General features: G+C 40.9%; 1 protein-coding gene and 1 long non-coding RNA gene across 3 annotated transcripts; one reads left to right on the top strand and one right to left on the bottom strand.

Annotated features, from left to right (window-relative positions):
- Positions 1 to 40,547: 40,547 nt before the first annotated feature.
- Positions 40,548 to 44,152, bottom strand: LOC308628220. 2 transcript variants are annotated; one of them, XR_014017512.1, is made up of 4 exons: positions 43,938 to 44,152; positions 41,475 to 41,598; positions 41,015 to 41,084; positions 40,548 to 40,879 (listed from the first exon to the last, which is right to left on the bottom strand). It is a non-coding gene; the product is annotated as an uncharacterized lncRNA (long non-coding RNA). The 2 variants fall into 2 exon arrangements; XR_014017513.1 differs by lacking the exon at positions 41,475 to 41,598.
- Positions 44,153 to 44,312: 160 nt separating this feature from the next.
- On the top strand, positions 44,313 to 122,160 carry RAB10 (RAB10, member RAS oncogene family). The gene is made up of 6 exons (XM_081254993.1): positions 44,313 to 44,954; positions 97,135 to 97,195; positions 110,935 to 111,073; positions 115,096 to 115,185; positions 115,531 to 115,632; positions 120,379 to 122,160. The coding sequence occupies exons 1-6, from the start codon at positions 44,828 to 44,830 to the stop codon at positions 120,460 to 120,462; spliced, it is 603 nt and encodes a 200-aa protein (XP_081111119.1). The 5' UTR covers positions 44,313 to 44,827; the 3' UTR covers positions 120,463 to 122,160.
- The last annotated feature ends 401 nt before the right edge of the window (positions 122,161 to 122,561 follow it).

Below are 122,561 nucleotides of genomic sequence, written 5' to 3'. Positions count from 1 at the left end.
CTGCTGCGTGGGCAGTTCAAGCACCTCCTCCTCTGTGAAGCCTTCCCTGACCAATCTCTTTTCCTTAACAGAGAGAGAGACACAGAATTTGCATAAAACAAAACTTGGACTCAAGTTGCAGTTCTAATCTCCATCCAACTGTGTGACTTTGGGCAGTCACTTACCTTGCCCTAGCCTTAGTTTCCTCATCTATTTAAAACAATTAGTTTTAAAGTGGTTTTGAGGCTCAGATGAAACCATTGATCCTCCTGAAGTTCTGTACCAATGAGAAGACTCATTTATAAGCAAGCCCTTAATACATGCATGTGTCCTGGCTTGGCTTGCCTGACAGCTCCTGCTTCCTTGAGAATCCTGGACAGACCAGGCCTGTGTTTGGTATTCCACTTTGGGGTCTTCATATTTTTTCCTCTGGGATACAAATCAAGTATAATTCCTCAAGCCCAGGGACCAAGCCAGTGTCCTACCCATGTTCCACTCTGCAGAGGGGAGTTGAGTCTATGCATTGCATCCGAGTTGTCCATATTCTCCCACCTTGAGGCCCTTCTTCACAGAGGCACCAGAAGAATCTTTCCACAAAACATTTCCAGTCATGTTATTCTCTCGAGGGCCTATTTGTTTAGTTCTTCAACTCTACAAAATCTGTCTCCTCACCTCTTCCCCATCTTCGAATACCCAGGACCCAAATGCCAGCTCAACTGGAAGCTTGAGGCTTAGCTGATGGCTTCCCCAGTTCTGAAGTTTCCTGGTCTTCCTTAGCCTTCTCTTTGATCAAGTTCTACTGCTCGTGATTAACTTGATTTTTGGACCAATTACTGGGTGAGGTTTTGGCTCTGTAGACTAACCTTTCTTGGCTCTGGCAACCTGACTTCTGAATGGACCATTTGGCTCTTGAACTGTTTTCCTGTTGCACTTGGCTTTGCTTTTTGGACTACTCTTTCTCTGCTTTGGCTTACCTGCTTGGCACTATAGTGCTGGGTAAAAGCGATTCTGGCCCTGTTCTCCCCACCCAATGTCACTACCTGGCAAGGCACTTGCCCAGATCCTCCAGCTCGGGAGGGAATCCTATTGGAATCCCATTGCTTACAAGATGTGTGACAGTAAGTAAATTATTCAACTTCTCTGACCAGCTATTTCCTCAGTGGAAAAAGTGAGGATAGGAATGCTTACCTGGCTCACAGTGTTTACATGAGGATTAAGTAAGATAATGCATGTGAAAATTCCCAGAACATAAGACATTCAAGAAATAGTAGTTTTCCTTCCTTTTGTCCTTTGCATTTAAGGTTGTTCACATCCTGTGTCTCCCTTTTCAGCAATCCTTAACCAACTGACCTCTTTCAACTCTAACCATTGAATGGTCCTAAGTCTTCCTTTTCTTCCAGTGCCCCCCTCTAGTGATCCCTACAGCTTCTGGCTTCACTTAGTGTCTAAATGATTCCTAAATTTGTATTTCCAGTCCAGACTTCCCTGTGCTCCAGTTCTATATATTCAATTCTCTAATTGATATAGCCACTTGGATAGCTCCCAAGTACCTGAAATTCGACTTGTTAACACCAAACTCATCGGCCTCCCCTCCAAACTTGCTGCTCCAAGAATGGTCCCTAGCTCTGTAAACAGCTCTTCTCCCACCCTCAACATATCTATTCAAACGCCAAACCCTATCAATTCAACTTCATAAATATTTCTCAGATCTATCAACTTCTCCATTTCCACAGCCAATATCATAATCCAAGCCATCATCTTCTCTAGCCTGGCCTCCCACTATAGCCTCCAATCTGGTCTCCCTAGGTCTACTCTTACTTCCACCCATCCATTCTCTGCAACGTATTCTTTTAAAAACACGTCTGATCATGTCACCCTTTGCTTTAAAACTTTCAGTGTTTCTCGTTGTTCTTAAAGTCCAAACCATTAATGCAGCCCCCAAAGCCCTACATGACCTGGTACCTACCCAGTATCTCCTGTCTCATCTCAGGCCACTTTCCTCCTTGCTCCCTGTATTCTAGTTCCAATGGCCTTCTTCACCTCCTTTCCAACTCCTACCACGGGGCCTTTACACATTCTGTTTCTGCTGCATAGAACATTTACCCTCACCATCTTTGCCTAGATACCTGATCTTCATCCTTCAGCTCCCAGCTTGAATGTCACTTCCTTAGGGTAACTTTCTTGACTTCCCCACCTAGGTTATGTCCCTTTGTATTACATAACAGCTGTTTACAGAGCTGTTATGTCCCTTTGAGAACAATGTTCTCATTGTTCCCTGTATTTCTTTTATAGAACTCAGCATAATTGTAATTAAATAATTATTCATCTACCTCCTCTGTTGTTCTGTGAAGACAATACATATCTGTTTCATTCATTTTTGTATCCACAATGACTACAGATCTTCCTTGACTTAGGATGGGGTTACATCCCGATAAACCCACCGTAAATTGAAAATATCTTAAGTCAAAAATGCAGTTAATACACCTAACCTACCGGACACCATGGCTTAGCCTACCTTAAACATGCTTGGCACACTTACATTAGCCTACAGTTGGGCAAAATCATCTAACACAAAGCCTATTTTATAATAAGGTGTTGCATATCTCATGGAATTTATTGAATACTGTACTGAAAGTGCAAAACAGAAAGGTTGTGTGGGTACAGAATGGTCGTAAGTGTATCAGTTGTTTACCATCATGATTGCGTGGCTGACTGGCTCACTGCCACTGCCCAGCCAGGAGAGAATATCATACTGCATGTCACTAGCCCAGGAAAAGATCAAACTTCAAAAACTGAAGCATTGTTTCTATCGAATACATATCATTTTCTCACCATTGTAAAGTCAGAAAGTCATTATTTGAGCCATCATAAGTTGGGGACCATCTGTAGTCTAATTCCTGGCACATAGATATGCTCAATAAATATTTTTATAAATAAACAAAATAAATATGAATGAATGAATACGAATTCGTGCTTCATATGAATATCACCTCTTCTGGGAAACCTTCTTTGACTCCCCTGATTCTACTTTCTAATTAATCTTTCCTTTCCTCATGATTCTATAGCTCGTTGTTTAACTAGTCTTATAGTACTCATAGTCTGACTAGTAACATGGTTAACTGAATCTGTCTCCCTCACCGTATGTGTGCCCCCCTGAAGACAGAAGCTGTGATTTTTGTCTTTGTATCTCCTTTCCCCATATCTAGCACAGAACTCTGTATACTTTAGGTAATCAGTATCAGCTGCTAAGCACATGAACGAATGCTCCACGACCTTCACGGCAAGAGAAAGGAGAGACAAGACAAAGGAGTGACAGTAATAAACTCTTATATTTGTAGTGATTTACAGTTAATAGAGTATGATCATCTCTATTACTTTACCCTCACACCAACCCCAGAAAAGGGGAAAATATTAATATCCCCATATTGTGAGGACTCTAAGCGTTAGGCTAATTAAGTGACCAAGGAAGGAAACGCAGTCACCAAGTGGCGTACTCAGTCTTCAGACCCCAAAACTGAAACCCTGGCGGTCTTTCCCCTATGCCATGGGGACAGCTTACCGTGAAGATGGCAGAGCAGTTGCTTCTCAGTCCTGGTTTGAATGACAGTTTCCTAACAGTCCAGACCCATCGTTGGCTTGGTAGGAGGGAGAAGCTCCCTTTGCTTCATTTCCTTTGACAATGAAAGTTCTTTTTTCCAGGGGGATTCCCATACCAGCATCTTCTTCCAGTATGGTCGCAGTAACAGTCTGGGTGAGACCATACCAAGAACGCAGAGTTAGCACTTCAATATTCCCAGGGGCCTGCAAACTTCCAGATGCAAGTAATTCAAGATTTGGGTTTACCTTGCAACACCAAATTCTACCAGCAGAGGGAGACATGACTATGTGACACCATCCCTACATGAACAGGAAGTTTCTGGGCTCTCAATCAGTGTGAGATGATCTCACTCAAGGGTTCCCAGCTATTGTCCAAGTCTAGATTACTAATAGCTCCTCTTTTCCCAGTAGCTTACTTTCTCCTGTCTCTGCTGTAATTTCTGGTGAATGGGGAGTTAACTCCCCACTCCCAACCCCCAAAATAAAAAATAGAAAAATCTGAAAAATTTTAAAATCTAAATATTAAAAGAGAGCTTTCCTTAGAAGCTACCCTGTACTGAGCACCTAATAGGTGAGTTACAGTTGTTTTATCTAACCTTTACACTAACCCAAGTGGTAAGTGGCAATACTTGAACTTGAAACTCCAAAGCCCCTGCTCTTTCTACCACCCTGTACTGGGTCCCCAGGCGCAGCTCTCAATCTGCTTCTCACCTGGACTAGCTCCACCTTCTTCTTTCAACTCCAGCCTCCTCAGTAAAGACTTTCCTGCCTCCTCCAGGCCTCTGGGGTCTCTTCCTTTCCTTATCTCCTGTGGCAATTAGCTTCTGCTTTTTTTATGGTGTTATCCGTCCATCTATGAAAATATCCTGTCTCCCCAACTGCATTTCTTAGGCTCTGCTGTATTTAAGTTTCTCATCACAGAAGTAATTTAAGAACACGTTTTGAAGAGTTTTGATCAAATATAGAATTGCGCAACCTATTTTTAAGAAAAATATTATACTTATTATTGACTCCTTTTCCTCTTCCCCTCTATGCCATCCATCAGAAAAATCCTATCTGGGTTCTATCTGCAAAATCTATTGATTCTGTCTCCAAAATGGCCATTCTAGTCCATGCCACCTCACCTCTTGCCTGGACACTGTGGTAGCATTTTAACAGGAATCTGTAATTCCACCCCGCCTAGACTCCCTCCTCCACAGGACAGCCAGAGTCTTCCTTCTAAACTAGATACCAAATCCTACCACTTCTGGCTCTCAACCTTCCAATGGCCTCTCATTACTCTCAGAGTAAAATCTGAAGTCCCTTGCAAAGCTGCATTGGCCTTCTGTGATGGGTCCCTCGTTACTTCTCCCGTTTCGTGTCTTCATCTTCTCCCCCTCCCTCACTCTGAACTAGTAACACTGGTCTCCTTGTTCCTTAATCCTGCCGTGCTTTCCTCTGCCACAGGCTTTTTCTCCCATGGCTACACATGGTTTCTCTCTCTCACTTCATTCAGCTGCGTTTTCAAATGTCATCTCCTCAGAGAAGCCTTTTTTTTTTTGCAGCACGCAGGCCTCTCACTGCTGTGGCATCTCTCGCCGCGGAGCACAGGCTCCGGACGCGCAGGCTCAGCGGCCATGGCTCATGGGCCCAGCCGCTCCGCGGCATGTGGGATCTTCCCGGACCGGGGCACGAACCCGTGTCCCCTGCATCGGCAGGCGGACTCTCAACCACTGCGCCACCAGGGAAGCCCTCAACGTGGTTTTGATTTGGACTTCCCTGACAACAAATAAAGTTGAACACCTTTTCACATGCTTATGACATGGCACTTCTGTGTCTTATTTTGTGAATTGCCCCTTCAAGTCTCTTGGTCATTTCTCTACTGGGTCACTTTTTTCTTACTGCTTTATAAGAGTTCTTTTATATTTTGGCTTTGAGCCTTTTATTGCTTCCATGCATTGCAAGCATTTTCTCTGTGGCTTGCCATTTCATTCATTTTTTTAAAAAATTTATTTTTGGCTGTGTTGGGTCTTCATTGCTGCGAGCAGGGGGCTACTCTTCGTTGTGGCGCGTGGGTTTCTCATGTGGTGGCTTCTCTTGTTGCGGAGCACCGGCTCTAGGCTCGTGGGCTTCGGTAATTGCCGCACACGGGCTCAGTAGTCATGGCACGTGGGCTCTAGCGTGCACAGGCTTCAGTAGTTGTGACTCGCAAGCTTAGTTGTTCCGCGGCATGTGGGATCTTCCCAGACCAGGGATCAAACCCGTGTCCCCTTCACAGCAGGCGGATTCTTAACCACTGTGGCACGAGGGAAGTCCCCATTTCATTCTTTTTATTTTATTTAATTAATTTATTTATTTTTAAATTTTTAAAATTTTTTTGCAGTACGTGGGCCTGTCACTGCTGTGGCCTCTCCCGTTGCGGAGCACAGGCTCTGGAGGCGCAGGCTCAGCGACCATGGCTCACGGGCCCAGCCGCTCCGTGGCACGTGGGATCCTCCCGGACTGGGGCACGAACCTGTGTCCCCCGCATCGGCAGGTGGACTCCCAACCACTGCGCCACCAGGGAAGCCCATTTCATTCTTTTGGTGGTAACTTGTTATAACCAGGATTCCTTAATTTTCACATAGACACATTTATCAAATTTTTTCTTTGATTAGCACTTTTTGCATTTTACTTAAAAACTCTTCCTCTACCCCAAGATCACAAAGACATTCTATATTATTTTCTAAAAGCTTTATTGTTTTGAATGGCTACTTGAGTTTATGATTTATTTCAGGTCACTCTCTGTACTGAACAGTTAGGATGTCTCTGATTTTTTTTTTTTTTTAACTATTATAAATGTCGTGGGAACAACTCCCATCACTCTCCTCCGTCTCATTCAGCCCCTCGGGGACTCAGGGAAAGGAAGTGGAGGTTGTGGTGGGGTGGGAGGTATTGCCCACCTGGTGGGCTATCCTTCTAGCTTTGCTCTCCTTCTTAAATTTCAGATCGCATCTCCCACTGCCTGCCGCCTTCCCTCTGGAATGCTCGCCATCATCACCGACTTGAGGGGAGGCGCCTACAACAGAAGCTCGGGACACCTGAGTTGAGGCCAAACTGGGACCACCCGGGCATTTGACCTTGACAGGAAAAACAACCGAATCTCTTTGCCTCCTCGGGCTCTGGTGTAGATCAAGGCGCAGAGTCCCGCATCTCGAGACTGCCCGTCTGGTGCCCTTTCCCCTGACTCACACACCACCAATCAGCAGTCAGACCGAGGGCCTGGCTTTCACATCCTGGAATGCTGCAGAGGCGCTTTCCTGGTGTGATTCACGAACAGCAAGAATGCTTCAGTCTGACTGGAGACCGACTTAGGGGAGGGGGACCGGGTGTCCTCAGTCAGGAAGCTGCCTCGGAGCCTCCCAGTCCCCAGAGGTCTCTGTCTTTCTGTGCTCATACTGTCTTTTACCCAGGAGGGTCATCGTGTCGCCCCCTTGAGAGGGTATTCACGCCGTCCTCTTTGCTGTTATTTCCCGAGCGCTGCTGTTTCTCCAGCTGTGAGCAACTCCCGGTCAGGGAGCAGGCCTGTGTTTCTGTGCTCGCCCTACCCCAGAGGCTGGACGGGGCTGACACTCCCTGGCTGTGAGAATGAGCCATCAGATGATGTTTGTGTGGCACTAGGTCATCAGCACACTTTGTGGTTAGAATCACACCTGGAGGAAGGGTTCCAAAATGAGCCAAAAGACCCACCTCTGTCCTGGTGGTTGGCTGACCACTGACACAGAGGAGTGACAAAGGAGCCTGGGCAAACTCCCAAGGGCCCAGGGCGAGTAGATCTTCAAAGACCAAGCCTGTCTCACTGGCAAAAGCTCAAGTGTCCCCTGATATAGCCCCACCCAAAGGCCACGATGCCCGCCATGGGGAAGTTCATCCCCTAAGAAGACCCTGCCTGGACCCTCTGTAGGTTTAGAATCTAAAGGAACAACATCAGTATGTGCTGGAAGTGGAGCAGGCCCCACGCTGAGGTCAGGAAACCTGAGCTCAGGCCTGGCTCGGCCACATCATGCCTGCCTGGTGACACCGGACCTTCTGGTGACTTCACCCCTCTGAGCCTCTGCCCTTATATGCCCAGCGAGGGGCAGCCCTGCCCGGCCCCTGCACAGGGATGGTGTCAGAACAAATGACACAATATATATTAAAGTACTTTGAAAAGCGTAAGGTGTTATAATGACATAAAGGATTATTAGAAAGAAAAGCGCCGAGAGATGAAAGGAGGGGCCCTCTGACACTTCTCAAGGTAGTTTCCTCAATAGGAGGAACAATCCCTTATTTGTTCAGTGCTTGATCATTCACAAAGGTTTCTAGGCTCTTTATCTCACCTGAGCCTCCCAGGAACCCAGTGAGGCAGGGCAGGTTTTCTCCTCCCTGACCACTGAGCAGGTGAAGGAAAGGAGGCTTAGACCATGATTTTCCCATGGTCCTATAGTCACAGACCTAGGACTAAACCCCGCCCCCCCTTTTTAAAAATTAATTATTTATTTGGCCACTCAGTTTGGAGGATCTTAGCTCCCCGACCAGGGATTGAACCCATACCCTCGGCAGTGAAAGGGCAGAGTCCTAACCACTGGACAGCCAGGAATTCCCCTTAAACCCCCTCCTTGTAGCTCTCAGTGCTCCTTATGATGGGCCCGTTGTGGTGCTCCCTCTGTTTCGCTTGCTGCAACCCCATGGGGCAATTTCCCACAAGAGCTGTGTGAACACATCCTCTCAGGCCTCCTATGACTGGAAGGGGTGAGGAGGGAGGGGGAGAAGAGGGAGGGGGGATGTGGTTATCCAATGAGCAATGCGAAGTTATTAAAACGTTTTAAGCAGAGAAATACTATGATCAGGGCTGTGCTTTTTTTTTTTTTTTTTTGCTGTACACGGGCCTCTCACTGTTGTGGCCTCTCCCGTTGTGGAGCACAGGCTCTGGACGCGCAGGCCCAGCGGCCATGGCTCACGGGCCCAGCTGCTCCGCGGCACGTGGGATCCTCCCGGACCGGGGCACGAACCCGTGTCCCCTGCATCGGCAGGTGGGCTCTCAACCACTGCGCCACCAGGGAAGTCCAGAGCTGTGCTTTAAAAAAAAAATGCTTTCCTTCTCCACCTCCTCCTTCTTTTCCTACTCCTTTTCTCCCTCCCCCATCTTCTTTCTCCTTCTCCTCTTTATTCTTCATTTACTTTATATAATTCCCTAGGAAGAGAAAGAAAGGAACATTCTGAGACCTTCCATCACCAGAACCCTTGGGGTTCCCTGACGGGTTGGCTCTTCGACTTTATAGGGTGCCAGTGTTCAGCCCAGAACTCAGGGTCCCACCCAGAGACTCCCTTCCTCATGGGGACAGTTCTAGGAGTTTCATACTCCAGGAGCAAGGCCAGGATTCAGTGAAGGAGTATGATGTAGCGGGCACGTGCCCAGACTGCTTGTCTCCCCAAAGGCTGCAACCAGTCCCTTGGGTGCCTCCCTGGCCCTCTGGGAAGGGTCTTGCTTCGAGAACTGCCTGGCGTGGCCAGAACCTGAGATCCTGGCCATGTGCCCTTCTCTACTGGGTGCCTGCCATTCAGAGTTACACACTCCCCAGGCCACTAGCAAATGGCCAGGTGATGATGTGTACATCCTGGGGTGCCCCTCCAGGCCGTCTGGCCCCTCTTACTCCGCAGCTTCCTTAGGCTACTGGCCTAACTTCCTTCCCATTTGTCTGTGTCCCTCAAAGATCACATGCCTGGCAGCTGAGTCCCTAGTGGGAAGCTCTGGGGAGGATGTAAGCAGAAAAATCAAGTGCGTTTGCCTGCGTGCGTGTGCGTGTGCATGTGTGCATATATGAGCATGTGGCGTTTGGGAGGAAGAAGTGGACACTGTCTCTGTAGAGAACTTCTGCCTAATAGATCTTGCTCAGGATCGTACCTCCAGCACAGGTAAAGTAGTTGGCTCTTAACAAATATTCTTTGAATCAATGACTGAACAACAAATGAATGAAACAAGATTAGAGCTGGGGAGTATCTGCTGCCTGGATACGGCGACCAGAAAGTCCTTGGAGACCTTGCTAGCACACTTCTAAGGAGAGCCAACAGGGCAGGCATGGTGCTGAGGGTGGAGGAGTGTGGAGGAGGTGAGCCAGGAAGCATGGGCAGCTTTTAAGGAGTTTGAACGGAAGGAAGGGAGGTGGAGGGGAGCTGGAGGTGGGCTGGGGATGGGAGAGTCCGCTTGAGCTGAAAGGAAGAGTCCGGTAGAGAATGTTACTGGCCGCAAGGCCTTCTAGCACCCTTGGACACATCAGATCTTAACCTTGCTACTTCCCTTTCCCAGGCTAAAACCAAGCTCTCTTTTCTGTGGCTTTCCTTGAACACAGACCTTACACCTTGTCCACATCAGGAACTGTTCGTCACCCGGTTGGTCACTTCTAGACGTATTTGACAGAATTTCCATTGGTGCCTTTACTCAGCTTCTTTGACAGTGGCCTTGCCTCCCTGTGGGGTTCGCAGGGCACTCCAGCTTCTGCCAGGTGTGCCCTCCCTCCGAGGAAGCAGAAGGACCTTGTCGGCAGATGCAGAGAAGAGCAGAGGAAAGACCACATGTGCCCCAGAGGTACAGAGGGAGGAGCCTCCATTTTTGACTTCCCAGTTCCCCACTCGAGCTAACTCAACGAAGCTTCTGTTCCTTCCAACCAAATGATATTACCAACCCACAGTTTGTTTCCTTTTCTTTGGCCTCACCTCATGGCATGCTGGATCTTAGTTCCCCAACCAGGAATCGAACCCGTGCCCCCTGTAGTGGAAGTGCAGAGTCTTAACCACTGGACTGCCAGGGAAGTCCCCAGACCCACAGTTTGGATGTTCCCACCTGAACAAGTTCAAAATGTAACCACATACACGCCCCCTTAATATTCCCAACCAGGTCCTTCCCTCTCAACCACCCTGTCTCTGTCATCAGTACCAGTATTTGGAGCTATATTTTTCTCGTGCCCTCATTCACGCAGGAAGCATCTCTCACCTCTCCACCCGCCTCCATCCGTATCCCTACTGCTCTATGCCGTCCTTCCTTACCCTAAGCCTCCATCTCACTACCAGCTTCCTTCCTGCATCTCTGATGTCAAGGTCTCTCTTCTCCATTCCATTCTGTAATCATCACCTCCACATTATTTATTTTCTTTTTCATTTTTCAAAGGTACACATTATATCATGTTTTTATACAGAAGAGAGTAAAAAACATATATGCATAATTTAGAGTGAACGTATGTGGGCTATAACCATTTCCCATGTTAAGAAACAGAACATTGACTGTACCAGTATTTTCTGTAAATGTCTCTTTTCAATTGTTCAAGAATCTTTTTTTTTGTAGCATTAAAAAAATTTATTGGAGAAAGGTTGATTTACAACGTTGTGTTAGTTTCACAGCAAAGTGAATCACTTTGTATATATGTATACATATACATATATTCACTCTTTTTTAGATTCTTTTCCCATATAGGCCATCACAGAGTATTGAGTAGAGTTCCCCGCGCTACACAGTAGGTCTTTATTAGTTATCTATTTTATATATAGTAGTGTGTGTATGTCAATCCCAGTCTCCCAATTTATCCCTCCGCAACCCCTTTCCCTGCTGGTAACCATAAGTTTGTTTTCTACATCTGTGACTCTATTTCTGTTTCATAATTAAGTTCATTTGTTTCATTTTTTAAGATTCCACATATAAGCGATATCATATGATATTTCTCTCAAGAATCTTCTGAGGCTCCCTATTCCTTGTCTAACTTCCTAGCATGTCTTTCAGTCAGGCCCTACCAGGCTGACCACACCATGCGTAATAATCCTTTTCCACACTACCATCACTCCAGTTATTATACTTAGTTTAAGAGCACAGGATCAGAATTTAAATATATGGTCTAAGCTTTCTGAATCAGCCAGGACTCTGTTAGTAGCAAGTAACAGAAATCAGATTCAAACTGGCTTAGAACAAGAAGGGAATGTAATGGCTTACCTCTCAGAAAAATCCTAGGATAATGCTGGCTTCAGGCACAGCTGGATCTAAACACCCAAACACCCAAACAATGTCAACAGAAAATGGTCTCTTGGCTCTGCTTTCCTCTGCATTGGCTTTATTCTCTTCCCCAGTTTTCCAGCAAAGGTTCTCGATGTGAGTCTCATTGGCCTACTTGGGTCACATGCCCTGAACTACTGTGGTGGTAGTTCAGTAGTAGACCAGGTCTGGTTAGGTCCACCCCGGATTCAGGGGTGGAGTCAGAACACTGGTTGGTCTGAGTGGAGAGAGATGTTTTTCCGAGGAAAACCAGGATGCTAGATGCAGAAAATGGGAGAGAGGGAGGCTGAGCAAGCAAAATCAACAGACTCTCTCCAGTTTTCACTTTTTTGTGAGTGGGAATCTCTGTTCTGTCAAATGCTTGAGGCTGCTGAGAAGATCAAAAAAAGAGCAGGGCTATTAAGTTTCTTTGAAAACTTTAAAATTCAGTGGAAATGGGAGTGATTTTGAGGGTGAATATTTCTTTGCCTTTTCCTCACACTGTTCATCTGTCCGGAATGCCCTTTGTTTGTTTATCCCAAGCCTACCCTTCCTTCAGGCTCTGTCCAGCAAGAATTGTACATTTCCTAGCAGCTGGAGCCTCTTGGGTACATGTGGATCCCCTCAGCCCACATAGATTAGCATTTAATTAGATATGGTCTTTCATTATCTTGTTTATTCATTTTTTTAGGGATATTACAGTTTATTTGATAGTTCACACATGGATCATCAACACTTATGGATGAACTGGAAACAGTTCTGAGTCTCAGGATCAGGACAGCTCCTCCCTGCCTCCTGGGATGCTTCACACGCTCACTGTTGCCCAGCTGGTGTCTGCTCAGGGAGTTCATGCTAATTTTCATTTTGGCTTAAAATAGAAACACAAAATCATATCAGTTGTACTATTCCTTAGGCGTTTCACATGCCTTATTCTCCTCTCTCTGATTACTTAGTAGCCTCTTTGAGGGGAGACCCTGTGTCTCTTGTTCTCTGTTCCTCATAAGCCTCAAGACACAGGGAACACATTTTAAGTGTGTACCCCTGTTGAGTGATTTAAAAGTTGACCTTGGGCTTCCCTGGTGGCGCAGTGGTTGACAGTCCGCCTGCCGATGCAGGGGACATGGGTTCGTGCCCCGGTCCGGGAAGATCCCACATGCCGCGGAGCGGCTGGGCCCGTGAGCCATGGCCGCTGGGCCTGCGCGTCCGGAGCCTGTGCTCCGCAACGGGAGAGGCCACAACAGTGAGAGGCCCACGTACCGCAAAAAAAAAAAAAAAAAAAAAATTTCACCTTGTGGGAATTCCCTAGCTGTCCAGTGGTTAGGACTCCACGCTTCCACTGCAGGAGGCATGGGTTCAATCCCTGGTCGGGGAACTAAGATCCCGCATGCCACACAGTGTGGCCAAAAAAAAATAAGTTGACCTTGTGAAGAAGCAGAAAAATAAGCCAAAAAGCTAGGTTGGAAAGGTATCTATTCATATCATAGTTAACTTAGTCCCAGGGCCAAATCTCCAGTTGACGTCTGATCTCACCATGTACACTCTAGTCCCAGAGTTCTGGTGCAACCATGGAACCTTTCCCAGGTTCCTTGCTTTGGTTTTTGTCTCCTTCTGAGGAGGTGCCATCTTACCACATCTTTCTTTCTTTCTTTTTTTTTTTTTTTTTGTGGTACGCGGGCCTCTCACTGTTGTGGCCTCTCCCGTTGCGGAGCACAGGCTCCGGATGCGCAGGCTCCGGACGCGCAGGCTCAGCGGCCATGGCTCACGGGCCCAGCTGCTCCACGGCATGTGGGATCTTCCCGGACCGGGGCACGAACCCGTGTCCCCTAGCATCAGTGGGTGGACTCTCAACCACTGCGCCACCAGGGAAGGCCCTCTTCTTTTTTTTTTTTTTTTATACTGCTTTACTGGGGATGTTCCATCTTTTTTGCCTGATTAATTTCTAATAACATTATCATTAGTTTTTGCTATTCTTCTAATTCAATTTATTTTTATTTTATTTTTTAAACTTTTTATTTTATATTGGAGTAGAGTTGATTAACAATGTTGTGATAATTTCAGGTGTACAGTAAAGTGATTCAGTTATACATATAAATGTATCTATTCTTTTTCAAATTCTTTTCCCATTTAGGTTACTACATAATACTGAGCAGAGTTCCCTGTGCTATACAGTAGGTCCTTGTTGGTTATCCATTTTAAATATAGCAGTGTGTACATGTCAATCCCAAACTCCCTAACCTTACCACTTACTTCTCTAGAGCTACTCCCTTTTTTGCCGGAGCCAAGAGAGAGTCTCGCTCTGTCATTCCCTGGAACCCTTCCATCAGTCCCAGTTTCTACTTTAAGGGATATATTGTCCAAGTACTTTTTGTCCGAGTAACTGGAAGAAAGGCAGAGCTTGAACATGAACCTCTCCTTCCAGAAGAGACCCTGCCCTCTCTGACAGACGGTGGATAGTTCCTTCTAAACCAACAGGTAGCCCTACTTTAACCATTTAATGCCCTTAACAAGCATACCACACACACACACACACACACACACACACACACACACACACACAAAGTGTAATGAGGGCTTATAGACAGAGTGTCGACCCAGAAAGTATCATTCTTTCAGAGGGATACCCTTCACTCTGGCAGGTCATGGGGAGGTATGTGGGGGACCTGGGATGTTCCTTTCACTTTCTTGTGCCTTCAGAAACCACTTCCAGTGCCTCAATGACACAAACCAAGGTGTTAGGTAGGTGAGCACAGCGTCCCATCCAGAGTTACCAATTTTCCCAGGCACAGGAGTGTGCTGAGGCTGCAGGTGAGAGGAAGCCCAACATAGAGGAAGGACAGGGCGTTGGTTCCTCAACTTGCTGAGACCAGAGTCGTGTAGCAAGACAAGCTGGAGCACACTCAGCATTTCTCCTTCCTGGCTTGGGTTTCACCCCGGCCCCACTTCAGTGGGAGCCCTGTTGGCTCAGAGGCTGAGGGATCCAAGAGGAGGAAGCTTGTACAATCCCTCATCTAGTAGGGGTGGGGGCAGGGTGGAGTTTTAAAGTAAGCCTCTGTCAAAATCTGAGTCAGTTATATTGTCCCAGTTCTGGATCTGCTTCTCCTGATTCTCTACCCCACCCACCCTGCCCTCCAATCACAGCAAATTTTGTATCATCCCTGACCATTATAGGCATGGCTGCTGTGTACAGATTGATGAGTTGTGCACTGCATAATTCCTGGAGATGCCATTCCCACAGACAAAGAGTGAAAAGCAATTCTAAGAATCATGTACAATTGTACCAGGTAGCCCTGAGCCAGGTCCTTTCATGACTTCCTTTCCATGTATTGCTTTCTTTGCCAAGAATGCCCCTGTTTGCCTTCCCTCCCACCATATTTTCACCTGGTGAATCATCAAACACTTAGCTTTCAAATTCCACTCAAATAATGTTGATGAACACAAATGTAACAACCGAATGCTTTTAGGAATGCTCAAAGCCATTGAGAAGAAAACCTTATATACAGGAGTCTCAAACTGGTGCACTGTTAGCTCATTCCACCTGGTAGTTTTATTATGTCTGTAGCGTGTTCTGAAAGGCAGTGTAAGTAAAATCCATCAGAATGGCTAAAAAGAAAAAGACATAATAGCAAGTATTGGTGACGATATGGAGCAACTGGAATTCTCATATAAACCTAGAAGGAATGTAAATTGGGATAACTACTTTGGAAAATTATTTGGTGGTATCCACTAAAGTAGAAAAGATGCCTAGCTTATGACGCAGCAGTTCTACTCCTGAAAATACATACATATGTACACAAAAATATGTGCAAACATGATCATAGCAGCACTATTCATAATAGCCCCCAAACTCAAAATAACTCAAATGCCCATCAACAGTAGAATAAATAATGTGGTATATTCATAAAATGGAATGTTACACAGCAACGGAAATGAATTAATTATTGCTTCACATAACAACATGGATGAATCTGACAAACATGTTGAGTGAAAGAAGCCAGACATAAAGTACATACTACAGGATTCCGTTTATATAAAATTCAAAAACATGCACTGTGGTGCTACAAATTAGAACAGCGGTTATTCTGGGAAGAGAGGTAATGACTGGAAAGGAACATGAAGTTTCTGGGGTGCTAGTGATGTCCTATTTATTAATATGGGAGGTGGTTACACAGGTGTGTTTATTTTGTGGAAGTTTATGGAGCCACTCACTTAGGATTTGTACATTTTTATGTATGTTTGCTATGTTTCAATAAAAAGGATCACTTAAAAGAATAAAAGCAATGTCTACTTTTGGCTATGATGAAGTAGCAGGACCTAGATTTATCCTCTGCCTTAGTCAATTATAAAATTGAACAAAAGATATAAAACAATGGTTTTAAGACTTTGGATAACAGGCGGGACAGTGATCCCAGAGAGAATGAAAACAAATGAGGTGAGTCCTACCAATGTCCCCACTCACTGTCTGGAGAGAGCTTCCAGGCTACCACAGAGAGAGAGAGAACTCTTGAAGAGCTGGTGTTCCCACCAGCCGGAATAGAAAGACCTCCCAACACACTGGGCATAGATACCAAGCCAAATTAGCTCCCATCTAAGAGGTGTTTTGGACCCACCTAACAAAGCTTAAAAGTGCACAGTAAAAGGATTAAATTGTTTCCAAGTAACAACTGCATCCCATATTAACTACCCAAATATCTAAAAGAAAAAATCCTAAAACAAAAAAAATATACTAGTACCCAACAACATAAGATTCAAAATATCTGGCATCCAATTAAAAAATTACCTATCATTCAAACAAGCAGAAGAAAAATCAAGCAATAGAAACAGATCCAGAAATTATACTGCTAATTGTAGATAAGGACATTAAAACAGCTACTATTAATACATTTCAGATGTTCAAGAAGGTAGCGGAGAGCATGAGCATTATGAGAGTGAAGTAGAAGATATAAAAGAGGCCGAAATCAAAATTCTAGAGATGAAGAATACACCGAATGGGATTGATAGCAGATTAAACATTAAATAAGAAAAGATTATTGACTGTGAAAACATAGCAATAGAAACAATCCAAAATAAAACACAGATAGAAAAAAAAAAAAGACTGGTTAAAAAAATGAACAGAACATCAGTGAGCTGATATAGCTTTAAGCAGCCTTACATACATATAACTGGAGTCTCAGGAAGAGAGGGTGGGGTGGAGGAGAGGACAGAAAAGATATTTGAAGAAATAATGACTGAAAATTTTCCAAATTTGATGAAAACTAAAAACTCACAAATCAAAGAAGCTCAACAAACTCCAAGCAGAGAAAACATGAAGAAAACCACGTCAAGGCACATCATAATCAAATTGCTAAAAAACCAATGATAAAGACAAAAATGTTGAAAGCAACCAGAGGGGAAAAACAGATGATGTGCAGAGGAACAAAATAAGGATGGTAGCAGACATCTTGCTGGCCTTGATGCAGACCAGGAGGTAGTGGAGAGACATCTTTAAAGCACTGAGAGAGGACTTCCCTGGTGACTCAGTGGTTAAGAATCTGCCTGCCAATGCAGGGGACACGGGTTCGAGCCCTGGTCCGGGAAGATCCCACATGCCTCGGAGCAACTAAGCCCGTGTGCCACAACTACTGAGTCTGCGCTCTAGAGCCCGCGAGCCACAACTACTGAAGCCCACATGCCTAGAGCCTATGCTCTGCAACAAGAGAAGCTACTGCAATGAGAAGCCTGTGCACCACAATGAAGAGTAGCCCCCGCTCACCACAACTAGAGAAAGCCCACATGCAGCAACGCAGACCCAGTGCAGCCAAAATAAAATAAATAAATAAATAAATTTATTTTTTTTAAAAATGAAGCACTGAGAGAAAAACTGCCAACCAAGAACAAAAATATCTTCCAGAAATGAAGGTGAAATAGAAATACAAAAGCTGTGACTCTGCTTCCAGGTGTGACAGATTAAGATTCTACCACATGAATCTTCCCTACAGAAAACAGTGGTAAAATCTGGGCTCAATACCAAAAGGAACTACCTGAAGATACTGGAGACTCTCTACCTACCTCTCAGACCCACCTCGCTGACTCATGAATGGAGCACACAAAGTAGCCCAGCTAAAGGCAAACTGAACTGAGGCTGGAGCTGGTACTCTGCCGTTAGTGGAGAGTAAACAGAAGCAGATAGACTGAGCCCAAGGCCAAGTGTGTCCCAGGTTGCACACAAAGGGCAGATGGGTTCACAAGGAAAAACACACAGTCCTTATGGCCTGGGAAACCAGAAAAAAGAAGCCAGGAAAACAGTGAAGTTCTACTGAAGACAGTAGAACTTCAGAAAGAAGAAAGAGAACCAGAGAGGAGATCTCCAAACTCTCTCTACTCATATCTCTTACTGATTCTTGAACCACATATGCATGGAACAGACTCAAAGTAGCTCAGCTAAAGACAAATGACATGAACAAAGGATGAAGATGCTGCACAAGAAACAGGATTTGCCATTCCAGCCCAGTCAAGAAAATTCCCTGCTAAAACAAAGGAAATATACTCATTGGAGAAAAATAACTGTACCAGTCAGGGCTCTCCAGAGAAACAGAACCAACTGTGTGTGCGTGCATGTGTGTGCAGTATCTATTGAACAGACACTTCATAAAAGAAGATATGCAATGGCCAATAAGTACATGGAAAGATACTTAACCTCATTAGTCATTAGGGAAATGTAAGTTAAAACCATAAGGACATACTGCGTCATTATGACTCACTAGAAATGTTAAAAATAAAAAGGCTGACAATACCGAGTGTTGGCAGGACTGTGGAACAACTCTCAGTTTTTGCTGGTGGAAATGCAAAAATCATACAGCCACTTTGGAAAAGAGTTTTGCAGTTTCTTATAAAATTAAACACACATTTACCCTAGAGAAATGGAAAAGTGTGTCTTACAGAAACACGTACATGAAGGTTTGTAGAAACTTTAGTTAAAATAGCCAAAACCCAGAAACAACACAAAAAGTCCATTATTAATGGAGGGATAAGCAATTGGTGGTATGCCCATTCAATGGTATGCAATTCAAGAAATACAACTGATACATGCCCAATAGAATGAATCTTACAAGCATTATGCCAAGAGAAAGAAGCCAGACACAAAAGACTACAGAACGTATGGATCCATTTATATGAAATTCTGGAAAAGGCAAAACAACAGTGAGGGAAGTAGATAAGTAGTTGCCAGGGGCCAGAATTTAGGGGGAAAGGATTGACTGCTAAGGGCCACAAGGGAACTTTTGGTGTAATAGAGATATTCTATATCATGATTATGGTGGTGGTTACATATCTGTATGCACTTGTCAAAAGTCATTGAATTGGTAAATTTTATTGTATGTAAATTACACCTCCATGAAGCTTACCCCCCAGAATTAAATACATAAAGGCCCACGTTATACACGTAGATTAACTCCTTGCCTCCTGTCTCCAGCATGCATACGAGTTTGCAATCCCTGAATAGTACTTTATGTTTTCAAAGCTCTTTCACGTGCTTTAGAAACACCAGAATTTGCCTTTCAGAACTTGTCTCCTTGGAACCCAAGAGGAAGCAGAAGTTATACAACTTGTTAAGATGTAAAAAGAGGGGAGGAAATACATAGGGCAAGGCCAGGGCTGCCCCTAGGTTCTGCAAGTTAGGAAAAGTGTCCCCTTCCTCAAGTTAAAAACATTTTAAGCTAGCACATTGTTTGCACAAGCCATGCAGTAGCGTGTGCTGGCGCAAATCCTGGGCTTGGCCCAGGCAGCCGGTCAGGGTCCTAGCATGAAGCATCCGTGGCTGCATTCAGGCCTACTCACACCCTTGCTCTTTCACTCATAATCTAATGCTACTTCTTTCCCTTTGTCAACTTGTGAGCCCACCACAACTTCATCCTTCCCCCCTGCTTCCTAGGTGAACTATGTCAAGTTTAGAGTTGGGGGAGGAGTGAGTGTTAGAAGTTGGGCCTCTGAGAGCAGCGAGTGGTGAGAAAAGAGACCTCAGGTCCACCCACCATGCACTTGAGACAGACATGGCTGGGCACTGGCTGTATGTGCAAGCGTTTGCTGTCAAGTCTGTGCATGGCTGTGTATGCAAGTCGGGGTTTACACAGCAACCCTTCTGGGTTGCTCCAGCCAGGAGGCCTAGAATGTCTGCAACTGCTTGCCTATTCTCATTCAGGTTGGTATATGCCTGTCTGGCCATGAAAGTTGCCTCCTTCAATGCGGTGCCTTTGTGGAGTGCACTATCTGAACCACTGTACCTGGTGGCCCTGGGTAAAGATTCCTAAAACCTCTCCTTTGGGCTTCCCCGGTGGCGCAGTGGTTGAGAGTCCGCCTGCCGATGCAGGGGATGCGGGTTCGTGCCCCGGTCCGGGAAGATCCCACATGCCGCGGAGTGGCTGGGCCCGTGAGCCATGGCCGCTGGGCCTGCGCGTCCGGAGCCTGTGCTCCGCAACGGGAGAGGCCACAAGAGTGAGAGGCCTGCGTACCGCAAAAACAAACAAACAAAAAACCTCTCCTTCTTCCTGAGGAAAAACCCCTCCCAGTCACCTGAGAAACAATAGGTAGAGGTATCAAATCTATTTTCTTTCCACACCTTCCTGAATGCTAGTTATATGATACGTGTCTCAGAGTCTCCCTGCCAACTTTTCCACACAGCACCAGGAGGAGCTCTGTGGGCGCAGATGAGCAACCCCTACTGGCTGCCTACATCCCTGCGGCCAGGCCACCTCCTACAGCAGTTGGAGCCTCCTCCGTCCCTCATACCTGACCACCCAGAAGCCTCCTTCTTCCTTCTGACACCTTCTCTCCCAGGATAGCACAATCGTCAGTCTTTGTATAGTTCACACTGTTGCTAACAAGTGACAGGAGACCTCAGCCTAGCGCAGCCCCTGCCTAGGACCCTCTCTTTTCCATTGTGCAGATGTTGGGCCTCAAAGAAGGAACTGCCTTTTATGCTTTAATATTCAAAGGCTCATCTTTCCATTACATCTTGTTCCTTTATTTTTTTAACTAACAAATCTATGTTGAGCAACTACTGTCTGTCATGTGCTGGCTAGATGTCAGCAACATTTCAATGAACAAAAGACACATATAAATATATACTGGACTTCCCCGGTCGCACAGTGGTTAAGAATACGCCTACCAATGCAGGGGATACGGGCTTGAGCCCTGGTTCGGGAAGATCCCACATGCTGCAGAGCAACTAAACCTGTGCACCACAACTACTGAGCCTGCACTCTAGAGCCCGTAAGCCAAAACTACTGAGCCCACACACCACAACTACTGAAGCCCGCATGTTCTAGGGCCCACACGCCACAACTACGGAGCCTGTGAGCCACAATTACTGAGCCCACGTGCTGCAACTACTGAAGCCCGCGGGCCTACAGTCCCGTGCTCCGCAACAAGAGAAGCCACTGCGATGAGAAGCCTGCACACCACAATGAAGAGTAGCCCCCGCTCGCCGCAACTAGAGAAAGCCCGTGGGCAGCAACGAAGACCCAATGCAGAAAAAAAAAAAAATATATATATATATATATATTTTTTTTCATGTCTTTATCTATTACATCAGGTTTTTTCGTTTTTGTTTTTGTTTTTTGCGGTACGCGGGCCTCTCACTGTTGTGGCCTCTCCCGTTGCGGAGCACAGGCTCCGGACGCGCAGGCTCAGCGGCCATGGCTCACGGGCCCAGCCGCTCCGCGGCATGTGGGATCCTCCCGGACCGGGGCACGAACCTGTGTCCCCTGCATCGGCAGGCGGACTCGCAACCAATGCGCCACCAGGGAAGCCCTACATCAGGTTTTTAAAACAACCTAAGGACAATTGCCTTTACCAAATATTTTCTCCTCCCTGTGTTCACTGTCAAGGTAAATCTTTGCCCTCCAAAACTAAGTTCAAATAGCAAAGAGATTGGAAGGTACACACCAACAAATTGTTATCAATGGTGTCTTTATGGGTGGCTTTAAACGCCCTTTGTTTCTGTATTTTCTCAAATTTCAACAATTGTTATTTTTGTAAAGAAAAAAATAATAGAAGTTACTTTAAAACAAACAAAACCTCAGTTTAAATATCCCCTCCTCAGAGACACTTTCCTGATCACCCATCTCTCCACTATGACTTAGGAACCCTCTTCTGGACACACAGCACCCTGCTCTTCCCTCTCTCCTCACCCACAGGAGAAGCACAGGGATCATTAGTGTGTGCCTCCTCCCTTGGACTGTGAACTGAAGGGCAGGGACCACGTCTTATTCATTTCTGAGTCCCCAGCCCCAAATTATTGGTGCCCAGGAGGAGTGCAGAAAATATCTATTCAGTGAACAAATGGATGAGGTTATCAAGTCATGGCCTAGGAAACACCACTGAGGTCCAGGGGCTAGGCCTCCAGCAGTGAAGGAGGCAATGGATCTCACTGAAACACACCCTCTCAGGGTCCAGGTCAGACTAGAAAGGAAATTTGATGTTGAACCCTCTGAGATGGGGCTAAAGCCTCTTAAGTCTTCCAAGTGAGTATGGGAGGAGGAGGTTTATAGAACTTGAGGTATAGTTGAGCCTGTGGGAAGGAATTCAGTAATCCTAGGTGGGGAGTGTCACAGTTTGAAATGATCTATTGATTTGTTTGCTTTTCAGTTACATGGTAGCCCTCATTAGTGTGTGCACTCCATGAGGATAGGGATCTTATCCGACTTGTATCACAAGGGCTTGGACCAACGCCTGCTGCATGGATGGCACTCAATAAATATTTGTTGAATTAATATTGAATGAATAAACTCACTCTAAACCAGACTCATGAGGGAGAGACCAGATACAGCATTATTCATTCATCCTGTAAAATATAATTGACAATAGGCCTGAAGAAACCCCAGTCAGCACGTTCTTTACTCTGTGGGAAGGCGTAGTTTAGAAGCCAAAAGTAGATCTGAGAGTTGCTTGGTAAATACAGAGTCGGACAAAGTGACTTGGAAGATCTTAAGAGATTGTGTCACTGTGCTGTGGCACCCCGATGAGTCATGCTTTCCCACACGGGGACAGACCTCCCTTGCCAAACAGGATCCTGCCTTGCCCAATGCTGCCATCCCTTTCCTGTCACTGTAGGGGAAACACTGACAGTCTGTCCTCCCCCATTCTTCCTTCTCCGTGTTCCTTATCAGTAATAATGCCTCAGTCCTTTAGGCTTGACCTCATGTTACAGTGTTGAGGATTACACAGTGTCCCTTATTGGTTACATTTTCCATTGTGGCTTCCCAGGGAGATTTCAGCCACAATTTCACATATCCTGCTCAAGATAAACAATCCTAGACCCCAGATCAAAACTTTCCACTAACTGAGCTGCATAGTCACTGGACCTCAGTTTCCCTATCTTTAAAAGATGAAATAATAGAAATTTTTCATGTATCTCACAGAGCTGTGAAGCCAAAGAAATTGAAGACTATGAATATGAGACGCTTAGAAGTTGTGCTTTGACCCTTGCGATTAAAGTTCTATACCAGATTTGCCGTTAATGAGCTACATGACATTAAGTCACTTTTATGAGGTACTTAGCCCAGTGTCATGTTCTTAATAAGCCTTCATGAGATATGATATGATAAATCATATTACATGGCTCTATGACCATGGGATGAACTGAGACACCTCCCACTTTCCCAAGGAGAATGCTTGAGGAAAAGCAGTCGGTTGCTTTTCAGGTAGCTATTGTACTATTGCTTTGTTGAGTGTGTATAAACTTGAAACCAGGGACTTCCCTCGTGATCCGGTGGTTAAGACTCCTTGCTCCCAATGCAGGGGGCCCAGATTTGATCCCTGGTCAGGGAACTAGTTCCTGCATGCCACAACTAAGGATCCCACAGGCCGCAGCGAAGATCCCACACACGGCAACGAAGATCGCACCTGCGGCAACTAAGATCTGGCACAGCCAAATAAATAAATAAATAATTTAAAAACCAAAACCCAAAACAAAAAACCTTGAGACCATAGTTGAATGGTTTGGGAAAAAAGGAGGAATTTCAAATTAAGTTGTATAGTGGGAGAGATGCAGAGAAGAGACCTGACAATAGGGTAGCAAGGGAGGAAACTTTGGGCAGAAGAACAGGTCTAGTTAGTCAAATGGAGGGATATAATTAAGTTTTTCATTGTGGTGTGTGAAGTAATCCTCTTCTACATCTTCCCATGAAGCCTTCAGTAAAATCTTATTAATCATAAGTATTGTTGAATTTGAATGTATTGGGGAGGATACAAACAAAGTGCTCAGGCTGGCCTTGATGTTTAGAGGGAGTGAGAGCAAAGCCAGTCATCAATTTAAAAATGAGGAGGTGAATTTATGACCCTATGGGCTCTTCCATGTCTACTGTTCTATGATTCTATACGTGTAAGAGACAGAATGTTCCCAGGAAATTCTGATGCAGTAGGTTGGGGTGGGGCTTGGGCATTCCCATTAAAAAAAATTTCCTCAGGTGATTATGATGCACACCAGCATTGGGCATCATTGTACACATGCTCATCATCTTCTAGTCAAATGTTTAATCACCCACAGAAAAATCACCCTCATCCCCAATCTCCAGCATGTCACATTGCTGACAAAAGCAATTGGGGTATGATCAGAGAATATAAATTTACATTAATATTGCTCTAAGTAAAACATGTTTACAAAAACAATGTTGTATCCATGGAGGAAAGCATATAACAAATGGCGCTGGGACAATTGGATAGACACACACAAAAGAATGCTGTTGGACCCCCATCTCACACCATATTAAAAAATTAACTTAAAATGGATCATATAACAGACATTGTAAAGCAATTATACTCCAATAAAGATGTTAAAAAATAAATAAATAAAATGGACCATAGACTTAAATGCAGGAGCCAAAACTATAAAGCACTTCAAAGACAAAATAGGAGTAAATCTTCTTGACCTTGTATTAGGCAATCCTTTTTTTTTTTTTTTTTTTTGCGGTATGCGGGCCTCTCACTGTCGTGGCCTCTCCCATTGCGGAGCACAGGCTCCGGATGCGCAGGCTCAGCGGCCATGGCTCACGGACCCAGCCGCTCCGCGGCATATGGGATCCTCCCGGACCGGGGCACGAACCCGTATCCCCTGCATCGGCAGGCGGACTCTCAACCACTGCGCCACCAGGGAGGCCCTAGGCAATCCTTTTTTTAGACATGATACTAAAAGCATAAGTGAGAGGGGGGAAAAAAAGGTAAATTTGACTCTATCAAAATTTAAAATGTTTGTGCTTCAGTGGATACCATCAAGAAAGTGAAAAGAGTGCTTCCCTGGTGGCGCAGTGGTTGAGAGTCCGCCTGCTGATGCGGGGGACATGGGTTCATGCCCCGGTCCAGGAAGATCCCACATGGCGTGGACTGGCTGGGCCCGTGAGCCATGGCCGCTGAGCCTGCTCGTCTGGAGCCTGTGCTCCGCAATGGGAGAGGCCACAACAGTGAGAGGCCCGTGTACCGCAAAAAAAAAAAAAAAAAAAAAAAAAAAGCGAAAAGAAAACAGAAAATAGGAGAAAATATTTGCAAATCATATATCTGATAAGAGACTGCATAAATAACTCTTACAATTTAAAAGGACAACACAAGTCAAAACTAGGCAAAGGTTTTGAATATACATTTCTCCAAAGAAGATACATAAATGGCAATAAGTACATGAAAAGATGCTCAACATCATTAATAACTAGGGAAACACCAATGAAAACCACTGTAAGATATTACTTAACCCATTAGCATAGCTAAAATAAGAAAGACAAAATAACGTGTTGCTGAGGATGTGGAGAAACTAGAATGCTTATATGCTGCTAGTAGGAATTTAAATGGTGTGGCTACTTTGGAAAATAGTTTGGCAGTTCCTCAAAAAGTTAAACAGGAAGTTACCATATGGCTCAGCCGTTCCATTCCCAGGTATGTACCCAAGATAACTGAAACACATGTCCCACAAAAACTTGTACGTAAATGTTCACAGCAGCATAACTCATAATAACCAAAAGTAGAAACAACACAAAGGTACATCAATGATGAATATATAAATAAAATGTGGTTATTTCCATAGAATGAAATATTATTCATCTGCTACAACATGCAAAAACCTTAAAAATACTATGTTAAGTGAAAGAAGCCAGTCACAAAATTCCACATATTGTATGATTCTATTTATATGAAATGTCCAGAATAGGCAAATTCATAGAGACAGAAAGTAGATTAGTGGATGGTAGGGGTTAAGGGAAGGTTGTGGGGGGAATTGGGGCTGGGAAGTGATGCTTAATGGATACAGTTTCTTTGGGGGTGATGAAGATGGTTTAAAATAAGATGGTGGCAATAGTTGCACAACTCTGTGACTATACTAAAAACCACTGAATTGTATATGTTAATAGATGAATTTTGTGGTGTATGAATGATATCTCAATAAAGGTGTTTTTAAAAAATGTTGCCTATAACATATGACCATACAAAAAGTTCTTATACAAAATGGAACATTTTAGATTATGCATTCCATTGCTCAACCAACAACACACACTCTATTAGTCAGGACTTCTTTCGCAAGTGACAGAAATCCAGTTTAAACTGGTTTAAGAAAAGAATAGAATGTATTGGCTCATGTAGCTGAAAATTACAGGGGTTGCTGGCTTTAGGCATAGCCAAATCTAGAGACTCAAATGATATAATCCATCTTTCCATCCCTCAGCTCTGCTTTCCTCTGTGTTGGCTTCATTCTCAGGCAGACTCTCCCCAAGTGATGGCAGGATGGCCACCAGTGAATATGGGATTACAGCCTAACTTAGCAGGGAAAGAAAATGTGTTTCCCAACAAAAATCCAGAATTAGACTTTGACTGTTGTGGCCTGGGTCATGTGTGTGGAAAGGGGGACATATTGGCCCAGCGTTATGGTAGGGGACAAACTATAGTGAGTTACTGTTGATGCTTTCAATTTCAGAATTGGATTATTTAGAACAAGTCACCTTTGGGTGTTTTGGAAAAGAAAGATGGATACTTGGAACTAACATTAATTCACTTAAACAAATGGATCAAAACTCTTAATTTAAAAAAATAGATTGCTAAAGTGGCAGATAAGGGTAATGCTTGGCATTTTGCATTTTGATTATTGCAAGGCACTAGACAAGTTTTGTTTGTTTGTTTGTTTTGCGATACGCGGGCCTCTCACTGTTGTGGCCTCTCCCGTTGCAGAGCGCAGGCTCCGGATGCACAGGCTCAGCGGCCATGGCTCATGGGCCCAGCTGCTCCGCCGCATGCGGGATCTTCCCGAACCGGGGCATGAACCCGCGTCCCCTGCATCGGCAGGCGGACTCCCAACCACTGCGCCACCAGGGAAGTCCAAGACAAGTTTTTCATGATATCTTTGTAAACAAAGACTGGATAATTGAGTTAGTTGGAGTCATGTTTCATTGATCAGCCATTTCCAAAAAGGACTGACGAATGAGTCAACCTAGTAGATCTTGGTGGGTCACAGAGATCTGCCCTTAGTGCTGACCTGGTTGACCTGTTTATTAACTACTTAGATACAGATACAGAAATCATGCCTATTAGATGGAGAGAGGTTACAGGACTAAGAGCAGTTAATACGTTCGATGACAGAGGCAAGATTCTAAATAATTTTCTTTTAATTTTTCTTTAGGATAATTTCAAACCTTCACAGATTTAGACATTATAGTATAATAAACCCCATTTACCAATCATCCAGCTTCAACAATTTTCAACTCATGGTCCATCTTGTTTCTCCTATTCTCCCACTCCAACTTCTCTTCCCTCATTTTATTTTGAAGCAAATCCCAGACATCTTATTTGTTAAAAACAAAACTCTAACACTATTATGACACCTAAAAAGAAAACTCAATAATTCCTTAACATAATAAAATATCCATTTTTCAAATTTCCAATTGTCTCACAAATATTTAAAAAAAGTATTTTTTGCAGTTTATTTGTTCAAATCAGGATCTAAACAAAGTCTATACACTGTAATTGGTTGATATGTTAGGTCTCTTTTATTCTACCAGTTGCCCTCTCTACCACTTTTTACCTTGCAATTTATTTGTTAATGAACCAAGATAATCTTGATAACAAAATGACAGTTAGTAGAGATAAATAGATGTAATACTAAAATTAAATCTTATAAAGTCAGCTGTAACAGTACAAAATGCTGGAGACACCTGCAGTTCGTGAATAAAAGTCTAGGATTTTCAGTTGGCCACAAACCTAAAATAGTCAACACTATGATATAGTTGTCAAAGTCCCAATATATACTTAGGTTACATTAACCCCAATATATATGCACACCACAAGATGTGGTGGGTCTTTTCTACCATACCAGGTCAAATCCTGCCTGGAATATTGTCCTGATTGTTGCTCCCAACCCAGTTTTTCAGAGGGACTGAAAACTGGCGCACTTAGACAGAGCCCTGATCCTGGTGAGAGAGCTGAAACACACCTCCTTTGGCCAGAGAGCAGCAAGGGGAGAAGGGAGTGGGAGAGCTAGCTGTTTATTTGGGTGTGTGACTCAAGGAAGAGAGGGTCATTAGAAACTGGGTATCCACAAGGAGATGGTGCTGGGAGAAGGAACATTCTTCTGGAACATTCACATTCAGGAGTTTTGAAGCTAAAGAAAGGGAAGAAGAAGCTCATTAGTTAGTGGGCGACACAGAAATAATCAGGTGTGACTGCATGGTGGTAGCCAAGGGAACAAATTGAGTGTGTAGAATCATGGCGTCAGGACAGTGGTGTAGTGTGGTCTGGGCTGGCAGATGATCAGAAAACGACTGGCCCATGTGGGAATTATGGGAAAGTAGGTCTGAGTACCCAGAATTGAGACACAAGAGCTGGGGCAGCACTTGGTTTCAGGCCTGAAAACTTTGATGTCAGTCCAATTTGAGCAGAAGCCAATCCCCAGGCAGAGTGAAGGAAACTGATGGGTGTTGTGCACCTACTAAGTGCTATACATACAGAACATTGTCTGACCCTCACAATAAACCTGCAAGGTAGGAATTTATTCCTACTTTACAGACATAAAAACTGAGGCTTGGGACTTCCTTGGTGGTCCAGTGGTTAAGAATCCACCTTCCAGGATTTCCCTGGTGGCGCAGTGGTTCAGAATCTGCCTGCCAATGCAGGGGGACATGGGTTTGATCCCTGGTCTGGGAAGATCCACATGCCGTGGAGCAACTAAGCCAGTAAGCCACAACTACTGAAGCCCACGCACCTAGAGCCCGTGCTCTGCAACAAGAGAAACCACTACAGTGAGACGCCCGTGCACCGCAACGAAGAGTAGCCCCCGCTCATCGCAACTATTGAAAGCGCGCAGGCAGCAACGAAAACCCATCGCAGCCACAAGTAAACGAATAAAATAAATAAATTTAAAAAAGAATCCACCTTCCAATTCAGGGGACGCAGGTTCAATCCCTGGTCGGGGAACTAAGATCCCACATGCCGCGGGGCAACTAAGCCTGTGCCGTAACTACAGAGCCCATGCACCACAACTAGAGAGCCTGCATGTCGCAACTACTGAGCCCGTAGACCGTAACTACTGAGCCCACAGGCCCTGGAGCCTGGGTGTCACACCTAGAGAGAAGCCCACGCACAGCAACTAAGAGCCCATGAGCTGCAACTAAGACCCGACGCAGCCAAAAAGAAACAAATAAATAAATATTTTTAAAAAACAAAAAACTGAGGTTCATAGAGGTCAGTTACTAGCCCAAGGTCATGAATGACTAAGTGGCAGGGCCAGGATTCAGAACAGGTGGCCTGGAGGCCAGAAGGATAGAGCTGACATGGGGGAAAAGGTACCCTTAGTGACTTAGCCATGGGGTCAATGTCTGGATCCTCCAGTCGCGGTGCCAGGGCACCAACACCTGGGGAATGTATCGTGTCAGCACTTGCTGTAGCTTCACATCTAGACCAAGAAATGGGTATAGTAAGAGGACAATGGGGAGGGATGGGCTGGGATTTTGGGGTTAATAGATGCAAACTGCCATATATAGAATGGATAAACAACAAGGTCCTACTGTATAGCACAGGGAACTATATTCAATATCCTGGGACAAACCATAAGGGAAAAGAATATAAAAAAATGTATATATATGTATAATTGAGACACTTTACTGTACAGCAGAAATTAACACAACACTGTAAATCAAATATACATGAATTTAAAAAATTAATTAAAAAAAAAAAGAGGACAATGAGCATTCTCCACAAAAACACAGACCAAGAATTTGGTCTCCATATTGCCCCAGCCCTGGTCTCTTCTGGGTTTGAGCCTAGGCGTGGAATCCTCCTCTATAGGAGAGGGGAGGTGTCTTTGTATTTTCCTCCGCTTTCCTCCTAAAGCAAATCCCAGTCACCAAGCAAAGGAAGACTATCTTTGGTAGATGGTGGGAGATGCTGAGGCCCAGCTCATCCTTTCTACCCAGGCATAGATTCCTGAGCCCTGTCCGTATCTCCAACATCTCGGGGGGTGGTCTTCAGCTCCCTTCAGAGCTGACAGGGGCAGTGCAAGGGTGGGAACCCCAGATGAGAGTAAGGGAGCAAGAAGCCACCCACTGAAGAGGATGCTGGGACGGGGCAGGGCTGGGCTGGCCCAACCAGTTCAGCCCAGCCAGGAAAGGGCAAGTCAGATCTGGCTCAGCAAGGGGGACTGGGTGGGGGCGTGGTGCTGACTCAGGGCCTGGCAAGTCAGGTGACAGCCAAGGACAGCTGTTGCCTGGGTGTTTTTAGAAAACTGGCTGCCAAAGGCTCTCTCATGGGCTGCTTCTGCACCTACTCAGAAGCAGGCATAGAAAACGGGGGCATCTTCTTTATAATAAGCTGTAGGCATGGGGAATTAATAACCCGACCATACCCTGTTGATTCTTGCTTTAATGTACCTAGAGAACAGGAGCAGAAATTAGTCGAGTCTTCTGAATTCCCTCTGAATCCTTTGAAAATCACTAATCTGTTCCCCTTAGATCTTTTTAGGTACCTTACCAGGAATCCAGTGCAGAGGTTAAGAGAGCAGGTGCAGAAGTCAGAAGGGCCTGGGATCAAAATCCAACTTTATCACTTATTATTTGTATGACTTTGATCAAGTTTCTTAACTTAAAACAAAACATACTTTTAATTACAGAAAAATTCAAATATATACAAGTTAGACATAACAGTATGAATTTCCATATACCTGTTATCCAGCTTGAACAATTATCGACCCATGGGCAACTTGTCTCATCCACATCCTACTCATCTACCTCCCTCCAATTATTTTAAAGGAGATCCCAGGCATCATCTCATTCCATCCCTCTTTATTCCTTTAAACTCTTGTTTCCTCATTTGAAAATGGGAATTATAATAATCCCCACCTCAGAGTATTAATGTGAGTTTATGCATGTAAAGGGCCAGCACAATGTAGGAACTCAGTAAATGACAACTTATAGTATTCGATTAAAATATAAAAATAAGAAACGTCTCTGCTACCCTCTCATCTCTCTGCCTGTGCCCTTCTTCCCTCTTGGTGACCCTTCCTTCTATCTGAGGACTCTCTCCCCTGGTCAGTACTAGGTCCAGTGCTGACATCACAGAAGGGTTAGGATGACTGCCCAGCTGTCCAGGCCTCAGGATGGGCTGGGAGCACAGGGTGCTTGAGCCCTAGGGAGGGAGCTGGAGGAAGGTAGTGGAGACACAGGAAAGAGGGATCAAAAGTTCAGCAGGCTGGGAATTCTCTGGAGGCCCAGTGGTTAGGACTCTGTGCTCTCACTGCTGAGGGTCAGGGCTCAATCCCTGGTCGGGGAACTAAGATCCCACAAGCTGTGCTGTGCAGCCAGAAAAAAAAAAAAAAAAAAAAGTACAGCAGCCTTGGGAGAGAGACCGGCAGACAGGGGCAAAGTTTGAGCAGGTCCAAGTGGCAAGGGCAGCAGAAGATAGGAAAGAGAAAGTGGACATGGTGAGAATGTCAGGCAAAGTTGGAGTCACCCTAGGAGTTCTACCAGAAACAAGTGTGTCCGTCAGGAATCTTGGTTGCAGCACAGACTGACTTTGGCAAATAGAAGCAGAAAATAAATTTACTGAAGGGCTATTGGGAAGCTCTCAGAATTACTGGGGAGGCTGGAGAACCAGGCTAAGGAATTGGGGCGCAGAAACAGGCCACACATGCAGTCTGTTGAGGCCAGACAATGAGGTCATCACTGCCCTCTCTAGACACTAAAGAGATTCTGCAGCCGGCAGCAGGGCCAGCATTGGACGGAGGATACACCTAGCTCTGGGGCCCACAGGTGCTCTGGAAACCAGGTGCTCCTGCTGTACCCCACTGCCTTCTCAGTACACACCCCACTGTGCCTGCTTCTTTGTGTCCTAAGCCCCTGTGTCAAGGTTTTGGGCTGGCGCTTGAGACTGGTAGAGCCCCACTCATGTCCCCACAGCCTAGGTGTGTGTTTGGGGGTGCAGTGGGGGTGGGTGCTGGGGAGGAGAAGATAGCGGGAGGAGGGCTCTGCATACTGAACACTCACGTGGAGAGTTTCTTAGGCAAAGAAGGGGGTTCAACGCTGGGCAGCCAAAGACCTGTCCAATGTCCATTACACAAGGAAGGGAGTGTGAATATGGGTGAGGGGTGGCGGACTGGCACTGGTAAGAACAAGGCAAAGAAACAGGATCTCCATGTGGCTGTCAGGGACACCAGAGCCCTGAGGGAGGGCAAAGGGTAGCGGAATGCTGGATGCACAAGCTACATGGGAGAGAGCCTCGCTTTTCCTCCTGGGGGTATTTTGGACAAAAGAGATGGCTGAGCTCAGATATTATCTTGGCAGTGTCTAATTCAATTGGTATGTAGCATGAGGGCTTTTGATACCCTGCGCTTCTACCCTCTCTCTGGCTCTGGGAAAGAGGTGGGGCAGCCTGCAAATAACTGGGTGCTTAGTCTGAAAAGCTGGGACCAGACAGGGCTGGGCAAGGGCTGACAGGGACAGCTGAGAGCAGAGTACAAGCTTTGTGAACAGGCAATTCCATGAAGTCTGAGCTTCCGTGATCAAATCAATCTGCCACAAATTTTAAAATCTGCATGACTATTGTTATGCTATGTGTCAGGCATAAAAGCAAACAGCCAGAATCTGTGTTCTTTTTATCAAACCAAACCAAATATTTAGGGTTTTTTCCCCTCACTTTACTATTATTCTGATATCTATAAGGAGTATCAACATCAGTTTCCTCTATCTCCATGTACAATGTTAATCCCTTCCTCACTTTTTTTTAAAGTCCTTGTTTATTTAATATTAGTATTATTATTATTTTTGCCGTGCAAACATCACCACCATTTATTTCCAGAACATTTTTATCACCGCAAAAAGAAATCCATGCCCACTAATTAGCTGCTCCCATTTCCCCCAGCAATCATTAATCTGCTTTGTGTTTCTGTGAGATTGCATATTCTGGATATTTCATGTAAATGGAATCACACTTTATTCCTTTTCATACATGTGAAAATAAAATATCTTCATACTTATGAATCATATAATATGGCCTTTTGTGACTGGCTTCTTTCATGTAGTGTAATGTTACGGTTCATCTGTGTTGTAGCATGTATCAGTACTGTATTCAAATCATATTTTGTTTATCCATTTGTCAGTTAATGGACATCTGTGTTGTTTCCATCTTTTAGCTATTGTGAATAGTCCTGCTAAGAACATTTATGTACAAGTTTTTGTTGAACACCTGCTTTCACTTCTTTTGGATGTATACCCAGGAATGAAATTATGAGGTCATATGGTAATTTTATGTTAATTTACTAAGGAACTGTTAAACTGTTTTCCACAGTGTCTGTACTATTTAACATTTCCACCAGCAATGAATAAGAGTTCCGGTTTCTCCACATCCTTGTCAACACTTGTTGTTTTCCCTTTATTACTAGAGCTATCCAGGTGGATGTGAAGCAGTGTCTCACTGTGGTTTAAATTTTCATTTCTTAATGACTAATGATGTTGAGCATCTTTTCACATACTTGTTGGTCATTTGTACCTCTTCTTTGAAAAAATGTCTGAAAAGACATTTTCTGACATGAAATGATCTGAAGAGACATTTTTAATTTTTTAACTTAGATTTATTTTTTGGCCGTTCTGTGCGGCTTGTGGGCTCTTAGTTCCCCAACCAGGGATTGAACTTGGGCCATGGCAGTGAAAGCGCTAAATCCTAACCACTGGACCGCCAGGGAATTCCCCCTCTTGTTTTATCTCATTTTATATTTTTCCCTTCTTCCCTTCTCAATGTCCTCTCCCTCCACAGGCTCCCTCTCTAATGTTGGATGGGTGTTATTAAATACCTATGAAACTTCATAAAATATAGTTTTGCATGTTTTTAATTTACATGAATGGCATTGTACTATAAATCAGTTTGTTTCCTTTGTTTCACTTTTCTATGTTGCTGAATGTGTAGCTAGTTAGTAGTTTAATATTGCTATAAGGTATTCAATAGCATGTGGGGTAAGCCATGGGCAGGCCTGCTATAGGCCCAATAGTACGACAGGAATTTTCTTTTCCTTTAAAGTATTATTAAAAAAAATATTTGTGTATATATGTATTTATTTATTTGGCTGTGCCAGGTCTTAGTTGCGGCATGCGGGCTCTTAGTTGTGGCATGCAGGGCCTTAGTTGTGGCATGCGGGATCCAGCTCCCCGACCAGGGATCGAACCCAGGCCCCCTGCATTGGGAGCGCGGAGTCTTAACCACTGGACCACCCGGGAAGTCCCCAACAGGAGTGTTCTTACATGGTAGATGGTAGACCCTTGAATGCTGACCCAGCCCCGCCCCAAGCCTACTCTTACAAAAACTTAGTCCTGACTGAACTCATTAGACAAGTTTTTTCCCTCTGAAAAGCCTGCTCTGATCACCAGAATTGGGGCATGTTTCTGTGGGGAACTAGGAAGGCATTGTTCTTTGCAAGTTTGCTAATTGATTAGTAAACTGAAGTGATAACAAACTTGACTTGGGTCTGAGTTGTCATATTAGCCAATTTTCAAACCCAAGCCAACTCTTTATCATCTGGACTAACTCAATTTGCATCCACAATGTTTTATTTACTCATCCCCCTAGCAAAAGACACTTAGATTGATTCCAACATCTAGCTGCCACAGAGAAAGCCGGTGATGAATCTATGTGAGAATTTCTCTTGGACACACCCAAGAGTGGTAGTGTTGAATCACAGGCATATGTATCACTGAGTAAATATTGCTGATTGCTTTTTCCAGAGTGGCTGGACCAAGCTGCACGCACATCAGCTGTACGTGAGAGTTCTTGTCTCTCTACACCCTCACCAACACTTGGTATTATCCATCTTTCTAATTTTTGCCATGCTGATGGGCAGAAAATTTTACCTTATTGTTGTTTTAATTTGAATTTCTCTGATTACAAGCAAATTTGAACTTTTTAAAAAATATATTCTTTTCTTACATCTGTGAATTGCCTGTTCCTCTCCTTTGTCTATTTTAGATTTGTATATGTAAAATGTAATTTATATGATAATTTATTGAATGGCTTTAGTAACTTAATGGTCACAATGCAAGGTTGATCTGGAAGGCAGTTTCTCTTTTCTTTTTTTTTTTGGCCGCATCTTGCAGCTTGTGGGACCTTAGTTCCCCCACCAGAGATTGAACGCAGGCAGTGAAAGTGAGGAGTCCTAACCACTGGACCACCAGGGAATTCCCCGGGGAAGGCAGTTTCCTCTCAGTCAGGTACCAAACCACCTCAGCCTTACAGAGTATCCCAACTGGCCCTTACTACTATAATAAGGTAATAGCCTGATCTGGGCATTTTCACAGGGTTACATTATCAACTCAAGCACAGTGTTCAATTATGGATGCCACGTTCGAAAAGGGACATGTGCATATCAGAATGGTGGCACTAACAGTTATCTGAGGGTCATCTAATTTGAAGAGGGTTAGCTTGGAGCAGTTTAGAGGAAAATACCAATGCTATCTTTAAATAGTTGAAGAGTTGTCAAGTGAATATAGGGGAAGGTTTATTCTGTGTTGCTCCAGAGGACAGAATTAAAACAAACTGATGATATAACATGGAAACACACTTAGACTCAGTACACTCTTCTGTCAGAAATATCCAGCCCTGCAATCAGCAATCAGCCCTGCAATCAGCCTTCTTGGCATCAGCAAGCTCACTGGCAGTGTTCACACAGAGGCCGGACAGGCCATAGGTTGGTTTCGGCATTTCTTCACAGAGCAGAAATCAGTGTAGATGACTTCCAAGCTTTTTTCTAATGCAGACACAATTCAACCTAATTAATATTTATTGAGCCCCTATTACATGCAAGATACTGGGCTGGGTATTATAGGAGATACAACAGTGCTTCCTTAGATGGTTTACATCTTATGGGGGAAGAGAATCAGTATTTAATGAACCACTTGTTCTCCTGCCAGGTTCTTTGCATAGATTAGTTTAATCTTTACAATAGCTTGAATTTGGTAGCTCTGATAACCTCAGTTTCCAGATGAGGAAACTGATGTTTGGAATGCTAAGAAATGGTCTAAGATGACCCAGCTAAAATGAGACGGAACAACGATTCAAGATCAGATCACTGTGGGGACTTCCATGGTGGTGAAAGTGGTTAAGTGGTTAAGAGTCCACTTGCCAATGCAGGGGACATGGGTTCAAGCCCTGGTCCGGGAAGATCCCACATGCCGTGGAGCAACTAAGCCTGTGTGCCACGACTACTGAGCCTGCGTGCCACAACTACTGAGGCCCACGTGCCTAGAGCTCGTGCTCCACAACAAGAGAAGCCACCTCAATGAGAAGCCCGCGCACTGCAACGAAGAGTAGCCCCTGCTCGCCGTAACTAGAGAAAGCCCGTGTGCAGCAACGAAGACCCAACACAGCCAAAAAAAAAAAAAAAAAAATTAGATCATTGTGCCTCCATTATACCATGCCATGAATCTACGAATTTATGTTAAGTGTAGCTTCATACTTCTTGTCTTGGCAAAGGGTTAAAGCATTCCCCTCTTGTCATTGTCTTTTTAAGTCTGATGAATCCTCAAGGTCTTGATGCTTGAGATACAGTTTTCTGGAGAGATATCTAAGTTTCTGTTCCATTGGGGTTCCAAGTCTTTCCTTGAGCAGACCTCTTTCCTCACTTTGCCAATGCTCCCCTGGGTTCTGCCTTTAGGAAGTGCCTTTTTTCTCCAACTCTATTCTGTCCTAACTTTTAGTGGCTTCTAGGGTTTTTTCCAATCGTCTCATGCAGGTCAAGTTGCCATAACCTGTGCTCTCTGCCCTTTTCTCTCTCTCAGTTTACCTAAAGCCTTTTTTGCTCCTCAGAGCTCTGACCGCTGCTACAATAAATATCCCAGTTTGCCTTTGACAGTGGAAGTGTGCCTTATAGCCCTCTTTTGTATTGATCCATCTGGGGGTTTACTATGCACCTCTTCATGTTAAAAGAGAACCACTATGTTTGTTCATTTCTTGGTGCTCTCCATTTTCTAAGTAAAAAATGAATGTGCAGTTATTACTTTAATATATAGTTGAATAGCCAATTATTAGCAAATAATTATCCTTTGCCTTAGATGATTCTTTTGTTTTCCTTTAGACATTAAAAAAAGAGATTAACTTACATATTTATATTTTAATATGTAAATGTAAATATACAGTTCCTAGTGTGGTTAGGGTTCCTGCTTGACCTATAATCACTTTTAGAAGAGACATAGAGTTGCAAAGATGGATTTAGGGGAAGTTTTTCCCTTCTAGGAGATCCCTATAGATTAACAGAATGCATTACTTGTCTCAAAAATATGTGATTTTGGGCTTCCCTGGTGGCGCAGAGGTTGAGAGTCTGCCTGCCGATGCAGGGGACACGGGTTCATGCCCCAGTCCGGGAAGATCCCACATGCCGTGGAGCGGCTAGGCCCGTGAGCCATGGCTGCTGAGCCTGCGCGTCCGGAGCCTGTGCTCCACAACGGGAGAGGCCACAACAGTGAGAGGCCCGTGTACCGCAAAAAAAAAAAAAAAAAAAAAAAAATATGTGATTTTTTTTTAACTTATGTCCCTCTAGATTTGCTTTTTTCAACAAGCCAATGATCCCCAAATGGAAAAAGTTTTCTCAGTTCTTGTGGTGGTAATAACATTTCTGGACATTAACTAAAGGCCAAACATTATGTCTCATTTCATCCTCACTCAACCCTATAGTAGTTTTTATCTTGTTCCTACTTTACAGATGAGGAAACAGGTTTAGAGAGATTAAGTAACTTACCCAAGGTCTCTAAAAAAGTGACAGATAGAGAATCTTAGGTCCCGCCACCTCAAGGCCCATGTTTATAACCACTGTGCTGGACCAATTGCTCCAACAGAAGTGAGTAGAGATTCATCTGCTGGAATTGATGGTGGGAAGATTTTTTTTTATCGGGGGAAGGTGTCTGCTGCCTTCAGCCATTGTATTTCTTTCTTTTGGTCTCCTTTTGATGATTCCATTAAATCTTCACAGCTTGTCAGTTCCAATTCTTGTTTCTCCCTGTTTTAATCTTTCATTCTCCTTCTGACCTATTCCTGTTCTTAGTTCAACTTCCTTTGGCACCATTTTTTGTCCAGGATGGCTTGTTGCTTTGATCATTTATAAGTATTCTAAGTTTACTTGTAATTTTCTGCTTTCTTTTTCCTTATGGTGTAATTCATTGCTCTTATCTCTTAGTAATAATAGTAATCATTTATATTTGCATAGTGTTTTACACTATATAAAGTACATTTACTTGCATTATCTTATTTAATTTTTAAAACAGTTTCATGAGGTACTATATTCTTTTGATGTATAAGGCTTAGTGAGGTTAAATGATCACAGAGCTAGTCAGTAGCACAGTTGGGTTTTTAAAAAATTTTTTATTTATTTTTGGCTGTGTTGGGTCTTCCTTGTTGCGCTCTGGCTTTCTCTAGTTGCGGCGAGCGGGGGATACTCTTTGTTGTGGTGCACGGGCTTCCCATTGCAGTGGCTTCTCTTGCTGGGAGCATGGACTCTAGACACGTGGGCTTCAGTAGTTGTGGTTCACAGACTCAGTACTTGTGGCTTGCAGGCTCTAGAACGCAGGATCAGTATTTGTGGCGCACAGGCCCAGTTGCTCTGTGGCATGTGGGATCTCTGGCTTTCTCTAGTTGCGGCGAGCGGGGGCTACTCTTTGTTGTGGTGCGTGGGCTTCCCATTGCGGTGGCTTCTCTTGCTGGGAGCACGGACTCTAGACGTGTGGGCTTCAATAGGTGTGGTTTGCAGACTCAGTACTTGTGGCTTGCATGCTCTAGAGCGCAGGCTCAGTAATTGTGGCGCACAGGCCCAGTTGCTCTGCGGCATGTGGGATCCTCCTGGACCAGGGCTCGAACCCGTGTCCCCTGCATTGGCAGGTGGATTCTTAACCACTGTGCCACTAGGGGAGCCCACACAATTGGTTCTTGAGTCTACGTTATCTGATTCCAAGTTAAGCGTTCATTCCACTATATCACAGTTGCTCCATTAGTCCTTACAGTATTTCTTGTTCATAGAAATGAAACTCTGAAATGGAGTTAGGTGAGTTCTTCATGTATTTTCTAAAATTAATAAAATATTGCTCCAAAGGTATTATCTTCCCATTCACTTATTTTGAATTTTCAATTCCCCCCCCAACCCCCAGCATTTTGAAAGTTTCTCCAAATTAGTACTGTTTTCCAGGAAAAAAAAACAAAAAGTGAATCTATCTCTGAATTTCATTTGCTTTTTCCTTCACTAAACATGTTTTGATGTTCTGATATATTCAAGGCACTGTGCAAAGTGATGTATGCAATAGTCACAGCCCTCAAGGATATTCCAGTTTGAGAAAATAAGATATGTACATAAATGTCTTTCAGAAAATGTAGAAAATGGGTCATAAGAAATGTCTAAATAAAGAGTGTGGGGGGCTTCCCTGGTGGTGCAGTGGTTGAGAGTCCGCCTGCCGATGCAGGGAACACGGGTTCGTGCCCCGGTCCAGGAAGATCCCACATGCCGCGGAGCGGCTGGGCCCACGAGCCATGGCCGCTGAGCCTGCACATCTGGAACCTGTGCTCCGCAACGGGAGAGGCCACAACAGTGAGAGGCCCGCGTACCGCAAAAAAAAAAAAAAAAAAAAAAAGAGTGTGGGAAGAAGAATATCCACATAGCTATTCACCAAAATGTTAATAGTGGTTATCTCTGGGGTAGAATTTTTAAGAATTAAAATTTTTGTTTTGCTTATCTGCAGGTTTTAAGTTTCTAAAAGTAAATACGTATTATTTGTGGAAATAAAAAGGAGGAAACATACTTGATTTTTTAGTGCTAGGGAGTTCAAAGGAGGAACAAGTTCCTTCTTAGAAAGTGTGCTGGGGAAGACAGGCTATGGTGAGGACATTTAAGTTGAAGGGATGTGGGTGGGGTGGGGAGCAGCATGCATTTTGCATGGAGAGAACCACAGTAAACTAAGCATGAAATCAAGAAGATACAGAGTAACTGTGAGAAAGATGAGTAGTTCAGCCTGTCTAGAGACTAGTATGTGGAAGATAGATAGGGTAGGAAATAAAGTTCATTGGCTAGGGCCTGGAGCTCCTTAAGTGCCAGGTGAGGAGGCCAGCATTTCAGAACTGAGATATTCCTGGAGACTAGAACAAACACATCCAATGTGCTGGGGAAGGCTCATGGGGCAGTAGTTCTCTAACAGGAGGTAGGACTAAATCAAGATATGAAGGCAGAGCAGAATATTGGCAGGCTATGGTGATAAGAACACTGGTAGCCTCTGGGCAATCAGTACTTAGCATCAGGAAGGTCAAACAAAGACCTTCCTGTAAGAAGGCCCTGGGGAAGAATGAGAGTGTGAACACAGGAACTAGGCAGTAGTAAATAGGCAAAGTCCCAGGAACTGGAGGGGTAGGTTTTACAGCAAGGTGATGACTTAGCAGTGGGGCTGCCATTCAAGGGAAGACTTCATTCTTTATTTTTTTAAAATTAATTAATTAATTAATTTATTTTTGGTTACGTTGGGTCTTCATTGCTGCACGCAGGCTTTCTCTAGTTGCGGCGAGCAGGGGCTACTCTTCGTTGCGGTGCGCGGGCTTCTCATTGCAGTGGCTTCTCTTGTTGCGTAGCACAGGCTGTAGGTGCGCGGGCTTCAGTAGTCATGGCACGCGGGCTCAGTAGTTATGGCTCAGGGGCTCTAGAGCACAGACTCAGTAGTTGTGGCACACAGGCTTAGTTGTTCCACAGTATGTGGGATCTTCCCAGATCAGGGATCAAACCCGTGTCCCCTGCATTGGCAGGCAGATTCTTAACAACTGTGCCACCAGGGAAGTCCCTGGGAAGGCTTCATTCTTAACAAGAACAGAGAGAACAAGGGGCAGAGAGATTAAAGAGGAAGAAATCAGGGAGAGAGACTGGGAAATATATGTGGGAAGAATGATAAAGACAATCCTGAGTCAGTATCTTTTCATGCAGGGATTTCTTACATGTTGTAGAGGCGGGTCCTGAAAGTTGAAGCTGAAGACTGGAACCATGAACTGGCCAGCTGTGCACTGTCTAGAAAAATATAGAGACAATACCTTAATTACTGGTATGAACATATATATATACCTATTTTCTTTCTTGGCTTTGCAAATATTTGGACTAGATTCTGTACAGAGCAATTTTTAAAAACAGGTATAAGCTCCAAGCTACTACTACTAAATTGGCATTTTCTTTCACTGCTTCAATTATTATCAAATATTACTTCGCAACTCTAGGTATACCTTTAGGCTTACATAGACTCCCATTTTATTCTTATTTTCTAGAGTCAGAGATCATGCCTGATCACTCTAGTGGCCTTCAGTGGTAGACAGGGCTTGAGGTTTAGGCCTCACTGCAGCAAAACCTTTAATTAATTTTAGGGAATCCAAACATTAAGTACTGGCTGAGCCTTCCAATTCTCACCTTCTTGCAGTATGATGTCCTGTGGAGGTGTTCTTCCCTTTTCCCTTGCGCATATAGTGGCCGGCTCTGCCACTGCCAGTGTGACCTCTGGCAAGACCCTAACCTCCCTGAGCCTTAGACTCATCTGTAAATTACGTGCAGGAGTTGAATTATGACTTAAAAGATATTACAGCTCTAAACTTCTAGGATCCTGATCCAATACTAAATAAACTTCATTAATAGTATAATTAATTACTAAAGTTCCAGAATATATATATATATATATTTTTTTTTGCGGTACGCGGGCCTCTCACTGTTGTGGCCTCTCCCGTTGCGGAGCACAGGCTCCGGACACGCAGGCTCAGTGGCCATGGCTCACGGGCCCAGCCGCTCCGCGGCATGTGGGATCTTCCCGGACCGGGGCACAAACCCGTGTTCCCTGCACTGGCAGGCGGACTCTCAACCACTGCGCCACCAGGGAAGCCCCAGAATATTGAGTGCATGGAGAAAAGGCTCTAACTGATAAAACTGTTGGAAACAACTGGGATAAACAAAGAAGTTAAAAATAAATTATTTTTCATTTTTAGTTGCCCACTGTCCCCAACATTTATGTAGTAGAACTAATTAGGCTTTCTATGTTTAAAAATCATAACTTTCTAAAATGCTTCACAGCATTGGGGCTTGAGTTAATCATAGTTCTTCTGAAAGGAAGAATCACATTAATACTGATGATTTTCCTGAATGTTATGACTCTGAATTGATGACAAACCTGTGAAGCACTGATCATAGCTCATTTTGTGATTTGCATGGCTAGGCTATTTTAGAATTGTGGCATTATTCCTAATAAGGCATTCCCAATTGGAGAAAGAATGATTCTTAGAGGATAAGGTTTAAATGACGAGAGCAATCCCAGAAACAAACTGGAGAGTGAGATTAGAGAAGACAGGCATCTTCAGAAACGAAGCTTTAGGGGTAGTTGGAAAAGAAGAATGTAAGACAAGTCTCCAAAGAATGGGAGACTGAAATACGATTACCCTACTGCCTAAAGAGTAATTTTAATTACATATTAAATACACAAACATTTTGGTGGTGGTGGGGCGTAAAAATGTAGTTTTTACTTCTCTCGCAATCCCTGTTTCTTGGCCTCTCACTGTTGTGGCCTCTCCCGTTGCGGAGCACAGGCTCCAGACGCGCAGGCTCAGCGGCCATGGCTCACGGGCCCAGCCGCTCTGCGGTATGTGGGATCTTCCCAGACCGGGGCACAGGACCCGCGTCCCCTGCATCGGCAGGCGGACTCTCAACCACTGCGCCACCAGGGAAGCCCCGATCCCTGTTTCTTGCTTTCCAGATGTCTCAGGGTTTTCTCCTGTATCGGGTTGAACCAGCCCACCAGGTTCAACTACTCTGCCATCACACCGTAGGTGGGCTTCGGAGCCATGACGCACACTAAGAAAGGTAGGGCAGGAGTATGAACATTTAAACTACAAAAAGGAAGAAGAAAGGAAAGAGAGGGAAGGAAGAGTGCTAAGCATATGAAAAGAAAGTGCAAGGAAAAGGCAGCGGGGCTGGGGCTGGCTTCACTATCTCTCAATTTGGTACATTGGTGGTTCGATTCTGGCAGCAGGGAGGGGCCCCGCTTCCTCAGCATGGTGCTCTTGGGCTCTCCCTATTGCGAAAGGGCGGCCAAGGGCTTCTCCGGTGGCACAGTAGTTAAGACTCTGCCTGCCAATGCAGGGGACACGGGTTCGAGCCCTGGTCTGGGAAGATCCCACATGCCGCGGGGCAACTAAAGCCTGTGTGCCACAACGACAGAGCCTGCGCTCTAGAGCCCGCGAGCCACAACTACTGAGCCTGCGTGCTACAACAACTGAGCCCGAGTGCTACAACTACTGAAGCCCATGCGCCTAAAGCCTGTGCTCTGCAACAAGAGAAGCCACCGCAAAGAGCAGCCTGCGCACCGCAACGAAGAGTAGCCCCAGCTCGCCGCAACTAGAGAAAGCCCGCGTGCAGCAACGAAGACCCAACGCAGCCAAAAATAAAAAATTAATAATAAAAAAATTAATTAATTAAAAAAAAAGTGTTCAAGTTCTGGAGCCGGTTCTCCACGTAGAGCACAGCATCGGCGCTTCCACTTGGCGGGGAGGTTGGCCCTGCACCCAAGTGTTCCTCGGCCCTCTACTCCTCGCCCTGCAGGGCAGATTACATCATCCAACTTGAGCAGCGTGGCCAGTTTTTCCCATTTCAAACTCCTGCTCTCTTGAACGCCAACTCTGGTTCCTTAAGTAAACCGGGACGGAGCTTAATGTTTCCCCCGCCCCGACTAGCCACGAGAGAGGGCACTCAGGATGCGCCTCATTTTAGCAAAGAGGCTATTAAATGACCCAGGGCGCTACTTTTTCTCGCATTTACGAGCTACAGCTACACAGGAACACACGGCGACCCAAGCTCTTGGCTGCGCCAAGACTCTCAGCGAAACACACGCACCAAACGCGGCCCGAAGCATCCTCAGCTGAGCCCGGAGAGCAACCCGAGGAGGAAAACGGTGAGTGTCAAAGGGCTACTCCAGCATGCCGCGCCTGCGCAGTCACTAGGCAGCGCCCCCCCGCGGGGCGTGCTCGAAACTCCGCGCACCCTATCAGACGGCCGCAGGGAGCGCGCCCGCGGCCTCGCCCTCTCTCGCCCCTCCCCTCTCTAGTCTCCGTCGGGGCTTAGACTGAGGCTCGGAGACCTAGAGCTCCACTCTGCGCCCCCGCGGGCCCCCACGCCCTCTGGCGCGCGTGCGCAGAGGCGGCCCGCAGGGCGAGGGCGCGAGGGGAGGGCGGGCGTACGTCCTTGCGTGCGTCTCAGGCAGCGCGCACGCCGGCGTGAGAGGGCACGGGGAAAAGGTGGCTCTGGCCGGGGCGGCTCGGCTTCCTGTGGCTATGTAGCTGAGCTCGTCGGCTCCGAGTCCTCCTTCGCTGCCATCGCCGCGTCCTAGCTCGGAGCGGCTGCTCGCGAGGGATACTGTCTTCACGCCCGCCGCTCTCCCTCGACGGCCGAGCTTGCTTGCTCGCCCGTGGGAGCGTCCCGGCCGAGCAGCCCTGAGGGGGGAGGGGAGGCCATTTTGTCCCGACCGACTCCCCGGAACCGGGCGGAGCGGCTGGGAGAGGCTGCGGAGCCGCGGTCGCCGCCCTCGGAGGCACCGGACGCAGCCACCGTCGGGGCTTCCTCGACGAGGCCGTTCCTAGGTCGCCCGCGCCTTCTCGAGCCCTCCTTTTTCCCACGCTTTCCTGGTCCTCCGGCCTGAGAACGCCCGAGAGAGGAGGAGTTGGCCGTAGTGAGAGGGACCGATCCCTTGGGGCCGCCGGCGGCGAGAGCCTGTGCCGCTCCTCCCAATGGCGAAGAAGACGTACGACCTGCTTTTCAAGCTGCTCCTGATCGGGGACTCGGGAGTGGGGAAGACCTGCGTCCTTTTTCGTTTTTCGGATGATGCCTTCAATACCACCTTTATTTCCACCATAGGTAAGACCTGTGGGAGGGTGGTGTGCGGTCTCTGCATTTGCAAACCGTTTCTTTTATTCCAGACATCTTGCTTCCAGTAATATACGCCTTTGTTTCAGTGATTCTGATTCCAGGCGACAGACCCAAGTTACTGTTTGAATCGGCATCGAGCTTTCTGGGGCGGGGTCTTCCCAAGCTTTGCATCCGGTCTTTTGCTTTCAAGTCTCTCACTCTGCTCTGTGCCTGCTGTTACAAAATATGCAGCATTAACAGCGTTCCAGAATCCTATTTCTTTAAGCGTCTGGATTGGGTTTTTCCATGTTTGTGTGGCGTTACTAGCTGTACGATATTTGTAAGGGATTTATTTTGGTGGTTGGGACTGAAGCACTAGGAGTCATTTGGTAAAGGCCTGGATTCATACTTCAGGGCAAAGAGAAGATTCCATATGGTCTTAAAGTAAACTTGAGGATTTGTGTGAGGAATAATTAAGGCAAATTAGAAGGGAAAAATGAGTTGCTCGGCGTTGACTAATCCATTGATGTGTCAAACAATCGGAGGCTCTTCGTGCTTGGGGTGGGACTCTCTGGCATGTTTGCTCACAGAGCTGTTCGAGACATCAACAGAAGCAGTAATCTAATGGAGACGATCAGCTTCTGTCCTCGAACCCGAAAGAATGAAGTTCTCCCTTCTGTTTTATGCTAGAATTTACAGGGAAGTGTCTTGCCAGTCATAGCCTTGGGACTTCTAATGTACTTTTCACCTCATGTTTCAGAATTATTTAGTGTGAAAGTAAGAGCTAAAGATTGACCTTTTAAATCGGTTTCCCGTTTAGGAAAAGAAAAGGGAACGCTCTAGGAAAGTCCCATTTGACTCTGCTGAGACAATTTAGTGCATTAACACGAATTGTGTTAAATGGGTTGTATGCGAAATCCGTTTTTGCCCCCCCACACAATAAATATCTTAAAGGACACACAGTTGTCTCTGTCACTTGGGGCCCAGAACACAGCGTTGGGGCAGTGCAACGAAACCCATTTTTAAGTGTAACTAGTTTTATATTAAGATGATTTTTTAAAAAAGCAACTGTAGTCTTTGAACTCTGGCAATTGTCACAATTAAGCTGATTTCAAACAGTTTATAGCATTTGGAATCGTTGATTTGGATTTCTTGTGATAAATATTTGTCAGCTACTTAATTCATTCTCATAAAACAAATTTTACTGAATTTAAATTGGGCAAGTGATCATTTTAACTACGTTTTGATTTTACTCCCTTTTTTGGGGGGAGGGGGGCATTGTAATCATCATTTCCTGAGTGTCATACTGCTCTCTAGACCTGTCATAAATTTCACGAAACTTAGAACTTGTTCTCTGCCTGTGTGTTAGCACTTCCTACCACTATGTTTACTTTTAATATTCTACTTTTAGCTGTATCTGGGTGGGTCAGGTAGTTAAGTTAGATCAGTAAATATTTATTGAGCACCTAATGCTAGGCACTGTTTTAGGCACTGGGGATAGATAAGTGAACACAATAGACCTCTTAAGGAGCAGTCTAGTGAGGACAATCACAATAGAGTGTGGAAAGTGCTACAATGGGCGTAAGCATGGGAAGGAGGGGTGACTAGCCTAAATTAGGCGGTTGCATGGAGATGATGTCTAAAATGAAGTCTGAAGGACAAATAGGAATTGGACCACAGGGGTGGGGTAGGGCCTTTCTGGAAAAGGGAGCATAAAATAAACCTGTAGTAAGATCAGGGATTTAATTCACGTGGTCAACTTTAACCTGTCGTTGAGAAGGGTAGGGGGTGGAGGGTAGGAAGCAAAACATTAACTCCATCTACTCTTGTCTTTTTTAATGAGTGCATACCCTCAACTAAAGCCCAATCCTGTATGATAATGACATAATCTTCTTGTGTAGTCTTTCTTTTTTACTTTTTTTTTTTGGCTGCCCCACAAGACTTGCGGGGACCTTAGTTCCCTGACCAGGGATTGAACCTGTGCCCTCTGCAGTGAAAGCTGGGAGTCCTAACCACTGAACCGCCAGGGAATTCCCTTGCGTAGTCCTTTTACTAGGGAAAATATATAGTAATTTGGGATCAAACCTGCTGGGTTGGAATCCTAGTTCCACAGGTTACTAGTCATGGAACTTTGGCAAGTTAATTAATCTCTGTCTGTTTGTTTCTTCTTTAAATAGTGTTAATAACAGTACCTATCACATAAGGTAGTTGTGATGATTTTATGGGTCATTGAGAGCAAAGCACCTAGGATGGTGCCAGGCACACTGTAGGAGCACAGTGCATGCATATTAGCTGTATATGGAACTTGTGACCCTTCTGCTGCTGAAGTGAGGCAGAACAAGTTCCTTTATGGATTGAATGCCCTGCGTGCAGTGTTCACACAAATATTTGTTAGTGCTCTGCTAAACAATGTCACTTTGGATTCTGAAACTTTCATATTTTGATATAAAAGTGTTGGATATGTGTGATATTTTGATATATAAGATATATTGAACAGTGTAACCTGAGAAATGGATAAATACATGGGTGTAAAATTCTGAGTACAGCTCCAACACATTGCATGTATTAGCTCTGTGTGCAGGTTTAGAAGTCTGCTGGCATCCAAAAGAAATATAATGTGAGTCACATAGATAATATTTTTTCGTAGCCACATTTAAAAAGTAAAAGAAGTATTTAATACTATATTTTAACTCATGTTATCCAGTCTTATAATTTTATTATGTAATCAAGATTAAAATATAGTTGAGACATTTTACCTTCTTTTTCTCCAGAGTGTATGTTACATTTACAGCTCATCTCAATTTAGATTAGGCACATTTCAGGTGCTGAGTGTGGCTAGTGCTACCATATTGGACAATGCATGTTTAAACCGTATAAACTCGCCAGTTGGCTAATGTGCAGATGATTAGAGATACTTGGAATGTGTACTACTTCTAGGACATTTTAAATTTCATCAGTTGACTAGGATTTTTTTTGTTCTGCTTTGCTTTTTAAAAAGTCTACAGCACTCTCTAATTATGAATGAGACTGAAATTTGAGTTGTCACTTGATTGTTAAAACCTCTTGAGGTTTGGACAGAAGTAGTTACCTTGCAGGTGTTCAGGAGGGCCAAACTGCCAGTATAACGCTGGCCCTCATTATTTTAGGCACAGTCATTTCAGTTACTTACTGGTTCTTGATTCTTGGAAGAAATAATTTTTATAGGCTTATGGTGCTTACTTACAGTGCTTACACAGACTACCGTATTTAAATTTTTCTGTATATTTTCACTTCCCACACATCTGTGTCAGAAATTGTGTATGGTGTTTATGGTCAGATTTATTGCAGACAGAGTTGTAAAAACAAATGACTGGTATGTTCCACACTCACCAATCGCAAAGTGAATCCAAGGGCACTAGAATATAAGCTGCACAAGGGCAGAGGGCTTTGTCTTTTGTTTTTAGCTGATAGATGCTAAGCACCTAGAAGAGTGCCTGCATTTAATGGGTGCATGGTAAATAGTGAATGAAGGCAGGCAGACAGACAGGTAGTAAGTGTAATCAGCATCCTCTAGAATTGGCTAGTTTTATTTTAACATTTCTTGTCTACCTACTTTCTGAGCATTAAATATGTGAAGTAGATTGAGGTCAGATTTTACTTAAGAAAATCAGCTGTTTGGTTAATAGAGTAATTTTAGGGTAAAACTGGTCTTGGAAATTGAGATTGTTGAAGTATTTGCTAAAGAGAGTTACTGGTTTTGGATGAGCAGATTTCATTGGTTTATTTGGCTATAACCCTGTTGGCAGTATGAGCTCAGGAAAGCATTACCCTTTTCGTGATATGGTAGTTACTTGGACTCGTCCCAAAGCAGAAAGTTTTAGTGGGCTGTTTTACTGAAAGTGCTATCTTTTGGTGTTGTTAATCCTCCCTCCACCCCTCGACTTCATATTACTTTTTCTGTTAGGACTGTCTTTCACTGGGAAATGGAGTCTCTGGGTTCCATGTAAAAAATTAAATTGGTGGGCTTCCCTGGTGGCGCAGTGGTTGAGAGTCCGCCTGCCGATGCAGGAGACATGGGTTCGTGCCCCGGTCCGGGAGGATCCCACATGCCGCGGAGCGGCTGGGCCCATGAGCCATGCCCACTGAGCCTGCGCGTCTGGAGCCTGTGCTCCGCAACGAGAGAGGCCACAAGAGTGAGAGGCCTGCATACCACCAAAAAAAAAAAAAAAAAAAAATTAAATTGGTAAAGGCTCTTGCCTCTGGGAGAGGTATAATGAACACACCCTTTTTGTTGTCCTTCTGAGTGTTTTTACTAAGCGTTGGAAGAGTAAGATGGTTCCACTAACATGCAGTTAAGAATTGATTTATTTAATTGAAGTGAGCCCATTTTATATGGAGAGGCTGCTTTTTAGAGAATTGAGCAAAACCTTTTTCATATTAAATGTGACAGGACTTTGCTGTGACACCCAGGCAGTGGCTCATGCTGCAGGAATGCCAGCGTGCCTAAGGAATTTCTTTCTTTTTTTTAAAAAAAATTATTTATTTATTTATTTATTTTTGACTGTGTTGGGTCTTCGCTGCAGTGCGCGGGCTTCTCATTGAGGTGGCTTATCTTGTTGCAGAGCTCCGGCTCTAGGCGCGCGAGCTCAGTAGTTGTGGCTCACGGGCTCTAGAGCGCAGGCTCAGTAGTTGTGGCGTACGGGCTTACTTGCTCTGCGGCACGTGGGATCTTCCCGGACCGGGGCTCGAACCTGTGTCCCCCGCATTCCCAACTACTGCACCACCAGGGAAGCCCGCCTAAGCAATTTCTTTCATTTGAACCTGTATTTTTAGATTGATTAAGAACTATCCCGAGATTTTCCCAAAGAAGATACACAAAGGGCCAGTAAACACATGGAAAGATGTTCAACATCACTAATCATCAGGGAAATGCAAATCAAAACCACTGTGTGACGTTACTTCACATTCATTAGGATGACTGACATCAAAAATTAACTTTGGGGCTTCCCTGGTGGCGCAGTGGTTGAGAGTCCGCCTGCCGATGCAGGGGACACGGGTTCGTGCCCCGGTCTGGGAAGATCCCACATGCCGCGGAGCGGCTGGGCCCGTGAGCCATGGCCACTGAGCCTGCGTGTCCGGATCCTGTGCTCCGCAGCGGGAGAGGCCACAACAGTGAGAGGCCCGCGTACCGCAAAAAAAAAAAAATTAACTTTGGGGAAAAAAAAGAACTTTGTCATAGACTTATCTGTTCGAGTCCCTGCTTTCAGTTCTTTTGGGTATATACCTGGAAGTGGCATTGCTAGATCATACCATAGTCCTATTTTTAAGTTTTTGGGAAACCACCATATTGTTTTCCACAGTGGCTGCACAGTTTTATGTTCCCATAACACTGCACCAGGGTTTTATTTCTCCACATCCTCATCAGCACTTGTTATTGTCTGTTCAGCAGCATTATTCACAGTAGCCGAAAGGTGGAAACAACCCAAATGTCCATAGACCAATGAATGGATACACAAGATGTAGCATATACATACAATGGAATTTTATTCAACCTTAAAAAGGAGTGAAGTTCTGATAGATTTTACAACATGGATAAACACTGAAAACACTATGCTAAGTGAAACAAGCCAGACACAAATAGACAAATACTGCATAAAATCATTTATGTGAGGTACCTAGAATAGGTCAATTCACAGAGAAAGTAGAATAGTGGTTACCAGGGCCTGGGGACTGGGTAATGGGAAGTTATTGGCTAATGTGTACAGAATTTCAGTTAGTGGGGAACTATTGCTTAAAGGGTACTGAGTTTCAGTTTGGGAAGATGAAAAAGTTTTGGAGTTGGATAGTGGTCATGCTTGCACAGCAGTGTGAATATATTTAATAGCACTGAATTGTATACTTAGAAATGGTTAACATGCACAGAAGGACAAATACTGCATGATTCCATTTATATGAGGTATTTAAAGTTGTCAAATCCATAGAAACAGAAAGTAGAATGGTAGAAAGTAGAATGATAGTCTCCCAGGGACTGGGGGGAAGGGGAAATGGGGAGTTGTTTAATGGATATAGTATAGTTTTAGTTTTATGAGATGAAGAAGTTTTGGAGATCTGTTGTGTATCAATGCAAATACACTTAACACTACTGCACTATACACTTAAAACTGGTTAAGTTGGTATATTTTTATGTTATGTTTTTTTTTTACTGCAATTAAAAAAATGGTTTAAATGGTCAATTTTATGTTATGTGTATTTTACTACCAAAAAGCCCAAAAAAAACTCTGCCACTTGACACAGCTCTCTAAAAGAGCATTTAATCACAGACAGCCCCTCACTGTTTCATGTGATAGCTACTGTTAACCAGTGGTCATTGAGTCAAGAGGATCCTTTAAGGTACTTTCCCATGCTTTATTATTACCTGTCTGTACTTTCAGATACTGAAGGCAGGTTTTTCTTTTTGTTGTGTGTATCTGCATGGATCTCCTTGGAATATTAATACAGGAAAGTACCCTAATATGAATTTTTTTTCCTTTGTTTTTTTTAGTGCGTTGGGTCTTAGTTGCTGCGCACAGGCTTTCTCTAGTTGCAGTGAGCGGAGCGGGGGGCTTCTCTTCGTTGCGGTGCGCGGGCTTCTCATTGCAGTGGCTTCTCTTGTTGCAGAGCACAGGCTCTAGGCGGGCAGGCCTCAGTAGTTGTGGCACGTGGGCTCAGTAGTTGTGGCTCGTGGGCTGTAGAGCTCAGGCTCAGTAGTTGTGGTGCACGGGCTTTGTTGCTGCGCGGCATGTAGGATCTTCCTGGACCAAGGATCAAACCCGTGTCCCCTGCATTGGCAGGCGGATTCTTATCCACTGCACCACCAGGGAAACTGAGTCAGGAAACTGAGACTGATGAGGGGAAGTAATTTGCAGAAAATTATATGGCTAATTAGTGAAAGAGTTTTGACTAAAATCCACATCCAATCCTGTTCATGGCTGTGTTTCTCATCCTGAGAACTTCATTGTTTTGTTTGAAAAAATTAATGATAGGATCATTCTCCTACTCATCAATTTTAATTTGAAAAGTGGAGTTACAGTGGTTTATTGTTGTTTTGTCTTTGTTTTGACAGAAGTGGGAAAGTAACAAGTCTCAGCACCAAATATCAAGGGGTTTGTTCAGGTTACTTGTCTTGCAAACAGAGCGTAACACAGCAGAGCTGAGCTGATGATGTTAGAAATAATTATTTTATTTTCAAGAATTATGGTGTATAATGGTATACGAGATGTGGCAAAGGAAATACTGATATTCCTGTTTGGTTTGTAAAGGGAAAGAATGATAGGAGAAATACTGTCAATCTGTTTCAACTTTTAACAGTACAGAGTTGCCCAGCCAGTGCTGGGATAGCAATTGTGATTAACAGAGAAATAGGGGCTTGTTGAGTTGATTTACAAATAAGAGACCGTTGTTTAGCACAAAATATAAATCTGTGAATAGCTAAGAGATCTGCATGGGAAGACTGCTTATGGAGATGGTTCAGTCATAAAGGTAGAGTGTAAAAGAGCTACAGAGAGTGTTGAGACCATTGTCTGAACCCAAAGACTGATAAAAGTCTTGAAAAGGTCATGGATTTGCTTCCTTCAAAGAGGTGAATATTGGGGGTTAATGGATTAAGTCCTTTAAATTTGGGTTATAAGAAAAGGAATTTGAAAATATGACTAGAGTAAAATTTTGGTGAAGAAAACTCATCTGAAGGTAAATCTCAAATGAGAAAAAACATTATATTTGAAGATAGTAGTACCATATATTTTGAGTTACAAGCAAAAGTGATTGCTTGATGTTTATCCTTCTTTCCAGAGATGAAAAATCATATTTTTGGGGAAAGCAGCAACTGGTGATGGAACACTAAGTTTCCAGCATGACCCAGAAACAGAGCATCCAAGGTTGTAAAACATTAGAAAATGGAAAAAAACATTATTCTGGAGACCCAAAAAGTACAGTGTAGCAAAATCAGAACAGAGGACAGTATTGATTTGTTTCTTTCATACCAGTAGCAATGCTTATGCAGTGTTTTTTTAATTGACATTTTTATTAAGGCAGTTGTAGATTCACATGCAGTTGTAAAAAACAATACAGAAGGACCCCTTGTACACTTTGCCCAGTTTCTCCTAATGGTAACATTTTGTGAAACTGTAGTATAATATCACAACCAGGATATTGTCATCTGTTACAGCACACCAGTCTTACTCAAATTTCTCTAGTTTTACTTGTACTCATTTGTGTGTGTGTGTATGAAATTCACTACAGTTTTGTCATTTCTGTAGGTTCATGTAGCCACCACCACAGTCAAGATACTGAACAGTTCTAAGGGACAAGGATCCCTTGTGTTCTTTTTTAACTATACCCCTTTCCTCCCTCCACCCCGCCTTCTCTCCTCCAAAACTTTGTCCTCCATTTATAAAATTTTGTCGTTCACAAATGTAATATAAATGGAACCATATATGATGTAACCTTTTGGGATTTGCTTTTATTCAGTCGGTTTAATTCCCTGGAGATTCATCCAAGTTGTATGCATCAGTAGTTCCTTTTTTATTATTGACTAGTATTTCATGGTATGCATTCCTCACAGTTTGGTTAACGACTCACCCATTGGGGAACACCTGGGCTGATTCCAGTTTTTGGCTGTTATAAATAAAGCTGCTATGAATTTTTGTGTAGAAGGTTTTGTATGATCATAAATTTTTGTTTCTCTGGGATAAATGCCTAATAGTGCAATTACTGGGTCACATGGTAATTGCATGTTTAGTTTTATAAGAAACTACCGAACTGTTTCTCGAGTGGCTGTACTATTTTATATTCCTTCAATAGCGTGTGAGTGATCTTGTTTCTCTGCATCTTCACCAGCATTTGGTGGTTTTACTATTTTGTGTTTTAGCTGTTCTGATAAGTGTGTAGTAATAATCTCATTGTTGTTTTAAATCGCATTTCCTTGATAGCCAGAGGTGTTGAAAAATCTTTTTATGTTCTTATTTGCCATCTGCGTGTTCTCTGGTGAAATATCTGTTCACGTCAGTTGTCCATTTTCTAATTGCATTCTTTTTTCTTTTTTTTTTTTACTATTGAGTTTTATAAGCTCTTTATACATTTTATTTTATTTATTTGTCTGCGTTGGGTCTTCGTTGCTGCATGCGAGTTGCGGTGAGCGGAGGCTACTCTTCGTTGCAGTGCATGGGCTTCTCATTGCGGTGGCTTCTCTTCTTGCGGAGCATGGGCTCTAGGCACGTGGGCTTCAGTAGCTGGGCTTCAGTAGTTGTGGCGTGCAGGCTTAGTTGCTCTGCGGCATGTGGGATCTTCCCGGACCAGGGCTTGAACCTGTGTCCCCTGCACTGGCAGGCGAATTCTGAACCACTGCACCACCAGGGAAGTCCCTTGAAAGCTTTTTAAAGTTAATTTTTATCAGTGATATGTACACATATTTGAAGTTAACTAAACTGCTAAAAGATTTATAGTAACAAAAAAAGCAGTTTCCTGACTCATTTCCTCTCCATCTTCAGTCCTTTTTTTTAGAAGCATCTTCTACCTCTTCTGTTACATATTCCTATATTTTCAAAAGATAAGGTATACAGCCATCTCTTGAGTATTAATTCAATATTAGATGAAAATTTTAACCTGTTATAATCTCATCCCACTTTTATCCCAGGTTTTTTTGTTAAATTGATATCCAGTGGTTACATTAATATGCCCATGTGAATATTCCCTATCAAGCCAAATAGTCTGTTATGACTCTGTCTCCTATTCTCTGAAGTTGAAAGTTCTCTTTATTTGATTAATTTCCTTTACCCGTTATCAAGTCTTCCTACATCCTCCAATAACCTCTCAGAATGAATTTCTATGCAGTCAAGCCATTACAGATATATATATATATTTCTTCCTGGATACCTCTCTTCTAGGTCTTTCTCCTTCTTGCTTCCGTTCCATTAGCCTCTCTCATGTGAGATACTGTTGTTAATTTATTGCCTTGGATCATATCATTCTCTGGTAGCTTCTTGCAAAAAGGGTACATGGCAAAGGAAATTTTTTGAGACTTTCCATATTTGACAATGTCTAAATTCTTTCCTTTCACTCTATTGAAAGTTTGACTGGGCCTAGGGTTCTGTTTTGAAAATAATTTTCCCTTAGGATTTTGAAAGTATTACTTTTGTCTTTTAGCTTCTGATGTTGTTGGCAGGTACAATACCATTCTGATTCTTTTTTTTTTTTGCGCGGTACGCGGGCCTCTCACTGTTGTGGCCTCTCCCGTTGCAGAGCACAGGCTCCGGACGCGCAGGCTCAGCGGCCATGGCTCACGGGCCCAGCCGCTCCGCGGCATGTGGGATCTTCCTGGACCGGGGCACGAACCTGTGTCCCCTGCATCGGCAGGCGGACTCTCAACCACTGCGCCACCAGGGAAGCCCCCGTTCTGATTCTTTATCCATCGTTTATGACCTAGTTTGTCTCTGGAAGTTTTTAGATTTTTAATTTTTTTGAATTCCTGGTAACAGATCATGTACCTCAGTGGGTGGGTCTTTTTTAAAATAAATCCCATTCTCGATACTTGGTGGGCCTTTCCAGGTCCTTAACTTCTTCATGTTTTCTTACATTTTTCCCTCCTGTGATTTTCTTCCCTTTATTTTCTGTTTTTAGTTGGATGTTCGACTTCCTGGATTGATTGTATAATTTTCTATTTTCTAGCTTTGCTAATTCGTTCTTTCTGGGAGATTTCTTTGACTTTATCTTTTAACTTTTCTATTGAAGTTTTTATTTCAGCTGTAGTATGTTTAAATTTCTAGTGCTTTTTCTGGTTTATTCCTTAAAATTTGTTTTTTAAGCATTCTTTTCTTGTTTTTTAAATACAGTCTTTCTTGGAAGATAACTTTTTTGACATTTTCTTGATCTCTTTTTCCTTCAAGTTTTCCATACCCATGTTTGTTTTATTCTATATTTTATTTTAGAGGCCTTTCTCAAATGATTGGTGATTTCAGGACATACGTTCATAATTAAGAATGGGTCGTTGAATCAGCTGGACTTCAATAAGATTTTTTTAAAGTGCCAAAAAAAAAAAAAGAAAAGAAAAGAATGGGTCTTTGAAAAGATGTTCGTGAGCTTTGTAAACATGGGTGGGGCTTTTTAATCTCCCTGGTTTTAGTTTCATCTCCACACTCCACTGAACCTTTTGTTCCTAAATTCAGAGTGTGTCAGTTTTAGATTTTCTAGAGAATAAATCTTTAGACTCCTGCTAGGTCTTGAGGAGTGGTAATATCCGGGTATGTGAAATGGAGGCTAGGTCTTGGGGTGTCCTTATATAAACCTTCAATCAAGCCTTTACTTTCTGCCTGGTACCTAATACCTCCTGTTGCTAAACCTCCTATTTAGATGTGAATTGACTTGCTCCTCATTGGTATCTTCTTCAGTGGGTTCTGAGGTCATCAACTTCTTCACCTATTGTGGTTAGTTACAATGTCTATCCATTGCAATGAAGGTAAACTCTTTATATTTCTTGTTTTCCTTAAAGTTTTGGTGTGATTTTGGAGAGAAGGGATCAGAAAGATTTTTCTCTTCTAGTTTAACTGGAATTTGAAGTAATTTTTGACTCCAAATGATTTTTTTTAAATTAATTTATTTATTTATGGCTGTGTTGGGTCTTCATTTCTGTGCGAGGGCTTTCTCTAGTTGTGGCAAGTGGGGGCCACTCTTCATCGTGGTGCGCGGGCCTCTCACTGTCGTGGCCTCTTTCGTTGTGGAGCACAGGCTCCAGACGCGCAGGCTCAGTAGTTGTGGCTCACGGACCTAGTTGCTCCGTGGCATGTGGCATCTTCCCAGACCAGGGCTCGAACCCGTGTCCCCTGCATTAGCAGGCAGATTCTCAACCACTGCGCCACCAGGGAAGCCCCTCCAAATGATTTTTGACTCTACTTTTTATCTCATAAATAACATCCAGTAGGATTAGGGATGGATGATACTCTGCTACTGTTCTTGTAGATATCTAGTCCATCTTCAAAATACTGATACTTTTGTTATTTAGGATAGTCAAATGAATGTAGTAGGGAATCAGAGTATTCACAACAGCACCATTTAAAGGAAAGAGCTTTAATTTAGATGGATAATTCTTGGCTGATTTACTTGGGGGGAAGGGAGAGTATTTTTTGCTTTTTGAACAAAGTATGACTGTAGTCTTAAATTTCAGTCTTTTGCTCTCGATGTATACTATTTTATAGAATACTGACCACAAATGATTCAGCAAACTCATAATCTGTCAGAGGATTGCAGTGGGTCCTATATATTATAGCACTTGGCATTGAATGATAAGGTATCGCCTGCTTGATTTTTAGCTGGTTTGAAACCTACTAGTAAACATTTTTCCTTACAAAGTGTGAGTAGAGTTATTCTACCTCTTTGTATATTCTCAGTCTTACTAACTTTGCCTTCCTTAAATTAGACATTAATGGATACGTGTGAATTTTTAAAAATCCAGTAGTGTCTTTTTGCATATTTTTGTGTGTGGGAATATATACTCAGCATAATAAATGGACAAGAGTGCTGTGCAAGGTAAATATAATATCAAAATAACTGTTCAAGTGTTAGCTCTTTGCTTAAGTGAGTAAGAATTCTGAAAACTTTTTTCTTCTTTTGGAAAGTTTCAGACCTACAGAAAAGATACTTATTATAATGAATCCTCTTATATCCTTCCTCTAGATTCACCAATTGCCAATATTTTGCTACATTTGCTTTTATGTCTCTTTAGATAGTTAATTTTGTGTATGAAGTGGTGTCTGATTCAAAATAGATTAAAGATTTGTATGCCATAGTCATTTTTCAAAAATAAAGTAGGAAATTAAGCTATAAGACTTTGCACTTGCCGTTGAGGTTTTACAATGTGTCAGGCACTCTCTGTGAGCACCAGAGATGCAGTGGTGAGTAGTACAACTTGGTGCCTGTCCTTGTGGAGTTTAAGTTCTAGTGGAGAATTTTGAAAAGTGCACCAAAATACCACTACTTTCTTAGCACCTAAGTTAGAATCTGATTCTCAATATCTTTGCTGCTCTTCTAAGACATTTCATATTTGTGGGAAATACAAGCTTTTATGCCCTTTAAGACACCTTATTTTTCTGTTCTGTTTTCTTGTCCTACAAAATTATGTTTGCTATACCTCATGAAAGAAAGTTTTGTTTTGTTTTTTTAAAGATACAGAATTTTAGACAGTCAGGTGGTAACACTTACATGTATCTAGAGATTAGTCTTCCATTAACCTCTGAACATAATCCAGATGAAAACAAATAGTATATTCACAAATCACCTAAATTAAAGCCACACATAGTACTTAGTGTTTTCTTAGTGCCTTACTGACTTTGTTGTTTAATTCCATTTTATTAGACCCTGAAGAAGCAGCAGACTTTTGTTTTTATGCAGGTGACATGTCCAGCCAGCAGAAATGAGACGAGATAGACATTTAGGTAGGAGACCTGAAAACTAAGACAAAGATTAAAGATTGTATTACCATATGATACAGTTACAGGTTTGTGAATTGATGATTATGGCCAGTGAGAAGTTCCTTTTTTTTTTTTTGGCCGTGCCGCACGGCTTGCGAGGTCTTAGTTCCCTGACCAGGGGTTGAATCCCGGCTGTGGCAGTGAAAGCATTGAGTCCTAACCACTGGACCGCCAGGGAATTCCCTAGAAGAAGTTCTTTTATCTTCAGTAGTCTCTGTTGAGGTAGAAAGTTTGATATATTTTGGAGACATAATAAAAAATGAGTTTTGGTGCCTTATGTATGTATAATCAGTTTAACTTTTGTGGAATAATTTTTCCACAAGATGCTGGATAAATGCTTTATTATAATAAAATGAAATTATTTCTTGTATTCAGAAAGAATTTTAGAAATTGGGATGCATTGATGGAAAAGTGAAGCCTGAGGGTGAATATAATCCAAACAAAATTATGAGCTTGGATGAGGTAAATTTAAGATTTACTCACTAGTTCTCAAGTATTAGGATTGTTGGAGGATTATCCTTTAAAATGTGAGTGAACCAGTTTTGGGGGATAAACATAAGGATTTTTTTTTTCATATTGAATGAAACATTTACAGAAGTAATTTCTCTATTTTAAATGGATTCAAAAAGGGTCTGCACAGATTTGTGAATGTCAGGACCATAAATAGCATCTTAATGAGACTGGCTTAAACCTAAACTCTAAGATGGACTTCCAGGAAGTCAGCCATGCTCTTAACTTAATATGACTCCCTCAAGAATAGTGGGCTTTTTGGATAAGTCAGACAGGGTTTAGCAGTTTGTATTTCTCTGTACAATAAAATATTCTAATAAAAGTATTTAATAGTAATATCTTATATAACACAGGTAACTATAAATTAAACAACAGGTGGACAGTTTGCTTTGTGGGGTATTTGTGACTGATGATCAATGGGTACTTAAAGGAATAAAAATAATTTCATTGTTAACCTGATATACTCAAATGACTAATTTTTACACTACAGTATCACGACTTCCCCCATAACTTTTTTTTTTCTTTTTCTTTTTTTAAAAATACGCACACAGTCCTCTTGGGTGTGTATTTAGGGTTGGGATTGCTGGGTCATGGTGTACGCATATATTTTAGCTTTGGTAGGTACTAGCTTTCACAGATAGTACTGAACAATTTTACAAGGTGGTCCTATCAATTTTGGTTCATCTTTTTTTTTTTTTAATTTATTTTTATGTATTTATTTTTGGCTGCCTTGGGCCTGCATTGCTGCGCGTGGGCTTTCTCTAGTTGCAGTGAGGGGGCTACTCTTCATTGCAGTGCTTGGACATCTCATTGCGGTGGTTTCTCTTATTGTGGAGCACGGGCTCTAGGCACGCGGGCTTCAGTAGTTGCGGTGGGTGGGCTCAGTAGCTGTGGCTCACGGGCTCTAGAGCGCAGGCTCAGTAGTTGTGGCGCACAGGCTTTAGTTGCTCCGCGGCATGTGGGATCTTCCTGGACCAGGGCTTGAACGCCTGTCCCCTGCATTGGCAGGCGGATTCTTAACCACTGTGCCACCAGGGAAGCCCCTTCCCCCTCTAATTTTTCTTCCATTTCTCTTCTGAAAAACTTTCTTTAATAAGATGTCTACATGTGGGTGCCACAGATTACAGGACTTTTTTTAAACTTTCTTCTTTAGCCCCCAACACATTTTCTTGAGCTGATGTTTACTTTTTTTCTACGTTATGCTTTTTAGCAGGCACTGTTTAAGTCATTGGTGATGAAGATACATATATATATGAATGCTCTTACTCTTTGCCCTAGGTTGTGGTCTTTCTATTAAATGATGATTTCCAACTCCAGCAGTGATTTAGTTAAGCACAGTTTGCCTTTTAAAACTTGCCTCAGTCTCAGATAACATCCTTATCCTTGACATTCTGTCTCCCTTGGAATGCGTGAGCCCCCTGGAATACTTTAGCCCCTGCTGAATGGATTTGTTTCTTCAGACATTTGCCTTTTATCCTGATCGTCTATTGAATTTTAGCAAATCTACTGAGTTTAAAATTGCTTCAGTTTAGTGAGAGTTTTTTAGGGAACTGTATTTTCAAATACAGTTTGTTTTATCATCTGTTGTTAGGTGCATTTGTTGGTTGATGGAAATGAGTGGCTAGAAGGGAAGAAATGGAGGTCTTAAAACATTAATTTTAAGGAAAGCATTATAGGTAACTTAATTTCAAGAGTAAGTAATTAAAAATTTTTGTTAGTTTGTTCTTGACTCTTCTACTCTAAAAGACATCTTCCTGAAAGCTATGGTGTCAGTGTGCCTGCTTGGTATCGTATGATATATGCAATGCAATTGTGCATATGTTGTTCTGTAGATTTTGAAATGTGCCATGGAGTACTATTACAGCTTGGCTCATCCTCCTTGCTGTTTGTCAGTTAAATTTTCTCACATACCTGCCATGATCTGCTTCAGTGGATGATTTTCTTTTAAGACCACATTTCGCTTTCCTGAACCATTGAATTTGAACAATCTGTGGTGGGTTGATTTTCTTTAAAGATGATAAAGAATTATCCTTTTTAAAAAAATACCTTTATTGGAGTATAATTGCTTTACAATGTTGTGTTAGTTTCTGCTGTACAACAAAGTGAGTCAGCTATACATATACATATATCCCCATATCCCATCTCTCTTGAGCCTCCCTCCCACCCTCCCTATCCCACCCCTCTAGGTCATCAACAAAGCACCGAGCTGATCTCCCTGTGCTATGCAACAGCTTCCCACTAGCCATCCATTTTACATTTGGTAGTGTATATATGTCAGTGTTACTCTCTCACCTTGTCCCCTTCCCCACCATGTCCTCAAGTCCATTCACTATGTCTGCATCTTTATTCCTGTCCTGCCACTAGGTTCATCAGTACCGTTTTTTTTAGATTCCATATATGTGCGTTAGCATCTGGTATTTGTTTTTCTCTTTCTGACTTTCTTCACTCTGTATGACAGACTCTAGGTCCATCCACCTCATTACAAATAACTCAATTTCGTTCCTTTTTATGGCTGAGTAATATTCCATTGAATATATGTGCCACATCTTTATCCATTCATCTGTTAATGGACATTTAGGTTTCTTCCATGTCCTGGCTATTGTAAATAGTGCTGCAATGAACAAAGAGTGATCCATTTTTTGAAATACGCAGTGACTGTGAAGACACTGGTTCCAAAGTGTGGACCTCTTCACGGCAGCACCAGCATCACTGGGAAACTTGCTGGAAATGCAAACTCTCACGTTCTACCTGTCAGCTGTTGAATCAGAAATTCCTTGGATAGGACTCAGCCATGTGTGTTTTGACAGAGCCGTCCAGATGATTTGCCTACAAGCTGAAGTTTGAGAACCAAGGTTGTACTATTAAATACATCACAGAAATAGTTGTATTTTACTTTTTTTCCTCCCTCCACAGTGTATCTCGGAGATCATTCCTCATGATTAGTTTCTTCATCTTTTAAAGACTGCTGCATAGTGTTCCATTAGATGTATCACGATTTAGTTAACCAGTTCCCTGTTTATCGGCCTTTTGGGTCTGGAGCATAAAGTGTTTAGAAATTATGTGGGGCCGACTGTGAAGGGCCTTGTATGATCTGACAGTGAGCTTGTACTTCGTCCTGTAGAGGGGTAGAGGGGGGCAGGAGTAGATCCATGTCACGTAATCCTGATGCTACCACTGGCTGGGCGAATCGGTGCCACTAGCTTATGGAATATGCTAGTTAGGAGCATGTCTCACAGGCATGATGATAAGTTTTTTTAACCAAAATGCGAAATTTGAGAAGTACATGGTAAATATTCCAGAGGTTTATTGGGGCAAAAACCGTGAGTACTTTAGGATTACCATTATCATAACTAGTCAGATAATTTAAAAAATAGAACTACTGTATGGTTCAGCAGTCCCACCTTTGGATATAGATCCTGAGGAATAGAAAGCAGAGTCTTGAAGAGGTTTTGCACACCCGTCTTCATAGCAGCACTTGTTACGGTAGCCGTGAGGTGGAAGGAACCCAGAGTCCATCTGTGCTTATCAGGAGCTGGGGGAAAAGGGGCAAAGGAGCGTTGTTTAATGCACGTAGTTCTGCAAGATGAAAAAGTTCTGGAGATCTGTGGCACTACCGTGTGAATATACTTAACACTACTGAACAGTACACTTAAAAATGGTTAAGGTGGTGATTTTTTTTTTTTTTTTTTTTTTTGCTGTACGCGGGCCTCTCACTGTTGTGGCCTCTCCCGTTGCGGACAACGGGCTCTGGACGCGCAGGCTCAGCGGCCATGGCTCACGGGCCCAGCCGCTCCGCGGCATGTGGGATCTTCCCGGACCGGGGCACGAACCCGTGTCCCCTGCATTGGCAGGCGGACTCTCAACCACTGCGCCACCAGGGAAGCCCAAGATGGTAGATTTTATGGTACTTAAAAAAATGAATTAATTAATTAATTTTATTATTTATTTATTATTTATTTATTTATTTCGGCTTCGTTGGGTCTTTTGTTGCTGTGGCTTTCTCTAGTTGCGGTGCGCTGGGGGCTGCTCTTCGTTGCAGTGCGCTGGCTTCTCATTGTGATGGCTTCTCTTGTTGTGGAGCATGGGCTCTAGGCATGCGGGCTTCAGTAGTTGTGGCACACAGGCTCAGTAGTTGTGGCTCATGGGCTCTAGAGCACAGGCTCAGTAGTTGTGGTGTGTGGGCTTAGTTGATCCACGGATCCGCGGCATGTGGGACCTTCCCAGAGCAGGGCTCGAACCCCTGTCCCCTGCATTGGCAGGTGGATTCTTAACCACTGCACCACCAGGGAAGCCCTGGTACTTGTTTTTACCACAATAAAAAAAAAAAAACACATCACAGCTAGGTTGGGATTGTATAGCATACATAGTTCAGGCCATAACAGCATGGTCATGTCCAAAGTGCACTTAGTACAGGCGTACCTCATTTTACTGTGCTTTGCTTTATTGTCCTTCACAGATTCTTAACTTTTTACGAACTGAAGGTTTGTGGCAACCCTGCATTGAGCAAGTCTGCTTTTCCAACAGCATTTGCTCACTTCGTGTCTCTGTCATATTTTGGTAATTCTCATAATATTTCAAAACCTTTTTCATTATTACTGTGTTTGTTATAGTGATCTGTGATCAGCGATCTTTGATGTTACTATGACTTACTGAAGGCTCACATGATGGTTAGTATTTCTTAGCAATAAAATATCTTTAAGGTATGTACATTTTTTTAGACCGAATGCTATTACTGAATAGACTACAGCGTTGTATAAACATAACTTTTACATGCACTGGGAAACCAGAAGATTCATGTGACTTGCTTTATTGTGGCATTTGCCTTATTGTGGTGGTCTGGAACAAACCTCCAGTACTTTGAAATATTTCGAGAATTATCAAAATGTGACACAGAGACAGGAGGAAGTGAGCAGTGCTGTTGGAAAAATGATGCCAACAGACATCCTCGACACAGGGTTGCCACAAACCCTTCAATCTGTAAAAATGCACAACGTCTTTGAAGCACAGTGAAGTGAAATGCAATAAAATGAGGTATGCCTGTACATTATTTCAGTTCATTCTCACACTAATCCTCTGAGGAAATTTGTATTATCCCCATTTTGTTAATGAGAAAATTGAGGATTAGGAACATTAAGTAATTGAGCCACGAAGGTCACCCAGCTAGTAAGTGGTGAAACTAGAATTGTTAATCCTGGTCTCTCAGACTCTAAAGCCCATATTCTTTCCAGTACATTATACCAGAGAAGCTGGAAATACAGACTTTTACAAAAGTGAAATCATTTAAAAAAACCTAGAACGAAACAATACTGGCCAGACCTGAAATATTGGTACAAGGGCTACCATTTTGTGACTCATAAAAATTTACTGAAAAGTATCTTTTTGGACTTCCCTGGTGGCGCCGTGGTTAAGAATCCACCTACCAGTGCAGGGGACACAGGTTTGATCCCTGGTCTGGGAAGATCCCACATGCCACGGAGCAGCTAAGCCCACGTGCCACAACTGCTGAGCTTGTGCTCCAGAGCCTGCAAGCCAAAACTGCTGAGCCTGTGCACCACAACTACTGAAGCCCATGTGCCTAGAACCTGTGCTCTGCAACAAGAGAAGCCACTGCAATGAGAAACCCACGCACCGCAATGAAGAGTAGCCCCTGCTCGCCGCAACTAGAGAAAGCCCGCACGCAGCAACGAAGACCCAACGCGGGCAAAAAATAAATAAATAAAAAATAGAAGTAGTTATCAAAACACACACACAAATGAGAAGAAAAATATATTTTACAAGAGTAATTTCTTTGGGTACATAATTTTGGGGATGGTTATAAACAGATTAGATGTAGTTTCTTTATAGACAAAGAATTTGACTTGCTTTTCATATTTTTAGGTTGAAAGAGCTGATACGTAGTTGAGATTTGTTTTCCCATTTATCTCTGTTGATAATTTTAAGCAGCCATTGCTCTTCCCAGCATCAAACATCATACCCCTTAAATGGGACTCACTGGAATGTCAAAATCTAACTACCACCAGCCTAAGGTTCTAGGAGCTTTCAGAAAAGGGATGGAGTTGGTTTCTACATATGACATTTTCTTTGGTTTAGAATGTTTTTATCGTGTGGTAAATCACTGTAGTAAGTGTCTTTACTCCTGGGTCAGGAAAGTGATTTCCAATGACAGGTGCATCTGTTTTTATTTGAATAATATATATATTTTAATATTATATTTAAAGTAATGCCTATTAGCTTAAAAACATAGCATTAGAATGTGTAGCATAGAAAGGGTAAGTATTGTGATGTCCCTCTTTGCTGCTAATTCTTTGTCCCTCATCCTTAATGTAATACTGATGGCAGTACTTTTTTTCAGCACATGTGTGTGTATTAGGAGGTGACAGCTGGTTGCTTTTCCCTGCCCCCCCGCCCCCCAACCCAGCCGGCTTAAACAACAGCCAAATGTTTGAAGATGTGTCACTTTTAGGGTTAGTTTGTTAAATGCTCAGCATCCTCACCAAGAACCCAAGTTATCTTTACATCCTGCCACTCAGTCAGTTAGTTTGTCCTCAGGCTAGTTCTCTTCATTGGTATAGAGATACATGCAGCAATTTTAGGCTCCACACATACTGAGTCATAACATCATCCAGAGGAAAAGGGACAATTTCTTCCTCGTGTTTCTTTGTCTCCCTTCCAGCTTTTTATTTTAAAAACTTGCAAATGCACTGAAAATTTGAAATAGTGTAACTATTCACATATATGTCCTTCATGTAGATTTTCTATATTATTAACATTTTTTTTGCGGCGAGCGGGGGCCACTCTTCTTCATTCATTCATTCATTCATTCATTCATTTATTTATTTATTTATTTATGGCTGTGCTGGGTCTTCGTTTCTGTGCGAGGGCTTTATCTAGTTGCGGCGAGCGGGGGCCACTCTTCATCGCGGTGCGCGGGCCTCTCACTGTCGCGGCCTCTCTTGTTGCGGAGCACAGGCTCCAGACACGCAGGCTCAGTAGTTGTGGCTCACGGGCCTAGTTGCTCTGTGGCATGTGGGATCTTCCCAGACCAGGGCTCGAACCCGTGTCCCCTGCATTGGCAGGCAGACTGTCAACCACTGCGCCACCAGGGAAGCCTTATATTATTAACATTTTGCTGCATTTGTGCACTCATACCATTTGTATTTGTATTTCTTTTATTTGCTAAGCCATTTGAAAATTTGTAAGTAAGCTACAGATATCACGACACTTCATCCCCTAAATACTCTAGTACATATCTCCTCAGAACAAGAATGTTCTCTTATATAACTACAATGTCATAGTTACACCCAAGAAATTTAATATTAGTCAGTAATATATGCTTTATAGTTCTTACTCAAACTGCCTCAACATTTTTGCCTTTTTTGGGGAGTGGTTGGTGGTGTAGGTGTCCAGAGTCCAATTCAAGATTATGCATTGAATTTAGTTGTCTTGTCTCTTTACTTTTGTTAATCTAGAATAAATAAGATAGTGACATTGACTTTTTTTTTGACCTTGACTTTTTTGAATGACTCTAAATATTTTATTAAGAATGGCCCACATTTTGGATTTGTTTCCTCATGAATAGATTCAAATTAAACATTTTGGCAAAAATACTACCTAGGTGATGTGTCTTTCTCAGTGCATCACATCTCAGTGCATAATGTCATTTTTTCCTATTATTGGAGATACTAAGTTTGAGCCCTTGGGTAAGATAGAGCCTGCCGGATTTCTCCATTAAAGGTACTTTCCCCCTTTGTAATTAATAAATGATAGGTAGGGTGATGCTTTGAGATGGTGCAACTATCTTATTCTCTAGTAACATTTTACCTGTTGGTTTGATCTATGAATGAATCAGTTATTACATTTTTGGTTGCAGAAACTGTTTGTCTTTCTCTCATTTCTTTTTCTCTTTTTTTTTTGGGCGGGGGGCACACCTTGCAGCTTGTGGGATATACCTTGCAGCTTGCAGGAAATTAGTTCCCTGAGCAGGGATTGAACCTGGGTCCCCGGCAGTGAAATTGCCGAGTCCTAACCACTGGACCACCAGGGAATTCCCCCACTTTATCTTCTTTTAGGAGCATAAAATCTCTGACCAGAAGCCCTTTGGCCGGCTTACTTTCACATTTCATTAGTTAGAATTGTGTTAACATGGCCATGATTAAGCAAGCATTTTCCTGACTTTTTTTAAAAAAGTCATATTTCTAAATCATATGATTATACTTCTGTTTATTTATTAATTTTAGACATTATTTGTTGATTTCCTATTGTGGAATATGAGAGTTGGAGTCCAGACATTCTGGAGCCAGAATATATAGGAATATAGGAATGGAGGAGTCATTGGTACATGGTGTGTTTGGGGACTGCAGGTAGTACGTAGAGGCTAGAATTCGAGGCATGACAGAACATAAATTGGGGCTAGATTGTAGAAGACCTCAAAAGTCTTGTTAAGGAGTTTGGATTTTCTAAGATATCATCAAGTAGGGGAATGACTTCAGATTTAAAATATGACATTTTTCTCTCTTTAAAAAGTGTGCTGTAGTTGGCCCTCTGTATCCAAGTTACAGAGGGCCAGCCATAAGGGACTTGAGCGTCCACTGATACCGAGGGATGACTGTATATATACTTTGATGTGTGTGTTAAAAAGAACACAAAGAGGGGCTTCCCTGGTGGCGCAGTGGTTGAGAGTCCGCCTGCCGATGCAGGGGACACGGGTTCGTGCCCCAGTCTGGGAAGATCCCACATGCCGCAGAGCGGCTGGGCCTGTGAGCCATGGCCGCTGAGCCTGCGCGTCCGAGGAGCCTGTGCTCCACAACGGGAGAGGCCACAGCAGTGAGAGGCCTGCGTTGCGTACCACAAAAAAAAAAAAAAAAAAAGAATACAAAGAGATATATACCAAAATATTAACATGGGAATTAATGGAGGCAGAGAGACAGATTTGCAAAATGCTAGGTAGAATCCAAGAGAGAGAGATGATGAGAGTCCGAGCTGGGAAGGTGAGAATTAAGATATTAAAGATTTGGTGTGATTCGTGTTGGGGACAAGGTTGGTGAGATCAAGGGACCTAACTTAGGTAACTAGTAACTGATATCTTGAACTGAAGTAGTTAATGGTAGGGCGGGGATGGGGATTTCCTCCCCTTATTTGTGAATTCATTTATGTGAGGTCTCTACTAATCCATATAAACTCTATTGGAAAGATCAAAGGGATGAGCTCTTCAATAAGTTGGCAAACATGTATTTAGTACTCACTACGGGCACTGTGCTAGGTTGGTGGAGAGTGAACAAAATAGAGTATGCCTAGTGGCTGGAGTGACCATGTAATTTATCATCCAGACTGAAGTCTTGAGAGTAAAAGGGGTGCTGAAAATAGTTACATAATTTGTTGAAATATTTGACACTGTTTTTATTTATTCCAAAACGTATTTTTAAAAATAAGAATTTTTAATTCTTAAAAATGAATGTATTCATGAAAGTAAACTCTTTTTTTTAGTATCAAATATTTGATTGTTAAAAACATGATCAAGGCAGAATAGTCTTTGTGTCATAGTCATATACCTTTATTAACTATTAACTGTGTCTCTAATGCCATGTCCCTTGTATTTCTGTGAAGAATGTGTTTTTTCCAGCATGGTTGTGTTTTTAAATAGAGTTTTCTGCAGTTCTCTGAGTTGTATTTTAGGGTTTATATATTGCAAATACATAATTGGAAATTTCATTTGGCACTTCCCTGTTTGCAACCTCTTATTTTCAAGAACTGCAATTTGCCAAAGGCTTCAAAGCCTTAAGATGAGGCTTCCCTGGTGGCGCAGTGGTTGAGAGTCCGCCTGCTGATGCAGGGAACATGGGTTCGTGCCCCGGTCCGGGAGGATCCCACATGCCGCGGAGCGGCTGGGCCCATGGGCCATGGCCGCTGAGCCTGCGCGTCCGGAGCCTGTGCTCCGCGGCGGGAGAAGCCACGGCAGTGAGAGGCCCGCATACCGGAAAAAAAAAAAGCCTTAAGATGTTTTTGGCATTTCACTTCATTAAATACTTTGATTAAATACCTCCAGCTGATTTTTAAAAATGCAACCTAAATTTAGAAGACTCATTTATTTAAAAAAAGTTCAGTACCACTGTAGGATACTTAGATTCATGAAGTAGTTCTTTAAAGGCTCAGACACTTCTAAAATATGATTGAGGACATGTAACAAATCACATGCTGCCCGTTCATTCATATGTATTATTAACAGCTTGATCACAGGTTTTAGTCGAGTCACTGTGTGTATTTCTAAGGTTTAACATCTAAAGCTTGTCTTTCAGTTGGTAGAATATTGTAGCCTTTTTGTATGCAGTTATTTATTTATTTTATTTTTAAAAAAATTAATTTATTTTTGGCTGTGTTGGGTCTTTGTTGCTGCGCACAGGCTTTCTCTAGTTGCTTTGAGCAGGGGCTATTCGTTGTTGCGGTGCGCGTGCTTCTCATTGTGGTGGCTTCTGTTGTTGTGGAGCACAGGCTCTAGGCGCGAGGGCTTCAGTAGTTGTAGCACATGGGCTCAGTAGTTGTGGCTCGCCAGCTCTAGAGCGCAGGCTCAGTAGTTGTGGCGCACAGGCTTAGTTGCTCCGCGGCATGTAGGATCTTCCTGGAGCAGGGCTCAAACCCATGTCGCCTGCATTGGCAGGCGGATTCTTAACCACTGCGCCACCAGGGAAGTCCCTGCAGTTATGAATAATGTGTTCCACAATCATTCCAAGTATATTTTTTGTTGTATAGGTGTTTTAAGCTTAGTGGAAATACTGTCTTACTATGACATCTGTACTCCACTGGAATTTGTATCCTCATTATTACTAAGAGAAAAAAAATTGTCTTCAATGTTGCATATATATATATATATATATTTTTTTTTTTTGCACGGGCCTCTCACTGTTGTGGCCTCTCCCGTTGCGGAGCACAGGCTCTGGACGCGCAGGCTTGGCGGCCATGGCTCACGGGCCCAGCCACTCCGGAGCATGTGGGATCCTCCCGGACCGGGACACGAACCCGTGTCCCCTGCATCGGCAGGCGGACTCTCAACGACTGCGCCACCAGGGAAGCCCTAATGTTGCATATATTTTTAACTCAATTCACAGTAGCATTCACAGTAATATCAGATGTTTCACCTTCAACAGAACGAACCTACAGAAGCTTTACTCTTACTATTATTTATTTACCCACAACACTTTATAGGGGAGAGGTGTGCCTAGTAAATGGGAGTATGGCAAAACCAATAGTTGTTCAAGTTCTAATTCTCTAGTGTTTTCATGATGAGTCCACTTGTGAAACAAAACCTCTTTAGAATAAAGTCTCCAGTTTTTTACCATGTGCCTTAAAGTGATTTCTATTCTTGTTTGTTGCTCACGTAAAGGCTTATTTGGTGTTTTTAGAAAGCACTTGTAATGACCCTGGGACTGACTTTGAAAATACAGTATTTTCAAATTTTAAAAAAGTACAAATAACCATTTTGCCATAGTGTTTGTATATAACTAACTTCTTAACGTAGTTTTCAAATTGCATTATTTTGTTTTCAGTGCCAAAAGCTTAATTTTCATTCCATAAATTGGACGAAGTAAAACATGCCATTAATAGGATGATGGTTTTTCTATTTGAAACATGACTATCTCTTTGTCAAGTTATTCTGCTAATGAAGCCAACAGATTAATAATTATTGATTCATTAAAATTTTTTTTGAGTGACAAGAAACTTGGAATTGAAAAAATGAAAAATTAATTTAGAGGAACAGTCATTTGACCTAAATTAAGTCGTGCTTCACAGAATGTTTGTAATGGCATCTTTTGTAGCTGCATGTGTTATTGTCATCTTCAGACACAGTGTTACAGTAACTATTACCTTATGAATTAAATGCTGATGCTGCGTCAGATTTGTTTCTTCTTGTCAGTATTATCACTTTAAACATAAACTTTTTCTGAGTAAATTGCTGCCTAGAGGGCTTACTGCAAAATATATATATTGATTGTATATATACATTGTATAATATAAAATTATCGTAGCAAAAACATTTTTACTCTCTGTATACTTTATAAAAGAACATTTCACATATACATATAACTTTCCATGTTTCCTATTTATCCCACTGACTGGTGACCTGATGACTTCTTGCATCTTGTTGAGGCAGCAGCTTCAAACATTCTCTTCCCAGCATCTGTTAAAACCAGAGGGAATTGAGGACTTCCTAGGTGGTCCAGTGGTTAGGACTTGGCACTTTCACTTCCATGGCCCTGGGTTCAGCCCCTGATCTGGGAACTAAGATACTGCAAGCAGAGCGGTGTGCCACCCCCCCCCCAAAAAAAAAAAACCCAAAACAAAACAGGGAACTGGCTGCCTTTTATTACTTTTATTACTTTGTCAGCTTGCTATGCTGGAAAGGGAAATGTCAGTTATTTTGCATTTGTAAAGGGTTGGGAAAGAGCAACAGGTTATCACTGGTTATCTTTTTAGATGCAACCATGTGTTAAAAAGTGATAACTGGGGCTTCCCTGGTGGCGCAGTGGTTGAGAGTCTGCCTGCCGATGCAGGGGACAGGCGTTCGTGCCCCGGTCCGGGAAGATCCCACATGCTGCGGAGCGGCTGGGCCCGTGAGCCATGGCCGCTGAGACTGCGTGTCCGGAGGCTGTGCTCCGCAACGGGAGAGGCCACAACAGTGAGAGGCCCGTGTACCGCAAAAAAAAAAAAAAAAAGTGATAACTGGTTACACTGGACATTAGTCTCACATAACTACTTGGTAAGACCTTGGCAGAAGTTAGTACCAATTCAAGGTCTGCCAAACCCTCTCCACATACTTTAACGCAGTTTTGTTAAAAATATGAAATCTGAGACATAGTAAATTTGGACAGGACATTGGGAAACATGACAAATGAAGACTGTTTTGGTCAAACAGACTTAATGATCACCATACTTGCAGCAATTTGGTGGGGGTGATGTGATGCATATTCATCAAACATAAACACCAAACCAGAGTAATCTCTAATTAGATAATTACTATGAATACAAAATATATTGTGAAATCAGAATAAACAGGTTCTTAATCTGTTTCAGGGAATGGGGAGGCAGCTCATGGAATTCGGTCCTGAGGAATTGGAATTTATGCTGTTATCTGAGATATTATTAGAAGTTAGGTAGGAGAAAAGAGTGAGGAGAGAAGGAAGAACATTCCAGACAGAGGAAATAGGAAAAGGTCCTTGGTGAGTAAAGAAGCTTATCTAGTTCAAAGAACGAAAAGGTCTGTGTTGCAGGTATGAGTCAGGTAAGGTGAGCAGAGCAGTAGATGTTGAAGAGGTAGGCATTGGCCAGATCATCCGGAGCCTGGTAGTCCATGCTAACGATTTGAATTCCAGTGAAGGTCTAAGCAGGTATGTGATGTGGTCAGATTGAGCCTTAAAAGGATGATTGGCCCAAACAATGTGCAAAATGTATTGGAGTTGGAATTTTCTAGTGAAAGACTTAACATAGGTGTGTTTAAACTCGTTTGTATATTAAGTGATTTAATCTTTAAGGATCATGAGAGAGTATATGTGAACGTGCCTATTGGTGGCTGACAATGAGCCTTTAATTTTTTGGAAATAATCTTTTAGTGCCCAAGTATATGTGACAGAATATTGAGCCGGCGGACAGAATTCTAATCATGGTTAATTTGCTTTGTGAGCTTGAGCAAGTAATTTAACCTCTGAGCCTCTTTCTTTATCTGTAAATTGGGCATGTTAGAGAAATGTGCGTTTAACCTAATTGTGTTAATCGCCTAACTCATATGGGCTGAGTCTTGCTGAGTCATTTTCTCAGACTGACTATGTGGGCAAGGCTTAATAAAGGCCAGTTAAACTAAATGATATCTCATATCTCATCTGTAGAAGTCAGGGGAAAGAAAGAGTCGTTGTGTGTATGCTTTATTTACTGTTTTTTAATAAAAGGGTTTTTTGCAGAGCAGTTAGCATATCAATTCATGCAGATTCATTGTTGAGAGAGAATACAGTACACTATAGCTAGGGAACAGGACTACTGAGGCAGCTCCTTGTATTTTAAATTTAAGAATTTCTGATTTGCCTTATGCCTATTATGTCTATAATCTCATATTTTTTTAAAAAATTGAGCTGCTAATACATTCATAGTGTCTAATACAGCCTCTTTCCCCCTCTAAACAGCATTGAGATGCTTTGGAATTTGTTTGCCCCCAAAATTGGCTTTAATAGAAGTGGTTTAAATTTTCTGCAGCAGGACCGTGGTTGAAGCTAGTGGTCCTGTCACCAGGAGCAAGAACCTACCTAGCAGCATCAGTAAAACTGCATCTTTGCCTCTGTAAATAAGAAACATAATCCTAACTGTCCCTGGAACTGTTGGATTGCAGTGTTCCAGCATTTACAGATTTATGTTTTTCCATAATTTAAACTTTCTGAGGTATATCTTGAAGATATTAATGTATTAGATAGCAAACAACTTTGAGTGCTCAGATAGCTTTGTTGGTAACAGTCTTGGTGTGGAGCATTGTACTTCATTGCGTGTTAGTCTTAGATTTCTCTTTACTTTTCATTGCCTGTTATATTGAGCCATAGTGGATGTGTAAGCTACAAGTATTCTATGAGAGCTCCTTGATTTTTAATGCTTGGGCCCTTGAACTTGAAGCTACGCATCCTTGGCTTTATCATGGAAGTTGGTCTTCTTGGCTTTAAGTTTCTCTTTTTCTGTGTTTGACTTCCTGGCTTTTTCACAGAGTGTAGAGGACTTGTTTTTGGCTCTTCTGAGAAGTTCAGAAATTCGAGCTTGCTTCAGAAGGATAGGCTAAAGAGCTCAATAAGATATGGTGGGGAAGACTAGATCAAATCATGAAGTTGTGATTTGAGCAAAACAGTATTAAATCTGGTTTTATCTGTTTGTGTTTTACCATTTTAAAAAACGTTAAGTTTTCACAGTCACTTAATAGAGTGACTGTGCATCTTTTTGAACCTCAAGGATTTATTTTTTCCTTTTTGGAATTAATTTTTTTATATATAAATTTATTTATTTTATTTATTTATTTTTGGCTGCATTGGGTCTTCATTGCTGCACGCGGGCTTTCTTTAGTTGCGGTGAGCGGGGGCTACTCTTGCAGTGCACAGGCTTCTCATTGCAGTGGCTTCTCTTGTTGCGGAGCATGGGCTCTAGGCTTGCGGGCTTCAGTAGTTGTGGCACACGGGCTTCAGTAGTTGTGGCTTACGGGCTCTAGAGCGCAGGCTCAGTAGTTGTGGCGCACGGGCTTAGTTGCTCTGCAGCATGTGGGATCTTCCCAGACCAAGGCTCGAGCCCATGTCCCTTGCATTGGCAGGCGGATTCTTAATCACTGTGCACCAGGGAAGTCCTCCTCATCTGTTTTTTTTAAAAAAGGAACCAGTGAAATACATAATGAAAGCGTCTAACATCGTATGGCATGTAAATTATCAACAAATGTTAGTGTACCTCCATGGTTCTCAAAATTTGGATCTCCACTGACCCCACCTGGGGATCTTTTTTGACAGATAGTCAAAACTATTTTCATATTAATTCTAAGATGTTATTTGCCATTTTCATCATGGTACAGAAACAATGGTATGTAAAATTGCTGGTCTTAGTGTGAACTAAGACAGTGGCACCAAGCTGGCCTAGTTAGTTATTGTATTCTTCACCACCATGGACTCAAACAGGAGAAAACAAAGCTTAATTTCACTTAAAAATGTCCTTGATGAAGCGGAAAGAATTTTCAGTTTTATTAAATCTTGATGCATGAGCACACATCTTTTTTCTGTGACAAAATGGGAAGTAAATGTAAAATACTTCTGCCTCATTCTGTGACAGTGATGGTTGTCTCAAGGAAAAGCACTTGTAAAATTGTTTAAATTGGCGACCTTTTTCAGGAACTCGATTCATACTTGAAAGAAAACTGGCATCGTATGGTTATTCAAACGAGGATTTGGCAGATACTTTCTCAAATGAATGAAATGATAGTATTTGTTGCCAATGATAAATTCATGCTTTTAAATGAAAATCAGAATTTTGGAAAACTTGGGTCTGCCTCCATGAGCTTGACAGCTTTCCAGTTCTTAGAGATTCTCCTGATGAAGTCCGTGGTGATATTAATGAATATGATTTTTTTATATTGTGTAATGAGATGTGTCAACATTTGGAACTTATGTTCTTAAGCTTAGTGAACTGATGTTTTCCAAAAAATTAATGTTTTATATGTTATAAAATCATGCATGGATAAAAAGATCCACTCAAAGTGTAAAGCAACTGATGGATTTAATGTAATAGAATATGAAAAATTCATTGACATGGTTTTAGGTACCACATTGCAACTAATCTTTAAGAAAGTACCACTTGTTGAGGTTGGTAATGTCAAAGAAGAATATTTAGGGTGATCTGAGAAGGCTCTTAAAATATTCTTCCTTTTTCCAGCTACATATCTGCATGCAACTAGACTTTCTTCATATACTTCATATTCTTCATGCATTTCAATCAGAAGAACATATTGCAGCAGACTGAATGCTGAAGTAGTTGTGAAAATTGTGGTCTGTTAAGCTGGACATTAAAGTTACAAATCTATAAAATCATGCCACTCTTCCCACAGTTTATTTTTGTTTTGGAGAATATAGTTATTTTTCATAAATATGTTATTTATGGGTTTGTTGTTATTTTAAAATATATTACTAAATATTTTTAAATGTTTCTTAGTTTTAATATCTAATGTGGTAAATATAAATTGATGTAATCCACATAAACAAAAGCTTGTTGGGCTCTTTAGTAATTTTAGAAGTATAAAGCGTTCCTCAGCACAAAAAGTTTGAGTCCTGGTGGTCTACCTCTTTCATTGCTTCTATGTATCGGCTACCCTAACTCAGTTTATAATCTAGTAGGATAGACTGACACAAAATGAAAAGTCAGATGGTAGGATAATGTATGAAATAATGGTACTGAGGAAAGTCACTTAAAGGGAATCCATTCAAAACAGTAAAAGAAAGTTCCTAACAAGTAATGGAAAACAGACAAAAATGTTGGGAAATTGCTGAGAAATAAAATTAAAACTTATGAAACCTAGTTTGTTTTGTCTTGTATTTGACAAAATTTAGATTATAATTTTGAATCCTTGTTACTATTTAGCACTGAGAAAAAGAATCTAACGTTGGAAGTGTTGGCATACTTTTTCTGACAAAATTATATAAATCCTTGAATCTTTTGACTTTTATAGTATGAACATAAAAAGCCATTAAAAACACATTTAAACAATATGGAATAACAGGAGATTAAAATAGGGCAGAAGGCTCCAACAAAGAAGCTATTCTAACTATGAAAAATACATTAAGTCCATGGCAGTATCTCAAACTGTTTTATTTTGAAGTGATGTTACCTCAGTTCGCCCAAAAAAGTAACACAATAACATACTGTTATGATTACAATTTGTTTAAAAAATAAACATACATAACACCTTCAAAAACAAAAAAGTTTGAGTCTTACTCATTTCTTCAAGGGACTCTCTTAATCCTTTGTTCATATAACTTTTTTTTTTTTTTTTTTTTTTTTTTTTTTCGGTATGTGGGCCTCTCACTGTTGTGGCCTCTCCTGTTGCGGAGCACAGGCTCCGGACGCGCAGGCTCGGCAGCCATGGCTCACAGGCCCAGCCGCTCCGCAGCATGTGGGATCCTCCCAGACCGGGGCATGAACCCGTGTCCCCTGCATCGGCAGGCGGACTCCCAACCACTGCGCCACCAGGGGAGCCCCATATAACTTTTTAAATATAAATTTATTTAATTTATTTATTTTTGGCTGCGTTGGGTCTTCGTTGCTGCCCACGGGCTTTCTCTAGTTGCGGTGAGCAGGGGCTACTCTTCATTGCGGTGTGTGGGCTTCTCATCGCGGTGGCTTCTCTTGTTGCAGAGCATGGGCTCTAGGCACGCGGGCTTCAGTAGTTGTGGCACGTGGGCTCAGTAGTTGTGGTGCACGGGCTTAGTTGCTCCACGGCATGTGGGATCTTCCCAGACCAGGGCTCGAACCCGTGTCCCCTGCATTGGCAGGTGGATTCGTTACCACTGCGCCACCAGGGAAGTCCCTGTTCATATAATTTTAATTTTAGGCCCACTTGTGCTGCCATCCTTATCTATTTCTGTTTATGTGTTAACTATCCACTCCTTTGTTTGTCAGTGACTTACTTCTTCCCTATCATTTTTCAGTGCATCTTTTACTGGATTTCCAGTCTCTCTTTATAATTAAGTTTACACTATATTATTAGAACATCTTGTAAGAGACATACCAACGATGTCTATGTGATGGCTGAGGGATAGATGCTAGTAAGTTGTGTATTTATTAGTATTTTCATGGTGTTATAACTTTAGTTTCTTTTTACAGCCTTGTGACTTGGAATCTATCAGTAGATAAGGAAGACTTCCGTAGGCATGCATGGAATCACACATGTTTCAGGAAATGTAAAGAGCAAATGAGGGTACTCCTTTCAGGAAGTTTGGAATTAATGCTTTCTATATTGTTATTACAATTGTTAATTTCTGTTTGATTTAGAAATAGTTAATTTTAACAGTGTATTAGTAGAATGTTTTTAGCAGTCTAGGAACCCTCAAATAGAAAAACAATTCCTTATTCTGTGTTTGCAGTGAAAGAGAACCAAGGTAACCAATTAATGGGAGGTAATCTTTTGGTAGTATAGTAGTAGACAGAACTTTGTACTAGAGACAGAAAACTAGCTTTGGTAACAAATTTTTTTAATAGGCAAATGACTTCATATCTTGGCCTTCGTTTCCTGTCTGTAATAAAAGTGATATGATCTAACACTTAGACTAACTAATGTGCTGGGAACTGTACTAAGGGGTTTATATGGATTGTCTTTGTGGTTCCTGTATTAGCATGGTCCGAGAGATGGTTTGTGCAGTCCTACATATAGAGAAATAGCAGTGTACCAGCAGTAGTGCTTCTGTGAGAGAATAAAGCAACATTTCTTTAAGAGATTTGGAGGAAAGTGACTTAACTGATACGCAAAATAACTTATATACTCCTTTGGGGCTTCAAAAGGGAGCAGTAAAGTGAAAGGCTGTGATAGCAATGGTAATGTCACATGGATTATCCAATCAGTGAGGACTCTTAAATCTTTCCACCTTTTCTTTGTCATCTATCACCTCTGGAAACAACATAAGATTGGTCCTATAAAGGAGGGACAACCATTGGTCTGATTTCTTGCACAGGCATTCTGTAAGTTACAGGTAAAAAACGGAAGCGGTGGCATTCATAGTTAAGAGCGTGGACTTTGGAGTCAAACTGACGGAGTTAAAAAGCCAGTCTTAGTAGCCATGTGTAAACTAGCCTTGGGTAAATTACTTATCCTCCTTGTGCCTTAGTTTTTCTCAACCACAAAACCCTAAGAGCTACTATGAGGATTAAATGAGTCAATGGGTGTAAAGTGCTTGTGTCTGGCACATAGTAAGCAGTATATAAATGTTAGATAAAACAAAAGTAGTAACAAAAGCCAGGGACCTCTGGGAGGAATAAGAAGTTGGGGCCAAAGGCAGAGGTTCTTCTCCCATATTTGTTGTGAGTGGAAACTGAGATTAATTTGGAGGTCTTGAAGAGGCATGCCTGGTTCTCAATTTTGAAGCAGATACATGCAGCATCGTGAGAGTACAGGCTTCCTAGACAGTAGAAGAAAAAAGATGCCAAGATGAGATAATTGGAAGTGGAATATTGCTAAGGAATTAGAGAACATTATGCTTAAATTTTATTAGTACATCCCCTTTCCCCACATCAAACATTCTTAACAAACCATGTCTCCTAAATTCTTAAGTGCCAAAAGTAGAACTATCCTTTATTTTCCAGTAGGGAAAACAGTCCTCATCCCCTCCATTAAGTCATTTATTGCCTGATGCCATTTGAAGATCCTTCCCATTCACCTCCTCCCGGTTCTCTGTTGGAATTGAAATGGTTTTGTGCTTTGGCTGGCCGTGTCCTGAGTGGATCAGCATAGATTTAACTTGTTTAAGCAGATGTTTTTGTCTCTCTGATAAATAAGCTAGAGAAGAGGGTTGCTTGAAAGTTTTTTTTGTTTTTGTTTCTTAAGACTAAAAAAAGGAGGACTTCCCTGGTGACGCAGTGCTTAAGAATCCGCCTGCCAATGCAGGGGACATGGGTTCGAGCCCTGCTCTGGGAAGATTCCACATGCTGCGGAGCAGCTAAGCCCGTGCGCCACAACTACTAAGCCTGTGCGCCTAGAGCCCATGCTCCGCAACAAGAGAAGCTACCGCAACAAGAGAAGCTATTGCAACAAGAGAAGCTACCGCAGTAAGAAGCCTGTACACCGCAAGGAAGAGTAGCCCCTGCTTGCCGCAACTAGAGAAAGCCCGCGCGCAACAGCAAAGACCCAATGCGGCCAAAAATAAATCCATTAAAAAAAAAAAGACTAAAAAATGAAAAACATTAAATAAAACCTCATCTGAAATCTAAAAGGGAGGAGGACTTAAAGATTTGGGGAAGACAAGTGAATTAGCAGGAATTTAAAGTAGCTATGTTTTATCTAATACAGAATAATAAACAAATGCCATTGCAAAGTATTATTCTGATGTAAAAATTTCGTGACTAAATAACAAGTTGTCATATTACTTAGAGAGTAAGTATTATGCATTAATAAGCATTATGCATTAATAAGTTTGAAACAGTTGATCAACAAGCCTAGATTCTGAAGATTTGGTAGCCTTTAAAGATAGTATATGAGCTCATTTTAATGATTTAGAAAACCTTTTAATACTTGAAAAGTTGCAAATATCCATAAAAGGGGAAGGAAGATAGAAAGCAACAAAGGGTTAGAAGATGAGTGAGCAAGTTCTGGAAAAATTGAGAACAATGTTGCTGACTTGAGATGCTGCTTGGAATACAGTTTGGTCTGGATCAAGGAGGTATCAGGAGAATAAGATAAGGGCAGGCCAAAAAGAAGATAGACAGTTTGACTCACTAATGGCAAAGCGTTAATCCCAAAGACTGGGAGAAGGCTGAAATTGGTTAGCTAGAGTAATGTTCAGAACCAATGTAATAGCTTAATTGAGGGCTTTTTATGTGCCATCCTAGACTTTTTTTTTTTTTTTTTTTTTTTTTTTTTTTTTTTCTTTTTTTTTTTCTTTTTGCGGTATGCGGGCCTCTCACTGTTGTGGCCTCTCCCGTTGCGGAGCACAGGCTCCGGATGCGCAGGCCCAGCGGCCATGGCTCACGGGCCCAGCCGCTCCGCGGCACATGGGATCCTCCCAGACCGGGGCACGAACCCGTATCCCCTGCATCGGCAGGCGGACTCTCAACCACTGCGCCACCAGGGAGGCCCCCCATCCTAGACTTTTTACACATTAATCCTCATGTAATCCTCACAGCATACTGGTGATAGAAATTTTAATTCCTGTTGTGGATGAGGGAAACAGGTCTAGAGAGGTTAAAGTTTCACCCAGTGCACCACAGCTAGTACATGGCAGAGTCAGAGAGCATGTTTGTCTATATCCTCTTAATCACTGTGGTCCATACTGCCTTTCTTAATTCCTAAAGTTAATTCACTGTCAGCCCTAACCTTATATTTGCTTATTGATGTGTAGTGTACAACCTAACAGATCATCAGTATGATTGGAGTAGTTTTGGAGGGATCATTGATGGTTATTTGAGGCAGAGTTACTCTTGATGCTGTGGTACCAAATAAGAACATATGAAGATACCGCCATGTTCTAGAGAACACTACCTTCTGGAAGGTGCCTCCAAAATTTTGAGTAGTGGAAGTAGCAACAAAAGCAGCTAATGGTGTTTTATCACAGAATCTACTTGCTCAGTTCTTTGACATGAAAAAAGTTTCTCTTTCCTTTTTAGAAAAGTGTCAAAGGAGCATTATAAAAGAAGCTCAGGAATAAAGGAATGGAGGAAGTTCATTAGGGACTCAAGGAGTTAACTACACAGGCCAAATTTAAAACTACCTCTGGAAATGTATGACTCCAATGAAACAAATCTTATGACTTCTGTGAAACAGAGCAAAGCTTATTAATTTCTACTACACTAATCTTGAATTCAAAATAATTAAGACATAGTAAGTGGGTTGTGTTCTACTTTTTCAGAGCGTTTGAGTTTTCAGAAATTGTGTGAGATGTACGTGTAATTATTGGTTATATTTTTTTCATTTTTACCAAATTTGGTAGGTGGTAAAATGCAAATTCTAAGTAAATATTTAAAACGCCACATGGGTATTACAAATATAGGTATTAAAGGAAACTTTAAATTTTCAAATAGGAAAACTTATTCTGGCAGGTCGAGAAAAGGCATCACATCTTTTGTTCATAGAGAAACATGTTAATTTTCTGTTTTTGTGGTATTGCTTCTCTTGCTTCTATATTACTGTCTGTTAACTGATGTGGAATTTGTCAGATTTCCCAGCTGACTTTTCCAACTATATTACTTGTGAGAATCCTAATGGCTTTATGAATTAGAGGAGTGTCTCTAAAATTAGTGCATAACAAATAAGACTTTCTTCATCCTGACTTACAGATACAGCAGTTCTTGGGCTTTATTATATATTACCGTGTGATGTCAGCTTCTTTGGTTTACTTGGATGAAATTATTTTTTGTTAGAATGACTTTTGTTGGCATTTGTAATGTAATTTTAAGGTAATATAATGTACAGATACTTTAGCTACTTTGGTTTTTAAAAGTCTGTGAATGAGATATAAGAGCAATATGCAGAAATGAAATGTATTTATATACACTGGCAATGAAACATCCAAAAATGAATTTAAGACAATAATTCCATTTACAGTGGCATCAAAAGAAACCAGTATTTAGGAATAAATTTGACAAAAGAGCTGCAAGGCTTGCACACTGAAAACACTGTTGAAAGAGCTTAAAGAAGATCTAAGTAAATGGAAAGATTACCCCACTGTTCATGGACTGGAAGACAATGTCAAGATGGCAGTACTACCCAAATTGACCTACACATTCAGTGCAATTCCTATCAAAATCCTAGCTAGCTTGTTTGCAGAAGTTGACAGGTGGCCCCTAAGAGTCGTGTGGAAATAGAAAGGACCCAGAGTAGCCAAAATTACCTTGAAAAGAAGTACAAAGTTGGAAGACACACTACCTGATTTCAAAACTTAAAGCAAAGCTACAGTAATCAAGACAGTGTGGTACTAGTGTAAAGACAGACATACAGATCAATGGACTAGAGTGGAGAGTTCAGAAATAAGCCCTTACATTCTGGTCAATTGATTTTTGTTAATTAGATGTTAAGTACCCAAAATACTGTCCTTTCCAATTCACCCTTCTGTCTCTACCCCCTCAACTTTCTTCCATTACTTAAATCAACAGGTGTTTATTGTGAGTGCATAGGACTAGGGTGACTTCTGAGGTGATTTATTCACATACATCTGGCCTGACAGAGCTGGCTTGTACTCTAAGGACTTGTATGCTAGAAGAATGCCAGCTTTTAACAGCAGTTAGAGAAGAATGGTGAATAAGTATGTATATGAAATATATATATTTATAATTCAGTATCAGTGTTGCCTTTGCTGGTGGCTAGATTTGGAGTAGTAAAAGAAAATAATTTGCTTTTTAATAATTATATAATGAAAGAAAGCTAATTAGGAAATCGGGTACAAAATCCAGATTACTCTGGCTTTGTTTCTTCACTCTGTAGTGTCAGACTGCCAGTATATCATCATGAAGATACATGAGAAATATTATCTGTCACAGGTGGAGAAAGAATAATAGCTGGATTGTTTCTGAACTTTGTAATAAACTTAAAAAAAAAAAAAGCGTCTCATTTGATTTAAAAAAAATTCCTTGGCTCAAATACTTTAATTTCAGACTTAGTAAGTTTTCAGTAAATAAAAATTGGCCCTAAAACCTGGAAAGAATGATCGTGTAGTGTACCAGTACTATAAGTTACAACCCTCTGGAACAATAGAAGGTGGAGGGACTGGGGCAGAGGCTGTGAACTCCCTGAAATTCTCCTTTTACAGATCTTGTATGTACGCACATTGGTGTGAGGGCATGTGCAAAGGATCCGTGATTTTCATTAGGTTCTCAAATGATTTGGAACGTATCCCAGAAAAGATTAAGGATTGCTTAAACCTTTAAAAGACAATAAAGCTGTTGAGAACTTTTACTTCTGGACATTACAGAGTAATTTACTGGTACCAGATTAGCCCTCTGGCCGTAAATAAGGAGGAACCTGGACAAAACACATACAACAGGCAGGGCAGGACTGCATTCCCTGAGAGAAGGAAAATAAAATTCAGCCCTGCGAATCTCACAGGCTTTCTTTCTGAAACTAGATTCCAGTTAGAATCTAAGTTAATCAGAATCTAAGCAGGGTGAGGCAGTCTTGTTGGGCCAAGGAGGTAGAAGTCAGAGAATAGACTTGGGAGGCTGGAATTTGCAGGGGTGATCACCATAGAAGATGGGGTTACACAGACAGTGAAACCCAGAAATCTGCAGAGGAGTTCCTTTGACTCTTTGGCTGGATATTAAGCTGGGTGGCGCTCCATAGGCTGGGCAAAGAACAACTAACTGTTAGAGGAAGAACAACTACCAGAGACTTGGGAGAATTATTGGGACTTAACGTTGGGTTGTGAGACATTTCTAGTTTTGACCAGCCAGAATGGAGAGACCTTGTGGAATATCAGAACCATTTGGGAGAGTCCCCAGATATGGTACTCCTTAGGAGTAGGGCCAAAGTAACTTTAGAAAAGAGGCTACTCAAGTCCTACCTTAAAACTGTGCTGAAAAATAGGCCTCAAAAGGATTAAGCTGATTCTCAACTAATTTAGCTGCCCACCTGAACAAAACTCAACATGTAAGAAACCCATTGAAGCATTTAAAGGAAGCATGAACGTGAGAGAAATGTAAGATGTAAAAAAGACCTATTAGAACTCCTAGAACAGAAAAACACAATATCTGAAATGAAAAATTCAGCTGATGGGCTTAACAGCAGATTAAAAGAAGAAAAGACACTGCAGAAGAAAAGATCAGTGTAAGGTAATAGAAACTGTGCAAAATGAAACACAGGGGGAAAAGTCTGGGGAAAAAAGGGAGAGAGCCTCAGTGATGTGTGGACATTATCAAGTAGTCTCATGCATGTGCATTTGGACTCCAGGACGGTAGGTGGGGGTCCTGTGGTTGCAGAAGAAGTATTTGAAGAAATAATGGCTGAAAATTTTCCAAGTAATGATGAGAACTATAATCCCAGAGACTTTATGAACCTAGGTAGGATGAACATAGAGAAAATCACACTGAGACACGTGCTAATCCAGTGGCTAAAAACCAGTTACAAAGAGAAATCTTAAGAGAAGCCAGAGGGAAAAAAGACCACATTACATGTACAGAGGGACAAAGGTAAGAACAGCTGTTGACTTTTCATGAAACAATATAAGCCAACAAATGAGCAAATAACCACACTGAGGAGGAAGAAAAGAATAATCAAAATGCCTTTAGAAAACAGTATTTGATTAGCTATTGTAAGACTAAAGATAAAAGGGACTGTAAACATGCATTTTGGTGAATCTGATTTCTCACAAGGGTATGGGTTAGCAAGTTGGAAACTATGTATATACTAGGAATGAACATGTAAGTAAATATATTTTAGATAATGAGAACCAGATTTCTATTGTTCGAGAGGTTAAGGAAAGGAAGAAGACTAGAAGGAACTCTGTGATGTTGAATTGGAATCAGAATTATCAGTATGAACTCATGGTTTTATATATTATACGTGCAGATGGTTGTGGAAATACAGGTGTGTGTATATGCATGGATTAGTGTACATAAATATATTTTCTCACTCTGTCCTCTGGGAATGCCTAGAAGAACCAGTGAGCATGCCTAGTGCCCAGATCTTGGACTCTACATTCAGTTTTTCAACAAAAGGAACCAGGACTCTTAAAAAGAACTGACTGATTCCAGAACTGGGATATATGGGAGCATCTTTGGTGCCAGAAAATGAAGAAGTGCTCAGAAAGGGATGGGATGTGTCAAAAGTATGTAAGAACCGGGCTTCCCTGGTGGTTCAGTGGTTAGGAATCCGCCTGCCAATGCAGGGGACACAGGTTCGAGCCTTGGTCAGGGAAGATCCCACATGCAGCGGAGCAGCTAAGCCTGTGCGCCACAACTACTGAGCCTGTGCTCTAGAGCCTGTGAGCCACAACTACTGAGCCTGCGCTCTAGAGCCCTCGAGCCAGAACTATTGAGCCCGCGGGCCACAACTACTGAAGTCCACGTGCCTAGAGCCGTGCTCCGCAACCAGAGAAGCCACCACAATGAGAAGCCCGCACACCGCGATGAAGAGTAGCCCCCACTTGCTCCAACTAGAGAAAGCCTGTGTACAGCAACGAAGAGCCAACACAGCCAAAAATAAATTAATTAATTTAAAAAAAGTTTGTAAGAACCAACCTGAAAGAGCTTCTAATGTCCAAAGCTGTAATGAAATAATTATAATATTGCATTGCTACCAATAGAGTAAAATAGCCATTAGTCCATATTGGTATGTATAAAACAAACAGGTAGGTTGGTAGGTAGAAGGGACAAATCATAAATGAAGAATTCCAATTAATAAGTGTAAAACCGTGACTGAAACAAAATCACCATTAGGCAAATACTGCAGTAATAGTTGTCACAGGCAGTCCAGTGGTGGAAGGTAAAATCAGTGGGTGAAGGTACGATGAGAAACGTTTGCATAGTCTCAAAGTATTTTCTCCTAGAAATTATTGATTACAAAGGGAAAAACAGCAAATTTACAGTGGAGAGAAGCTCTGTAGATACCACCTTAACTAAGTTATTAAGGTTAATATCATAGAAAGAAGACATCCACAATATATACTTGATATAATGAACCAAGAAAGGCAAAACATGACATCTGTGGTGTTTTGTGGTATTCTTACCAAAAAATGCAAAACCTTACTCTAATTACGAGAAGACAGCAGACAAACCCAAATTGAGGGAGAATTCTACAAAATACCTGACAAGTATTCTTCGAAAGTATCAAGGTCAGGAAAGACAAGAAAAAACTGAGTAACTGTCACAGATTTGAGGAGACTAGGATGGATGACAGCTAAATACAAAGTGGGAATCTGGATTGGATTCTGGAATACAGTGACATTAGTAAAAAAAACAAAAACAAAAACAAAAACAAAAAACTGGTGGATTAGCTCTGTAGTTGGCATTGTACCAGTGTTACTTTCTTGTTTCTGATAAATGTACTATGGTTATGTAAGTGTTAACATTAAGAGAAGCTTAGATGAAAGGTATATGTGAACTCTGAGCTATTTTTGCAACTTTTTTGTAAAATAATTTCAACATAAAAAATTTCTTAAATCTACAGTTTTCCTCAAATTGGGGAGTTGGAGAAAGAAACAATGCAAGCCAGAAGACAGTGAAATTACATATTTAAAGTTCTGAAAGGAAAAAACTATCAAGTTAGAATTTAATCCTAACAAAAATATCTTTCAAAAATGAAGTCAAAATAAAGACATTTTCCATACAAAAGCTGAGACAGTTTCTTGCCAGCAGTCTTGCACTATTACAAATGTTAAAGGAAATTTTTCAGGTTGAAGAAAATCATTCCAGATGGAAACTCAGATCTGCACAAAGGAAGGAAGAGATTAAGAAATGGTAAATATGTGGGGAAATATAAAACACTTTTTTCTCATTTTAGTTTATTTTGAAGACAATTGACTATTTAAAGCAAAGATTTTTATGTTTTATAGGATTCATAATATTTAGAAAATGTAGAAGTGTAACATGTAGAAGAAAAAAGGTTTTTTAAATAGCCCAGTAATAGGCGAAAATGGAAGTATACTGCTATAAGTGTCTTACATTAATACCAGAAGTGGTATAATACTGTTTGAAGGTAGACTGTCCTAAGTTAAAAATGTATATTATAAATGCTAGTGCAACCACTTAAAAAAAATTAGGTATATCTAATAAGCTATTAATCATAAAAAAGCTCAAATGACTATTAATATTTGACGAAATAGATATCAGAGTGAGGGATAAATACAGACTTTACAGTAATACAGACTTTTCAGAACAATAAAGTTGTCAATTTATCATATTTATATACCTAATAACAGTTTCAAAATACCTGAAGCAAAACCTGACAGAATTGGAAGGAGAAATAGACAATGTACAATTACATAGCTGGATGTTTCAACATTCCTCTTTAGTAATTGATTAGGTAGACATATATTAAAGAAATTGAGGAACTTAACCTGGCGGTCCAGTGGTTAAGACTCCACGCTTTCACTGCAGGGGACACGGGTTTGATCTCTGGTCCAGGAACTAAGATCCCGCATGCTGTGTGGTGTGGCCAAAATTTTTTTAAAAATTAAAATAGAAAAAAAATAAAAAGAAACTGATTGTTAGTTTAAAATTCCCTGAAAGAAGCCTCAAGGCCCAGATGGCTTCACTGGTGCATTTTATCTAATGTTTAAGGGAGAAAATACCAATCTTAAACTACTTCAATAAATATAGGAGGAGGGCACACTTCCAAATCATTTATGGGACCAGCTTTATCTTGGATACTAAAACCATATAAAGATGAGACCTATTCCTAATGATCATTGACATGTCTTTCATGAACATGTATATAAGAACTCTTATCTAACTTGCAAATCAATTCCAGGAACTTATAAAACGAATAATATGTCACAACCAAGTGGGATTTATTTCAGGAATCCAATGTTGACTTCACATTCAAAATCAATTTTAATTATCCATCTTAATGGAATAAAGAAGAAAAATCATGAACATCTTTAATACGTATAGAAAACCCTTTGACAAAATGCAACCTCATTTTGCATCATGATACCTCAGCAAACTAGGAATAGGACATTTCCTCAACCAACTAAATGATGTACAGTTAACACGATACTTTAATGGTGAAACTTTCAGTCTAAGCTTTCTCTTTTGAGGATCCAGTACAAAACAACAATATATTAGAGGTCCTAGCTAGTACAATAAGGAAAAGGAAAGAAGCAAGTCATAGAGCTTGAAAAGGAAGATGATATGGAAGTGCCTTTATACAGACTACCTGATTATATACATTGAAATTCTAAGCCACCATCACCCCCCCCCGCAAAAAAAGAGCAACTGTAATTAATAAGTGAATGTAGCAAGTTTGCAGGCTACAAGGTCAATACAAAAATAAATTGTATTCTATATTTAGCAAAAAAAAAACAATTGGAAAAAAACTTAAAATTATCATTTACGGTATTATCCACAAAATGAAGTAGGGATAAATTTAACAAAATATGTGCAAGACCTAGGCACTGAAAACTACAAAATACTGTTGAGAGAACTTAAAGAAGACCCAAATAAACAGAGAGCTCGGGCTTCCCTGATGGCGCAGTGGTTGAGAGTCCGCCTGCCAGTGCAGGGGATGTGGGTTCGTGCCCCGGTCCGGGAAGATCCCACATGCCGCAGAGCGGCTGGGCCCGTGAGCCATGGCCGCTGAGCCTGCATGTCTGGAGCCTGTGCTCCGCAACAGAAGAGACCACAGCAGTGAGAGGCCCACGTACCGCAAAAAAAAAAAAGAGAGAGCTCTACCATGTTCATGGATCAGAAGACTCGTTATCACTGTACCCAAACTCCTACTTATCTTTCCTGAACATGCCAAGCATATTTCTACCTCAGACCCTGTGCACTGTTGCCTCTGCCTGAAACACTCTCCTCACGTATTTTATTTTTTTTTGTCTCCTCTCCCTGGAATGTAAATCCCCTCAACAGAGGATTTTGTCTGCTTCATTCAGTGTCAAGTATATAGTAAGTGTGGTTTATTCTTCTGTAACACACATTACTATAATGTGAAATAGCTTGTAGATAATACATATATATTACATTGCACTAGAAATGCTTGTGTTATCCCTTTATTACATCTTAGGATGTAGTTGGAAGAGTTGAAGTTAGCTTTGGTTTTGTCAGTAATTTCTCAGTTCCCAGGAACTTATCCTGTCTCATTCATTTCAAAAATTAAAATCAGTAGTTAATGCCATGCAGCAAAAGAAAAAGATAGATCATTTAATTGGACTTCATCAAAATTAAAAACTTTGGGGCTTCCCTGGTGGCGCAGTGGTTGAGAGTCCACCTGCCGATGCAGGGGACACGGGCTCGTGCCCCGGTCCGGGAAGATCCCACATGCCACGGAGCGGCTGGGCCCATGAGCCATGGCCGTTGAGCCTGAGGGTCTGGAGCCTGTGCTCCGCAACGGGAGAGGCCACAACAGTGAGAGGCCCGCGTACCACCCAAAAAAAAAAAAAAAATTAAAAACTTTGATGCATCAAAGGTAATTAAGAAAGTGAAGACGGCCTATAGAATGGAGGAAATGTTTGCAAACCATATTTCTGATATGACTCTGTTTTCCAGAAGATACAAAGAACTCTTACAACTCAACAACAAAAAGATAACTTGATTTAAAAATGGGCAAAGGACTGGAAAAGACATTTCTCCAGAGAAGGTATACAAATGGCCAACAAGCATGTGAACTGATGTTTAGTATCAGTAGTCATTAGGGAAATGCAAATCAAAACTACAGTGAGGCACCACTTCATATGCACCCCCTAGAATGACTTACAAAAAGGAAAGTAATAAGCATTGGTTAGGATGTAGAAAAATTGAACCCTCATACATTGCTAGTGGAAATGTAAATGGTGCAGCTGCTGTGGAAAACAGTGGTTCCTCAAAAAGTTAAACAAAATTACCATATGACCCAGCAATTCCACTTCTTGTATATACCCCAAAGAATTAAAAACAGGTACTCATATAAACACATATGCATGCATATTCATAGCAACACTTTACCAAGGCCAAAAGGCGAAAACAGCCGAAATGTCCGTCAACAGATGAGTGGATAAGCAGATAATGGTGTATATACATATGATGGAATATTACTCAGTCATAAAATGGAATGAGGTACTGACTGATACATGCTACAATGTGGATGGACCTTGAAAACATTATGCTAAGTGAAAGAAGCCAGACACAAAAGGTCACATGTTACTTGCTTTCATTTATATGAAATATCCAAAATAGGTAAATCTATAGAGACAGAATGCAGACTGGTGGTTTCCAGGGGAGTGGTGGGAGGGGAGATGGAAAGCCACTGATTAATGGGTATGGAGTTTCCTTTTGAGATGATGAAAATGTTTTGGAGCTGGATAGAGGTGCTGGTTGTACAATATTGTGAATATACTGAATTGTTCACTTTAAAATGGTAAATTTTATGTTATGTGAATTTTACCTCAGTAGAAAATAGGTTAAGAGCATGTATGGTTTGCAATCAAACAGACATGGAATTGAGTCCTGGTTTTTGCCGCCTATTAATTCTGTGACCTTAAGTAAATTACTGTATATTTTGTCTTCTATAAAATAGGCATATTAGGGGAATTCCCTGGCGATCCAGTGGTTAGGCCTTGGCACTCTCATTGCCGGGGCCTGGGTGCGATCCTTGATCTGACTAAGATCCTGCAAGCTGTGTGGCACGGCCAAAGTAAAATAAAATAAAATAGGCATATTAGTACTTTCTCAGAGGATTTTTGTTAATATTAAATGAGATAGTATATGTGAAATGCTTACAATATTTAATTATCCAGTGAATATTAGTGTTAATTGATTTTTCTTTTGCTGCTGCTATCGGTTTTTATTTCACTCTTCATTTGTAGAATGGAAATAATAGTATGGACTAGGATTGTTCAGATGACTTAATGAGTTATCTATGCGGAGGGCTTAAAACAGTGCCTGGGGGCTTCCCTGGTGGCGCAGTGGTTGAGAGTCCGCCTGCCGATGCAGGGGACACGGGTTCGTGCCCCGGTCCGGGAAGATCCCACATGCCGCGGAGCGGCTGGGCCCGTGAGCCATGGCCGCTGAGCCTGCGCGTCTGGAGCCTGTGCTCCGCAAAGGGAGAGGCCACAGCAGTGGGAGGCCTGCGTACCGCAAAAAAAACCCCAAAAAACAAACAGTTCCTGGCACATTGTAAATTCTCAAAGTGTTTACTAAGCTATTACTATTAAATGAAAGGATCTTCAGAGGGAACTTTCTTGCATTCTCCATTTTCACATCCATATGGAGATGTCCATTATGGAAAATGGCCTTTTCAAAATTTGTGCTGTTAATGACAGAGCTAGGACTAGACCTGGTCTTTTAAATTTCAGACTAAGCTACATGCAAAGGATTGTAGGTATGCCATTCCTATTTCCTCTCCTGGTGTGGTGAAAACACTTGATTTTCACCTGTTAAAAACCACAGATATTGATCATTTAGCTATAAGTTGTTGAACTTTGGTTGTCTGGAGTTTATTATATAGGTTGTTTCTGCCTGCATTAATTACTATTGGTGTGTCATCAGAAGCCAGGCTTTGGCGAACTGATATTTATAGTGACTAGAAGTTGCAGTTACTTTTCTTGCCACTGGATGGTGCAACATCATTAAGGCAAATGTTTTGCCTGATATTGTTTCTCACTTTCCTGAGCAACTGAAAATTGATAAATGAGTTAGACTGTGGTAAATTGAAATACTCGTTTGAACTGGGTCCCAGGAATCTGTAAAAAGTGGGGATTTCCTCTAGTATATATATATATATATATATATATATTTTTTTTTTTTTTTTTTTCTTTTTGCGGTATGCGGGCCTCTCACTGTTGTGGCCTCTCCCGTTGCAGAGCACAGGCTCCGGATGCGCAGGCCCAGCGGCCATGGCTCACGGGCCCAGCCGCTCCGCGGCATATGGGATCCTCCCAGACCGGGGCACGAACCCGTATCCCCTGCATCGGCAGGCGGACTCTCAACCACTGCGCCACCAGGGAGGCCCCTCTAGTATATTTTTACGTAAGCAAAAGCTGGAAAAGAATCGCTGGTTGGATCAAACCCTATGATTTTGCTCTAGTCTGTGGTAATTTAACAAATGATAGTGTTGCAGGAGAATCTGATTCTTCCTGGCAGAATCTTAAAGGGTGATAGGTTCTCCTAGCTTCTCTTGGCAGCTGAGTTATTGATTTTGCCCTAATCTTTAAATTGTATCAAAAACTTTTCTACTCTATCTTAGATATAGGTTTTTCCAACCTATGTTTGAGGGTGTGGAAAGTACATGCTGGAGTGACTAAGGTATTTACTTGGGAAAGTGCACAGTTGTAAAAGTTGTTTTTGAGAGTGATTGTAGAAAGAAGGCTGGAAGGAATGAGACTGTAGGGGTGGCTTGGGGCCATGCTAGAAGTCCGGTGATCAAGTCGGAGTGTTTGTGTCGTGGAGAGAACATTTGTAAACATACCTCCTCCTCTCTTAACCTAATTTTTGTTTCTATTAATGTAATAGCTACAGAGTTTTAGAAGTTAGTACTTTAAGGCCTATGACCACAGCAGCAGCAACAATAAATCCTTGCCCCATGCTCACTTGTTTGTTACCTTTCCCAAACACTTTTTGGCCTTTACTTCTGATATTCAACCCCATATTCCCTAGTCATATGTTTTTAACTTTTAAAAAGGCTAATTTGAGAAATTTTCTCTTGTTGTTATGGAAGATGAGAATTGGAATACTCTAATACCATGAGGCATTCTTGGTGCCTCTCCCTTCATCTTCTCAAATAGTTATAACACGTTTTGTTAACTGCTAAACCAAGTAGCATACTATAATTGCATTTCCTTTCTTGGACAGCTCTCTGTTTTTACTGAGTTTACAGTCCCTTCATTGTTACATATGCTTAGATTTCAAGGCACTATTCATACTTTATCCCAAACTCTACAACAGAATTGCCAGACCCTCTGAACTCTTCTTTTCATTTAAATTCCATTAACACCATTTCATCCCCTCCCTCTCTTAGGAGGCATACCTCTTGGCACTTTCTCTGCATTTAAGCATTTTATTCTGTCCTGTTGTTTTCTGTCCTCAATTCTCTCCTGAACTGGTTGCTTCTCTAGGCCAGTTTGAACTGCCCTTTACATCACTCTTTTTTGGGGGGTGGAGGGGTGTGCTGCATGGCTTGAGGGATCTTCATTTTTTTTCTTTTTTTGCAGTACGCGGGCCTCTCACTGCCGTGGCCTCTCCCATTGCGGAGCGCAGGCTCAGCGGCCATGGCTCATGGGCCCAGCCGCTCCGCGGCATGTGGGATCCTCCCGGACCGGGGCACGAACCCGTGTCCCCTGCATCGGCAGGCGGACTCCCAACCACTGTGCCACCAGGGAAACCCGCTTGTGGGATCTTAGTTTCCCGACCAGGGATTGAACCCAGGCTACGGCAGTGAAAGCACTGAGTCCTAACCACTGGACCACCAGGGAATTCCCTGTATCACTCTCTTTGCTGGACTTTTTTTCTTCCTATTCTTTTTTTTTTTTTTTTTTTTTCTTTTTTTTTTTTTTCTTTTTGCGGTATGCGGGCCTCTCACTGTTGTGGCCTCTCCCGTTGCGGAGCACAGGCTCCGGATGCGCAGGCCCAGCGGCCATGGCTCACGGGCCCAGCCGCTCCGCGGCATATGGGATCCTCCCAGACCGGGGCACGAACCCGTATCCCCTGCATCGGCAGGCGGACTCTCAACCACTGCGCCACCAGGGAGGCCCCTTTCTTCCTATTCTTGGTAAAGCAATCTCTCCTAGTAGCTGTCTTAGAAAAGATGCACGAGAGCTAAATATTTTGAGATCTTTCATCTTTAGAAATGCCTTTTTTTTTTACTCTTATTTGATTTTGGCTGGATATAGGTTGAGAATTTTTTTTTTTAATTAATTTATTTTTCGCTGCGTTGGGTCTTCGTTGCTGCGCGTGGGCTTTCTCTAGCTGCAGTGAGCAGGGCTACTCTTTGTGGCAGTTCACGGGCTTCTCATTGCAGTGGCTTCTCTCGTTGCAGAGCACCGGCTCTAGGTGTGCGGGCTCAGTGGTTGTGGCGCACGGGCTTAGTTGCTTCACGGCATGTGGGGTCTTCCCGGACCAGGGCTCGAACCCATGTCCCCTGCGTTGGCAGGCGGATTCTTAACCACTGTGCCACCAGGGAAGCCCAAGAATACTTTTTTTTTTTTTTTTTTTTTTTTCCCGGTACGCAGGCCTCTCACTGTTGTGGCCTCTCCCATTGCGGAGCACAGGCTCCAGACGCGCAGGCTCAGCGGCCATGGCTCACGGGCCCAGCCACTCCGTGGCATGTGGGATCTTCCCAGACGGGGGCACGAACCCGTGTCCCCTGCATCGGCAGGCGGACTCTCAACTACTGCGCCACCAGGGAAGCCCCCCAAGAATACTTTTTATTTACCTTTTTGTATTCTGGATTCTAGTGTTGCCGTTGAGTAGTTCAGAGTTGTTATTCTTGATTGTTTAATATGGCCTGGTTTGTTTCTCTGCAAGCTTTTATAATATTATCTTTATTCCTGGAATTTATCTTTAGCCCTGAAATTTCATGATGATATAATTTGGTATAGATCTTATTTTATTCATTATGCTAGGCACTAGGTGAGTCTTTCGGTCTAAAATAGACTCCTTTGATTCTGTTAAGTTTTCTTGCATAATTTTTAGATTACTGTTTTCTGTGTGTCATTTTCTCTGTTCTTCCTTGAACTTCTATGAGTTAGATGTCAGATCTCCTGGTATTATCATATCTCACATATATTCCATTCTTTGTCATTTTGTTGTATTTTTTGAGGGATCTTAATTTTCCCTTACAGCCTTTCTGTTGAGTATATTATTTCTGCCTTTTTAATTTCCAGGAGTTTTCTAGTTCAGATTACTGTTTCTTCCCCCTACCCCCCCATCTCGTTCTGAGAAAATAAAAAGAACTATATCTTTTCCTTTGTATTGCCCCTGTTTCCTCCAGGTTCCCTTTTTTGTTTGTTTTTGCTTTTTTATTTTGATATCTTATTGGAACTTTGTCCTTCATGCTTTTGCCTGAAGCTCTAAAAAGCTGACTGGAAGCTAAGTAGGCAAGTGTGGAGCTTGTCAAGTGGTGAGTTTCACCCTAAAGGTGAAGTATCTGTGTCTTTTCTCAGGGACCCTTTTATTTTCTCTAGAAAATGTCATTTATCTGTTTATTCAACAGTGATTTCTTGAATGCCTGCTTATATGTCAGGCATAGCTCTAGGTGCTGGGAATTTAATAGAATTGAACAGCTAAAACTCCCTACCCTTGTTGGATCTTATATTTGGCAAAGGGAGGCAGAAAAAGAAAAGGAATAAGTAAATATATACAGTATATTTAAGGAATGTTAAAGATTAAAAAGTAAGGAATAGGGTTAAGGGAGTATTAACAGATAATGGACATGGGGTAAGGGGCATGAGGAAAAGTTGCAGCTTAAGATATGTTAACTAGGGGAAGGAGCTCTGATGGAGAAGAAAGTATTCCAGGATGGGAGGACAGTATATACAGAGGCCTTGAGGTGGGAATCTGCCTGACCTGTGTGTGGAACAACTTGTGGAAACCAGTACCGTTAGCTAGATCAGAGTAAGATGATATAGAAAAGGCTGGGACTCCCCTGGTTGTCCAGTGGGTAAGACTCCACACTCCCAATGCAGGGAGCCCAGGTTTGATCCCTGGTTGGATAACTAGATCTTGCATGCATGCCGCCTGCCACAACTGAGGAGCCCACATGCTGCAACTAAAGATCTCGCATGCCACAGTGAAGGCCCAGTGTAGCCAAAATTTTAAAAATAAATAAGTAGGGCTTCCCTGGTGGCGCAGTGGTTGGGAGTCTGCCTGCTGATGCAGGGGACACGGGTTCATGCCCCGGTTCGGGAAGATCCCACATGCCGCGGAGCAGCTGGGCCCGTGAGCCATGGCCGCTGAGCCTGCACGTCCGGAGCGTGTGCTCCGTAACGGGAGAGGCCACAACAGTGAGAGGCCCACATACCGCAAAACAAACAAACAAACACAAAAATAAATAAGTAAATATATTTTTTAAAAAGATGATATAGAAAATGCTGAGGTCAGAGTGAACAGGGGGAGGTGGGTAGAATGTGTAAGACCTTATGGACTATTTTAGGGACTTTTGCTTTTAGTCTTTGTGAAAGATGAGATTTGGAGATAGCCAATAAGCAGTTCGGTATCTTAAGTTTGGAGTTAAGGGGAGCAGTCTGGGCTATGATATAAAATTTGAGAGTTGCCAGTGTGTACATGGAATTTAAAACCATAAAATCAGGGAAAAGAAGTTCACTCTAATTTTTAGAAAAGTTAGATGAGGAGAAACCAATAATGAAGATTGACGAGTGGCTGGAGAGGTAGAAACACTAGCAGAGTTTTTGTGCAGAAAAGAATGAAGAACTGCTTCAACTGCTGCTAATTCTTTTGAGGATAGACAACATGAGATGGAGAGGGAAACTCATGGAGTCTAGGATGAGGTTTCTGTCTTGAACAGTTAGGTGGATGGCTTAAAACAGTCTAAATTCTTGGAAGTTTTCCAGCGTTACCTGGTTTCCATCACAAAGGGTTTAGAGCTTTCAGACTGTCCTAATTTCACTTCTATTCAGGAAAGTTTTCTGAAATAGTATTGGTTGTCAAGTTTGTCATTAAGATTAATTAACAAATTCTATGCCTAACTGGGATTGTTCAGTCCTGTTCAGAGTTGTTCTTGACAACCAGGTCATTTTAGGACGATTTTCTCAGTAATTCCTAGAGAAACAAAAATATGGGCTGTAGACATAGTCTGAGGTTTGTAAGTGTCAGACAAATGGCCCTCTTTTTTTCTTTTAATCGGGTACGGGAAACAAACTGAAAGGGCCAAGTTGAAGATTTTAGTTAGTTAAAGAGTAGACAGATCCTGGGGAACCTATAATACTTCTGCTTCATGTACTGTGACACACTGTGTTACTAGATGCATAAACATCTAGTACTTTTACACTTTCTAATTCATTGACCTGTTCATCATTATGAAATGACCCTCTTTATCCCTGGTAGTATTCTTTTCCGCAAGCTAGTGAAGCCTATGTTTTTTTGCTAATAGGAAACATCTTTTTATTCTTTTGCATTAAAATATTAGATATTAAATTTTTTTTTCATTTCCTAATTGTAAAATCTCTCTGTATATAACTGTTTCTTCTACTGTCTTGGATCTTATATCACACAGGTTTACAGTCGGACACTTCTGCTCAGAATTGCATACATAGTAGATTTCCAGAACCAAACAAACAAATTTTGAAAGTGTGTTTTTACACCAATTAATTTTAGTATAGCCATGTTCAGAGCCATAGATACAACTTACCTTTTTTTTTTCTATGTTGTAGGAATAGACTTTAAGATCAAAACAGTTGAATTACAAGGAAAGAAGATCAAGCTACAGATATGGTAAGTAATGCTAATTTATTCACTTTATGTAGTAGAATGTTAAGTTTCTGAAGGTTAGGCAGTGAAATCCTTCCTTGTCAACTGTTTAAATTCTAGGAAACTTCCCATTCTAAGCCAGTAGTCAGGTGACCTTCTTTCAGTGATGTAAAAAAAAATTGTTGCCATGGACTTCGGAGTCCGTGAGATCTGGCTTGAGTGTTTTACCTTTTCTACTTACAGTATGAACTTGGGTAAGTTACATACCACCGTGAGGCCCTTATATCTTCATATGTAAAATGGAGATAATATCACCTATCTCAAAAGATTGTTATAAGGATTACATGAAATAATCTAGGTAATGCTTTTAGCACAATATTTTGCTCAGAAACACTATATAAAAATTAATATAATCTTTTTGTTGTTTGGAGAGTCTTAAGCTAAAAATGTATTTAATGTGTTTATAACTTTTTATAGGCATTATTAGTTTCATTAGTTTGTATAGGATTTGCCCCATAGAAGCACAATAAAATTCTTTAAATTTGTATTCAGGTATGAATCATAGACTTTAAAATTATAGTAGCAGCGTTTTTCAGTGAATATTAGGTGATCACAATGACCGTGAGAGATATATTATTCCTTTTGTTTTCTTTTCCTAAACAGCCTTATTGAGGTATAACTGGCATACAATAAACTACACATATTTAAAGTATACAGATTGGTAAGCTTTGACATATATATAAATCTGTGAAACCATCACCACAGTCAAGATAATGAACATATTCATCACCTCAGAAGTTTCTTTAAGCCTCTTTGTAATTTGCCTTCCTATCCCCAGTCCCCAGGGGACCACTTTTCTGCCTTCTGTCACTATAGACCTGTTTCCATTTTCTAGTACTATATACAAATGCAGTCATATAATGTGTTATTTTTCTTTGTCTTTTTTGAGGGGAGGGGTCTGGCTTCTTTACCTAGCGTAGTTATTTTGAAAACTGTCAGTGATTTTATGTATATCAATAAGTTCATTACTTTTTATTGCTAAGTAGTTTTCCATTGTTAAGATAAATCACAACTTGTTTATTCACCATAAAGCTGCTACAGATCTTTGTATAGGCAAATGCTTTCTTTTCTCTTGGGTTATTCCTATTTTATAGATAATGAAATGGAGGCATTTTGAAATAATTTAACCAAGGTCATACAGCATGTAAATAGCAGAGCTGGGATGCATTACATGCTCAGAATGTAGGGTTGAGAGTGACATTCTTAATTGCTATACTGCCTCCTATAAATAGTAGTTTGTCAATTGATTTTGCTGCTCTTTCCAGTAACTATCATTTTTCTTTCTTCATTGCCAGTCAACAGTTGTGGTAAATATGAATTCATGTTAATCTTTGGTTTTACTGTAATAGGACATATCATAGAGTGGTTATGAGGATTAGTGATACAGGTAAAGCACTTAGAGCAGTCTCCAGTGCATAATTAATGTTCAAGAAATCGTAGGTATTATTATTTGGGGATCTCCCATGTTGAGGCTAGAGCCCTAAGAATGGTAACATATTTGAGCAGAGGAACAAGTTAGCAAAGGAAATTGCAAACCCATAGTTGGAGAGTTAGAAAGGAGAATTAGGAGAGAACAATGTCCCAGAATCCAAAAGACAGTTTCAAAAAGTTAGGTATAATTAGAAGTCGGGTATGTCTAACCAGAATGTCTTCATTACCTGACCATGTAATTAGAAGTACAATCTTTTATAACATCTTTAAAATTTAATACAAATTTAAATAAAATCTAGACATTTTAAAGCATTTCCTAAATTTAGTGATTCTCTTTGAAGCACAACCCACTTCATGATCATTGATTTTTTCTTTTCTTTAACTGGGAAATAACCCAGCAAATGAAAAATGCCTCATATTCTATTTCATTATAATTAAAGTGATCTCAAGGGAAAGGATGTCAATTACTTATTCTGAATTTCAGCCAGCCCCTCACGTCTTATTCCGACCTTGTCCCTATGTAACATTTGTGTTTCAAGCCCCCTCCTAGGCCTTGCCAGACTGATTGGCTCTCCTCTTAACTGTATCCCCTCTGTATAGGGGATACAATTATTACTTAAGCCAATAATTCTCAAACTTTTTTGACAGTAGGTAAGATACATTTTACATTGTGACTCTGTGACTCAATACACATGTACATGTATATGTGTGTGTATGTAACAGAAACAGGAACATACAAAACAATATATTTTTTTAAGATATATTTTTCTTTATACAATATATAAAACCTTTGCCCTACTGAATATGTCCTGTTCCTCCTCCTACACTCTGTCCTCCACAGACTCTCCCTTCTGTTTCTTGACCTGTGGCTTTAAACATTTTTCCCTCCTCTTACCATTTTAGTTTCTGTAGCTTTTAGAAGTAAAGAGTAACACGTAACTAACGCTTGTTTTTAAAAAGAGAGCCTTCCTCAGAAAGTGCTCTTTTGAAATAATAAGTCCTCCAGTGTAGCCTTCAAGATTAATCTAGAAAAGATTTCTAGTGTACCTATAAAATCAAGGATAGCACAGAAATGGCAACATTTATAATTTAGAGTTTATAACACTTTAGAAGGAAAATTTGATGTAGTTTAGGTTTTCATGTATACAATTGACTGCTTTTATTTATTTTTTAAATTATGATTTATTTATTTATTTATTTTTGGCTACATTGAGTCTTTGTCACTGCATGTGGGCTTTCTCTAGTTGTGGCGAGCGGGGGCTGCTCTTCGTTCTGGTGTGCGGGCTTCTCACTGCGGTGGCTTCTCTTGTTGCAGGGCACGGGCTCTTAGGCACGCAGGTTCAGTAGCTGTGGCTCGCGGGCTCTAGAGCGCAGGTTCAGTAGTTGTGGCGCATGGGCGTAGTTGCGCCACGGTATGTGGGATCTTCCCGGACCAGGGCTCGAACCCGCGTTCCCCACACTGGCAGGCAGATTCTTAACCACTGTGCCACCAGGGAGGCCCTGCTTTTAATTTTGAATATCCATTTTCTTATAAAGATAGGAATGAGTGCCTGGTTAAAATTTGTGATTAATAGTTTTCAAGAGGTTAACATTATGCCAGCTGATTTTGTTTTCTTTGCTTGAGTTGATATGCATGTTAATATTCCAGGGAGAAAAAAAGTCATGTAGCTCCAGGTTAAGAGATCTGCTGGGATATGCTGCAGTGATTCAAGAAAGCTTTTAGGATGAAAAACCCCATTACTCTTAACTTATGATGATACCAAAATTCAAAATGCTATTCTCAACTTCAGTGCTTTGCTTCCAGTTGCTACTAAAAAGCACAGTGAGTTTTATCTCTCTTTAGTTTGAATGAATATATTCAGGTTCTTGTTTCAGCATGAAAAATTGTTCTGTGATTGAATATTAGTTTTGGAAACTTTCTTTTGTCTGTGCTAAAGCTTTGTCTTATTTTTCTTACTTGAATGGTCTTCACTCATTTCTTTCTAGGAATCTTTTAGTTTAACTGTTGCATAAGGGTCTCACCTGTCCAAGGCACAGGTGTGTGGGCCTGAAATTAGCTTGTTTGGCTGATAGAGAAGCAGCTAGCTATGGTTTTTAAAATCCCAGATCTCTAGAAAGTTTCTACCAAAGTATCTTTTGCTATCTACATTTTCCGTAGAGTAGTGGGTCCTGCCAGGAAAACAGTCATAGTGAGTTACTTTAAGTCTGCCTTTTCCGTTTTGGGGGGGTGGTCAGAAATGTTTGCCACTGCCAACATCTGTATCTTGTACCAGCAGCAGATTTTAATATCTGCACAGTTACCAGCAACCAGTTAGTATCATATTGTAGAGAAATTAATCATTTACCTACATAAAGTGCCAGATACACGGGAGCCATCTTTGAGTTTTCCCATTCCCTTAACCCCAACATCCAATTTAGCAAGTCTTATTTTTTCTCTCTCTAAAATATGTCTAGAATCCAAATACAATCTGATGTCTCCGTTGTTACCCCCTAGTTCAAGCCACCATTACCTCTTCTTTGGACCATTACAGTAGGCTTTTAATATTCTAACAGGTCCTTACTTCCCCTTTTGCCTTCTTCCAGTACTTTTCCCAGGTAATAGCCTTAGTAACCTTTTTCAGATATAAATATGATCATGGTTGTCATTCCTTCCCCTATTTATAACCATTTTGACTTTCCATTGCATTTCGAATGAAAGCCGAAATTCCAAATCCAAACTCCTTTCCACAGTTTACAGAGTGGTCCCCTGCCCGCTGTTCTGACCTCCTTTTGTGCTCCCTGTATATATAGTCTCTACCCACAGCTGATCTCCTTTCAATTCCATGAACATGGCAAGCTCTTTTCCAGTTTAGGACCTTTGTACGTACCCTGTAGGTACGTACCCCTTAACCCACCCAAGTGTAGATAGACTAAGCATTCTGAAGTACCACTCCATTCCAGAGGCTTCCCATTTCAACAGAAATAACTTTGAAAACTCCAGGTTCTGGCTACTGCCCCTTCTGACCTCATCTCTTACCAGCTTTGCTCCAGCCACTGTGGTCATTTTTTCCTCTCCTGAACATGCCAAGCATATTCCCATCTGTGGGCCCTTGCTATTCACCTGTTCCTTCTGCTTGGAATGCTTTTTATCAGATCTTTGTGTTGCTGCCTTCTCTCATTCAATCTCAGTTCATTGTTAGCCTCTGAGAGAGGACCTGCATGATGACAGACTAAAGCCACCCCAGTCCTTTAGGCACTATCATGTTTATCTTAGTTTATGTTTGTCATAGTATTTTTTTTAGTATCTAAATTTACCATATTTAAAAAATGTGTTCATTGTTGTTCCCCTCACTAGAACGTCAGCTTTTTGAGGGTGGGGATGCCATCTGTCTGATTTGTGGTTATGTAACCACCCCCTACAGCAGACCCTGGCAGATACAGATGCTGAATAAATATTTGTTGACTGAATGACTTTGTTTGATTGGTTTCTGTTCATACTTCACTTCTCACTTACCTTAAACATCACCTCTATAGAGAAGACCTCCTTGATCATACTATCAGGATTACTGCCTCCCTCCCCTTTACGTCATTCTTCATCACTCCACCCTGTTTACCTTGTTAACATTTATCACAATTTGGAATTACATATTTATTTACTTGTTTGTTCCTGTCCCCACTGTAATGTAAGCTCTGCAAGGGTAGGTATCAGGCTTTTGACTTTTGACCCGTTTGGGGCGATGAAGATGAGCATAATTTAAACTCACGGTATTTTGGGTGTAGAGAAGTTGCATATCTGTGAGGAAATCCAGTCCTTGTTAAAATAAAACTCAATGTGAGAAATTTAACATCCTAATTTATAAAGTAAATAACTTCATTATGTTACCAAAAGCACAAAGTTATGAAATTTGGGGTCTCTGCCTTGCCGAGCAGCTTGATGTTGTCTCTGGCCTGTTCTGGTACTGTCAGTGTCCAGACTAAAAATAACTGTCATAATAGCAGCTAGAGCACGCGGCTTCTTTGACCCTGTGTGTGGGACTAACAATTAAGGAAATAAGCTCTTTTAGTTCCTAGGAATATATCACTCCTTTCATTATATGTCAGTGGGAAAAAATAGGATTTTACAACATTCTCTTAGCTGTGCATCTGTCATTTTATGTAAGGAAAATTCTATTGCCATTGATTCATAATTTCAGAAATCTGATTATACTACATAGGCTGAGAAGAAAAAAATTTTAATAGGAGAGGAAAACCAAGTGGTTTTGAAAACAGGCTCTAAAACCTGTAATATGGGACATAAAAAGATAATGTGAATATGTACAGTGTTTAATTGCTCTTCAGATAATAAACACCTGCTTTTGCTGATTTAGACCTGGGTGTATGTGTTTTAGGTTTTATGCAAACCTAAAAAAAATTTGACCATGAATTAGCAACTGTGGCTATTTTTAGCCCTGGGCAGAGGGTCACCAATTAGCCTAGAGGTAGTGAGGCAGGGACTCCCTCTCTGGTTTGAAATAAATTGTTGATTGCATTAACAATTGGTAGGGATTGGTATTAGGAGGAACCAGGAAGAGGATAATTTTAAAAGACTTAGCAAGGAGAGCATATAAAAAGAAGGAAGAGGGGGTGTAAGAAGTTTTGGGAGATGGAGGAGACAAAAATCAAAGAACAGATGGAGTAGTATGCCATCAATCAAAACAAAAACTCTGATTTTGTTTTGAAATCATGATTACTTTTTCAGAAGGGCCATTAATATTTCAATATCTTTTATATCAGTATTTCATAACTAAGCAGCATAGTAATATAAAAATAAAATTTCCTCTCCAGCTGCCATTGATTTAGATTTAGCTAAGTAGTTTCTTTGCAGTGTGTTTTTTCTTGGTGGAGAATTTAGTCATAGATTTAACACTGAAGTGTGTATATAATTTGCTAATTGTGTAGTGTGAATGAATGGGGACGTGAGCCATATAAATACCTGGGTATAACAGTGTTCCAAGAATGTTAGACAGTGCTGGGGGTGGTATTCATAGCAGAATGCTGTGGAAGATTTTTTCCCTAAATTGTTATTACTTATGATAAAAATTGAAATGCAAGTTTTCTATCCCTCCTGCATTATAGCTGTTAGACACTACTGGAAGCCCGGTATGTTCTTTGTCTTGGATAAGTACATTTTTAGCCTGGATTTTAGGTAGGAAACTTTAACCCCTCTCTAATGGGATAGAATTATTAGTTAATTTATACTTCTTTTTGCAATTTACAAAAGAACTAAACTATTTCTACTGTGATAGGACAAATTTTTATTGTTTTTTCATGAAAACATTTATAATTACATCTGTTTTAAGGCAATTTGTAACTAAATAGATTAATAGAAGATAAAACAAGAATTTGGAATTGAGAAAAATGGAAAATGTAAATATACTGTCTCTAAAGGACAACTCATTTGCTACGCTTAATTTGTAAAATTTACCTATAAACTTCTTGGCGTCCAACACAAAAAGGGCAGGGAGGGAGGGCTACCAACAAAAAAAGTAAGTTATTCTTTTCAGAAATAATGTAAAGAAAGCAGGAAAGAACAGGTCATAACTAATACACAATAAGTTTTCATAAAGCTATTTGTAATGATTCTAATTTGTTGACATAATATTGAGATAATGGAGATAAAATTGTGGTCTAAGAAGGTGTATAAATACATAAATACAAATGCATAAATGTGCGTGTCTGTGTGTGTGGCCTCTTAGTAGTCTAACCTAATTTAAGGATGCAACATAGAAGAATTGATAGCAAGTCTATTAGATGGTTATTCTTAAACGTCATTTTTTGGGATAGGTATTACATTACCTCCTAACTCTGCTTTTGCACACACACCCATTTTTAACACAGTAGACAGAACAATTTTTTTTTAAACCCAGATTAAGTTATTTCTTTTCGTAAAACCCTCCAATAGACTTCCCATCTCACTCAGAGGAAAAGCTGCGACGCTAGCCGAGGCCTGTAAGATCCTACACGGTCTGCACTCCCGCCCTACCACCTCTCTGATCTCCTACTAGTCTGGCTTCACTCCTTCCATTCCAGTCACATTGATCTCCTTTCTATTCCTCAACCATGCCTCAGGACCTTTGCACTTGTTCTTTCCCCTTCTTGGAATACCATTGCTCCCACGTATTTGTATGGCTCACTTCCTTATTCCCTTCACTTCCTCTACTCTGTTTAAAATTTCACTTGTTTGCACCATCCCCAGCATCAGCCCCTAGTCTCTTTACTTCTTGTCTTGGCACTTTTCACCCTCTGAAGAAATGTAATTCCAGAAATTAGTGTGACAGGGCTGAGATTCTCTTAAGAAAATTGAAAAATCCAGCCAAATCTTTAACTTGGCTAAATAAAAAAACATATTATATTACTTTCATACAGAAATAGGCTTCAGGCAAAGCCAGGGTTTTGCTTGTGAAGCAATTTTGATTATAGCTTAAACACACACAACTGTTAACTTGAGAGAGCTCTGAATACCGTAGACATAGAGCATCTCTATAGAGATGGTTTTGACTTAGGACATTTTAAAAGCACAATTTGGGCTTCCCTGGTGGCGCAGTGGTTGGGAGTCCGCCTGCCGATGCAGAGGACGTGGGTTCGTGCCCCGGTGCGGGAGGATCCCACGTGCTGTGGAGCAGCTGGGCCCGTGAGCTGTGGCCACCGGGCCTGTGCGTCCGGAACCTGTGCTCCGCGGCGGGAGAGACCACAGCAGTGAGAGGCCCGCGTACCGCAAAAAAAAAAAAAAACAGCACAATTAAATTTTGGGTCACATATAATGATATTATTACATGTTTGCATATTTTTATACTGTAGATTCTTTGGGTTATCTGTAATAAATACAAATTAATTATAAAAATTTACTTTAGTTATCCCTACTACTTTGTTAAAAAAAACCCCAAAGATCCAGGGAGGTTAAATACCTTCAAGATCACTCAGCTGGAAGGATTGGAACCTGACAATAAAGTTGGATCTGACTCCAGACCCATGTTCTATGTGTGTTCTTGCATAATGCCTAGCATATGGTAGACCCTCAGAATTGATGGATAAATGGATAGGTGTCAGATATATGAACATATAATGCACACTGTGATTAAATGTAAGGAATATTAATGTATTGGTAGTTCTTTTACATTCCTTGCTACTCATATTTTTAGACATATAAGCACTATTTTTAAAAATGTAAGTTTTTAAGGGTCACGTAACTAAATTGGAATGCCTTGATTCTAAAATACAATAAAGGACTGCTAGGTAAGATTCTGAAATACTGACTCATTAACAAACATTTGAGTGTTTATTCACCATGTAGATACTGTGGATTCTGCAGTGAACAAGACAAATATCTGATGGAACCTACATTTTAGAGGACATGGGAGACAGTAAATAAATCTGTAATAAGTGCTTTGCAGAGAAGTAAAGCAAGGAGATGGAATAGAGAGAGACTGGATGACTATTTAAATTGGATGGGCAGAGAAGGCTTCTGATAAGGTGATGGTTAAAATGCAAAGATGAGGTGCCAACCATGTACAGGACTGTGGGCACAGCTAGTACAGAAGCTCTCTGGTGAGACCAAGCTTGTGAATTTGGAGACATGAAAAAAATGTGGTTCTAGCTGTCAGGGAAAAGAGTGCCTCAAAATATGGGATGGGGGGCTGGTGAAAAGTACAAATCCTGTAATACTTTGTAAATTTCAGGGTAAGGATTTTGGGATTGGTTCTGGTTATAATGAATTGCCATTGGAATTTTTAGTTTGTTTTTTTAAGCCTAGTCATGTTTTCCATTTGTTTACTTGTTTTGTAATGGCTTTATTGAGACATAATTCACATACCTTATAATTCACCCATTTAAAGTATACAGTTAAATAGTTTTTTAGTATATTTGCAAGGTATATTCACCATGATCACAATTTTAGAACATTTTTATACTTCTGGAAAGAAACCCGTACCCTTTAGCAGCCTCTTTCCATCCTGCCCAAACCCTTCATCCAGGGTAACCACTAACCTACTTTCTGTCTCTGTAGATTTTCCTATTCTGGATATTTCATATAAGTGGAATTATATTACAATATGTGATCTTTTGTGTCTGATTTCTTTCACTGAACATAATGTTATGAGGGTTCACCCATGTTGTAGCATATATCAGTACTTCGTTCCTTTTTATGGCTGAATAATATTCCATTGTATGGATATACTACATTTTATTTACCCATTCATTAGTTGATGAACATTTAGGTTGTTTCTACTTTTTGGCTGTTATGAATAATGTTGTTATGAACATTCTTTTATAAGTTTTTGGGTGGGCATATGTTTTCATTTCTCTTGGTAATATACCTAGGAATGAAATTGCTGGATCATTTAGTAGCTGTATGTTTAACATTTTGAGGAACTGCCAGACTGTTTTCCAAAGTGGTTGCATCATTTTACATTCCCACCAACGTTAGAGGGTTCCAATTTATGTACATGCTCACCAACATGTGTTATTGTTTGGTTTTTTGATTATACCCATCCTAGTGCCTGTGAAGGGGTTTTAATTTGCAACTTCCTAATGATGTTGAATATCCTTTCATGTGCTTATTGGGCATTTGTGTGTCTTCTTTGGATAAAAATCATTTATCCTTCACTGTTAAGTTGTAAGAGTTCTTTATATATTCTGCATGTCCAAGTTCCTTATCAATATATGATCTACAAATATTTTCTTCCATTTTGTAGGTTTTTTTCCCACTTTCTTGACAGTGTCCATTGAAGCACAAAACTTTTTAATTTTGATGAAGTCCAGTTTATTTCTTTTTTCCATTGCTTGTGATTTTGGTACAGCATGTTTAAGAAACAGTTGCCAAATCTAAAATCATGAAGATGTTCTCCTATGTTTTCTTGTAATAGTATTATAGTTTTAGCTCTTAACATTTAGGTCTTAGATCTGTTTTGCATTCATTTTTATATAGGGTATGAGGTGGGGTCCAACCTCATTTTTTTGCATAAAGATAGCCAGTTGTTTCAGCTCCTTTTTTTCCCCACTGAAGCTTTTGGAAATTTTAAGCAGAAAAATGATATGATCAAACATATATTTAAAGATCACTCTGCTATTGTGTAGAGAATGTCAGCTCCTACTTCTCTAAATGTTAGAATGCCAACAAAAGATACTGCGAATTGAGCAGAAACATGGTTTCTGAAAAGTCACGAGAATAAAATGTTTCAAGAGAAGGTGGTCAACTATGTAGAATCCTACTGAATGATTACTGTATATGTAAGGGAACTAAATACTGGATTTGGCCATCAGACTTTTTGAAGAAGAACAGTCTTGGTAGAGTAGTAGTAATAGCAGTTGGATTAGAATTGGTTGAGGAATGAATTTGGAGAGACAGAAACTAGAGATAACTCTTTAAAGAAGATTGCCAGGAAGATTTTTTTTGTCAGTGTAGACAAGCTTGTCCTAAAATGTGTATGAAAAGGCTAGAATAGCTAAAACAACTCTGACAGAAAAAGAAGTGAGAGGAATCAGTCTACCTGATTTAAAGAATTTATTTAGTTAAAGTAATTAAGACAGTACAGTATTGGGGGAGGCACAGATACACAGATGATTGTAACAGAATAAAAAACCCAAAAATAGATTGAACCGTGGCCTACTGGTTTTTGCCAAAGGTGAAAAGCAATTCAATGAAGAAAGGATATTTCCTTAACGTTTTCAACAAATGGTGCTAGAGCAGTTGGGCATCCATGAGTAAAAAGGTGAACCTCTACTCAAAATTCACACATTGTACCAAAATTAATTCAAACTCTATCATCAGTTTAAATGTAAAATGTAAAACCATGAGACTTTGAGAAGAAAACATAGGAGAAAATCTTTGGGACCTAAGATTAGGTGAAGAGTAGATATAACACTAAACCACAATCCATAGAAGATTTTAAAAATTAATAAATTGGATTTCAACAAAATTAAAAATATTTGCTCTACAAAAGACCCTGTCAAAAGAATGAAAAAACTAGTTACAGACTTGGAGAAAATATTCCCAAACCACATAACCTGACAAAGGACTTACATGTAAAAAGAACTCTCAACACTCAATAGTTTAAAAAAAAAGGGGTGGGGGGGAACCATCCAATTAGAAAATAGGCAAAAGAGGGAATTCCCTGGCGGTCCACTGGTTAGGACTCTGTGCTTCTACTGCAGGGGACATGGGTTTGATCCCTGGTTGGGGAACTAAGATCCTGCATGCTGCACTGCGCAGCTAAAAAAAAAAAAAGAAAGAAAATAGGCAAAAGACACGAATAGACATTTCACCAGAGAGGATATATGGATTACAGATAACTACATGAAAAAGTGCATAACATCATTAGCCGTAGAGAAATACAAATTAAAATGATGATGAGATATCACTGCATGCCCTATTAGAACAACTAAAATAAAATACAGTGAGAACACCAAATGCTGATGAGGATGCAAAGAAACTGGGTCTCTCATACATTGCTAGTGGGAATGTATTAAAGTAGTATAGCCACTCTAGAGAAGTCTGCAGTTTCTTATAAAGTTAAACATATACTTACCATCTGACCCAGCAGTAACATTCCTGGGTGTTCATCCCAGAGAAATGAAAACTTATGTACACACAGAAACTTGTACATGAATGTTCATAGCAACTTTATTTGTAATAGCCAAAAACTAAAAACAACCCAAATATCCTTAGATGGGTGAGTGATTAAACAAATTGTGATGAGTCCATTCAGTGGAATATTACCCAGCAATAAAATGAAACAGACTAGTATTACATGCAACAACTTGGGTAGATCTCAAGGGCATTATGCTGGGAAAAGTGAAAACAACCGTTTCAAAAGGTTGCATTATGCATGATTCCATTTATATAACATTCTGGAAATGGCAAAAGTAGAGAAATGGAAAACAGATTATTAGCCAGGGTGTAGGGATTATATAGGAGGTAGAGGAGTGAGTGATACAACAGTTTTCTGCCTTCTTTGTGGCACTGACTACACAAATCTATATATGTGATAAAATTGCAGAGAACAGTACTCTCATAATGTCTGTAGATTGTACCAGTGTCAGTTTCTTTTTGTACTATGATGTAAGATGTTATCATTGGGAAAAACTGGGTAAAGGGTACACAGAACTTCTTTGTACTGTTTTTGAAATTTCCTGTGAGGCTATAATTATTTTAAAACAAAAGTTTTAAAAAGAAGTTTGCTGGTAAGGGGAACAGAGAAATGCAGTGTTAGTTGGAGGGATGTGGGGTTGAGAGTGGGGTTTTTTGTTTGTTTGAATTTTGCTTTTTTTAGAAAAGATAGGGGAGGGACTTCCCTGGTGGCGCAGTGGTTAAGAATCTGCCTGCCAATGCAGGGGACTCGGGTTCAAGCTCTGGTCCAGGAAGATCCCGCATGCTGCGGAGCAACTGGGCCCGTGTGCCACAATTCCTGAGCCTGTGTTCTAGAGCCCGCGAGCCACAACTACTGAGCCCGCATGCCACAACTACTGAAGCCCATACACCTAGAGCCTGTGCTCTACAACAAGGGAAGCCACCGCAATGAGAAGCCCGCGCACCACAACAGAGTAGCCCCCGCTCGCCACAACTAGAGAAAGCCCGTGCACAGCAACAAAGACCCAACGCAGCCAAAAATAAATAAATTTATAAAAAGGGGGGGGGAAGAGACTTAAACATGTACATATGCTAATTATAATGACCCATAAAAAGAAATTGGTGATGCAAATGAGGGAAAAATTACAGGAGCAAAATATCTTAAATCTTTGGCTTGAAAAATACTACTATTTACGTATTTCTGTCCTGTTATTTATAAATGAGGTTATCTTTACAACTTTTTGTAAACGATTCCACAGATAAATGTGGCTGTACTATGGTGTAGTCCTTTAATGTTCTAAAAATTCCACAAGCTTTTGTATTACATTATGGAACTAGATCACTAAATAAATGGAATTCCAAGAGTTTTTATCACACTTGCTGGTATTTGTCTTTAAATAACTTTAAAAAGAATTTTATGTCACTTTGTACTGTTTTCCCTTTCAGATTTTCATCCAGTATTGGTAGGTTGTTAATTTCCTTAGACTAAAAAGTATTTGCACATATATATGTTTATGAATAACCTTAATTGTTTACTATTTAAGAATTAAATGAGTGGTGGTTTTATTTTGTTCTGTGTCATATAGTGGATTTTAATCTCTATTTTACCAAACTATTCTCCTGTTTTGCCCTTTATCTAGAACTTAGTAATATCAAATGCTCAGTGCAAATTATTGGCTGTTTATTTCAGGGATACGGCAGGCCAGGAGCGATTTCACACCATCACAACCTCCTACTACAGAGGAGCAATGGGTATCATGCTAGTATATGACATCACCAATGGTAAAAGTTTTGAAAACATCAGCAAATGGCTTAGAAACATAGATGAGGTAAGACCTAGAAATTGCGTAAACCCTACATAAACACACATTTGTGTGCTTGGTTAAGAAGAATAAATATTCCAGTTGATCTTATAGTGTTTGCTATCATTAGTGTTGAATATTTCTACTTATTTACAGGGTAATGTTATTTTTTGCCTACCTTTTTCTTAAAATTTTGGGCAGATCTGTTTTGAACCCCATCCAAGGCAATTACCAGATTACCCAGAAACTCTATACAGCCATCTTGTAAGATGGCCCCAAATAGAAGCTACCAGTGGTTTTACACACCTGTCTGAATGAATTCTTTCTTGGGGAATTTTTATTGAATGAATGAATTACATTTTCAATAGTAATTTTAAAAATGTAGTTTTGGGAATTCCCTGGCAGTCCATGGATTAGGACTTGGCACTTTCACTGCTGTGGCCAGGGTTCAATCCCTGGTCAGGGAACTAAGATCCCGCAAGCCAGGTGGCATGCCAAAAATAAATAATAAATAAATAAAAACGTATTTTTAAGTTATGTAAATACTGTATCACTTCTAGGCATTTTGAAAGATACAGAGTACTAATACAGTAAAATGCTAACCAAGAAAATAGTGCCATATCATTGCACGTGAAGATGTCAGTTTTTATAAGGTAGTGTGTCAAAGCACGTCTGTTTCTGTGCTGCAGCATAGGTAGCTTCTTGTTGGAATTATTTTTCATGTCTTATTTCTACTTTCTATGCTTTGAATTTCATTAAGACTAACTCTTGGGAATTCCCTGGCGGTCCAGTGGTTAGGACTCTGCACTTCTACTGCAAGGGGCCCGGGTTTGATCCCTGGTCCGGGAACTAAGATCCCGCAAGCTGTGTGGCACGGCCAAAAATAAAAAACCTCTTTAAAGCAACTTTAGGCTGGAAACACAAAGACCAAGTCTTAAGCCAGTATTAGACCAAAGATAATAATATCTTCAATGGTAACAATCCTAAGGGCTTATTACTGACTTTTCCGTTGCTACAGGAAGTCTGTTAGTATTTAATAATCTGTTAATGAGACAGATTTTGAAACCAAAGACAAAGCCTCCATTTAAAATTTCCTTAGCCTTTATTTTATTGTTTGGCCAAGTAGCATGTGTAATAAGAGCAATTTATGTAGAGAGACTATGCAGTGTTCCAGCAGCAACCGATTTTCCAATTCTGTGACATCAACTGGATGTCCTACAATTCAATCCTGTTCTGACACTAATTAGCCTTAGTGTCAGACTCCACAGGTTTAAGGACTCAGTCCCACAAGACTGCTCTTCCTTCGAATGCAAATCCTGGGTCCCCCCAGGCTACCTGCACTTCTGTGTGACTTGGCTACAAATTTGGAGGTTCCCATGACCCATTTTGGGGTTCAGTAATTTGCTAAAATGACTCACAGAACTCAGGAAAGAGCTATACTTACAATTGTATTATAAAGGACACAACTCTGGAACTGCTAAATGGAAGAAATGCATAGACAGTGTATGGGGGTTGGAGAATGCAGAGCTTCTAGGCTGTCTCTGGACATGTAACCCTCTTGGCACCTTGATGTGTTCACCAACACAGAAGATACCCTAACTTCATTGTTTCCAGGTTTTAATGCAGGCCTCGTTACATAGTCATGATAATTAAATCATTGACCTCTGGTGATTGACCCTAATCTCTAGGCCCCTTCACCTTGTGGCGGGTGGGGGTTAAAAGTCTCAACCCTCGGTGTTTGGTTCCTCTGGTGACCAGCCTCCATTGTGAAACTCTGTAAAGGCCCTGCCGAGAGTCCTCTATTAGCATAAATTTAGGTAAACAGAAAGAGGCTTGTTATGAATAACAAAATACGCTCCTATCACTCAGGAAATTAGGAGCACTGTGCCAGGAATAGGAACAAAGACCAAAAATATGTTTTTTATTATACCACAGGCTCATACATTTAACTTGGTAGGCTGGATGGCTTAAGTTTCCCAGCATGAGAACTAACATACGTAAAAACCAGCCATTAAAAAAAAATCTGTTTTTCTGATATATAAGAGATTGACTTTGTCTAATTTTTAATGTGTTGTAGAAATTTAAACTTTAACAGCTGAATTGATCCAGCAACGTTTAAGAAAAGATTATATATATCATGGTCAAGAGAAATTTACCTAGGAATGCAACATATGAAATAATGTAATACACCGTATTAATAAAAGACAAAAACCATATGATCTTGTCAACAGACACACGCAAAAAAACCCATTTGGCAAAATCTAAAAGACATCTGTGAAAATCCCACAGACAACATCATCCTTTCCCCTACAATCAACATGATTAGGATGCCTGCTCTGGCCACTACTGTTTAACATTGTACTAGAGGTTCTAGCCAGGGCATTTAGGCAAAGAAAAAAAAGAGCACCCAGATTGGAAAGTAAAATTATATTTGTAAATGGTGTGATCTTGTATATAGAAAATCCTAAGGAATCCACACACTTCCACCAAAAAATAAAATTATTAGAACTAATAAGTTCAGTACGGTTGTAGGAAGCAAGATTAGTATACAAAAATCAGTTGTATTTATATACGTTAGCAGCAAATAATCAAAAAATGAAATTAAGAATATAATTTTATTTATAATAGCATCAAAAAGAAAAAATAAGAAAAATTTAACCAAAGAAGCACAAGGCTTTGAAAACCATAAAATGTTAAAAGAAACTAAAGAATATCTAAATAATTGGGAAGACATCCCATGTCCATGAATTGGAAGATTCCATATTGTTAAAATGGCAGTACTGCCCAAAGTGTTCCACAGATTTAGTGAAATCCCTATCAAGATCCCAGCTGCTGCTTTTGGATGGTGGTGGGGGTTGACAGGCTGATTCTAAAATTCATATGGAAATTCAAGGTACCCAGAATAGCCAAACAGTCTTGAAATAGGCAGTGACGTTTAAGCTGAGACCTGAAGAGATGAGTAGAAGGTATCCAGGTGAGGATGGGGCTGGTGGAAATAATATGATGGATTCAAATTTAAGACAAACCAAGTCTCATAAATTACTTTTGGTGTCCAGAGAACATAATTGTGTTGCTGCAGGGATATTTCAGGGAAAGGTGCATTGGGCCAAAGATAGACAATTTGAGATATTTTCCCCATCCCATGGGTTGCTTTTTCATTCTGCTGATAGTGATCTTTAACACACAGAAGTTTTTAATTTTGATGACGTACAATTTATCTGTTTTTTCTTTTTTGTTGCTTATGCTTTTGGTGTCATATCTGAGAAATCATTGCCAATTCCAAGGTCATAAAACTTTTTCCCTATGTTTTTTTCTAAGAGTTTAATAGATTTAGGTCTTCTATTTAGGTCTTTGATCCAATTTTGAGTATGGTGTTGTAAGTTAAAGGTCCAACTTCATTCTTTTGCATGTTGATATCTGGTATTCCCAACACCATTTGTTGAGAAGACTGTCCTTTCCCCCATTGGATGGTCTTGGCACTCTTGTTGAAAATCATTTGATGGTGTACTCAAGAGTTTATTTCGGGTATCTCTATTCTGTTCTTTTTGTCCATGTCTGTCCTTACGCCAGGAGCACACTGTTTTGATTACTGTAGCTTTGTAGTAAGTTTTGAAATCAGGAAGTAAGTGTGAATCTTCCAACTTTGCACTTCTTTTCAAGATTGTTTTGGCTATTCAGGGTCCCTTGATATTCCACATGAATTTTAGAGATGGATTTTCCTATTTGTGCAAAAGATTTCATTAGGATTTCAGTGGAGCAACATTTATTTTTAACTGATTTTTGTGCATGGACTCCCCTAGCAATGTGACTTTTTGAGACTCTAAGGGTTCTATAGAATTTTAAACTAAGGTTTCTTATAGGGTAATACACATTATCTAAAATCGTGATCCAGCTTGGATTTAGACTGTGTAAGAAATTACAGTTTCAGATCTTTTGCATGTCCTCTCTTGTTGAGAATGTTTCTAGAAACTAGACAGCCTCCTATAAAGTCATTTTTATTAAGCCATAATTCATGGTAGTGTGTAAATTAAATTTTTATTTCATTTTAGCATGCCAATGAAGATGTGGAAAGAATGTTACTAGGAAACAAGTGTGATATGGATGATAAAAGAGTTGTACCTAAAGGAAAAGGAGAACAGGTAAAAATCTCTGAATGAGACTAATATGCTGCCCTTTCTTTGTGAAGATGGTGTTGCATTTGATTGTTTTTACATTAGTGGTAGTGGAGTGCACTTGAGCTATTCGCATCCTTTTAAAAATGCTGTTGGAAATGATAGCTTATCATTTGAGTGAATTTTTGTTTGTTTTCTAAGGAGCTTGACCATTTGAGTCTTGACCCATTGAAATAATCTGTTCATTTTAGATAACCTAGTTGAGATTACTACCTTTAGAATAATATTACTGTTTCCTTTAGGATGCTAAAGTCATCAGTTGGTAACCTATATACTTGATAATTCTATGATGATATTTTGCTTCTATTTTAGATTGCAAGAGAGCATGGTATTAGATTTTTTGAGACTAGTGCAAAAGCAAATATAAACATCGAAAAGGCGTTCCTCACATTAGCTGAAGATATCCTTCGAAAGGTAAATTTCTTTTTTCTTTTTCTTTTCTTTTCTTTTTTTTTTTTAACTGCTAAGGTGCCTGGTGTCACATTTGAACATTTCATGTTTTCTAAAGTACTAGATTTACATACAGAAATTGGGTTTGGGTGGTATTGTTTCTAAACGTTTACCCATCACCAATATATAATCCTCCAAAGTAAAGAAAGGAACTGGAAGGAACAGGCAGCCATCTAGAAATCTCTAGGATCTAGTCATTGTTAACAGTTGACATTCTGAGCTCCAGTACTCAGTCTCTAGCCTAATTTCATACTCCTTTTTCCAACTTTTTGTCTGGTACCTGGTGTTACGGCTCTTCTGTTTCATTTCTCTTATATATCCTTTGCATTCCCATAGATAAAAAATTTAAGATAAGAGGTGAATCTATGATGTAGTTATTGGTACAAAATCACTATTCTTCTACATAGTCGTTTCTCAGATGTGCCAGTGAAGGGCATGTATATACTATGTACTGAATAAATAGAGTAAGTCTGCCCCCAGATTTCATTTACCCAATCATTTCAACCTGTAAGGTAAAAAAAAAAAAAAAAAAAAAGCTGAAAATTGATCTTGGGGAATTTTACCTCGAGGTTAGTTTCTGTGTTTAATTCGTGAATCCCCAAATTTGCCAGTACAAGTAACTTGTAGCAAAATTGGGAAATCTGATTTTCATATTTTCCCCTCAAATGACTAGATAAAATACACAGTTATGAATTAAGATTATGAGTCCTGAATTCTCTATTCAATCTTATGGTATATTTAAATGCAAATAAAATAGAGAAAATCTGACACAATCCTGAAGGAGAAGCAAGCATTGTATAGGAGAAAATTTAATTGCTTCTGGTAACCTTTCTGTTTTTATACTTGAGATATCAGTATTCCCCCCCCAAAAAAACCCCTCAAATTTCATACACACACACATATAAATCTAAGCTGTAATAAAGGTGGTATTATCAAGTGTAAATCTAATGAAATTTCTGAGGAACCAAGCAACTTAATTTTTTTGAGGGGAGAGCTATCTGTTTACTATAGTGTCCAAACTAGAAAAAACGGTTATCACTTATTGCTGTTTAGAGTAACTACAAAAGTTGTGCCTGTCCACATCTGCTGACATCCTGCATATCATGTCTGATATCTATAATGTATTGATATATTGAGTAATAAAAAGCAAGTTAGGATATAACATGTGTGATAAATGATCTTTTAAAAATTATATATGATACCAAAAACACATGTACACATACACACACACACACATTTGGTTATGCTTAGCAAACAAGGATCTGGAAGGATATATACCAGACTCTAAGTAGTGAGTACTCTAGTGTGATGGTGGGAAGGGGAAGGGGATACAGGACAGAATCACTTTTACCTCATGTACAGTTTTGTTTTGAAATTTTAACTTGCTTCTTTTTAAAGTTATAAAAACAATTTAAAAAATATTTTTACACAACTGGATATAGGTAAAAACCCATTAGAATTCCTTGAGGAAATATATTTTTATTTTAAAATATTCCTGTAAGAAACAAAAAGTAGAACAGAAAAATACTAGGTAGACTACGAAAAAACATTTGTATTTTTAATTAAATGAAGGGAATAACGGATAGAAAAATACTTTAATTGGTGGGAAGTATAATACTTTGTATTTCTGAGATTGGTGGGTTACAGTGAAAAATTATTTCAGTACTTATAGGAATTATCACAAAACTTACTGAAATACCCGTGTTCTCTGTGTTTTTTCTCTTTCTGGAAATTTGGTCTTCTCCATTGTTTCTGACTTCTTTCTGTATTATATCCCTTGATCTTCTTCCAAATCTTTGCATTTCAAAAAAATAGTGCTATATAGGCATATAATTTGTGTGTCAGTGAGGTAGAGCTTCCTTATCATATTAAAGGTTAAAAGGTATGGATGCACCAATAAATAAAGATCTCAGTCTAGAGTCTTCCCCAGGTAGGCAGGCCCAATTGTGAGGCAGCATTTTTTCCCCATACACATACATGCACTTTTCAGTGTGATAAAGTTATGAGTTAAAACATCAAACATAAACTTGCTTTAAAAGATGTAAAATACAGTAGTGATTCCTGACTAGCAACCTTCTGTGCAGTGCTTTTTCTCCTGAGTTGATAAAAGAAAAAAGAACTTTAGAATGAAAGCAGTTTAAAACATTTAAAACTTAATTATTTGAATAGATAATTCATTCCCATGATTCAGACATTTAAAATAAAAAGAGTAAACATACAGAGAAGTTTCTCACTATATTCCCCCAACTCCTCATCCTTACCCCATGGGTAACCAATAATTAATTTCTTAGTTACTAATATATGAGTAAATATGAATATATATACATTTTATTCCCATCCTCCCCCCGCCTTTTCTTTTTTTTTTTTTTTTTTTTTTGCATTACGTGGGCCTCTCACTGTTGTGGCCTCTCCCGTTGCGGAGCACAGGCTCCGGACGCGCAGGCTCAGCGGCCATGGCTCACGGGCCCAGCTGCTCCGTGGCATGTGGGATCCTCCCGGACCGGGGCACGAACCCGTGTCCCCCGCATCGGTAGGCGGACTCGCAACCACTGCGCCACCAGGGAAGCCCCCCGCCTTTTCTTTAAAAGAAAAAAAAAACACGTAAGGCAACATGCTCTGCACTGTTTAGCACTTAATATAAGTAAAATAGTTCCATTTTTAAAATAACTGAGTGCTACTCCTTTGAGTAGTCTATTATAATTAAACAGGTTTCCCAATGAGGGACATTTAGGTGATTTTCAGCCTTATGATCTCATAAACTGTGTTGTAGTGAATAATCTTTATATTATTTTACACATGTGCAAGTATATTTGAAGGACAGATTCCCAGAAGTGGCCAAAGAGCATACAGTACATTTATAATTCTGATATATGCTTGCCACCTTCTGCCTGAGGGCTGTACCCTTTTATACTCCTGCCAGCAGTATATGAGAATGTCTGTTTACTCAAACTCTTGGCCAACATAGTGAACTATAAGACTTTCAGATGTTTTCCAACCTGACAGGTGAAAAACACAGATTTAATTTGCAGCTCTCTTATGAATAAGATGAGCATTTTAAAAGATATGTTTAAGAAGCACCTTTGTGTTTCCTTTTCTGTAAACTTTTTTATTCTTTTGCCCACTTTTGCTATTTAGTTATTGGCCCTTTTTTTGAGAGTCTGTTTCAAGGGTCTAAGTTAAATTGTGCAAGGACGGACTGTGAGTGATATGCTAACTGAATAAATGTAGTGACCTCCCTGGCTATAAGCACCCATATATCTTTAACTGACCCACACCCAGGAGTCCCAGAGAAAGAGTACTTCCTATGCAGCTTTTCTTGCTGTGGCCAGGTGCTGAGCTGCCTATTTCTCTTCTGTGCATTTTTCACAAAGACCTTTTTAATGCAAAACTTGCATCTTTAACATACAGTGAAAAGAAGAATTTCATAAGGCAGTGAGATTAGGTGGGTTAGTTCAAAGTGCAAGTAGAAATTTCACCTCAGTATGATTTCAGCAGGCCTCTCTTGGGCTATGTGAGTTTTAGAAATTATTTTAATTTTTTCCCCTTGAGCTACCTTAACTTTATATTGTTTCCATGAGAAAATAAGTTCCCACTTATATCCTAGCTTTTAAAATTCCATTCATGATGAACACTGTTACACACACAACAGCATGGATAAATCACATAGGATGAATTGCACAGGCTGATACTGATTAAAAGGAAAAAGAAATCAGATACAAAAGAATACATAAAATATGGTTCCATGTATATGAAGGTCAAAAACAGAAAAAACTAATCTATGGTGGTAGAAGTCAGAGTATTGGTTACCTTTAGGAGGGTAGTACTGACTGGAAAGGGACACAAGGGAGCCTTCTGGGGGCATATTATATATGTTCTATATTTTGATCTGGTGGTTTCACAGCATATATTAAAAATCCATCAAGCACAGTTAAGATTTGTGTACGTTACTGTAGGTATGCTATCCCTAAAATGAATTCTGCTTTCATACATATAGTATAGGCTATCCACGTAAAATAGTATATTCTTCTGATTATACAAGTAATATTTAGGATGTTGGGGTAATACAGGATTATACAAAGAGGAAAATAAAATAATTCATAAACCCACCACCTAAGGGTTACTGCTATTAACATTTTGGTGTCTCATTTTGATTTTTTTCTGTATCCATTTTTAACATGAATTATATACAACTTTGCATTCTGCCCCACCCTATTTCCTCCACTTAATGTTAGTGTATCATGGTTAAAATTGCCTTTTTAAAGCAATGCTATGGAAATACAAGCTCCGATCTCAAAAGGCAAGTAAAACTAAACAGAAAAAGGGCTGTTTCACTTCTCTGAAGTAAGACATGATCCAACATTGGTTTTATACATATGCTTGATGATGCTTTTTAAGTACTAAGTACTCAGGGGTCAGGCCAGGAGATAATATACCTCTCTTCACAAGAGTTAGGGCAGAGAAGATTTCAGAAGTTCTACAAAGGAAAGCCAGGAGGCCTCAAGACATTTCACAACTTGGAAGAAAAAGGCAAAATGAAGATCAAAAACAAAACTTCCATTTCTTTACTTTGCATGGGAGAGAAAACCTATCTCATGTGACTGTAATTGCACTGTTACATAAATTAACATTTATGAGAATATTGCTGTTAAATCTTGATTTATCCATGGCAGTGTTTTTTCATGGGTTGCTTTCCTTGTGTGTTTGTTCCAGACCCCTGTAAAAGAGCCCAACAGTGAAAACGTAGATATCAGCAGTGGAGGAGGAGTGACAGGCTGGAAGAGCAAATGTTGCTGAACGCTCTCCTGTTCCATCAGTTGCCATCCACCACCCTGTTTTCTCTTCCTGCTGCAAAATAAACCACTCTGTCCATTTTTAACTCTTCAACAGATATTTTTGTTCCTCATCTTTTAACTCCTAGTCCACCTGTTTTATTTGTTCTTTCATCTGTGACTGCTTGCTGACTTTATAATTTTCTTCAAACAAAAAAATGTATAGAAAAATCATGTCTGTGAGTTCATTTTTAAATGTACTTGCTCAGCTCACCACTGCATTTCAGTTGTATTATAGTCCAGTTCTTATCAACATTAAAACCTATAGCAATCATTTCAACTCTATTCTGCAAATTGTATAAGAATAAAAGTTAGAATTAACAATTTTATTTTGTACAACAGTGGAATTTTCTGTCATGGATAATGTGCTTGAGTCCCTATAATCTATAGACATGTGATAGCAAAAGAAACAAAAGCCAGGAAAACACTCATTTTCGCCTTGTGTATGTAAATGGGGTTAATTTTGTCCTGTGCCTTATGTGGAAAGGAACTTCTTTGGTTCTTCCTTTTTTTGTTTTGGTGGAAGCATGTGCAGGAGACATATCATCGAAACATAAAGCATTAAAATGTTTGTGGTTTGCTTGGCTGTAATTTTCAAAGTAGTTAACTGAGGACAAAGGATAATGCAGAAATGATAGCTTTGGTTTGTGGAGTCTCATTTCAAGTGGCCTTTATATTTAAAACTATTCCTGCCACCGGTTCTTTTCCTTGGCCACTTTTTCCTTGTGTCTCTTCCTGCATGCTGCTTTATTTGCTTCTCCCCCACCACCCTGTGGTATGATTTATTTAAAAATGAAAGGGGTAAACTAGCAGGTTTGTCGAGTTTAACATAAAGCACTGATTTAACTTGCTAAGTAAACTGAAAGATAAATTCTAACTGCCTGTTATCAAATGTCAGTTAACTGTGTCCTCCCCTCATTTTTTCTCTCCCCTAAAGCTTCTGTCCCAGATTCCTTCATTTGCTGTTCGACTTCATGTTCCTCTTCTCTTTCCCTCTTTGTTCCCTTCCTGTCTCTCCACTGAGTTTATGAAATGGAAGAGTTAATTGCATGCACTAGTGTTTGGAGGGTGTTGTGGTTTGTCTTTCTAATTAGGTGTATAGCCTATTCACTTTCCTAGACTAAATCTCTTAACCTAAATTTGAATAGTCTCCATTTTGGCAACTCCTCTAGCAGTTTGGTAGCCCAATCAAGGTTGTTTCAAAAAGGTGGGAAGGAGGAGTGAAATTTATTAACATGTTTGCCAAATATATTGAGATTTGGCCTTTGAAGAACATTTTTTCAGTGTTAAGTTGTCTTTACCTTAAGATTTAGAAGTACTTTAGAATATTATTAATTTTAAGTCCTATCTTCACATCCCTTTGGAAAATTTGTATCACCATGGATTTGGAAAAAGGACAACAAAGGCTTTTCATGTGAAGATAAGATACTCTAGCTCTCTCTCACCCTGTCACTTTTTCACTTCAGTTTTCTAGTTTTGCTCCCTTGCTTACCATTAGGATAGGGTCAGTTAAGTTTGCTACGCTGCTGGCATCCTAAGATGCTACCTTTGTGGAAATAATTGTGAATAGCATGATTCATTTCTAGCAGAGGCTGAGTTTAGGACAGCAGCTTCCATTGAAAAGTCTTCTTGTGTCGTGGATAGCATTTTAATGACCTCTTGGCTCACATAAACAACATAGGGACGTATCTGCTATGAACATCCATGAATTTTCAGATAGTGCCCTAAAAGTGATTTTATATGCCTCACTGGTGGTGGTTGTTAGTTTTTTTGCCTCACTTGACTTTATCATTGTTTACTACTAGTAAAAGCAGCATTGCCAAATAATCCTTGATTTTCCATTAAAAATAATAATGAAATGATGTTAAGCTTCTCAAAAAGTTTTAGGTTAAACCTACTGTTGTTAGATTAATTTTAATGTGTTTGTTGCTTTCCTTTGTCTGGAATGTGGCAGTAGCTTTTTTTATTTTTAACCCTTTTTAATCCTTATTCAGTTCAGTGACTTAAGGTTTGAGAGCTAAACACTGGGATTTTTGGGTAACAGACTGACAGTTTTGTTGTTTG

The sequence above is a fragment of the Mesoplodon bidens genome (assembly GCF_964165515.1).
Source record: "Mesoplodon bidens genome assembly, chromosome: 14".
NCBI lineage: Eukaryota > Metazoa > Chordata > Mammalia > Artiodactyla > Ziphiidae > Mesoplodon > Mesoplodon bidens.
The sequence above is the reverse complement of the archived record's forward strand: the minus strand, read 5'-3'. Positions and strand labels throughout refer to the sequence as shown.

Bases quoted from the DNA above. Each gene is read 5' to 3' on its own strand.
- RAB10 (XM_081254993.1), top strand. From the start codon at position 44,828: ATGGCGAAGAAGACGTACGACCTGCTTTTCAAGCTGCTCCTGATCGGG. The intron at 111,074-115,095 runs GTAAGACCTAGA...ATTTCATTTTAG, and splicing joins GGCTTAGAAACATAGATGAG to CATGCCAATGAAGATGTGGA. The intron at 115,186-115,530 runs GTAAAAATCTCT...CTTCTATTTTAG, and splicing joins CTAAAGGAAAAGGAGAACAG to ATTGCAAGAGAGCATGGTAT.